Here is a 115,000-nt window from a genome sequence, read left to right as displayed (position 1 = left end):
GTAGGCTCTTTAATCATACTCTACATGCATGGGCCTTTTTCATCAAACTCCTCTTGTAAACATTTTTTATTGATTGACACACTACAATAAACATGAAAATCCATGGATATTGTCAACAACAACCTGCAGTATAATCTTTTCTTATTAAGTTTCTGTCCTAATAGACAGGTTAGGCTGGAGCCACTAAATCTGTGGCACATGTTACAAACCTTTAGTGATCTTACTGAAGGATAGGATTTATTAGTTCAGGAGTGAAGCTTTCTGTGTTACTTGAAATGACTTTACTTCACTGAGAAACATTGTGTGAACTATGATTTACAGTAAGTTCATATTGATGAGGGTATCATTCTGTTTGGTGGCAGTATCTATACAGTAATCTGGTCAGAACCTCGGGATAAAGGACCAGATATTATTTTATAGTTTTAATTTATATTTGGAAATTCTCAAATTACATTGTCAAATAATGGACTTCTGAAACTTGAAATGCTGTACACAAATTGTTAAGCAATAGTACCAAAGAATGAATGGTATGTAGATTATTATGTACCTGAAACAAATACTGGGGTAATTAAATCCTGTGCAGAAATTAAGTACAGTACCAATTGGGATGTTGCATGTAATTTGAGTGTGATTGTATATAAGGGAAAAGAATGCATCCTTGCGGTGATAAAAGGGAGCAGGTGACATTCCATTTTTATTAAGGATTGGATTATTTCTGTGATTTTCCCCAATATTTGCTTATGAATTAGTAAATCAGTTGCTTATATACCCAAAGCCTTCTGTCAGAATATGCCACTTGCTCTCTGACCTTATCTAACATTCAGTGAAACAGTTACGGGGGTCAGATATTGACCAAACTGTCACTTACTTCCTTTGGTCATGGCAAGACACGAAGACAGATAAAGGTGGTGCAACTGTAGGGATAGGGAAGGGGGCTCACCAAGAACAGAGTTTGTTGGTATTGTTTGCAGTAGTTTCTTTCAATTATAATGAAAGTCAGGAGTACAATCTGCTTATCAAAAACAAGACCAATAAATAAGAACTTCTTCAATAAAGTTTATACACTGTGTTGTAAGTAAGTGAAGGATGATTACAGTACAGTATACCCTGTATACATCTGAAGAGAGGGTTATTTGCAGCTCCTCTACTGGGGACATGAAATTCTGAATCTTAATGAAATATATAGATGTACTTACCTCCAATACATATTTGTAGGATTTCTTTTATCACAGCATTTATAATGTAAAAAAATGGCCCATATACAAAACCCTTGTTCCAGTGGAGCTGTTGTAGAGTATTTGAGCATATGGAACAGACAAGATTACCATGACTTGACCTTTCCTGCCATGTACAGTCAGTAAAGTAAGTATCCAAAGGCCGGTAGAATAGAAAATGAGCGATAACAATCAACTAACACCAGTAACCACAGATGTACGTTTACAGTTTTCAAACAATGTTTCATAGTGTTATGCACAGCAATGTGGTTGATACTTTTTTATTGACTGTACACCAAAGCAGACATATCACTCAAGGTGGTGAACAAGTTGTAATTTTTTATTGTGTCTACATTACAGTAGTTTACTGAAGAAAGGAACACACACATTTTGTTTTGATGAGGTAAGTAACCTTAGCAGTATGTTGTACGTACATCATTTTACTAGCTCACTATACAGCAGGAGAGCCCAATAACATGTTTCTTGTTCCTTACTTTATTCCAACACTCTATTCTTTACTCCTCTGTAGCAATTTCTTCTAAGCTCATAACACACTACTGTATGCAGGGCCAGATTCAGGAGTGGGCAAAGTGGGCAGCTGCCCAGGGGCCTCCACAATCTGGGGGCCTCCACATATTACAATATTTTATTTATTTGTTTATTCATTTCGACTATTTTTATTTTCATTCTTTAAAATTCATGCTTATCTATTCCATCACATAAAACTATGTTCAGCAAGAAGCGTGATAGAAATTAGGCTAGCTACTCCTTGAAATTCATGAATACCTGGTTTTCCTGTGAACCGTATATTTTTAATGAATGCTATTGTTTGTGTTGCAAATAATATATTTAGAATTCCACAAACATATATTGATTAAAAATGAACTACAGTGACCCCTCGTTTAACGAACGCCTCGGTTAACGAAATTTCGGTTAGCGAACTGCCTTCCATAAGGATCTTCAATTCGGTTAACGAACAAAAATTCGGTTAACAAATTTCTTACGAACCGACCTCAACATGTTTTCGCTTGCACTGGCCGGGCAACCAGCTTTAGTATCAGTCCGCCAATACATTAATTCTGCTTTAGGCTTAAATTCTCATTATTTTAGGCAAATATCACAGTTTATACTATTCAATAATTAAAGCTTAATATTCAATTTTATCATTTTAACAATTATTGAAACATAATTAATAAAGTGACTAGTTTAACGCGCGCATCCAGCTTCCTGAACACAGCAAACAGGCGCTAGTCTTCTGTTTTCACTGGAGGTAACATCTTGCTTGAGACCTCTTCAACTAAACGGCTTTTTTTTCTGTGTTTCAAGCAAATTATTGGTCATTTTGAAATATATTTTACATATTGACAATATATAATGTAGTGCAGTGTTGATTTAAAGAAAATAATCTTGAAATACACCAAGAGAACTAAAATTTTATGGGTGAATGAAAATACCTCCAATTTCATTCTAATTCTATCATCATCATCCAGAGCCTTCATACAATAATTTCAGTAAGTGAACTTTTCTACCATTTTTGTTGAATTTAGGAAATTTTCAGTAAGCTGGAACCAATTACCCAAAAACTCATTGAAACAATGGTTTCGGTTAACGAACGACCTTCTGGAACGGATTGAGTTCGTTAACCGAGGGGTCACTGTACATGGAATAACGAAATTGAGATTAAAAAAAAAAAAAAAATTTTTTTTCATTATCACTTACATTACGAATGCCATCAGGGCGCTGTGTTCTAATTTCCTCAATATAACTGCATATGGCTTCAAAGTTATCCAAAGAAGTGTTCAAATTTCAAAATTTTCCTGGGGGCTTACAGCGCCCCCCCCCGGAATTCCCAGATGTTTAGGCTCGCTTCACTCACCACCCCACCCTCTTGGGTAGTTATAATGAGGGGGGCCTCCACAAAGAGGCTGCCCATGGGCCTCCACAGGTCTAAATCCGGCACTGACTGTACATACTTATTTTAGTCTCCCAGCATCCACTCATTTATCTCCAAGCATCCCAATAATCATATATAACACTTATCTTGGAAAAATTCCCAGCTTTGATGATCTTAGGGCCAACCATTCTCAATTATGAGTGGATAAATTTTTAAAACTACTGTACACTTTTCCTATTATAAACCCCCATAGACTCTTTTTTATAGAAAATTCAGTTCATATGCAGTTGCTACTAGTCACTATTGTTACAGTGCAACCATATTTTGATAACAGTATGGGCTACCATCACTCTATCAACATACTTTTATTTATGCTTACAGCTGATATCTCATTTTCAAATGCCCTTGATCAAATTTCAGCCAAATATTTATTAACTTGTATAGTATTTCTGCATTTTGGTAATCTAATTTAATTTCACTCTCCAGCTCCCATGTATCAGACACAGCCACTTGAGTGTTAATTAAATTCATACTTGTTTTTTCCTAAAACTATTTTCTATTTTTACTATAATTTATGGATGACAAATAACTTTCCTATTTTAAGTGTCTCTCGAACACTTGTTTAAATATTTTTTAGATTGTGTGCATTCAGTTCTGAGCCTTTTGCAGGAAATGTGATTCTCCCTTAGGTAATAATGACATTGATTTGTATCTTGTGGCATATTAGCAAAGAGACATTTTAATGTGAAGATATCCAGAACAAACACAGGTGAAGGTAGTCATTGTGAGTTGTGGCAATATTTGTAAAAAGTCAAATTGATGTTGTAACTGCTTGTAACTAGTTTCAGTGGAAATTACTAAAAGCTAATATTTTTGTAGTATTCTTTTGTATATCATACTAAAGCTTATATATGCTGTATCTTTGAATTTTCTTGTGGGTAATACATACAGTATTTATATGTACGTACTGAGGTAATCAGTAGTTTTGTCACTAATTATGATGCATTTCTAAAAAGTACTGAAGTGGCTTCTTATGTAACATGTACTATAAATCTAAAAAAAATTTTTTTTAACTGAGGATAACAGCCATGTAAGACCGGCATACTTTATTGATTTGTTTTACAAAGAACCATATTAAATGTTGAGGTAAAGTTGTTTATATTGTTGACAATGATGTGCGGTATATTTAATTCCATTAAATGCAAAAAGCATATGAAGTGAATGTGTTAAACCTCTGTTCTTGTTATTACAGTACTAGATTTGTCTCACATCATTTGGTGTTACTTCTGTATTAAGACACATGGTATTAAGGGCATATTTTTAATGGCATTGTTGAATTTAAGCTTTTCAATACATTTTCTTTAAAATAAAGAAATTAAAGTACTGTAATTTTTTAGATAATTTTGTAAGTTTATAAATTTCATATCTTCAATCTTTATGTTGTCAGACTCCAAGGAAAAATATAATTAATGTATTTTATTGATATCCTTATGTGTATGTTGAGATGAATTTCTTAAATAAATTGAACTGCAGCATTTTTCTGTTGGTATTAATATGAAGCTCATCCACTACTTGTTCATGCCTTCTGAGGTGATTTGCTTATACAATTTTATAAACACTTTTTTAAACACTTTTTATGTCCCATTTTTACACCGCAAATTAACTTAAAAAAAAAAATATATATATATATATATATATATATACGAAATGACCCTCTCGTTTAACGAACATATCAATTAACAGGCTGATTTAACGAACTGCGCTATGAGATCTTTAATTAGGTTATGACAGATCGGTTAGCAATTTCTTCTGAACCGACCTCCAACATGTTTTACGCTTGCACTGGCGGGCAACCAGCAAGTATCCAGTCGCCAATACATTAATCGGTTCTAGGGCTTAAATTCCTAACTATTTTAGTAAATATCAAAGTTTATACTATTCAATAATTTTAAAAGTTTAATATTCAATTTTTTAGTCATTTTAACAATTATTGAACAAAATTGAAGGTAAAGTGACTAGTTTAAAGGCGCAGCATCCAGCCTCTTAACACAGCAAACAGGCGTTAGTCTCTCTCTGTTTTCACTGGAGGTAACATCTTGCTTGAGACTCTCTTCAACTAAACGCTTTTTTTCTGTGTTTCCAAGCAAATTATTGGTCATTTTGAAATATATTTTACATATTGACAATATATAATGCAGTACAGTGTTGATTTAAAGAAAATAATCTTGAAATACACCAAGAGAACTAAAATTTTATGGGTGAAATGGTGCCATGGGGTGACTTCTCTTCCACCCCAATGCCTTCTCTTCTTCCTTCTCCTCCACCCCCATTGTAATTCCCATCATCATCATCATCATCCAGGAGCCTTCTACATACACACCTCAAAGTAAGTGAACTTTTCTACCATTTTTGTTGAATTTAGGAAATTTCGGTGAGCTGGAACCAATTTAAAAGCATTGAAACAATGGTTTGGTTAACGAACTTTTCGATTAACGACAACTTCTGGAGCAGTTGAGTTACTTAGTTAACAGAGTATACTATATATATATATATATATATATATATATATATATATATATATATATATATATATATATATATATATATATAAGGTATATATATATATATATATATATATATATATATATATATATATATATATATATATATATATATATATATATATATATATATATATATATATATATATATATATATATATATATATATATATATATATATATATATATATATATATATATACAGTATATATATATATATATTTTTTTTTTTGTGAAAAGACAATTTCAAAGTGCTGGCAGTAAAAGTCTCTGCTTTCATGGAATCAGACCCTTCTTCTTTGTCAGATCTTTGTCTTGGTAGGGATATTCCGGAGTTATTCACTTTTATATCATCTATCCATGCAGACAGTATCCATTCCATCTTTTCCTTGGCCTCACTTCTCTGCCATTTGATCATAGCATTATTTAAACTCGCCAAAATGACATCAGTGTGGAACCAAGCAACAGCTACCCCAATAAATTAATGCCAAATATGTGAAACAATGAAAATGGGGAAATGAATAACAGGGGCCCTCTGTATTTAAGAAAGTATAGTACTGTATGTCATTTTGTAATAACCAAGTCAGTTGTGGCTTCATCTTTTACTGGTTGAAGGCCTTATGATAAATTTCACATTACAGGTTGTACTTTTTTCTTTGTTTTATATTGTATTAGGCAATTCTAGTACAATTATTTTCCTTTTTTTTTACAAGAATTCTCCTCATTTATGCCAATTACTGTACTTGTGTATGATACAAATGGTATTCACTTCATTTTTAACCCTATTATTTGTTATAATCATGGTGCAATAGAGCATTTTGAAAAATTGCTGTCATGATTCTGTTGTTTGTGTCAGTTTAAATTGTTCTTAGGAGATATTGGTGGTACAGCAATAATGCCCAGACACATGAGAAGGGTGTGTGACCCTACAAACATCATAGGTTTCCTCCCTGTGTACTCCAGGTTCCTCCTGTAAAATCATTGGACTTTAAAGCTCATAACAAAGTAACAAAGAGTAGACCAGTCACCCAAACAGCTAGTAAACTGATAAGTGGTGAAATGATAAATAATTAGGCGGTGATCACTCCCCCTCAACCTTCTACCTCGGAGCTCAATTCTGAATTTGTCACCAAGTTGCACACCCTCTGCATTACAACAACAGATAGCAAGAAGAATTATTATGCAGTACAGTATATTGTAGATTATACACCAGACAAAGCCAAAGACAAAATGTGTTAAAAAAAGGAAAATAAGGATAAGCTTTGCCATTTTTGTATAGTGTACAAAAAACTTTTGATTTTTCAAAAGAACATTACAGTATCGGTACAGTACTCCTTAACCCTTATGTTGCCATTATATATAATTCAGCACATTGATCTGTCTCCAAACTACTTTGTCAATGGATTAAGCACATTAATCAGTCTCTAAACCACTTTGTTGGTGGTTTAGGTGCATTAATCAGTCTCTAAACTACATGGTCGATAGTTGAAATGCATTAATTAACCTCTACTTTTACTTTTATCCTCTTTGCCATTGAAGCCGCTTGGGCTGTCGGTCACATCTCTGTTCCGCACTGTTGGCAAGCATACTGGGCGTGCACTGGCTCCTGAGTATATTGGAACCTGCTCCAGTGTTGGTCAAGTCTGGCCTTGAATGAGCTCACACTCGGTGTCGTCACAACACACTCCGGCAGGTTGATCGAAGAGTTCACAATTATCACTCCCAAAAAGGTTTGCCCTCACAGTTTTCTGGACTTGTGGCTTCTTCAACCTTGAGCTGTGACCTCTTGTTGGACAGGCGTCCGCCAGCTCCAGGTATGAACACGACTTTAGTTCCCACTTGAGATGTTTATACACTTCAGTTAGGTTAAGCTTGCCTGTCTGTAGTATAAGCTATGCAGTTGCAGGTATTCTAATATCTCTAAAGGCCCGTCCACACGATCGAGCAGTGCCCGGCGGGCACGCGCTAAATGCCCGTTATCGGGCAAAATTGGCGGGCAAACCAGCGGAGTGCCTGTGCCCGTTGTTGAGCGAAATCATGGTCCGCCTGCCTGGTGGTTGGAGCGACAACTCTAGTCCCATAGCTTCCTGTCTATGCATATCATAATTCTAACATTATTCAATGAATTTTTATGTACTACAAATCTCACCTGCAAGTAATCTTCCTTGAGTACTTCATACATGGCTTGACAAGTTGCAGGCATTATGCGAGACAAACTTTGTTTTGATATCCTCGTTCTATACTGAAGTGACGTATAGGTGCACCCAGTTGAAAGATATACGAGCGTTGCCTCTAGACGAGCCTCTGCAGATATACTCTCCCTCATATTGGTATCCTGTCTTTTTATATATGGTTCCACTTTTGCTATAAGTTTGTAAAATGTGTTGGGGTCCATTTTCATGTAATTGGTGAAGTCTTGCTCAAGTCCATCTTGCAGTTCACGTAAAATCGTGGCATGACTTCCCAATACTTTTCTTCGACCTAACCACTCTTTGCACCATTCCCTTTTCTGCATTTGGTTCTTCTTTTTGCACATAGCAGCAATTATTATAGAACACAACGCTACGCTCTTCGCTTTAGCTGTCCGGCGATTATTCCTGCGACACACCATGGTGATCGTACCGCACCCACCACTGCCGACCACCTACTAGCTACCGGCGCCCAACTATGACTGCCGCCAACCACCCCCGTGTGTACAACAACACACAGGCTTTGCCCGGTAGCCGGGCACTGCTCGATCGTGTGGACGGGGCTTAATACATTCCCTCATGGTTGCATTTGTCAATTTAGTCACCATTGATTTGCCTAGTACATCATCTGCAACTATCTGAAAGCTTCCAGCTGCCTTTCCATTCTTTATTTTGTTAATTGCTTTCTCCACCCATCTTTGGGCATGGTCCCTATATTGGTTCTCCTACCCCTCGCTAAAATATAATTGGTGATATAGGAATGTGAGGAATGCATTCCCTGTTATGCCATTAATTCTTATAGGATTTTTTTTTATGAGCCTCACACTTTAAGAAATGCATCTCTGACATAAATTGTAGAAATATTGTAATTCACATTCTTTGATTTAAGGTAATTTCACTTTTGGATTCAAGATACTGTAATTCTGCATCTTTGTTTATTTTATATTCCTATTGGTGTTCAAAACAACCAAGTAGATCCTGACTTTTTAAAAATAAACTTAATAATCGAGTCATGTTGCCAGGATGTAATTCTCTATTCTTATTCAAGGTTGTTACTGGAGGTTACAACTCCCAGGTGACTAAGAAAAGGATGAGCAGGAATGTTTATTAACCAGTTACTGTCTGCAAACAAGTGTGTTATGTGACCCATGGTAAGGTAAAGACTATTGATGCTAACAGTCTTTGCACAGACCAGTTGACACTACCAGTCACTGACAACAGCTAATACATTTGGACAACAGTACAGAACATCACAGTTGTTGTCATACAAGTTATCATTCAGCTCAACTGAAATACATAAATATTGGTTGAAAATATCCACAAAGATACAGTTTTGAGCTAAGGGTATGACATACAAAGTTAAATGTTAATTTGTAATAAACATTGAGGAGAGTTTGTGCTATTCACACTTATTTTACCAATAGTTCTCAGTTTTTATGTTCTTAACTATATGGTGCTTTAGGTTTTCTGCTTTTGTTGATGTATTTGTTGGATAAGGCCACCATCTCATGCTAGGATCCTACACTACTAATTACTAATCACTGTAGGAAGTTCGCATTTTGATTGCCAAGCTTTTTCTGTTTTTATATAACTTGTTCATAGTAATTGGCAATACAATATTCTCCAAAACACTGTGTTGTGACACTGCAACATACCACTAGTTTGTGAACTTATTACATAGTATGTCCATCTAAAACAGTGTGTTGTGACACTGCAACACACCACTAGTTTATGAACTTATTACATATTATGCCCATCTAAAACATTGTATTAAGTCTAGCTGATTGACTGCAGAAAGACATTGCTTTTGTAAACTTATTACACATGATATATTATCATAACAGGTGGTGGGAAGGATGGCATGAGCTGGTTGCTTACAGCAGGCCTCTCGCAGTGTGACACCAAATTTTTCAAAAGGTACCAAGAAAGTCCCGTTTCTATAAAAAAATGGGCACCATTCAACACCCTGCTCAGTTTGGGTGTTGAACAAGCACTGGGCAGACTCGAAATTAATTCTAATATACTAAACAAATACTGTATACCCCTGTACTGTACTATAAATCTAATGAAATTCATGCAAAATTGTCTGCACCTTTTCTTTGCAGGGTAAAATTATACCTGTAATATGTACTTTTTTAACCCAGGAATCATATTAAACATCTTAGAACACACCTTAGTTAAAATTAAAAATATTTTCCTAAATTAAATAGTATTAGATATCAAACCAAGTAAATTTTTAAATCATTATAAACTAATATGAGTGCAGGTATAATGTGCATTTTGGTGATTAGTCGTAAAAATGACTTCATACAGAATACTAAGGGAACACTAATGATTCACATCCATGAACTGTATGTGAATGCTGGACAACAACACCATCAAAAAATTTATAACTTAATGGAATGTATGCATAATATATTTCATTAATCTTGAATGTGATATTACATATACTGTAGTGACAAAGTATTGCAAACAGTAGGAAGAGACTGGCTGCATATCCAGTAGCTAGTAAGTCTGAATACTGTACAGTACTTACATTACTAATTTGCACTAAATTAATTGTACATTCATGAGATAATACATATAAAAAAAATCATCATTGAAGGTGTATCTTATGTAACTGAATCACGCATATACAGTATGTACATGTCTTTCTAATTAATTTATCTTCGAAAAATACCCTATGATATTGTTGCCACTGGGAGACCTGCTTACAGCAACACCACTACCAACTCACCAACACAGTTCATCCCTGGTATAAAATGATAGCATTTCAGATAGTGCATACAGTGAACTGCAAAATTCACTAATACACACATCAATGATGTACAGTATATATCACTAACTTTTCCTAGGTTAACAATAATGATTACAAATCAATAAAGTTTTCAAGTTTTGACTACATTTCACTTAAAGCAACACTTTTGTAGTAATGACTAGGATCAGCTTTGGTTTTATAATTTTCACTGAAAACTTTTGTTTCACAATCCAACTTTTATAGATTCATATTTCTGAATGTTTCATTAACAATCATTATTTAAAAAATCAATTTATGTTTGTAGTCACTCCCACAAACATAAATAAGTTCTTGTAGAAAATTTCCATCATACTTTGAAGGTTACTACAACACTTCATTGCATGTGTACATATTAGGGGAATGATTAAAAAATCATTCAAAGTTTTTAAGTTTTATAACACTTGTTATAAAGCAAAGTTCATTTGTACCACATGGTTATAAGAGATTGGAGATTTTGTTGCACAAGATTGACTTGCAGTAATGGTAGGTGTGAAAATAGAAACTTGCGAAAGTATACCAACCTTAAAATACTAAAATACCCTTGACTGTACAAACCTAATCTCTATAACTGCCTGAATGCATAAGAAAACAACCCGTTTGTCTTTAGAGCTACATAATATAAATGAGACCCTACACATTATTATCGCCATGAAGCACTGATTAGCTCGATAATCTATGTCAAAATCACCCAAGGTCCATGTGATTCTCAAGTCGAAGTCTTTCACAATGGTATACTTTCTTGGGTGGTATATATCACTTTGCCTTACTGGAACATGCTAAGAATGTAAAAATTACTAACTACATTCAGGTCATGTATGCAGCTTTTGTATCTTGACAGCCTTCAGAATATACTGACAGCCTTGAGGTCAAACTGACAACATCCAAGTCATATCAATAGGCCTCAAGATATGCTAACAGCTCTTAGTTCATATAGACAGCCTTCAAGATGTATTAACAGCACTTCAATCTTATAGACAGTCTTCAAGTCATACTGACAGCTCTTAAGTCATATGGATAAACTGATAGCTAATTAGATTTTGTGAATAGCACAACAGGTCATGTTGAAAGCTTTCAAAATTGTTAAAAATTACATAGCTCCTGCTTCACACTATAGATTGCAGTGGCAGTTCCATGGACCACACTACGAACTGCTTGGGTTGTGCTGAACGAAAGCAGATTATAGTTACATCCTCAGACTAGATGGGTCCTCTGATTGTCCTGATTTATCCTTTCATCACGTCAATGGGCCCTTAACTGTACTAGATGGTTCTTAAACTGTAACAGCACACCTCATGACTTTGCTTAATAGCCCTTTTGCCACATAAAATTCTCCCTTGAATGCACTAAAAAAAAATTAGGCCACACTGACACACATTCATATCTTGCCAAGTTTGTGAAGGGACCAGGAGCGAAAGAGGGAACGTCTTCTGGAAGTGTGGGGGGCCTGGCCACCATGGCTAGCCTGCAGGTGGAGTGTGGCACCCCCTTGTAGGTTCACCCATGTTTCCACACTACCTTCTGTCCCAGGCTCTGCAACAAAAGGAGAAAAAGTCACACTAAGTATTGTACACTCTATACACACTTTTCTTACTTGCTAACCTGACAAGCTTCAGTAGCAGTTAATTTAATGATGAAACGATATAAACACACCACATGCGTCATTAATCCTCCCCATTACCAAGATTTCTCGAGACAAAATTTTACTTGATAAAACCTCACTAACTATTAACTCAAAGTTTTAATAAACAAATGCCTAGGTATGTATTTGGGTTTGCCAGAATAAGTAGAATTTCGTCCTACAAGCATCCCCTCAGCACCTGCTGTATCCAGTTTAATAAATAACAGACTCCAGCTGACCTTAGAGCAGCACCTGGAGCTTCCTATCAGTACAAATGTTAAAATTAATCGGGTTTATTAGTGCTTACCAGGGTAAGTCACAATGTAGATACAGTATTAGCCATATATGTAAATTCCTATCTAGTTATATTGGAATAATAGTTTGATTTACAGTTTACAGATTATTGTAGACTGTGTGACTGCTTGAATCAAATACTGTAACCCTTAAGTGTACTTAGACATGTCCTTGGCTTATGTCTTTCTCGTTTATTAATATTAATGGCATAGGTGTAAAATTTCATCTATGTCACTAGCCTCCAAGTTATTTAATGCTCCAGACAAACCCAAAGACTCCTCACTGATTCAGATTACCAAGATTCTGAAGCAACATTTTGATCCTGCTCCACTTGAGATTGCTGAAAGTTACAAATATGGGACAAGAGATAGAGGGAAAGATGAATCAGTAAGTGATTATATAGTAGCTTTGAAGAAGTTATCCATTCACTGTAACTTTGGACAGTTCTTGAACCAAGCTCTAAGAGACAGGTTTGTGATAGGTCTGAATTATGAAAAAATACAGAATAAGTTAATAAACACCACTCACTTAACTTTTGAAAACCATTTCAGATAGCTACAAGCATGGAATTAGCAGAGAATTTGTTCCAAATACCGGTAGTGAAACAGTTGGCAGTAGTGGCTCAATGTGTAAAGTAACTGTAGCTAAAAGGAAGAATTATGCCACAAAACAAGGAACACATGCTTATTTTAAATGTAGAGATGCCTAGGGAAACATGAAAGCTTTCAGTGTAAGTTAAAAAATTCAAGATATTACTTTTGTCAGCCTATTGGACATATTGTTCCTGCCTGTGAGAAAGAAATTGCAGCCCCTGCCAGAAGTGATAAAGGTAGAGTATATGTTGTTGAAGGTGATGAGAAGGAAATGAAAAACAGTATTCATGAGAGTGTTAGTAATTTTGAACCTGATAATGATGAGTGCCCATGTGTTTACTATTTACACCAGTCATGAAGAGAAGGTTAAACATAGGTATACTGTGGACTTGTACATTAATGACACACCTGTAACCATGGAAGTGGATACTGCAGTTGATTTCTCCATAATGAGTAGAGATATGTAAGAGAAGCTATTTGCACATGTGCCTATAGAAGACTCAGGTGTCAAGTTGAGAACCTATACTGGAGAGATTTTGAACACAGAAAGTAAATTAGAGTGTGAGGTAAAGTACAAAAATCAGAATTTGAAGTGGCGTAAACTGGATGGTGAAATAAAAATGATGGTACATGAGTGCTCTGTTTGTCAGAATGTTAGGAGTATGCCACCCAGGACACCTTTGAAAACCTGGAAATGGCCTACCCGTCCCTTCCAAAGAGTACACATTGACTTCTGTGATAAAGGAACAGACAAATTTCTTATAGTAATTGACAGTCATTCAAAGTGGATTGATGTTATGCACATGTACAGTACTAATGCTGGTAGCACCACTAATGAATTAAGATTAATATTTGCCAAACATGGAATACCAGAAGAGGTAGTACCTGACAATGGTCCTCCATTCCAATCATTAGAGTTTAAAAACTTCATGAGACTCAACGGTGTAAAGCATGTACTGACCCCACCCTATCATTCTGCCTCTAATGGTGCAGCTGAGAGATCAGTTAGAATTGTAAAGGAAGCACTTTCCAAGCAGGTAATTCAAGGAACTGTAGGAAAATCAATGAAACACAGACTAGCAAATTTCTTACTCAGATACAGAACCACGCCACATAGTGTGACAGGATGTACTCCTGCAGAGTTAATGGTGAAGAGACAGTTGAGAACACGATTAAGTTTAGTTAAGCCAAGTCAGTTTGAAGTTGTAGAGAGGAAACAAGCTCAACAAAAGATGTATCATGATAAGAGTTCCAATGAAAGGGTGTTCAAGGTAAATGATAGGGTGAGAGTTAGGAATATGGCTTAAGGTTATGGTACTGTACATGCAAAGTGGATAACTGGTGTCATTGACAAGGTATGTGGATCTAGAACATATTTAGTGAAATGTAGTAACTCTTTGAGATATGTTCATGTGGATCACATCATTCAGGCACATGACGAGATGAATGTAGCACCAGGACATGATGATAAACTTGACACAGTTGCAGATGATCATGATGATGATGAGGTCAAAGATGATGTTTCCCAGCATCCACTCACTGTGTCAACTGACTGTAGTGATGATACGTCTGATAATGCACAGAGTGCAAGTGAAACCCCTGTAAAACTTGGAGGGAATAGTCCTAGAAGATCAAACAGAGTTAGGAGACTTGTAATGAAATTAGACCTCTAATTATCTGAATTGTGAACAGGCCTTTCAAAACTGTTTAGTTAGGCAGTTATATTTCTTGTGTTCTATTCTCTTCTTCCCTGCCATATGTAATTCTGTAAGTTTTGTTTATTTAGGATTTGTAGCAGCCATGCTCTCTTTTGAAAGGGAGAAATAGTGTTATATATGTGTATGTTTATATGCTGCCTTTATTGATTATATATACATTATATATTATGTTACGTCTTACCAAAGTTAGAATGTGTTTTAAGGCCTGTGTAATCACGAATGTGTTAGGCACGTTGTACGACAACAACAACAATAAACCACCTGAGTAAGAGTCAGCATGTGGCTTCTCATTCTCCCATTAAATCATGTAAGATACTACACAGGTATGGACACTCGACTGTTTATAAACTTCAATTTGGTCACTCCTTGCCCATCTATAGTATAAGCTAGGCAGTTGTAGGAATTCTAATCTCTCTGGGTAACTGAGGTGCTGTAGTGCAAGAACCAGTCTGGTGACCCCCTTTGAACATTTTCAATCAAATGACAGCCGCTAGCAGGGTGACAGTACTCCAGAATGGAAAGCACCTCAATCCTGAAGGGCATTATGAGGGATGGACCATCCAGATGTTTGAATGATCTTTTTAAAAAGCCTACTGGTTTAATTGCTTGATTCACCGTATTCTCACAATGGCCCGAGATCTTCAGTTTCTTTTCACATTCAGTCTTTATTAATGCAGTTTCTTCGTCCCATTGGGACAGGGGATACGCCTCCTTACTGTTGGTATGACCGATATAGATCCTCTTACACTTCATGAAATTGAATCACAGCAGCTATTTCTTCGACCACTCTTGCAGCTGACAGAGATCTTTCTATAGTTCTTCACAGTCTGTTTGGTTCTTAATTTCCCTGAATAACTTGGCATCGTCCATAAACATTTGTATGGAGGAGTGTATAGCTTCTGGCATATCATTTATGAAACAAACCATGAACAACGGGCCCAGTACACTACCCTGTGGTACCCCGCTTGTCATGGGTACACACGATGATTTCATGCATTAATCATCACACACTACTTGCAGTTATGAAAAAAGTCTCCAATCCACGCTAGAACCCTTTCCCGAATCATATACCCTTCAAGTTTCATTCTCAGCCTTTTATGGGGTATACGCCAATAACCTTGATAAAATCCAGATATATATTGTCGATATTACTGCCCTGTTACAGAATTTGAGTCCAAACATCCTGCATCTGAGGGTATGAGCAATAAGTACTGCTGACCATTTAGGAAGTGTTCTGAGCATATTCCAGCACTGATTTTTGGCTCCCAACATATCCATCTGGTCACTCCTATATAAGAAAAGTGTTTTCATTGTTTCTCTTGAATTCTGAAGTATTATAGCCAATGACTTGCTTTTCCACCGATTTGTTTAATTGGTAAAAGAGTAAATACCAGACATATAAGAATACAGTCACCATGTACGTGAGGCCACCACCGTGGTAAGAGCACAAGCACCACTGTGACCAAAATCGAGTTACCACCACAGCAAGTTTCAACAAGGTTTCTCTATCACAAAGTGTGTCGTATGTGGATAACCCAGCACCTGTTGTGAGTGAAAGTGAGGAGAGTGTACCTGAGGTTGGGCCATCAAGGGGCCATAAACGTCCGTGTAGGCCTCACCGTGGAGGAGTAATGTTGCAAAAAGGCTTCGTAATGAAGGCAAGGTATACACCAGTCGTATGACCAAAAAATTACTACCAGCAAGGCAAGTAGCCTCCCCCCCTCCCCCCCGTTGTGCCGATGGGTGTTTCACGAAAGTTGCCTTTTTCTCTATTTTTAAAAAATGTCACTTGTGTCCTTACTACTGCAGTGGCCTCATATGGTACATCACAAACAACATTATCAATGCATGGCAAAGGAATCTCCACTTCACTTCTCCTATAAACAAGCTGTCACGTGACTTTTGAAGTCAGCAGAGGATGTAGGTATATTCTTCTGCTAATGAAAACCACCATTTTACACACACTTACACTACCTCAAGTATTACACTGTACCAACATTTTTACTACCATCCTACATATCTTTTGGTGCTTTTTTACTTGACTCCTCTTCATTACAACTGATACCATTCTAATAAAAAAAACCAATTCCCCCTCCCTCCTCTACTTACACCACTGTTCTAACCAAAGTCTTTCCCCAACACCCATCTGTTCACCAGTTCTCCTCATGCTTGTAACATCTACAGCCAGAGGGGATTTTCCAATCTCAAGAGAAAGTCCACTTTTCAATGCAATTGCATCTAGCTAAGACAATAATTCTTTGTTTTTTCCTCTCTCTATCTGTCTCTCCATTTAACCCCTTTTCTTATGTTCCAAGTTATGTTCCTCCCTTCTCCCCTGCAGTCCATTTAGTCGAGGCTTGACAAATGATGAACATATTCAGGTACGTTAAAGAACCCATGCATGCCCAGTGGTGCCAACTATGCATAATAAAGAACTGACAAATTTTCTGACCAGCTAAAAATCTAGCAAAAGAAAGGATAGAGCTAAAAGTCCTCTACTGTACTAACCAGTGAACAGGTCCCCAAGGACAACATTGGCAGAGTTTAGGAGCTCCCTGGAGCCAGTGCGAACTTCAAGGACAAGAAGGGCCCGGCGCGACACATCGCTCTCCACCTGCCATTCACACTCAAAGGTTGGGGAAGGTGATGCAGGCACCAGCCGAGACCTCCCTACTGTTTTGGTGCTCCGGCTACTACTACTGCTACTGCTGCTGAGACTGCTGCCAAAGCTACTGCTGAAGCTGCTACTGAGACTGCTGCTGCTACTCTTGTCATCACTGCCAGAGCAAGAGTAGTTTGTGTGAGAGGGAAGGAATAAGTTATGTTATCCTCTAAGCATTACCTCTTTGAATCTGTACCTTTGACAAGTTGTTACATAAAATGAAATCATGGAACATTTAAGTACATTTAATGCCACTCACCTGATGCGGACCCTAAGAAACAGCTGGAGGCCAGAACGGGGGATATGGAGGCCCTGGACCATCCCTGCCACCCCACGTACATTCACAAACACATCTGCACGCTGCTGTCCATGCCCACTGCTGGAGTTGTTGCTGCTCATTACTTTCGCAGACGACGAAACTAGTAGAAGTTAAAGGCTGGGAGTTAGGTAAAGTTCATCATTTGAGCAAGATGTCTACACCTGTATGTGAATTTAATCAAGGAGCTACTACTATGTACATTATTGAAACCTATACAGTATTAAAAAAAATCAGGTTTGGTTACATGAGGTTAGTTATAAAAAATGAGCAGATTCCATTGGTTAGAATGCTATGTGAATATTTTTTGGATTGTTTTATTGGTTGTTTACATTATAATGTTTCTACTGCACTTCAACAGCTGAAGTCTTAAAGAGGGGTTAGTAATTACACAAGTCCATCAACAATTAATCTATTATGAGCTAGAACTTTTTGTCATTGTTGGTCAAACCAGCCTGAAGCTAAATTTCTAATACTAACAAATTATAGACTTCAGTGAGATTTAAAAATCACAAACTCACTCACTGTGTTAGTGTAATCTAATTCATTCATTTTATTTAAGAAAACTTTTATAATTTTTAAAACTATAAAAATGTATATCGTTGACAATAATCCATATTAACAACAAGTTCAATTTTGAAGTCTTTTCTAGTTCTTGTGGACTAGACCAAGCAAAATAATATATCATTAAGACATTTCATCTACTTTAATCATCATCCCCTTTATTATTAAATCTATTGCATTCACCTTAACAATATTTTTATTAAGTGAATAATGAAAGAAAAAACGTTTGGAGCAATTTTACTTACTTTTCTTTAACCATACTTATGATAAAGTCTAGCAGAACATACACACTAAATGGTTAGCAATTTTTTTTCACCAATTGAACATACAGTACCGATAAGTTTGCTCGAAATTACAACAGTGTTACAACTGGTCCAACCAACTGACTCTGCATTAAATATAATTCAAGGTTAAAAGTAATCCCAAAAGTCATATCATTGGTGCAAAACAGAGCCTCACAGAATAAAAAGAAGGGTATATCATGCACACGAGCAGCAGCCGCCTCTATGTCAACTGGGACGGTGTTCAAAATTAGATGAACATGGAGGTACCTTGGCTGGGATATTTTCCTGATGTCATGCACGGGATCATTAGACTAGCTGGAACTGGTCATACTGTCAGGGCTGCCTTCTAAATATTTTATTTCTTTTTAAATACAATATACAATAATTACCCTACCCTATTCAAATACTGTATAAAGCTCAAACACGTATTTTGCCAAATTTTAAAAATCTCTATTACTAATTCAAAAGGAAACAATGTTCAATAGTATACGGTAGTATTTGCTACATTATAGAATTAAGAGTTGAACATCAAATGCCATAAATTATTTAGATTGTTGCCCTTCCAGCCAAGAATATAAATGTGACCAATAGGACCTCAGAATAGGTGCATTTGTTGGGCGTCTTAAGTCTTACGTCTGGCAGCCTCAGGGGCCATGAGCAGAAGGTTAGGCTGGGACTTAGCGTGGGTGAGTGGCCCATCCAGCAGCTCACTAGCGTCTCCCTCGCCCCCACCCACACCAACACGAAGTGGCATGCCCACGCTCAGGGCCAGCTCCAGGCGGGGATCAAGATTCTCTTGTGGCCGTACCTCAGGGTCCTCCCGCACGTTGGCTTCAGACCGGAAGCGTCGCAGAGGGTGCGCAAAGCCACGGCGCATCTGGAGGTGCGTGAGGGTGTCCAAGGTGGGGAGGGGTGAGCAGCATTTCCAGAGGTGGACACAGCAAGTCCAAGAAGGAAGGAAGGATGCCTCATGGGAGGAAGGTGGATATCATTTGAGGTAATTGATGGTGGTCAGTCAAGCAGGAAGCTAGACTAGCCACCTACCACCTCACCATGCATCTAAGACAGGGAAGGGTGGCACCAAGGTCACAACAGATAATACTTAACCAACACCAGTAATAACCAGGGAAAATAAGATTCAGTAGGTTTGGTTGGTAGGTTAGATTAAACAAATGGAGCCAAGAGACTGAATCAGAAAAGCAGTGAAGGTGGTGCAAAGGAAGAAGCAATAGTGATGATCAGGAGAGAAGCTGAGGTGTTGAATATTATATCAAAGCAGCCTTTAATGAGGAATAATCAAAATAAAGAGATGAAGAGGCAAAAGGCACAAGTTTGCTTTAGAAGTAACAAATAGAATGGAGATACATAAGATAAAGGTGTATTTATGTTAAGGGCAGTACTGTACAGTGCAGTACAATTAAGTTATACAGTAGACGGTAAAAGTAATAAGTATGGAAAACAAGTAACAATTAAGTGAGGATTACAATTAACAATTTAAGGTAGATAACATGTAACATGGTAAGATCAGTTGTAAAAATTTAAGATAGATAACAAGTAACAATTAATGTAATATATGGGTAACAATAATGGTAAAATAACAGACATCAATTCCAGCAAGATAATAAAGACCATTTAGAGTAAAATAACAAGTAATAATTTAGGGAAGTTAACAAGTTAACCAGGGTTAATAGGTAATAATTTATGGAAATCAACAAGTAATAACTAGGAACATTGGGTAATAATTCAGGGAAGATAACAAAAAACAATTAAAGTAAAAACAAAGGCTAATATTTAGACAAGCTAAATGTAATAATTTGGATAAGAAAATGGCTAACAAACAATATAACAAAAAAATTCAAGAAAAAGTGAATATGGAATAAGAAACAAAATCACAAAAGAACCATCAAAAGGAGGCAATAATAATTACAACAAAAAAATCAATTTAAGATGGAATTGGGCATTTAAGGCAATAGGGAATGATGAAGGTAATTGGGGACACTTAGGGTGAGGAGGAAAAAGCAAAACACAGGAGTAGGAAGAGAAAAAGAGGAACATACAGGAGTAAGAAAACAAGTACTGTATTGTAGTGAAAGATAAAGTAACAGCTAGCACTGTGAACTCTCAATATGGCCAATTTGTGCATGATAACTATTCATTTACTATAATTTCTCAAAAGATAAAAAGTAACTTTAATGACATGTAGCATTAACTTTGTACTGTACAGTTATTAAGCAATAGTAATATTTTTTCCCAGACTTTATTTTCAGTTCTATCACCAAGTTTCAAGATACAATATTCTAGAGAACTTTGAATAAAAGGTAACTAATATTTTTGTTCTTGTGTGTGCATATGTTTGTATTATGAAAATGTGTTGAGTGTTAGGGGTTGTCAAAACAATAAACAAAGCCAATTTTCTCAACAACAGACACCTGGTATCTACAGCATTTTATCTCCTGCCATAAATACACAACACTGTTATTGGAAAATGTCACATAATATACTACAAATCAAAATAAATTCTGACACAAATGATTTTAGCTTAATGGTAGAGTTGCAAATGCCTGTCATAACATCCCTTTGCTGCACACACATTACCTTGTGCCTCAAAGGTACTCTAGTTTTTATTAAGGCCAGGGTTATTCACTTGACACACAACCGTAAGCCCTAGACTGCTCATCCATAACTCACCTACTGGTGATTCTTGCTTGAAACAACAGATAAATCTAACATAAACTAACCTAACTTAACCAAATCTTACCTAACCCAACCCAACTTAACCTACCCCAACCTAACTTAACCCACCTAACTTAACCCAACCCAAACTAAACCACCTAATCTAACCCAGCATAACCTAACCTGAGCCAACCTAACCTAATCTAAAAAATTTTCTCAACAGATAACACCGAGCATGTACAACTTTACCAAACTCAATCCAGCACACTCTAACCTTACCTAATCCAACCTAAACTAATTTAACAAACCTACCAAACTTAACCCAACCCAGCCAAACCTAATACAACCTAACTTAACCCAGCCTAACCTATTACAACTTACCCTAACACAGCCTAACCTAACCCAACCTATCCTTGATTATTCCAACGAACATTACAATTTGTACAATTTTAATTAGTTGATTAATTTCAACATGCCAATGTTCAGTAACTATAGTATTCATACATCAAGCGTAGAAAACAAGAGCCGCTGACGGGTGAGTGATGGATGAATAATCTCGGACTCGCTGGATGAATATCAGTCTTTATTAATAGAAAACAATATCTTCATTTTTTTTATGTGGTTGGTGGTTATGACACATGCACTATGAACTTATGCGACAGAAAATGTGAAACTATGTACTGTCCTATGGTACTGTTTACACAAGTAAAATTTACACGTATATAATACACAAGTGAACATTATATATTAAACACATAAACATTGTATAGTATACAAGTACATACTGTATCATTCTAAAGTGAACACTGTATAATACATAACTGAACATTATCATCACCACAGTTATGGCTATTTCCATGCTTGAGTGGGTTAGCCATGATTAACTGATAGCAGCTCTTCTGGCTGCTCAGTCTCTTGCAGGAATTACAAGTGAACTTTGTACAGTATAGTATACAAGGCAGAGGGTTAAGTGAAGTGCTGTACTACAACCTACAATTTAGTTTATGATTTTTTTCAACACGTGTGATAGTGCTTCTAACATTTTCAACACTACTAATAGTGCTTCTAACACTTTCTACTAATAGTGCTTCTAACACTTTCTACTGATAGTGCTTCTAACATTTTCTATGCTACTGATAGTGCTTCTAACATTTTCTATGCTACTGATAGTGCTTCTAACATTTTCAACACTATTAATAGTGCTTCTAACACTTTCTACTAATAGTGCTTCTAACACTTTCTATGCTACTGATAGTGCTTCTAACATTTTCAACACTATTAATAGTGCTTCTAACACTTTCTACTAATAGTGCTTCTAACGCTTTCTACTGATAGTGCTTCTAACATTGTCTATGCTACTGATAGTGCTTCTAACATTTTCTATGCTACTGATAGTGCTTCTAACATTTTCAACACTATTAATAGTGCTTCTAACACTTTCTACTGATAGTGCTTCTAACATTTTCTATGCTACTGATAGTGCTTCTAACATTTTCAACACTACTAATAGTGCTTCTAACACTTTCTACTGATAGTGCTTCTAACATTTTCTATACTACTGATAGTGCTTCTAACATGTTCTATGCTACTGATAGTGCTTCTAACATGTTCTATGCTACTGATAGTGCTTCTAACATTTTTTTATGGTTCTGATAGTGCTTCTAACATTTTCAACATGACTGATAGTGCTTCTAACATTTTAAACACTACTGATAGTGCTTATAACATTTTTAACACTACTGATAGTGCTTCTAACATTTTTGTATTCTACTGAGAGTGCTTATACCTGAGGCTACTCTAATAGGCTGTGGCAGGTGTTGGGTACACTTGCAACCCAGCAGTCTTGCGTTTGAATCCTTCCTAAGGAGGAAACACAAGACTGAAATCCAATATGAGCTAAGATGTACAGAAAGATTATGTATCTACCAGCATGTTATTGGATACCAAGTGAATGTAAAACCGTGTCAGTGTTGACTGTTTGTGGTTCTGGTAACAATGTTGTGTGTCCCTGATCCTGCTGACATCTATCCAGTAAAGGGAATAGGTATAACTTCAGACCCACATGAAGTGTCTTGTAAATACTCTGTATTTTTTAAATGACATATGCTAAATCTTGAGAACAAGAAGAAAGACTATTCTCACTTATAATTAAAAAGACTGCCCTGTCTTAAAAGCAGTAGCCACAGAAATCACACAACAGGAAAAAAAAATCACAACAATATACAGTAGTATATTAGTAGTAGTTGAAGGAGGGAACCATTTTGCCATACATTTGATGGAAGGACAATACTATGTATGACCATTCTAAATAGTAAGAGAACTATGTAAACTAGTTATAGAGCCATGCAGACTTTCACAGAGCCATGTACAAAGTTCGTGTTGGACATATGATAATTTGACACCACAGTACTTAAAGTGGAGCCTTAATATCAAATGTATTACTGGATATTTTTAGGTTCTCTTTGTTTGATTTAACTCTTATGGGGGGGTCTACTGTACATACCCATTCTTGCAAGTGCAATTGCAGTTAAAAATACAATAAAGTTAATGTGATGGAGTATAACTGGTAAAGTGACCAGGGGGAAAGACAATAAATATCAACTATGCACAGTCTCTCAAAAAACTAAATTTACTGTAGGGGTCGATGGATTTCAGAATGAACACTGCGGCTCCTGCTGTCTCGATAGGGTTGTCATAATCCTTCGTCCACTGCATCATATTGTTTAACAAAATTTTTGTAAAGACAGTTTTTTGAGTGGCTGTACTGTACATGGTTCTGGAGAACTGTACCACTATACAAGTCGGGATGCCAGTGAAAATATGTTTGATTGCCTTATGATATTAATGAATGTGAGGAAGAGTGCATGCAGTATTTCTACTTGCTGTTTCAGCTCTTTCCTATCACTCTATACTGCACTGTATTCTTCCTATACTGTACTCATAACCCCAACCAATTTCTCTCTTCTTTTTTTTCAGGTTTGTTTCCTTGATCCACTCTAAAGAAACAAAACTGGAAGAGGAAGATATTAGAAACATATGATTTACTATCATTAGTTTCTCCAGGTCTATGAAAGTCAACGTTGAAGCCGATTCTTTTCATTAAGATTAGGAACCCCTAATTTGGCATTCTTAAAACTATCTTAATTGCTTGTGTTATGCAATTTGTACAGGAGAAAAAGCAACAGATCACATGATCTAGTCTGTACAGTAAGCATTAGGAGTTATGATGTAGTGGATATAGACTTAATTACAGTAGAAGGAAATTCTTTAAAAAATTGTCAGTCAATCAAATGTTCTTGGTGCTATACATGAAGATACATGTTTCAGTCATATACGTACTGTAATTATTAATGTTCAATATTTTGTATTGCCAACTTTTCAAGCTAATTTTCTGGCCATTAGCTATGATTATCCTCATTCCAATAACTTTGGTTTAGCTTCTGTGTTAACATAAGATTAATATCAACAAAAACAATTAAAGAAAGCAAACTGAAAGTGTAGTGTATGTAATTATTTGTGCAATATTGCTGCCAGTGCAAGCATAAGCTGTGAAAACAATTCTGCTAACACTATGCTTGGTGCTATGTTTGAAGTACCAGCTACTGCCTCATGGAATTTTGACACAGTGGGCAGAGCTTCCTAGGGTGGGAGTTGACGTTTGCATCAGCCATACTAGAAAGAATCACTATAAGGTATAATAAGTGTCATTACACAGCTCTGGAGATGATTAATTTGGATATTCTAGAGAAAATCATTATAGTATACAAGAGTCACTATGGTGTGCAAGATAATTGTTAAGAGTACAAGAGGATCACTAGAGCCTACAAGAGGATCACTGGGGCGGCCTACAAGAGGATCACTGGGGCCTACAAGAGGATCACTAGGGCGCCTACAAGAGGATCACTGGGGCCTACAAGAGGATCACTAGGGCGGCCTACAAGAGGATCACTGGGGCCTACAAGAGGATCATTAGGATCTACAAGAGAGTACCACTGGGATAGCCAAGTAATTAGGCCATGAGTTGAACAAGGAAGGAGGTGCTACGGTGCTAGTGACTGGTCCGTGTTGAAGCATCGAGGTGGCGATGCCAAAAAGTGGCAAAAAACCTGTGCTTTACCTGTGCATTTTATTTGTTACTGTATTCATTGGATTTTAAGCACAAAAAATCACTTCTTACCTTTAGAAGCACAGTCCCCATATTTCATGAGCCATTTGTAGTGTTCTGGGCACTTCTTAAAGTACAGTACAGTACACCATCATACAGGTTTAGTTGGTTTAGAATTCTCAAATTTATATTCCCAGTTATCTGACTTTGCATCTCATTTATCATCTGCAATCCTTGTACCTCTCAGCTGATAATGTAATTTTTCTTTAAAGTTCACCTCAAGACATTACTTAATCTATTACATGCCTATAAATTTCCCCGTGACTTCCTTCCCAATTTACCACATTTGACTAAAGTTTTTATATTAATTTTTTTTTCATGAAATTCGTACCCTAACAACTTCATCTCTCTCTTCAGTTTCATCTCTGCATTAATATGTTTAATAACTTCATCATCAATTAATTCTTCCATTTAATTGCTATGTTTCTTGAAGCAGCCATCTCATTTACGAGCCGATTAGTGGTGAAGAGGATAAAAGTGCATGAGAGTGTTTACAAATGATAATACAAGTGAACTATAGTTCACATGTAACACTCTCTCCCTTTATGAGACTCATCCACAGAATTTTTCATCAACATTAGCATTTCACCTCATTATGTTCAAAATATTTCTACAAGTTTTTTATATTCAGCAAAAAGAATGTATTTCTTAAGAGAAATATTGTCCCACATTTACAAACTATTCACCAGTATGTCATGGTTTCTCACTACAACACTAGTTAGTGCCACACATATGCCCCTCACCAATGCAGCTGATAACCAATTCTTGATTACCCTGTACTGTACTGTACTGTACTGTATTGTATTTGGCAATTTACTCGGAGGCAAAATGAAAAACTTTTATGCAAGAGGGTCTGTGGGCCATAATCTCACTCAATAACTACAATAAGAACATGATTTGGTGATAAATTTTGTCTTCATAAAACAATTAATGTTGTGGTTCACCGATTACTAACACAATATTAATTTGTAGTACTTTAATTTATAGATGTGTCCTCAACATTGCATCATGAAGTTCACACTAAGTTCAAAGAACATGCCTCCTTACACATGTGTGTAAATGGAGAAGGAAAACATTGGTAAATATGAACAAGCGCAGGAACAAATACTGTGTTTAGTTTAATATTAACGGAAACCCTTGTTCACATATTGTGATGATAAGAGTGCTGAATCCCCAAACACAACAAATACAAACTCTGCATCCTGTTATGTTGAGATAAAAAAATAAATTAAATAAATTAAATTTGTTTTGACACTGATCAATTCTTCAGTAAAGCCAAACTAGCAAAATGTTTAATTCTTTTGATTTTTTTTTAATCAAAACATTTGGGAAAATATTTTTATCTATAAATTAAAAACAATTAATTAATTCATTACAGTATAAGAATCTTTGATGAATGTAGCACGACCCTGTGCAGTATCTAGCACTGTATTCCTCATTCTTTCCAATAAAATTAACTGCCTAAGACATGGAGAAAGTACTATATAGCCTTTTAATTGAACCGATTTTGATAATGATTCTCATCTCAAATATCAATGAATCCATAAACACAACTCAATTACATTTACTTGTACAGTATCCACTCTTAGTTTTTTCCACTTTCCATATCCAACCAATTAAATTTTTTCTCCATATCATTCTATTTAGTCATGTCTTCCTTGTTTCTTACCACTGAAACTTTCCATTAAAGGACTTTACAAAATATTTTCTTTATGATTTCTCAGCCTCAAAAATTATTTCATATCCTTCTGTCTCTTTGTATTCATGTAGGCCACTGTCACATCACTCCTAAGTATTCACACAATACCTCTTCAATTACTATCTTACCAGTCAAATAGTCCATTACCATGACTTACATGCAATTCTAAGTTCTAATAATACATACATATTAGTGCAGGCATGCCTCTCAAGTTCACTTTGCTAAGCAAATACAAGTACAGTACAGTAGTACAATACACTATATACAAAATTAGTACGTATAAGTAAACCAGGGTTAAGAGAAGAAGAAAGAAACAGCAAAATGCATTTATTATTAAAGTATATTTGTAACAAATAAATTACATAACAATGTGAGTTCATGCAGAAAAGTGGTAATTTCTACTGTAGAAGATGTTGGTCATCGCCTCGGCCAGCAACCCAACACCAGCGACGTACCTACCTTATCTCGCACTGCTCGCAGGCCTCCATCAGACTTCTTGCCTTTACGGTGATGCTCAGGGCTGCTGCCTCCATAGTCGTCCTCACTGTGCTCTGTAAGACTGATCTTAGGGACAGCCTTGGATGCAGCAGCTGGGCTTTGGTGGCTTCTGGTTGGGCTGGCTGTTGTGGAAGAGGCTTCACTTGAAGTCTCATTCTTGGGCCGGGACCTGGCCATTGACAGGGCGCTAGCAATGATCTTAGCACCAGTTCTTCTTGACCTAGTTGAAGAATGAATTGGACTGGCACAAGATGGTGTGGCAGAACCACTAAAGGTGCCATTCCGATCTTCAGGCATTGCATCCCTCTTGCTATCAATGAGAGCTGACTCACTAGCCCTTCGTCCATTAGAGAGTGTTGGAGAAACACGGACACCATTGCTAGCATATGATAAGCTGTGTGATGGTATACGGGGAACTTGTACTTCTTCATCCTGTAAAAATTACACATTGAAAAGTAACACACAGTACAGCTCCTTAAAATGTCTCCTACCATTTAAACAAACTGGTGTATTGTATTCATATGACAGCATCTTTATGATTTTTCATTGAAATTACCCAAAAGACACCTAGTATTGTTAGTATTTTGATGAAAATTTTCCAAAAGTCCATAAATTTTACATTTCCTCTTGAACAGTATCAGCTAACTACATATACCGGGTAGTTCCATAAAGATTACATACTATCAGAAAAATGTTCATCTTATTTTCACAATAAAAAGACAAAACACCTGAGGTTACACCAACAATTAGACATTCATAAAAATTATAAATGCCCCACAAGTTTTTTAAATTAAACCAAGGGCCATAACTGTACCCAATATTCACTGAAACTGCGAATTATAATACAGCTGTGCTATCAATGATGCAAAGCTATACACCAAATTTATCTCAAATTCACTCATTCTCAAGTTGATGATGAGAAACATTTTATGCAGACAGACAGGGTGAAGAGACAACACTTCCTTTTCTTTATCCTCTTCACTCCTGGTCAGCTCACAAGCCAGTTGGGCAGTTCTCTGTTATACACAGTAGCACATGTTCAGGTACATTCAAGAGACCATATACAGTATACAGTAGGGCCAGGATACATAGCAACTTTATATAACGATTTTTTTTATATCAGGGCTACCAAAGTTATTGACATTTTCCTATATGTAGACTCTTGCCAATAAAGACTTCCACAATAACGTTTTCGACAATAACGGTAAGTTTCAACAGATACCCATTTTCGATAATAACGTCTGGATTCTCTTGAATAACGGAGATTTCGCGGGAAGCATCCGAGCGCATCAAAGATAGCGTTTGTTTGCCGCCATGTTGATGACGTAGTTGTCCGCTCCCCCTCACTCTCACTCATGCTCGGTGGAATACAGGGCTGCGCCCATGTGTGAGATTTTTGCCTCTATAACCAGTGGTTGCTAGGGTCGGTGGTCAATAATAGCCTCCGCGTTTTTGCCTGTAGGGGCTAGGGGGAGGTGGTGGAGGGAGTGATTTGCCGCCTGAACGCCTGGGCACTTTTAAAGTGAATGAGAAAAAAGACCCCAAATCTAAGAGACAAAGCCACAAGAAGTGTGCCTACTCGGTCAAGGATAAGGAACAGATTGTTGAGCTCATTGAAAGTGGTGCATGGAACATTGATATTGTGAGGAAATTGAACTGTCCTGAATCTACAGTGCAAAATATTAAGAGGAACTTAGAGGAGACCAAGAAGAGTAATGCGCTGGCTAAGAAATATTTCGGTAGTGATGGAAATGCGAGGCGAGCTATGAATGATAAAAGTGATAGAAACAGGTTGTTAGTGATAACAGAGCATTTTCTTGTGAAATGGTTAGCTTGTAGATTGAAAGGCAGTGCAAGTTTTAGCAGCCCTCAGATACGAGATCATGCAAGGGTATTGTACGCTGCTGTAGCTCGAAAGAAAAACATTAAGTCTCCCCCTCCTTTCAACACCTCAGTAGAGTGGCTGCATAAGTTTAAGGCTAGAAGTGGCACAAAGTATGCAAAGTATCAGGGTGAGGTTTCGTCTGCTGACTTAGTGGCTGCAGATTCCTTCCCTGAAATTGCCAATCAAATCATTCAAGAGGGAGGTTACACCCTGGATCAGATTTTTAACTGTGACGAGACCGGGTTGTTTTGGAAAAAATCCCCTAGGCAACATTTATCTCCAAGAAAGAAAAACAGGCTCTAGGTGTGAAAATGGCAAAGAATCGCTTTAGTGTCCTCCTAACCCGTAATGCTTCAGGTGACTACCTCATGAAGCCTCTGGTGATCTACAAATATAAAACACCAAGAGCTTACAAGGGATGTGATATGTCCAAAGGATTATGGTACTGTACATGCAAAGTGGATAACTGGTGTCATTGACAAGGTATGTGGATCTAGGACATATTTAGTGAAATGTGGTAACTCTTTGAGATATGTTCATGTGGATCACATCATTCAGGCACATGACGAGATGAATGTAGCACCAGGACATGATGATAAACTTGACACAGTTTCAGATGATCATCATCATGATGATGTCAAAGATGATGTTCCCAGCATCCACTCACTGTGTCAACTGACTGTAGTGATGATATGTCTACACTGATAATGCACAGAGTGCAAGTGAAACCCCTGTAAAACTTGATGGAGGGAATAGTCCTGGAAGATCAAACAGAGTTAGGAGACCTGTAATTAAATTAGACCTCTAATTATCTGAATTGTGAACAGGCCTTTCAAAACTGTTTAGTTAGGAAGTTATATTTGTTGTGTTCTATTCTCTTCTTCCCTGCCATATGTAATTCTGTAAGTTTTGTTTATTTAGGATTTGTAGCAGCCATGCTCTCTTTTGAAAGGGAGAAATAGTGTTATATATGTGTATGTTTATATGCTGCCTTTATTGATTATATATATATTATAGATTATGTTACTTCTTACCAAAGTCAAAAAGTGTTTAGGCTTGTGTAAACACGAAATGTGTTAGGCACGTTGTAACCAAGAACAGAGAATAAACGCCCAGCCAGACCGACCATGTGCTTGTCATTCTCCCATTAAATAACGCAAGATACTACAAAAACCTAGGATTAAAGATAAACCAGGTCAAATCAAATCTCCTACCATGTCAGAAATTGGATTGGTTAGGTCTCCATTGGGACACCAATCAGCAGTCAGTCTACCGGAAGCAAACGTCACAGATGTGATAAACCAAGTAGAAGTCTTTTGTGTAAGGCAAGAGGTTTCTTGGCATGATTGGGAAAAACTACTGGGTTTGTTGAATTTTGCCACCATAGTAGTTCCTTTGGGCACGTTAAGGAAGAAGCAACTAACTCATATGGGGGTCGAAGTTGCTCCACAGAAACAGAAATATTGCTTCTTCTCTCCCTATTCAGATCAAGAATCATCTGTCATGGTGGACAAATTTGGACAATCTAATTGGTTCATCTCCCTGGGTTCCCCCTCAAACAGACTTGGTCATTTGTATGGACGTGTCCGAGATAGGATGGGGATACCATTCCTCAAAAGGCGAGTTCCGTCAAAGGAAGTGGAGCAACTCCCTTTGGGACATACACATAAACATAAAAGAATTAGCAGTAGTCCTATTCTTTTTGTTGGCAAACCCAAATTTAAAAAACATGACGATCCTGTTTGCCATGGACAACCGAGCAGCAGTGTTTTGTCTCAATCATCAAGGCTCAACCAAATCTTGGCTCCTCACACTGTCAGAAAATTTTTTCAAAGTTTGTGTAACACAAACATTCTACCTCAAAGCAACTCACATACCAGGAGTACAAAACAATTGGGCAGATGCGCTGTCCCGTCTAAGGCCAGTATCGACAGAAACAGAATGGTCCCTAAAGATATCGAAGTTCAAGAGTCTAATGAGGTGGTTTAGGACTCCATAAATAGATCTCTTTGCCTCACAAAACAATCACAGGATGCCAACTTATACATCTCTGGAACAATCGAATCTTTTAGAATATGCTCTACTTACAGATTGGAACTGTTGGAATTCAATCTATTTGTTCCCACCTGTGAAAATGTTGCCCAAAGTGGTTCAAAAACTCAGATCCTTCCAGGGATAGGTCCTCTTAATTGCAGCATATTGGATCCTACATCCGTGGTGTCTGGATCTGTTGGAATGGTGCCCGCATCCACTACAATTGCAACAAGGATGTCTAGACCAGGTACTGCACCCTCAGTTCGAGATATCCTTGGCACTTCACGCTTGGAGTTACTCAAAAGTTGTTTAAATAGATTGTTGGGTAATTCCAATATAGTTAACCTAGTGATAGCAGGTCATAGACCCTAAACTTATATGCAATTTGAGAAAGCTTGGAAACTTTTTCAATTCTGTACAGTAATTGATCAGGTTAACAACTCTAATCACATTGTCGGAAACAGTGGTGTTAGAATTTTTAGATTTTCTGTTCCGAGTTAAAGGCCTTCAAGGATCTACAATTGCATCTTAATAATCAGCATTGGTTGACCCTCTGGCATGGGGTTTTAATATTACTTTGAACCCAAGAATTTATCAAATGCTCAGATTGTCCTTTTTCATTCAGAAACCCCTCGGCCTAGGAGAATCCTACTTTGGTCTCTAAATAAAGTTACTAAATTTCTTATGGGGCCTAATTACAATATAAATCTGAATCGGGACAGATTGCTCCAGAAGGCAGCCTTCCTTCTAGCAATAGCAACAGGTATGAGAATCAGTGAGCTGATTTCAATTTCCAATAATCCATCATTAATGGTATTTTCTGATGAAGATGTCACCCTTTTTCTTACCGAGATTCTAAGAAAAAATGAAAGGGAGGATTTTCAAGCTCAACCTATCATGATAAAGCAGCTAATGGATGAGAGAAGGGTTCCTCATATATTGTGCCCAGTTAAAAATCTTCCAGAATAGTTAACCAGATTCCCTAATCGAGGCCCCAATGTATTCTCATCACTTTTACTTTTTACTTTTATTCTCTTCACCACTGATCGGCCCATTAGCCGCTTGGGCGATCGGTCACGTCTCTGTTATGCACAGTTGGCAAGTTCTGGAAATGCATCGGCTCCTGAATGTACCTGAACCTGCTCCAGTGTTGGTCAAGTTTGGTAGATTGTTCCCAGAGTTCACAACTCTCACTCCGAAAAAGTTTGCCCTCACAGTTTTCTGAACTTGCGGTTTCTTCAATCTTGAGCTGTGACCCCTTGTGGGGCGAGCGTCGGCCAGCTCCAAGTAAGGACACTCAACTGAGTAGTGCCCCTTGAGATGCTTATACACCTCAATTAGGTCTCCCCTTGCCTGGCTGTAGTATAAGCTAGGCAAGTTCAGGCACTCCAATCTCTCAGGGTAGCTGAGGTGCCGAAGAGCAGGCACCAGTCTGGTGGCCCTCCTTCGAACATTTTCAACCAACTGACAGTCCCTAGCATATCTCGGGGACCAGATGGGGTGACAGTACTCCAGATGGGGAAGCACTTTACTCTTGAAGAACATTACAAGGGACGGACCGTCTAGACATCTGAACGACCTTCTTATAAGACCCAATAATTTATTTGCCTGATTTACCTCCTTCTCGCAATCTCCTGAGAACTTCAGCTCATTGTCAACATACACACCTAGGTCCTTCTCTCGTTCAGTTAGTGTGTCAAGCAGACCCTGGCAAGAAATTTTTAGCACATGACACCAGGAAATATGCAGGGTCTGTGTCCTTTCTGCGGCATATGAGCCTCAGTCAGATCAAAGAAGTGGGCTTTTGGAAATCTTCAAAAACCTTTCAAAACAGCTATCTTCATCTATCTCTGAAAGATGCTTCACATGTGGCAGTACTGGGGTCCCCTCCCCCACCTAGTCAATCTCCACAACCAGGACCTTCTTCTTCCTCATCAGAATAAAGTGAGTATCTTAATTAGGATATGTAAATTAACATTTTACCTTCTGGTAAATGTTCCCAGTATTGAGAAATATTTCAAAAAGTTTATAATTATAATCTGGACCTAAGCTAGCGGAGCCTTATACGCAATGTCACCTCCCTCTCCACCTCCTGTTTGGGTGATCAAAGCTAGACGTCACATTCTGGATTGAACAAAAAGCCGTTTTTAAAAAAAAAAACTGTAGTCCAGAATGTGACGTCGATATCCCACCCATCTCCACCCCCCGAGAGTTGACATTTGTTTACTGCTCGCTCTAGGGCAAGAGATGACGGTAGCAATGCGTGTGATGGAGGGTGCAGGAGGGGGTTTTGAGAATTGCAATTAAATGCCAGGTAGCGACATGTCCTCCTAATATTACGTATTTAAGTAATTATTAGATGTTTTAATTGCCTGTATGTTGGCCTGGTGAGTTAATGCTAGGCATTCACATACCTAGGTCTAAAGCTAGACGTCACATTCTGGACTTTATTACAAAAACTGTTTTTTAGAAAAAAAAGGCTTTTTTTCCAGTGTTTCAACAATTGCATATACTGTACATGTAACAGAAAAAAAAAAAAAAAATAGGTACTGTATATCTACTCGAAATTATGAGTTGAAAATAACAATAACACAGCTTTGCCTGGTAGGAGGAAGTAGTTACAGGGGTAATCTAACATGGTGACCTGCAAAGACCACACACACACGTTCATTTCACACACACATATACACCTATCCTCTTCATATATCTTATTTTATAGCAACATATTTTTCGATATACAGGTACATTCCACAGAATGCAATAAAATAACTTCAGTAACATAAACAATACAAAAGAACACCTCCTTTACATGAGGGGCATTAACTATGGCGACATCGACTGGAGAAATGAAAAAACACCAAATGACCTAAACAACCCCGCTATTCTTTTTGTAGAAACTCCGAGACAATTTTCTGTCCAAGCATATTAAAGATCCGACTCATTACACTGGGAGGGAAAACTCCCAAACCACTGGACCTCATCATAACTAACAAGGAGGGTATGGTGGCCAGGCTGGAACACCTAGCCCTCGTTGGCACCAGTCACCACGTAATGTTGTACGTACTTCAAATTTAACTCTTACTTGGTTCACGATAAAACCAGGCCAAGGTTCAAATATTACAAGGGTAATTACGACAGGATGAGGGAGGAGATGAGGAGTATCCACTGGCCTGACTCACTAAGGCATAAGAATGCAGACACTACGCTGAATATCATAGCCAGTAAAGCTAACCATTTGATTGATAAATATACATGTATACTCAAGACCAAACCCAGTGCCTCCAGGAATAAAAGGAGACCACTACACATGAACCATGCGGCAGTTGACAAAATTAAAAAGAAAACTCAGAAATTCGAGACATGGGTTAGGAAAAATGATGAGCAGGACAAGAGGATGTATGCAAGATCCAAGAAAAAAGCAAAGCCAGAGTGTAGAAGGGCTGAAAAAATAGTTCCAGAGGCGGATTGCGAGTGAAGTCGAGTCAAACCCAAAGTCGTTTTATCGCTATGCAAAGTCAAACTTAAAAACGCAAGTAGGAGTATTGGACCCGAGGCTTGAAGATGGTAGTTACGCATATTCTGACCAGGACAAGGTGGAGGCGTTGAACAGTTTCTTTTCCTCGGTGTTCACAAGAGAGGATGCGAACAATCTTCCTGCGTTTGAGCACAGATGGTTTGACACAGCGCTGACCCATATTGTATTCTCAGAAGAGGTTACAAGAAATAAATTGTCAAAGCTAAAGGTTCATAAGAGTTCAGGCACTGACGTGGTGCATCCCAGAGTGCGAAGAGAGTTGTGCAACGAGCTTACCGAACCCTTTAAGATCCTGTTCTGTAGATGCCTGGATGAGCAAAAGGTCCCCAGTGATTGGAAAATGGCTTATGCAAGTCCTATTTTCAAGAAGTGCGATCGTCACTCCACAAATAACTATAAACCAGCATAGTGTGTAAAGTACTTGAGAGCATTATAAGAGATACCTTGATGGAACATTACAACAAAACAAACTTGTAAAGGATTGACAACACTGTTTTATGCCGAGACACTCCTGCTTAACACAATTACTCAAGGTACTGTATTGGATGTTTGGACCCAAATTCTGGAATAGGGTGGCAATATTGACAATATATACCTAGATTTAGCCAAGGCTTTCATCAGCATACACCATGAAAGACTGAGAATTAAACTGGGAGGGTATGCAATTCAGGGAAATGACCTAGCATGGACCTGAGACTTTCTGCATGATCACAAGTCGTGTGTGGTGATTAATGGTACAAATTCGTCATGTGTACCAGTCACAATAGGGGTACCACAGGGCAGTGTATTGGGCCTGATGTTGTTTGTTTGTTTCATAAATGACATGCCAGAAGCTATACACTCCTCCATACAAATGTTTGCAGACGATGCCAAGTTATTTAGGGACATTAAGAACCAAACAGACTGTGAAGAGCTGCAGAAAGATCTCCGAGCTTCAAGAATGGTCGAATAAATGGCTGCTAAGATTCAATCTCACGAAGTGTAAGAGGATGCACCTGGATCATACCAACAGTAAGGAGGCGTATCACATGTCCCAACAGGAGGAATAAACTGCATTAATAGAGATTACAGTAAACCCTCGATAACTCTGCATTTGATAACTCGGAATTTCACTTAACTCGGCAGGGATATGGTCTTGGAATGCATCAGTATAACTCGGGAAATGCCGAGATATGTAAAATTATCTGGGAAAATCTCGGCATATCTGGCCACCTATGTCACCTACCATATCTCTGTGTCACCTACCATGCATCTGTGTCACCTACTATGATGCTTCATTTTTTGCCTGCAGTGCGCTAAGTGTTACTTTTTTACATTTAGTAATTACATGTACACACATATATGGGTCAATAATTTTTTATTGTTGTATTTTTGTAGGAGGGGGGGAAATGCCTCAATAAGTCGGAATTTGGGATAACTCGGTAAGGCCAAAGCCCTATATGTGCCGAGTTATTGAGGGTTTACTGTATACAGTGAGTTCTGCTATAACGCGTGTTTTGATAACGCGAATTTGCTCTAACGCGATTTATGAATTAGGAACGATATTTGTATAACGCGAACGCTTGTTTGCTATAACGCGATTTTTGCTTACTATTTCTCCAATTTTGTGGTATTAACTGTGAATATGGTAAAGAAGAATATCTCCAAGAAGCGTTCTGGTGATAGAATTCCCGGTGATGATCGTAAAAGAAAGGATATAACACTTGAAGAGAAGCTCGATGTTATCAACCTCAAAATCACCCTTCTCCCCCATCAAGTTACATTCATATTTTGTCAAGGTAAAGTATTACATTTACTGTATGATTTCATTATTAGATATGAATGTAACATTTATTTAGACTGTGCTATCCTTTGTGTTAGGCTAACTACTAAATTTTTTCGATTTCGAGTAATCTGCACCTAACCCTATTTTCTCCATAAGCCCTGTTATTTCTATTACGCGATTTTCTATAACACGATATTTTACAAGAACACAATTATCGCGTTATAGCAGAACTACCTGTATGCGAAAAAGACCTGGGTGTTTACGTTGACAATGAACTGAAGTTCTTGGGCCATTGTGAGAAGAAGGTGAATCAAACAACTAAATTACTAGGTCTTATAAGAAGGTCATTCAGATATCTAAATGGTCCGTCCCTCATAACGATCTTCAAGAGTAAGGTGCTTCCCAGTCTGGAGTACTGGTCCCTGAGATATGCTGGAGACTGTCAGTTGATTGAAAATGTCAAAAGGAAGGCCACCAGACTGGTGCCTGCACTTCGGTACCTCAGCTATCCAGAGAGATTAGAGCGCCTGCAACTGCCTAGCTTATACTACAGACGGGCAAGGGGTGACCTATTTGAGGTGTATAAACATCTCAGAGGGCACTACACTGTACTCAGTCGAGTCTCCATTCCTGGAGATGGCAGACAACTGCCCCACAAGGGGTCACAGCTCAAGGTTTAAGAAGCCACAAGTCCAGAAAACTGTGAGAGCAAACTTTTTCCAAGTGAGAATTGTGAACTGTTTCAAGAACCAGACTTGACAAGCAGATACATTCAGGAGCCAATGCATGCCCAGTACTTGCCAACAGTGTGTATCAGAGACGTGACCGACCGCCCAAGTCGCTAATGAGCCAATCAGTGGCAAAGAGGATAAAACAAAAAAAAACAAAAACTATGTGAGTGAGTGTGTGTGTGTGTGTGTGTGTGTGTGTGTGTGTGTGTGTGTGTGCGCACATTTGTAAATGAGTGAAAACATTTAAACAAGCATTTACCATTGCCATATGAAGAATTCTAGAATGCTCGGCTTATTTTTTCATGCCGTGGTTTGGAAATACAGGTACAGTACAGGCATGGGGTGAGCGGCTCCCACTCGTGCTCCATGTGAACAGTCCCATTGAAATTAATTAATATCTAAGCTGCGTGGGTCCGTACATGCAAAAAAAAAGCCTGTGTGAAGCGGCCCTTACTTCAGAATATGAGAGCTGCGGCTAGCCACCCAGGGTATCGCAATTTTTCCTTTGTGAATAAGTGGGGTATACTTTACGAACATCGAATACGGGTGTTAAAATATGAATTGCGGATATATGGATATATGGGGTTGCGAATAGCATGGTAAAGTATTCCTGTACTTATAGCATTTATAGACTTCAGGATGCAGGGGGCACTCAGCCATGGCCCCCCCCCCCCTGTTTTCTCACCACTACTACTACTCCTTTGCCAATTCTTTCCTTGAACTGTTTGTCCACAAAGATATGGAACTGATTTGCAATGAGGTCATCAATACAGTACAGTACAGTACAGTACAGTACAGTACAGTACAGTAGTACCCCGCTTAACGCAGTCAATTGAACCCACAGGGTACCGTGTTAAGTGAAAACCGCGTTAAGTGAACAACAGAACATATGGGATTAATTCCAATAGAGACTGGCCCGACCCCCAAACTCTACTTTTTCAGACACAATACCTATGTTCTAGTAAAAATAACATCTTAATTTTATGATGGTACATGCACACAATTAATACTTAAGAGAAATAGAGAAATACAGTCGCCAAGTTAATGTCCATTCAAATAATGGACTCAACTCCCTCCCCCTCTTCTCACACTACACTGCTGGCTCTTCCCTCTCTGAGAAATTTTGGGGGGAAAACCACTGGATTTTAATAAATAATACCTCAAATTAAAGTTAGGATAATATAACTGACATTGCTGGATTCCTTGTAGGACCAGGAATATTTTGAAAATAAATGTCATATATTTTGCACAAAAGATAACATATTTACTCAGAGTAAACATTATATCTAAAATTTGTATGTCTAATGCAAAATATATGATGTTTATATTCAAAATGATCATCATATTGTAAGAATTCCAGCAATGTAAATTATATTCTGGCCGGGTAATTTGTGTGAATTTTATGAGCTAAATAAAAAAAAAAATTATACTTCACGCGTATATGGGTAGATGAACCGCGTTAAGTGAGAGTTCAGTTCTGGCGAGGCACCGCGTATATGCGAAATCGCATTAACTGAAACCGCGTTAAGCGGGGTAATACTGTACAGTATTACAGTAATTATATTGTATTTATTTTAATTAAAAGATATGTTTTTTTTAATAGGCCACAACTCTTTACAAAAATACCAATGATACACCATTCTACCACAATTAACAAATAGGTTTTTATAACTACGTAGTTTACCTCTAGTGCGGGTGACATGCTCGGCAAAACAACTCCTGAATCCTCCTCCAGGGAAGCGGGGGCTGGGTCCTCCTCTGTCTGGCCTACCCCACACTCATCTTCTCCCTTTACTGTGTCGTCTGCCAGGCCAGTACCCACTACACCAGTTATGCCTTGTGATGACTTTATCTGATGCTGTGGAGTAAACACCTTCACAAACTAAATCTTTGATACCGGCAATAAAACAATGTAGAAAACAAGTACAGGTTCCTACTGTAATGTATACTGTACAGTGTAAGATGTTTATCCTAAAATATTTACAGGGTAAGTCCATAGTCATTACCATCCATAGTTCATTTGATCATCATTCCCAATAAATATGCTCATGACAACTACAGTATTGCCCCAAAATATTGGTATACCTGTACTGTACAGCATATGAAAAAAAAAATAAAAACTATCCAAGAGATATCTATAAATTAATGAGAAATTTTCAGTTAAGTTGAGCATTATTGGTAAAAGTTATCAAAAACAGTTAAAACTTAGGGGTGGAGTAATGTAGCGAGGACAAACAGATAAATGTAAAACACAGTACAGTACTACAGTATTAGAATTGTCCAACTACTTCAGCCTTGTGGGCCAAAAGTTTACTCTCAACATAGTCCACAAGCTGCACACTTTTTATTGTTATATACTGAAATAGTCGGTGAACACACCATCCACCTACATATTCTCTTAGTCCATTAAAATAAATTGTAGTGCATGAGAGGGTAGATTTTATTATAAGATGCTTCTGTATATAGATACCCGGTAACTGTAAATCTTGTAAAACATCATGAAATAACATGTAAAAGTTTGTTAAGGTGAACACTGAGGAGTACACATCACCATACCCACCCCCACCAGAAACTAATCCAGGAATATCATAAAAGGGGAGGGGGGGGGGGTCCAAGAAGCTGTGCATGGGAGAACATGACGAGCACAAAAAACCCACCCTGCTGGGGGTTTGGGGGGGATGCTGTAAGCCCCCAGAATTTTTTTTAATTCTGGGCCCTTTGAGGCCATTTTGGAGCCTGTGCCTGAATACAATACTGCATTAAAGAAAAAGGATTGGAATTTTCTGATGAAAAGGAGGAGGGGGATCCTGACCCTTAGGATCCACCCCTGTCCACTAAGGTGCCATGACTGGATTAACCCCTTGACTTAGATAAAATTCTTTTACTCTTCCGAGAGAGGACAATGTGGGAAATACAGGTAACCTCCGAGATACGATAATTCACTTTAATAATGGTTATAAATTAATGCCATCTCACTATATATGATCAAAACAATTTGCTTGAACGATATTCATTGAATAGCCATTGAACAGTGCAAACTAAGGGATGCTTATACTCAAATTAATTGCCTTCTTGCAAAGATTCCAGCAATGAAAGTTATATATTTCTACATCAAGTCAGTGATATTTTATAAGGATAAAATATTTAACCCTACACACCATGCATCTCAACCTTCACTTGTCAGCCTACCCACGAGCCGCCACATAGGCAACCCAAGCACTACAGTCTGCTTCTTTGTCGATCATAACCCCGCCATCGCATGGCTCCATGATTATCAGCCAGCATCATACGTTGTACTTATCAACAGTGGGTTTTTTCTTATATAGTGAGAGGACAGCACTAACATTTAGATTGAACTGTTATTTTCTGCATTTTGTGACTGTGAAGTGAGCAGTGTAATTTTGAAAATCTCTGGGAAGGCCAAGACAACTGTGTCTCAGGTGAAGTTTGACATTGTTAAGCAGCTTGAGACTCCCTAGAGGCTGTGTGGGAGTCAGAGTGAAGTCTCCACTCCTCCTACAAGAGTCCCTTCGCCTAAAAGGGAACATGTGATGATGACCAGGCTTATCCAATGTGATGTGGCGAGTGTTGTTTACTTATTTTGTGCTGATAGTAGTATTGTAGGAAATTTCTTGTCAGTGATACATGTGTCTTTGGGGATTGGCTGGGAACATATCTCATTGAACCCCATCGTATCTCGGGGGTTACCTGTACAGCACCCAAAAGCAGACACATTGCCATCTTCTTTTTTTTTAGGGGGGGGGGGTCAATGTCATAGATGAGTGATATCCTCATTAGCCGGAAAAATTGGTGCAGAGCACTTCCGGGGAGAAGAGATTTCCGGCTAACCAGACGACTTTCTCAAACCTGGCAAAATTCCTTATCCCCAGAATTTTTTCCGGTTACTGGAAAAAGAAGCCCGCTTGTCTAAACTAGACATCGTGCACAGATGGACACTTGTCCACTTCTCTAGAACGTTTCTGGGTGCTGGGGAAGTTTTCCTGGAGTCTAAACTACCAGAGTCCATAAATATAGTTCTAATTAAGTTAGAAACAAAATTTCTTTACAATAATAATCCAGAATAGTTTACCTCAAGGTTTGGTTAGATAAATATATTTATAATTTAAAAATGTATAGGATATGGGTGTGAATGAAGCTGTGTGTTAAGAGCAAAGACTGTTTGTCTACTGTACTGACTCATTCATGATACAATATTTGTATCATCATACAGGGTCTGATGAGATATGTGATGTGTAAAAATATACATTTGTTTGGTATTGTAAAAATATTGTGGATTAAGAATTTATTGTACTAAAATATATGAATTTCGTATAAAAATTATTGCTGTGTATGTAGGCAGGCATTTGTCTCTTCAGAACACAGGCCACATTGATGTTGTGGCGGTTGCCGTAACGTACGTTCTGGACTAGAAAATTAAATATTCTGTTCATGCAAGTTAGTTTTGCTATTTGGTATATACAGTACAGTATATTGATTAATGTTTGGATATTCTCTGTAAGCAAGAATTATCAGAAATAGATATCGTAATTGTATAAAGCAAATTTATAGGATTAAAGTATTGTTTTCAGTGTATTGTATGTGGGCGACTTGACATTTGTCCCTTGTGGTCGCTGGTGGGACGGACTGGAGAACTTTGTATTGGGTTCGTGCTGATTTGGAGGGTTATGATGTGAGTTTGAGTTAGCATTATTTTTGATTGGAGCAGTACAGTATTCATTAACAGTATAGATTACATTAACAATTATAAGGTTCTTGTTAAATATTTATGGATCTAATGTATATTTTATATTTGTGTTTGCATGTTTGTTTTTTGTAAGTTTTTTCCCAGGTTGAAACTTACTTCAAATAAAGTGGTGTTACTGCAGCTCTGACTTTATAATGGTACGACCCAACAATATTGTTTATTTGTTTTTATTAATTAGAAAAGATACATTACTGTAATAATATGAAGGGTACATGTATTGATAAATACCTGTACCCTTCAAATATAATACAGTACAGTACTATGCATATACCTCAAAGGTAAAAAATAATGTCATTCAAGAAATCTTCAGGTCATAAGACCCACTAATCCCCCACCCTACACTGGGTGACCTGACTGCATCAGGTCAGGTTAGCAATGTGACACCAATAATCTCCCACCCAACCTTCATCACAAGTGTTAAGACATGATTAGTTATGTATTACAGTTAATCGAGTGAAGTGTCTGCTTATTCTAAGCTAAAGATGACAGGACCTGCTAGGGAGTACAATATATACAGTAGTATATTTCATTAGCCCAATAGCCCAATAAACATTATCATGTTTACAGTATGAACAATATTGTAATATTGTACAGTGGTGTTTGCGTAAGAAACTACAGCTCGACTCACAAGGGATCACAGCTCAAGGTTGAAGAAGCCGCAAGTCCAGAAAACTGAGGACAAAGTTTTTGGGAGTGAGAGTTGTGAATTCGTGGAACAACCTGCCAGAATGTGTTGTGATGGCACCAAGTGTGAGCTGTTTCAAGATCAGACTTGACCAGCACTGGAACAGGTTCAGATACATTCAGGAGTCGGTGCATGCCTAGTACTTGCCAACAGTGCATAACAGAGACATGACTGATCACCCAAGCAGCTAACGTTTTTTTTTTTTTATAAAAGAATGGAATTCCCATCACTATATTAAACAGAAATATTTTGTTTTAGGATATCTTATTGGAAATGTTTTGTAGAGAATTTATTAAGGATCATTATGGTATTAAATTTATTTTTCACTGACCATGCGACCCGATCCCCCAAAAAGGTTCGCTTCCTTCAAAAACATTCAGCTCGAGATGCCCACACTGTGCTACACACACTCACACACACACACACACACACACACACACCCCACCACCCCTACACAAAACAAACCCCAACATCATACACACCCCCAACATTACACAAACAACCACCTACACACACACACACACACACCAACAATCACCCACACACGCACACTCCAACAATCACCCACACACACTCCAACAACCACCCACCCACACACAAGGCACACCTCAAACAACCACCCACACACACACCCCACACACACACACACCTGTAACAACCACACACACACACACACACACACACACACACACACCCAACAACCACACACACACACACACACACACACCCAACAACCACACACACACACACACACACCCAACCACACACACACACCAAACAACCACACACACACACCCCACAACCACACACACACACACCCAACATCCACCCACACACACACCCAACAACCACCCACACACACACACTCCAAACAACCACCCACACACACACACACACACACACACACACACCCAACAACCACCACACACACCCAACAACCACCCACACCACCCAACAACCACCCACACCAACATCCATCCCCCCACACACACACACACTCCAACAACCAACCACCCACACACACACACTCCAACAACCAACCACACCCACTCCAACAACCACCCACACCCACTCCAACAACCACCCACACCCACTCCAACAACCACCCACACACACTCCAACATCATACCCCCCACCACACACATACATTCCAACACCACTCACACACCCCCAGCAGGGGAATTAAGACAAAAAGCAGGAGGAGTGAGGGTCTTGTTGTATGACACATCTGTGGGTGTGTGTGTGTGTGACTACATGGTAGCAAGTTAAATATCAGCTGTTGAGAAGTGCTTGGCAACACTCATTTCCATTCAATCTCTCTAATCACCCACACCTTTCTGCTTTCTCACTCATTTTTTAAAATGTTATGTAAAGTAATGTTGAAGGACTACAAATTTGCTCATTTATCCATATACTTATCAAAATTTCTCTAAAAATACTTTAGGTTTCGTGTTTATTCAAGACATCTTCAGGTCATGAGACCCACTAATTCCCCACCCAAGAAAGGGTGATCTGACATTCCATCAGAAGGTCAGTAATATGAGACCACTAATCCCCCACCCTACCTCCACCTGACATTGCATCAGGTTAGGTCGGTTACATGAGACCCACTAATCCCCCACAGCTCCATGGGCAGGCCCGGATTATCCATTAGGCACAGTAGGCACAGTGCCTGGGGCCTACGGGATATTGGGGGCCTACGAAAAATAAAACGAGAACTTTTCTTCCCCTTTTTTCTACAGGTTATTATTAAATTGATACTGAGGTACTTTTTTTCCATTTATTTATTACTTAATCCTATTAGTGTCCACCAGCTAACTGTGCTTCTTGTAAACAAAACTATTTCTGTACTGTACAAGAACAGCTGATCTAACCCATTTTCTTTTACTCAATTCATGGCAAACATCACTGAATCTTATTCTTTCGACATCACATTTTATAATTAGGTACTAGCTTGTGTTATTAGTGAATATGCTGTCAAATGGGGCCCCATATCTTGGAGGTGCCTAAGGCCTACGAAAGTCTTAACCCGGCACTGTCCATGGGAGTGAAAAATACCAGTCATTGCTGTAACACACATCTTCATTCACACCCATATCCTACAGATTTTTTATTTTTAAATATAATTATTTAACCAAACTTTAAGATAATCTATTCTGGAATAATATAGTATAGAAATGAAGTTTCTAACTTAATTTGAACTGTATTTATGGATTCCAGTAATTTAGACTCAAGGAAAACAATCCTAGCACCCAGAAACATTGTGGGGAAGTGGGCCAGTGTCCGTCTGTGCAAGATGTCTAGTTTAGACACTCTGAAACGTTTCCCAGTTACCGGAAAAGGTTCCGGGGATAAGGAAGTGCTCTGCACCAATTGTTCCAGCTAATGGGGACATCACTTGTACATCGATTTATAACTGTATTATTTTACTTTTCAGTATTGTAAGTACATTTAAAGAAACATTTATATTTGCACAAAATTATAAATAGACCACGACAGAAAAATCCAACATTACCCAAGTGGTTGGTCTTCCCACCCATGCACCAACCATGTGAGGATGCGGCTAAGCATGATGCAATCTTTCATAATGCCGGGACCCTTGTCCCCAGGCCCAGAGCAGAAAGGTTTGAAGTGATTTTCTTACAATTTTCTCAGATTTTCCAGTAATTGCACATTATCTGATAAACAATACTGTATTTGCTCCCAGACCCAGAAATAACAATTTAGACAGATTTTCCAGAATTTTTTTCTGAAAATGCTCCCGATTTTCAACCTCAGAATTTGTTCCCAAATCCGGAATTTAGGTAATTTTCCTGAAAAATTCCAATAAAATTTCAATTCCAGCTTTGGAGAGTTCCGGGTTTGAGGAATTTAACTCTCGATTTAGCAGAAGGCATTTTTTTTCGTTCGATTTAATAAACTAGTTCGCTAAATCAAGATTAATTCTGTTCATATGCTCACACCTATGGAGACACCTCAGAAACGGCGAATGAACTAAATGTATAAAAACGATAAATAATGATAAACTGTAAAGCAATTACTGTACCGGAAAATCTGATAAAAATGCAAGAAAATCACCCCAAACCTTTCTGCTCTGGGTCTGGGGACAAAGGTTCTTGGCATTATGAAAGCTTGCACCATGTTTAGCCCCATCCTCACATGGTTGATGCATGGGAGGAAAGAGTGAGGTGACATGCCAAGACACTTACACAGCATGCACGTTAACAGCACTACTAAACTATTGTCTTATAACATTTGACTATATAATTTCGCACTTAGATAACTGATCAGTGAATAAACCAGGGCATATAGAGATGAATTATGCACTAGTGATGTTATGAAGCTTTGTAACTGCAACCACAGAGTAACCACATAAATTATCACAACCTATTCTCAAATGTACTAAGTTAATTACAAAAATTTTATGTCTAGTGCATACTATGGGATGCTTAAAATCAAATGAATTGCCATCTTGCAAGAATTCCAGCAATGCAAGTTATATTCTGCTAAGTCAAGTCAGTGACATTTTTATAAGCAAAAAACCTATACTCCCTGTCCTTTATAGTCCTGATTAAACACCCGTCCTGGCTGTCAACACTCCACCTCCCCCCTCCTCCCAGATAGCAGGGAAGGCAGATGGCAGTGAGTGATAAGGGTTAATGGGAGGGTGGCGATTTTAGGCATTTTCCGGATATTCCAAGACAAATTTTCCGGTATCTGGAAAATTCCGGGGATGGGATATATTTCTCCGGGTTCAAGAAATTATGAAATGCATCATTCTGGAACTTACGAGAAAAAATTTTCCTGAAAATTCCAGGGATGAGGGATTTTTTTACGGATTTGAGAGAGTCGTCTTGTTACTCGGAAATCTCTCATTCCCAGAAGAGCTCTGCACTAATTGTTCCAGCTAATGGAGACATCTCTAGTATTAATATCTACTATAACAAGTTTTGGTGCTTTCAAAAATTTTCAGAAATAATTTCATTTTTACAGTACAGTATTTCAGTGTAACGACCATGGTCTTACACGTCAGTTAATGCCAAAATAAAATGATTCATATTACGCTCAATAGCCCACAAAACATGTAACTCTGCTTTTATTTTTGAGTCCTCCATCTGAGGAGTCCGTTTTCTCATCACTTCAAGACACCTCAGTCCTCCGTTATGCCATTTTCTCTGACTTACTGAAATCAAACTCTCTATAAAATGAATTTGAATGTGAGAGAGAACCCCCTTGTTTTGAGTCTACTTAGATATGTCTGTTTACAGTTGGAACAGTCAAGATCCATTGTGAGTGGTGTTGAGCGCTTCAACTGTCCTTAGTGCTAGTAAGGCGTGTCAAGTAGGTGAGTGTCGAGTTTGCCTGCTAGAGTGGCGTATTTTATGTCGTCCGTGGGGATACCCATGAGTTTCTGATCGCTACTGAGCTTATATTATTTTGTGGCCCCGACATCAGAGAATCTGATGTTTATAGTTTAGTTAGTATCAGTTGTTTATTTAAGAAAGTCATTAATCTCCTGAACAGTTCCTGTCAAACTCAAAATTCTCCAAGACTTAACGGCCGTTTGACCTGGGATGTGGTTTGCGGTCAGGCCAATAGAGTTGCGAACGCATATATAACTCCATTTCACCTCTTAACTAACAAACTCAATCTCTGATTAAACCATAAATATAGATGTAGAAAATTAGCCTGATCTGTGACACTGACGGTCACAGCTAGGTGTCCAACGATTACTTTTCATAGAGGGCCTATTGTTAGTAAAATTAGTCTTTCTAGTAGGGATATGCCCTCAGGCCCGTATATATGCCGGCCCGCGAGGAAAAATCACTCCCTCTGTGATTCTTCTCCACGTCTCCAGGTATGTTCACGTGTGTTCCACGCCGCCATATTAATTCAGTTTAACTTAGTCATTTTTGTGAATATCAGTGTTCATGTTTTAACACAGTAACTTCCGTGCCAATTGAGTCGAGTAAAGTAGAGATCTAGCTATCGTCTGGACCGATGACAGACGTATGTTTTGTATAGTGAAGTTAAATATTCAACTCCCTCTGTGATTTCTTCTCCACGTCTCCAGACGCTGTTGTGGGGGTTAGCAAGACTCCTGAAGTTCGGGAGCCGCCTATGGGCACGATGTCTCTCGAAGGATGTCTTTAAGGTGGCAAGATTCCTTGGCAGACGCTACGGCCCACCGCCACGAGTCAACCTTTCCCGGGCCAGGCGCTCCGAGCTAGCGAGCGAGCCTGTAAACAACTTTGGCCCACTGACTCCGTCGTATGATCATGGTCTATCTACTGTTCTTGGTTATATGTATGGAGCCGTATTAATATCCATGCTTGGGGATGACTAGCAGAAATATAGTCATCCCAGGTTAAGTATTGAACCACTGAATGAGAGTTAAAGGTACCAGGTTGTTCCTTGCGAACTAACAGGAGGTATTGTATGTTACTATAATTGTGGAGTTGTCCAGTGTGTTATGTATTCGTCTGTAGTGACCAGGAATGAATAACCTGAGAGTGTAATGTTGTAACCAAGAATTGAAGAGGTAAATTGTTACTTGTTAAAGTAAGACCTGAGGGTCCAGTGATATCTTGTGAATAATAGTTACGGAATCTCATTTGTCAAAGTAATAATACCACAATTGTCTAATGAAGTAATAAGTATTTGGAGGTGTTTAATGAGGTAATAAGTTCTTGAAGTGTTTGATGACTTAATAAGTTAATTGCAGTTCTGTTTTGTCTGGGTGAATCAAAGATGCATCTTATTCACTCACTGTGTTAATAAATATTGAATTGGTAATCTACTAGTATCACCACTCTACTCCTTCTAAACATTGGTTCCCAGAAAATAATACTTACTCACGTGCCTATACATCTACCACACTACCCAAAAACTTTCCATGAGCTATGTTATATAATGAAAAATCAATGGTGGTGGCAGCTACCCTTTGTAAGTATAAAAAGAGTTGTACTAAGAATAACATGGTTCCCCAGACTAACCCATGTATAAGAATAGACGTAAAACAGAGTATACTTCAGAAAGGTAAGAACATTGAAACTGAGTAAATATAGGTATATGAAAGAAATGAAAGACTTGGAAGTACAAGAAAAGAAAGATAAGACATGTATGTACATGGTGGAACTAACGACACAGCATAGAAATTATTAAATAAATACACCATGAAAGTTTAATATAGAGAACATACATAACTGAGAAGAGAATTACTTGTATAAGAATAGAAAGTATATTTATAAATAAAGAATTGAAGAATAATAACAGAAAAGAATATCTGGATGGTAAATTATAAAATGAGAAGAACTTGGCCCGTCACATCAGTACAGTAGAAAGTCCGTTTAAAGCAATTCAATTTAAGATTATTGATTTAAAGCGACGCCCACAAATAAGGACTATGTTTTAATTTATCGCAAATCTTTCCTATTTTGCGCGAGTCAATCTGGCGCATCATATTTTAAAATTTGCGCCTGTTTCTCTGGGCACGCTACACTGTCCTAAGGGCAAAGCTGTACTGTACATGTACTCAAAATAATGTTCTAAATGATTACTAAAATTTTTGTCGAGTGCAAACTATAGCATGATTATATTCAAATTAATCACTATCTTATAAGAATTCCAGCAATGTAAATTTTATTCTCCCTGGTCACTTCGGTGACATTTTATAAACAAAAAACAAACTCAATCTAAAGGACATAAATAAACAAATAAATACTTCACTAGATCTTCAGCCCTAACTGTCAAACGTCACTGTCACCCCCCCCCCTCTTCCCAGCCAGGGTTGGGTGGTTATAGGCTTACAGTTTTTACCTTATATAATATCACAGACTAAAGTTAGGAGAATATAATTTGCACTGCTAGAATCCTTGCAAGACAGCAAATAAATTGAATTTAAACGTCATATATTTTTCACAAGATAAAAATTTTAGCCCTTTAATAAAATTAGTTATAACTAAAATTTGTATGTCTAATGTGAACTATAGCATGTTTATATTCATACTAATCACTATCTTATAAGAATTCCAGCAATGTTAATTATATTCTCCCAGGTCAGTTTAGTGACATTTTATAAGATATAAATAAATAAGCACTAGACCTTGGCATCAACTGTCAACAAATCACCTTACCTGCCCCCCCCCCCCCAATTTTGCATCCCTTAATTTTAGCTGTGTTGATTTATGAGTGTTTCTTTTAACATAAAACTACAAAAAACAATGTTTTGTTTATTCTAGGAGATGGGCCGAGGTGCATCTTGGTAGACTATCAGTATTTTTAGTATTTTGTTTCTCTCAAGTACCAAACTAAATTATTCCATTGAAACAACACTTCGATTTAGTGCGAATTTGGTTTAAAGCGACCACTCTTGGAACATATCTCGCGTTATATCGACGTACAACTGTATAAACTTTATTTGTTAAGTATTAAGCAAGTCTATTAAGTATGCAACCCATGGACTTGTAATTGGACCTTCCTACTGCAAGACATTGGAAAATACTAAACATCACATGAAGCTACCAGTGGTGTTATGATGAAAAACTACAGTACATGAGAGGGATGATATACTGTTGATCACAGAGTATTCTTGGCAGTTCCAACTAATGAGAATAAACTGGAGTGTGGCATGGCTGTGATGGCATCATGACACCTGACTACAGTAAGGATGCTAAAAGGAACATATATATTTTTGGGGGTAAAATACTAAGAATAATTAAAATCCATATTGTACTAGGATATGTCAAGCCATGTGGTGATAAAAATGTGACTTAGTCATAGGAATGAGAATGCAGTTTTGTATTGCCGAGTTACAGTTGGGTGGTAATAAGAGTGTATGAGTTACAGAAACATGGTACAGTACAGTACAGTAGAAAGAACACATTACCTCTAGTCAGTATCTGAGTTAATAGGGCTAAAGTGTCCAGCCAAGTGACAAAACAAATACAAATTATAGGTGATGTAATTTTTATGTGCAGTAGTGTTGTACAGAAGATTGAGGATGTAGCAATTCAGTACAGTATTTACCTTAGTAAATGCAGTTGAAAAAGTAAAATAAGAAGATTCAGTATAGGTTGAGCGTCATTTATAGATCTAGAAAAAGAAGAGTATTGTAGTATCACAAGGCAATGGCCAAGCAATATGTAATGAAGAGATGGTGTGTGATGTACAGTACAATATAGTACTGGGTTCTTAGAATGTTTTATAGACTGAAAAAATATCTCATGCATTATGCCAGCTGAAATATGAAAAGGTTGGTTAAAATATCCATTGGGGTTGGGTGAGAGCATGCCAACACCTTGACTGTTCAGTTTGATATACAGATATAGTATAAATAAGTAATACAAGACAAAGACAACATGGGGAATACTGTCATTTCATAAGACAGCTAAAATATCCCCTCAAAAGTAAAATAAATCCCTAATGAAACTATTTTACTTAGCGAGATTTTACACGAAAAATTTATCAAGTTCAACCACACTCCACAAAAAATTAGTGCAACTTCAACAAGAATTCTTCTAACCCATGTGGTCTGGTTATGTATCCTAAAAAATTTGTTTATATTTAAAACAAAACTTATGACTTAAACAAATTTAAGTTATACCATATATGTATCTATGTAAATGGTCTTTATTCTGTCACCACCTAAACTAGATTGCTTGCTTTACCTCATAATCATCGGAGATAACCTTGACCCTGATTTCCAGCTGACCAGACTTGGTTCCATCAAGAGCACACCATACTGGGGCATCGCTCACAGACATCTGCCGCACATCTGCTTCCCTAAGGGACACTGAGCCCAGGAAGTCCCTCCCAAATGCATCATGGTCCCATAGGGTCTGTTGGGAGATAATATCTGTTACTAACAATAGCATAGTACAATAAGTGGATGGTCCTATGATAGCATATTACAATGTAAGATGATTGTTAAAGGCCCATTAAAAGCCTTTGTCCATTGAATATATCTGAATATGTGCCAATACTTTTCTAGCCAGAGCAAGTTCAGGTACGTTGAAGGACCTGTGGATGACCAGGGTCTCCATGTTGGCAAAGGGTACTAATAAAATATTAGAACTGCAAAAAAAAAAGAAAGAAACTAATTAAAACTAAAAGATTACAGAGAGGTGTCAAAAGTAAAGCAAAATAGACACAATGGATGGAAAGTACAGTCCCGGACGAAATTTCTCACTACAGTGCAAAGTCCGCCCGCCCTTACTGGATGACCAGTACGCTGTCCAGCCATCGCCTCCCTCCCTCCCTCCCTCCCCCCTCACACACAAACACCCTCGTAGTTCAACAGTTGAGCTGATTCTGCCATTTCTTAATAAGGATTAGGGAAGGATGTCAGGGTTTTGCTAATAAATTCACGAAACAATTCACCCAAGTTTTACATTATTTGACGTAATAGGTTACATCATTATTAAATAATCATGACATAATGCAGAGTGTATTTTGGTGGCTGGAGTTTGCAATGATATCAGAATCCTCCAGGCTGTATTGTCCCTCAGAATGTAGCCAGAAAAATAAGCACGAATGTGACGAATAATATGGTTCATAAGAATGCTTTATCGCCCCCCATCTTATCATAGGGTCTACTGCATGTAACCTTGACTTTATCCCCACAATGGATGACATGATGGGAGTATGACTGACTTATGAGCGACACAAATAATTTACCGTAAAAGTCGACCTGGCGTATAAGTCGACCCCCCTTTTCAAGCAAAAAAATCTGGTCATAGAGGTATACCTACCGTATAAGTTGACTCCCCAACTCCAGCAGCTGTCAAGTGAATGCATATGTTTTACATTAAGTTAGGTATGTCTACTTACAGATGAAACATTCAAGATCCCTTGTGAGTGATGTTGAAAGCTTCAACTGTATTTACTTTTAGTAAAATTGTCAAGCAAGTTCAGTGTAGAGTTTGCCAGTTGAAGTGACGTATCCAGACATCGTCCTTGGGGACGCTCCGAGTTTCCAATTGCTACTGAAGTTAGATTATTTTGGTTCCTAATCATCAGAGAATCTGACATTTGTATTGAAATTATTGTCAGTTTTGTATTTTAGAAACTAATTAATCTTCTGAAATGAAACTGTCTACAGTGATCCCTCGGTTAACGAACGCCTCGGTTAACAAGTTTCAGTTAACGAATTACCTTCCATAAGAATCTTCAATTCGGTTAACAAACAAAAATTCGGTTAACGAAAAAAAATTCGGTTAACAAACAAAAATTTGGTTAACAAAATTCTTACAAAATCATGTCAACATGTTTTCACTTGCTCACCAGCTGGAATATTACAGTAGTTCGCCAATACAGTAATCGGTTCTAGGGCTTAAATTCGTTCCCATTTGTAGTCATTTTAACAATTATTTAATATAATTGCAGTACAAGAAACTAGTTTTTGGTGTGCCAATCAGCCACTTGACTCACCCACCAAGGCGTCAGTTTGTATCTCTGGTCAGTGGAGGTAACATCTTGCTTGTGGCTCTCTTGAACATAAACTATTTTTACGTTTTTACAGTACAATTATTGGTCATTCTGAAATTTATTTAACACATTGACAATATATAGTGCAGTGCAGTGTTGATTTAAAGAAAATAATTTTGAATTACACCTAGCGAGCTTAAAATTTTATGGGTGAAATGACGGCATGAAGCATGGGGTGATTTCTCTTCCACCCCCACTTCCTTCTCTTCTCCCTTCTCCTCCACCCCCACTTCTAATTCCCATCATCATCATCATCAACCAGGAGCCTTCTACATACACACCTTAAAGTATGTGTACTTTACTGCATTTATTTTTACTTTGCATGTAATTTTCAGTGAGCTGGAACAAATTACCCAAAATCCCATTGAAACAATGGTTTCAGTTAATGAAATTTTCGGTTAACGAACGACCTTCTGGAACGAATTGTATCCGTTAACCGAGGGACCACTGTATGTTAGGTCATGCAGATCATTGTAATTACCGTAAATGATTTTAGTTTACCATAAAGAGCAGCAAATAAGATAAAGGGACTCACAAAAGTTTTATATCTCTACATTAGGCCAATCTACTTTATTCAGTATATTATCTGTCAATAAACATTAACAACTGATTGTTAGGCTGTTATGCGCAACCTTGTGGCGTCCATGCCGGACAGGCTACAGACCGTCACTGAAGAGCCGGGCAGTTGGACTGGCTACTAATTGAATAATTTTGCTGACAATATGTGTTAAGACATAATCTAAAGAATAGATTGTTTGAATCTTTGTTTTATTTTTTTAATTGTAAATTTATCTACAAAGATACTGAGTGTACTGTATATAATATTAAGTAAGCAACATTTGTGGTTACTTATACGAGTATAGCTATTAATAAAATATGGTCAAGCTACTTTTATCTTATTTTTCCATCAAATGCTAATCAATCAGTGTTGTGACCTACTTCTTGTTGTGACACACATAAGTCAGTCATACTCCCATCATGTCATCCATTGTAGGGATAAATTCAAGGTTACATGCAGTAGACCCTATGATAAGATGGACGGTGATAAAGCATTCTTATGAACCATATTATTCGTCACATTTATGCTTAGTTTTCAGGCTACCATTCTAGGGACAATACAGCCTGGAGGATTCTGATATCATTGCAAACTCCAGCCACCAAAATACACTCTGCATTATGTCATGATAATTTAATAACGATGTAACCTATTCTGTCAAATAATGTAAAACTTGATTAAATTGTTTCGTGAATTTATTAACAAAACCACGACATCCTTCCCTAAGTCCTTATTGAGAAATGGAAGTATCAGAGCTCGATTGTTGAACTGCGAGGTTGCTTGTGTATGTGTGTGTGTGTGTGTGTGTGTGTGTGTGTAGGGAGGGACAGAGGCGATGGCTGAACAGCGGACCTGTAGTTCAGTAAGGGTGAGCAGACTTTGAACTATCCACCTTGACTGTAGTGAGAACTTTCATCCGAGATTGTACGTCAAAATACAACAAAAGTGATACACATGCTTGAAAACTTTTCACAGAGGTTACAAAGCAATGCCATAAGTATTGTACTCACAATGGCCAAAGAATCAGGGTGCTTAGGCAGGTGGGTCATGTGGGTTTCCTCCCACTCAGGGTTGAGTGTCTTCTTCTTAACTCTTGTCCTGTACTTGACCTCTCCACTGACCTTCACAACACAGTATGGGTCACTATATCCATTCAGGTCCTTGGCCACCAGGTCACGTGCCCTAATGGTGAAAGGAAGGAAGGTGCTAAGGTGTTAAGAATGTCAGATAAATGAAAGGAAAGATATGGGAAATTTGACATCTTCAAGTTAATGGCAAGAGATCCAATAACACCTTGGTGATAGTGAGCTATACTTCACAATAGTTAGCACTTAATGTAATGGTAGGTCCCAAACATGATTGCTTGGCCATATGACCAAGTGGTGTATAAGCATCTCAAGGGCACTACTCAGTCGAGTGACCTTACTTGGAGCTGGCGGACACTAGCCCCACAAGGGGTCACAGCTCAAGATTGAAGAAGCCGCAAGTCCAGAAAACTGAGGGCAAACTTTTTCGGAGTGAGAGTTGTGAACTCTTGGAACAATCTACCAGAAAGTGTTGTGATGGCACTGAGTGTGATCTCTTTCAACACAAGACTTGACCAATACTGGAGCAGGTTCAGGTACATTCAGGAGCCGGTGCATGCCCAGTATTTGTCAACAGTGCGCAACAGAGACATGACCGATCGCCCAAGCAGCTAACGAGCCGATCATTTGGTGGAGAGGACTGACAGTTCGACACAGCACTGACCCACATTGTGTTCACAGAAGAGGGTATTATAAATAAACTGTCAAAGATAAAGGTGCATAAGAGTCCCGGCCCTGACATGGTGCATCCTAGTGCTAAGAGAGATGTGCAACGAGCTTGCTGAGCCCCTGAAGATCCTGTTTTGTAAATGCCTTGATGAACAAAAGGTCCCCAGTGAATGGAAAGTGTCTTATGCGAGTCCTATCTTCAAGAAGGGCGATCATCACTCCACAAACAACTATAGACCAGTGAGCCTGACCAGCATAATATGTAAAGTACTTGAGAGTATTATCAGAGATGCAGCGATGGATTGCCAACACGATTTTACGCCGGGGCACTCCTGCTTAACACAATTGCTCAAGGTATTGGATATTTGGACCCATATTCTGGAACAAGGTGATAATATCGACAATATTTACCTAGATTTTGCCAAGGCTATCGACAGTGTACCCCACGAAAGGCTGGAAATCAAACTGGAAGGGTACGGAATTCGGGGAAATGTCCTAGCGTGGATAGAAGACTTTCTATACGACCGCAAGCAGTGTGTGGTGATTAATGGCACGAAATCATCATCCGTACCTGTCACAAGTGGGGTACCACAGGGCAGTGTATTGGGCCCGCAGTTGTTTGTTTGTTTCATAAATGACATGCCTGACATTGTACACTCCTCCATACAAATGTTTGCCGATGACGCCAAGTTATTTCGGGAAATCAAGAACCAAGCGGACTGTGAAGAGCTGCAGAAGGACCTCTGTGGGTTCCAAGAATGGTTGAAGAAATGGCTGCTGAGATTCAATGTCACGAAGTGTAAGAGGATGCACCTGGGGCGTACCAACGGTAAGGAGGCATATCATATGTCCCAATGGGATGAAGAAACTGCACTATTTGAGACTGAATGTGAGAAGGACCTAGGTGTGTATGTTGACAATGAGCTTTAGTTCTCGAGCCATTGCGAGAAGAAGGTAAATCATGCAAATAAATTATTGGGTCTTATAAGAAGGTTGTTCAGATATCAAGACGGTTCTGTCCCTCGTAACGATCTTCAAGAGTGAAGTGCTTCCCCATCTGGAGTACTGTCACCCCGTCTGGTCCCCGAGATATGCTAGGGACTGTCAGTTGGTTGAAAATGTTCAAAGGAGGGCCACTAGACTGGTGCCTGCACTTCGGCACCTCAGCTACCCTAAGAGATTGGAGCGCCTGAACTTGCCTAGCTTATACTACCGACGGGCAAGGGGTGACCTAATTGAGGTGTATAAGCATCTCAAGGGGCACTACTCAGTCGAGTGTCCTTACTTGGAGCTGGCGGACGCTCGCCCCACAAGGGGTCACAGCTCAAGATTGATAAAGCCACAAGTCCAGAAAACTGTGAGGGCAAACTTTTTCGGAGTGAGAGTTGTGAACTCTTGGAACAATCTACCAGAAAGTGTTGTGATGGCACCGAGTGTGAGCTCTTTCAAGGCAAGACTTGACCAACACTGGGGCAGGTTCAAGTACAGTCAGGAGCCGGTGCATGCCCAGTACTTGCCAACAGTGCGTAACAGAGATGTGACCGATCGCTCAAGCGGCTAACCAGCCCATCAGTGGTGAAGAGGATAAAAGTAAAATAACTGAAATGATTTAATACCTGATGATAGTGAGTTCCATGAGGCCCAGACCAGAGGCAATAATGTCACCAATGTCCTGTGTGCCAGTCTCTCCATCCCGGGTTGTCCCTAGGAATCGACTCTGTAAAACAATACATAAAATAGCAGCTCCTCACATGGATCTATAATCACTATTAAACTCTTATCTATCTAATACTGAATACTGTACATGAAAAGTGAGATCAGGAAGTGGAATGGGGTTACAATCTGCCACTGTTGTTTTTAGCTCTATAAGTTATTAATAATTTTACAGATATTTTAGATAAACTAACCTGAGTTTGAATAACTTATCTCTACTACCTATTGATGTATAACTTCCTATAATGTATCACTTACTGCCTGACTGTACCAGGGTGTGTTGCTACGCTTCTTGAAGGCCATGTCTTCATCATCAACCAAGGGAAGTGAGGATCTCCGCTGGGCAGCTGAGGTGAGAACTGGTGAAGGTTGGGAGGTTGACAAAGGACCAAAAGTAGATGTGAACCCTTTTTCTGATCCCAAATCAGCTGAAGACATGTTGCATCCAGCCACCGATGGCACAGACCTGAATACCACTGTCACTGTCACCGTCCTGTGTGGGGTATTAGAGTTACTATGCAGGGTGTAAGTGAGGAAGGGAGTGATGATGAAGGAGATGGTGGTAGCAGAGGGTTAACATAGGTGGATATAGGAAAGAAGTCAAGAGAGTAGTGTCAGGAAGGAAATAATGCTGAGGGTTACTGGTTGTGATAAAGGTTGGAAGGTGGAGAAGGTAAAGCAGCAGAGAGAAGGAATGATATGAAGGGCAGCCTTTATCCAGGAGTGAGTTCAGAGGAGACATAACAGCAGGAACATGATGGCAGAAGGGATGACAGAGGTACTCACCCTGGCAATGAGGTGGAAGTTGAAGCACCACCAGGTGTGGGAAGGCTGCGGGTGAGAGACATCTGGCGGCGCACCATGGGCAGCTCCACCTGAGGAACATTGGATGATACAAGGTATTGTGATACAATACATAGAAGGATATAATGCACTCTTATACTGTATGACAATTCTCAGTCCCACTCTCGCTTCATATCAAAGGTCTACAATACATACGTATTTTGAAATATCTATATGCCTAGATTCCAAGAATGCCATGGGATATCAAAGAATGCAGGAAAGTGCTTTGACATTCACAATGAATAAATTAAATGCATTACATGAGGGGTTACAAAACTGTTTTAGTTACAAACTCAGACTTCTGATGTAAAATTTAATTCAAGATTATAATACGTACAAGAAATAGTGAAAATAATAAGAAACACAGTATGTACACTCCAGAATAAAGATCAATTGCAAAAAATCTAAGATATTGCTCTACCAACAGCTATTTGTACTGTATGTTATTTAACTTGCTTATGATGAATAATTTTTGGGTCTTTACTTAAACTCACTGTAGCAAGAGAAAGGGAGGCTAAGCCAAGAAGTTCTGTATCCTGGGTGCCCCTTGGCAAGGAACAAACAGCTACAGCCAGTGTCACTGCAGCTAAGTCCCTCACCAGGACCTCCACCCCACACTCCCACCGTGGTGACCCACATTCACAAACATAGTGTGTTGTCTTCACCTGCGGGGAAAATGTGTTTTAGAGTATTATGGTGAAACATTTAGTGCTTTGGCAAGAGTCAATCAATAATGCTTATAAGGAATATTGGTGATAATAAAAATAGTATCTTTACCATACTGGACAGGTTACTGTATTTCCAAAATGCTATACCAGGTATATTATTGACCTGGAGCTAAAATGCCAAATAGATAATGGGATACAGTACAGTACTGTATAACAAGAATATTTTGCCATGAAATATGAACTAAAACTAAGAATAATATGAATACTTCAACTTCAATTCTTATCCTGACAATGTAATAAAAATCAATGCATCTTTACATAGAATAACTTTAGCTCTGGCCTCTTCCTACAAACCTTTTTGCGATTGCTGAATATGAGGCAGTATGGGCTGGGAGGATAGTCTGTGACAGCAGCAATATTATCTGCTCCGTGGACCACAATGTATAATACACCAGCACCTGCAAGAGGCAAATCAAATTTAGGGTTGGTTCAGTGATGAAGGTGCTCAAGTCTTGCTTGGCCAGTCTTCAACCGACTATCATTTTCCCAATCATTAGCTATCAGTTGCCCACCTAACTTATCCAACCATACATAAGTGAATCTATGCTAACCTAATTAAATCCAACTTAACCCTCTCAGCCTCGGAGCCTGAGACACATACACTGTACGTGCATGAAAACTTACGCTCAGCCTCGGAGGTTTTTGGCAAAAAATCAAAGAATTTTTTTTTTAGGGCTCATTTCACTGCCATGGACTTGTTTTATTAATTGCAATGGGGTCTCTTCTAGCATAAAATTGTCTGAAAAATTGTATGAAACCATAACAAATTGAAAATTCTTTAAATTTAAGCCACTTTTTTCGAGTACAGTATAAGTTGAAAAAGTAGGAAAATGTTTGTAACATCTCGATTTCCATTCACATTTTCCTTGTATTATGGTGTTCATTGAAAAGTACTACTGTATATACAAAATAAAGAACAAAGCTTGTAGAATATCTTGGTATAAGGAAAAATAATATAATACAAAAACTCATGGAATAATTAAAGGGCTGAGCGGCGCACCCTCCTCTAGCTCTAATGGCCAGACACTGTCTTCCTTTTTTTCATTCGCTGCCACACACACGATGACCAAGACCATCTCAGGGAAGGTGATAAGGCCCACACAAAGAAAACGACGTCTGTCAAATGGCGTCCAAAGTTCAGACAGTTTCACTGAAAAGTTTTGAGTTATTTGAAAATATAGCCCATTGGACGCCACGTTGGCGTCGCGAGGCCGAGCGCAAGGTTTTTCGCCTTCTATGTTCGACGCCACAATGGCATCATGCAAGGCTGAGAGGGTAAACCTAATCCAACTTAGGTTAACCCATTACAGTACTGTACAACGTTTATTGCATAAAACCAGTTTAACTTCTTGCTAATCAGCCTCCAGAGGTGTGTTGTCTGAATCTCTACCTTGTGGGACATACTTTTATTGTTGCAGAGGGTTTACATGAGTTAGCAACAGCAACTGCAAATGTGTTTAAGCTTCAACAGGAAACATTAAAAAAATCATGATTTTCTTTGAAAACAAACAATTTTCTCATCAAAGGTAGGGTATGAATATGTTTCTACAATGAATAAAGATATTTCTGATGCCTAATACGTGTTCTTCTATCACTGTCATTTGCACGTCTCTGTCTTCAGTCATCATGGGAAATTCAAGAATCAATCTCAACTCCATCACTTGCATATAGCAATCTCAACTCCACTTGCATATACAGTACAGTATTAGTTTCAAGTCTACTACCTGCACATACCTATCCATAATTATTAATTTACCACAAAAAATCAATCAGCCCACCTTCCTGGTTGTCTGACAGGGGGCCAGGTAGTGGTGATTCCAAGTTCACTGGGGTGAGTGGGGTGTACTGGAGCCGCAGGTGAAGAGGTGGTACACTACCCCCTATTACCTTGCCTCCTTTCTTCTGCAGGACCGTTTCTGCCCTGCATGTAAGAAGAATTTTATTTTCATTCATCTTAATTTTGTATCTATTTACTTTGTTTTTATCAATTCCATCACTTCTCAGCTTACTTGCCATTCAGGCAGTCACTAATGTAGCTCTTTGTTACAACCTTCATTGTCTGGTGTTAGTACAATACAGGAGGAAATGAGAGTACCCAGAGAAAGCTTGCAATATTTGGTCACATTGAAGACAGGAGAAGGGTATTACAGGTACTGTAATGCCCTTCTCACATCTGACCTAGGGATTGACCCCCAGAAAACAATAATGAGAAGCAATCCTGAATTTAAACCTGATAAAAGTTATTTCAGTTGTAATTTGACAATACTTTTAAAAGGATACTGTCGGTTAGGAACTGCAGTATATCAACATCTTAAGAGCTATTCTACATGGACATTTGGTCAAGTGTCAGATAACCAAAGACATAAATTTTAATTTTTCTTCCCAGATTTAAAACGAAACAAAACAATGTACATACATGTACTGTACTCACAAAGCAATTAGAAAGCTGCTTTACAAATTAGTAACAACACCTGCTGGTGTAGGGTAGATGGGTCATGAATGTCACACTTAAAACAGCGCACACACACACACTGTACAGATGTACTGTAAAGTAGCCTGTAGTAGCCATTTAACACAGTACAGCAAACCCTCGATTACTTGGCATGGATATGGTCTCAGAATATATTATAGTATAACTCGGGAAATGCCGAGATTTATAAAATTATCTGGGAAAATCTTGGAATATCTGGCCACCTGCATCACCTACCATGGGTCACTTTACTAGTAATGATATCCAGCGTAGTGTCTGTGTTCTTGTGCCTTAATGAGTCAGGCCATTGGATACCCCTCATCCCGTTGTAATTTCCCGTGTAATATTTGCACCTTGGCCTGGCTTTATCTTGAACTAGGTAACAGCTAAATCTGAATGACAACACTATATGGTGACTGGTGTCAACTGGGGCAAGGTGTTCCAGTTTGGCCACCATACCCTCCTCGTTTGTTATGATGAGGTCTAGTGGCTTGGGTGTTTGCTCACCTCTGTAATGTGTCGGGTCTCTACAAAAAGAGTAGCAGGGTTATTCAAGTCATTTGGGGTGAACTCGTTTCTCCAGTCGATGTCGCCATAGTTGAAGTCCCCCATGATAAGGAGGTGGCTAGGGTTGAGCATCGCCGCATTGTCTATTTAGGCTCTTAAGTTCCTTTGATTTAGTGGGCCACAGTTTGGGGATCTGTCGATACACCCGACAATAAGTTTCCTCCCTTTAGTTTAATTTTACACCACTTCGACTCTTCAAAAACATCCTCTCCCTGTGACCTCACTAGGCTGGCTCTAAGGTCTTGCCTAGCATAGATAACCACACCCCTCTTGCAAGTTTCTTGAGAAAGGTTCGTAAATGAGTCATATCCAGCAATACTGAACTCCCATTCCTCTGGGTCAATTCTCCTGTGTCAACTACCATAACTCTGTGTCACCTACTATGATGCTTCACTCTTCGCCTGCAGTGCTGGGAAGTGTTACTTTTTTACATTTAGTAATTACATGTACACATATATGGGTCAATAACTTGGCAAGGGCCAGAGCCCCGTATGTGCCGAGTTATCAAGGATTTACTGAAATTACAATGTACAGGTGTCTAGATTGTATTTTCAAGAGTTAGGTATTACTTTACACACACAGGTATTTACAAATATTATGATTCTAATGAGTATAAGACAGAAGTACATGTGTATTTTAGTATTGGCAATAAAAATAAAGCTGTTAGGATACCATCTACATGAGTCTATGTTGGGTGTCCACAGGTATATGTGCCAGCAATGTGTGAGGGCATTAATACTCACTCTACATATGGTAAGCTTGGCAGGAGAGCCACACAGGTGTTAGTACTCACACTCTACAGCTGTCAAGGCCATACTGACTGAGTGGCAAGTCGTATTGTGTTAGAGTAGTAGTGATGAGCCTCTTAGTCTTGACTTTGAGCACCAGGTTGTGGTGGTTTGGGGAGGAGCTCACCAGGAAGCTGCATGCCTCCTGCCAGCGAGGAGACGTAATGGTCGGGGTCACGTGCTGCTGCCCGTCCACCATCAACACCACCCACTTGTCCTCGTCCAGACTTACACCTGTTATAGAGGATTAAATGAGGCCATAAAGACAGTGAATGTAAAGCTGTATACATAATTGCCTGGACACTTGGCAGTACAGTACAGTAAGTCCTCGTTTAACGTTGCTCCCAATAACACTGTTTCGTTATAAAGTTGCTACAATTTAGATATCAATAATTCAGTTAATGTCCCGACGAATCAATATAACGTCGCTTTTAGCGTCATCACGGACTACTTTTTATGGCGCACCACCCTCTCTTGTCTTGCCGCGTTATGCTCTCTCGTCTTGGCGCGCTGCCTCTTACTCGCAGATCGTCACAGCATCCCCAAACGTTGGCAGTCTTTGTTAGGGTTCCACAGCATTTGTGCGTGTTTAAGTATCTTTGCTCTTAATACTGTACTCTAACAATTCAAAATGGCTTCCAAGAGCCCATCAAGTGCTACTCATGTGAAGAAGCAATGCTAACCCCCACAACAGTGTGTACTATCCAGACCAACATGCACAAGATTAAGGTTAGTGCTGGAAGTGGTACTATTTTCTCTAAAAATGTCATTGAATTTCTGTATATGTAATGCATTTCATGGGGCAAAGGGAGGCTCAGGAACATAACTCCCTTATTATCTATTTCTTATGGGGAAATTTGATTCCGTTAACGTTGTTTCCGTTAACATTGCGGTTTTCAGGAACGGAACCACGACGTTAAGCGAGGAATCACTGTATTTGGCATGCAAATACTGTACTATACTGTACTGTACTGTACTGTACTTAAGGATAATGAGAAGATGAGATTGGAATCCTGATATATTTTTCAGATTTTTTAATTTTTATTTATTTATTTATTTATTTTTCCTTGGGGAATAGCCCACCCGGGCACACGTCATTGACATACAATGGGGCCTAGGGGGCGAAACAAAAATAAGAGTAAAAAGAAAAAATATTAGAGAAAAAGATTATACAGGTGCTCCTCTACTTACGAACGAGTTACGTTCCTGAGGCTTGTTTGCAAGTCCAACTTTACTCCTGTATATACCAAACATATTGTAAAAAATTTAAAGATTATGGATATTTATACAGCTATACCCTTTAATACAACCTTAAAACCTGGCTCACTCTTCTCCTCTTAGGTAATGTTAGTTCTATCTGAAATTTTCTTCAACATAATCCAGTCTCATCCACATTAAACACCTGTTCTGGCAGGTAACCCCCCCTCAGTAATGATGCTTGTATCTCTGAAAGTTTGTAAGTTGAACGTTCTTAAGTAGAGGAGCACCTGTACAGTATTAACCTACACCACGAAGATGGAGGAAAACCAGCTTTTGAAGCGAGACAGATTGGAAGAGTATGGAAACACAGAGGAAGGCAGAGCATTTCACAGTTTGGCTGTGTGAGGAAAGAAGATGTACTATAATGGGTTATTCTAGTGTGACTGACACCCACACAGAAATGGTGGGCACTGTGGGCAAGACGAGCATTACGAGCCCACTGCCTTGCCAGCTGTACACAGGATGCCAAGTCCACCAAACACTGCCCATTAAAGTACCTGTAAAAGAGAGTGAAGCAACATTGCAGTGAAGAGAAAGGGAAGAGAGATTAACAACTAAAGGAGGAGGAGTTAAGAATATGAAATGCCTTTGATTCCACCCTATCTAACAGTTGGACAGAAGAAGAACCACCCCAGATATGAGAGCAGTACTCCAAGTTAGGACGAATGAATCCCTTATAAATATGAAGCAACTGCTCAGGAATGAAGTAGTACGGCATCTATACAGCATTCCCAACTTTCGGGAGGCAGCTTAAGCAATGTTAGTACTGTACTGTATTTAGGATTTTTCTCACATTTTGTGGTTCCAACTTACAGTAATATGACACTCATGTAAAGCAGCAGCATTAGATATGAACCAATCACACATATACAGTATACTTATATAGATTTACAATTGTTTGTAATAAGAAGAAATGGCAACTTATTGACTTAGGAAGTGTAAATGGACTGAATGGTAGAAACAAAATTTTATAACAGGTTTATTAATGGAGAAGAATTTACTGCACTACACACAAGTGAGTTAAATGTTGCTGGGAAACACAAATATCTTACTTTAACTGTGAATCAAGCAACTAACAGGTTGATCAGTGGTGAAGAGGACAGAGTGACTGTCCTCCAGCACCAGCAATCAATAGACCCAACACCTCCCGTCAGTACATCAACTCTAATAATCTATTGGGTCGAGTTCAATAATATATGCCATCCCCTCAACACATTAAAGTTTAGACTTGAACCTTTGAGGATGGTGATAGCTGCTCTTGCCACTACTACTGGTTAGTGGAACAGAAAAAAAAATAAAAAATAATATAAATAAATTAATCTTACCATAAACTCCAGATTTACACCAGCAAAGTTCAGAGGCAGGGGGGAATACACAAAGAATCACTCCAATCCCATGTGGGAGCCTCATCATCCTCATGGTTGGACACATGGCTTGTGGAAACTACCCCACCACCACCAGTAGTATACAGTAGTCTCGATTTACGCGGATTTCCTTTATGCGTTTGGTCATTTACGCGGCACCTGGCCAGACCGGCAATTATTAGTTACGAGGTACAGTCCATCATTTACGCGGGAAGCGGCGCAGGCAGGGTGCGCACAAGGTCGCCCAGTCAACAAAACATTACCGAGTTCTTCACCCGCCACCCACCACAGCCAGCCTAAGTCAGTGATAGTGAGGATATGGACTTTGAGGGGTTTGACAAAGAGGCCCTGCAAGCCTCTGTGGTGGATAGTGATACAGGTGATACAAGTGATACAGGTGAGGGTCAATAATCTGCCCTCTGCCTCGGAACCCACCCCCCCATCCCCATGTGCCCAGCCATCTCTTCTACTAAAGTAAGTGTTAAAAAACCTAATATTATTGATATTTCTCATAAATATTAATTGTATGTGCATACCATCATAAAATTAAGATGTTATTTTTACTACAACGTACATATTGTGTCGGAAGAGGGTAGTCTGGGGGTCGGCTCAGTCTCTATTTCAATTAATCCCATATGTTCTGTTATTTCGTTTACGCGTTTCTCGTTTTACGCGGACCTCCATGGGTTTAATTGACCGCGTAAACCGAGACTGTACTGTAGTACAGTATTTCTCATCCTCATCACCCAAATTCCCCTCAAATTCACAAGTCAAAACTTAAGGAAAGTCACTCATATAATTATAATAATTGATATTCAGTCAGTTTGACCAGAGACAGCTGACAAGGCTGAGATGCTTGTTTCCAATAGTCCTTATGCCAGCAGCATCTGGTGTTCTTAAGACCAGGCGGTCACCCATCCAAGTGCTGTACTTACCAGACTCAATGTTACTTAACTTCACTGATGGGGCAAGAAGCGAAGTTTCGGAGTTTCCACTGTGGCACTACTACTGTTACTATGCATACATAGGAGGGTCATCCTCATCTACATAATCAAATATAAAATCAATTAAATCCTGCACGAGGCACTGCACAGAAGCAAATGCAATACGTCTTAGTTCAGCTATACTGTATTGGTAAGGTGCCTATCTCTCACCAATATATATCAAGGGTTTGATTCAAACCGTTCGAGACCTACTTGGCCTGGATACACCTGAGAAGGGTGTTATCCAATGTGACCCTCACTACCAAACATCACAGGCTTCCCGGCCTCCGGTTTCCTCCTGTAATAACACTGGATAGACCAACTGCCCGAATGGCTAGTAAGTTGATAAGTGGTGGGAAAAATATCAATTATGGGCGAGAGGCCCACACTGCCTACACTGCCTTTTCACCACTGATCCGCTCGTTAGCCACTTGGGTGGTCGGTCACATCTCTGATATGCACTGTTGGCAGATACTGGGAGTGCACTGGCTCCTGAATATATCAGAACCTGCTCCAGTGTTGGTCAAGTCTGGCCTTGAATGAGCTCAACACTCTGTGCCATCACAATGCTCTCCAGCAGATTGTTCCATGAGCTCACAATATTCACTCCAAGCTCGTTGCACAACTCTCTTAGCACTCTGGGATGCACCATGTCTGGGCCGGGACTCTTGACACCACCAGACTTTGCTTTCCCTTGACACTGCAGATCTTGTCTCCCTTTGACAACCCCAGAGCTCCAGCCAGTGACTACTTCAGTCAATATCTACTTTAATCATTATCTACTTAAGTCAATATCTACGGTACTTAAATCAATTTCTACTTAAGTTAATGTCTACTTCAGTAAACTCTACTTTCATAATATTGTACTGTATATACTACTACAGTCATCAGTACAATTTTAGTAAGTACTGTATCTTCTTCAAAAGTCTTTTAGTAATACAGTCACTATCTACTGTTGTCAATATTACTACAAAAATTATCTACTTCAATCAGCATCTACTCGTTATTATATACAGCTCCTTCCCGACTTACGACCTGGATGTCGGTCCCTAACCCCGTCGTAAGTCGGGAAGGAGCTGTACTTAAGTTAATATCTATTACAGTCAGTCAGTCAGTGTTCCTCAGTCAACATCTTAACTGCCCCAGTCACAGTATAATTTGATCTACACTACTGTAAGCTTGTATGAAGATTTTACTGAATAAATATCTATCTATCTATCTAATACCTACTATAATCAATATTTTCTTCATTCAATATCTATCTCATCTATTAATACCCATCTATCATCTTTACTTCTATCAGAAAACTTAAAGAATGAGGGAGACATGTGTAGAATGTGACAGCAAAAGGTTAAAGTAGAAATGGATCACAAGAAGATTAGCCCCCAGCTTATATCACCTTAAGGTTAACCACCACAGTGCTATGCTAACCTACCCTACCTTATCCTAACCTATGCTAATCTAATCCAGCATAACCTAATCTAACTGGAACTAACCTAACCTATACTAATCTAACCCAACCTAACCTATGCTAAGCTAATCTAACTGGACCAACCTAACCTAACACACCTTGAGTTAACCAGACCTACCCCCCCCCCCCCGTAGCATTAGGGTGAAATATACCGGGGGCTAATCTTCATGTGATCTGTAGAAACATCCACACATAATTGTTCATATGTTCAATTTGTCCACAGATTATACAGTATACATTACATTTACAGTCAACCCTTAACATCCACAACAGTTCAGTGAGCATTTTAAATTAAATCATCCATCAGGTTAATCATTCATCAGGTTTGTTCAAGTAACAAGTATTAAGTACTAAAATTGTCCACAGTTTCTAATCCAGTCATTCTTCAAATCTTCAATCAGTCTAAAGCGACACCTTTTGTATTTTGCTAAATCAACTGTAGTGTATATAGGTTGTTCTCTCTTTAGGTCTTCCTCTCACTTCCTAGCCATCAACTGTACATCATCTCATCATAAATCTCTCCTAACAATCTACCATATGTCCCCTACTCCTGGTGGTCATACCCTCCTAGTGTTCTCTTAAAATCTAAAGGATCCAGAGAATTTCTTTATCCCACACATACATTATCTCTAACATCTTTCAATCCTTATTCTAACAATTCTTCAACCACCCCATAATGCCTCCCAAACTGTCCATTTCTCTTGATCTATTAATATCATGAAACAGGTGAATTTCACATCTACATGAAGAAATTAAACAGGCACTCCAAGTACTGTATTGTACATACATTCCTTGTACACTCTACGGTGTACAGTGTAGTCTACACTCAATCACATCCACACTCGTAAGGCGTCAACTCTTGTTCCTGCTTGTATTCCTTTATTATATTCACTCTTCATTTTCCCTCCTCACTGAACACCATTCAAAATACTTAAAACTCCTTCAAAATTTCCAGCTCTTCTACATCCAGTGACATATCACTGAGACTGTCTTTTTCTTTCGAAATCCGTTGCTGTATTAAAATTCTCTCAAACTTTTAATCAGAATTTGGCTTACTGCACAGCATCACCTACATACAATAATAGCGACAACTTTTGAAGTGTGATGTAACGAGCTAACGAGCTGATCAGTGGTGGAGAGGATAACACACCACTGACGCACAGCTTCTATCATAAAAACACTTGGCAGCGTTTAATAAATATATGCATAACTACCCAATGTATGGTCAGCACTTCCCATACACTCCTTTACATCTTACTGTATCATTTGTTTTCTGTAAGTCCAAGACTGCAGCTTACACTGCACTTTCTTCTTCGTTTCTAAGCTTCTCTATTTTCTTATTCATTTCTAAGCTTCTCTCTATTACATGTACTGTATTAGCGCAAATATGTGACCAATAACCCCCACACACACATCCAAAAAAATTTAACTTAATTTTTCCCTTTCACCACTGATCGACCTGCTGCCTGGTATGTACTTACGAGTGATACATACGTCTAACAATAATTCCCCTAAAGTTCTTAGTCTCGGTTACACACACAAGAAAATAATATCCAAATTTCTCTGGTATTTGGCTGTTATTCCAGGAAACCATAAACATTTTCAAAATTTATACAATGTGATTTCTCCCCACCCTGAATTATTTCTCTAGTCAAAATAGCTAAACCTCTCGATTAACAATTCTTTGTGTATTCATCACCTACTGTACTTCACTTTATCTTTAATAGATTATTTTCCCCTGCCGTATTACATCCATCTTCTCCTAATCTCAGTCAATAGCTACTTCAGTCAACATATACGTCAGTTAGTACCATATCTACTGCTGAGGACCCGTTCCTACATACCATCTCCATGACAAAGCAGTGTTTGTTTATCTGAAAAGGAAAATGTTTCACTGTTTCACCACAGATTTCTTTCATCTGGACATTCTAATCCAGGACTTTCTTATCCTTACCTGTTCAGGTTAAAATGTATTGAAAATAATAATGAAAATGAAAAAAATATATACAGAAAAAAGAATTACAAACATAATGGCATAATAAAAGAAACACTTCAAACACTGAATAAGACAAGGACAAATTTGGCTGTGAGAGACACCAGAGTTGGGGTGTGACTTGCACTCATCTGGCCCTACCAACAACTCAACAATAATTGTTCACTTAAGCCATTACATGACCCATCTATTGCTCAGAAGCCTAAATTATGTCCAGAAACTGACCTGAAGTTGCCTTGAGGGTCCAGATAATGACTGTGAGGACTCCCTGGGCTAAGGTGTCCCCTGGACGGGTCTCAGGGACATGTACATCAGTTGAGTGAATGTTGACCTCCAGCTGACCCGGATCAACCCAAGCTGTGGCCAGGGCGTCCATTACCAGTGAGTGGAGCCATGTCTTCAGTACAGGCACCTCCATCATCTGCACCGCCTACAAAAGAGAATAACAACTTTAGAATAGAGGTGGATGGGAGCAGTGTGAAGGAGTGGGAGCCATGCTGCGAGTGAGTGAGATGGTTTCACTGGCAATACAGGTATGACATGAGGGGAACAGAGAAGAAAGGGAAAAATAAGAGGTGTGATGAGCAATGATAAAAGAAGAGCACGTAAGGAGAACTTGTGTGAGGAGAGAAAAACCCCGAAAGAAGCTCTTCATTAACAATACTCCAGAAGCATTAAATCAACACAACTCCATATTGGTACTTTTCTTCATACTGTTTCATTAAGAAAATTAAGTGAACAGTGTATGAAATTACTGTATTAGTTCCTAGATAACTCCCTCTCACTAGCTCTTTTAGGCTTTTCTTTTCTTGACCAGAAGTATACAGACACTGAACTGCTCCTTTAGTGCTTGAGTAATGACTACCCAGGACAATTAACAAGATATCAGATAGAAAGAACTCTTGGATTGTTCTCTACCAAACACTACTTAACACAATCATCTGTGTCTGACCAAGAGTGGCAAGCATTTGATCAGCATTTAGTATTTAATTAAATCTGGATTCTGAAGGTCAGAATAGGTCAGTAATGTTGGATGGAAGCCAGGAAAGGTCTCTAGGACAAATGAGTTGAACATAGGTCAAAGGGAGTCATCACACACGTGAGGGGGTCAAAGGGGAAACTGAGCTACAGACGAGTGGTCTTCACACAGTCAGCTGAACAGAAAATAGAGAGAATTAAACAAAAATACAAATGTATCCACAAAGTTCAGAGGAGGCTGGACAAATGTTACACTGTCAACACACGTCAGAGAAAATAAAAAGTGAACAGAATAGAGAACATTAAAGTTTCGAGGGTGGAAAACCAGAAGCATAAACATGTAGGACTCCGAATAGCTCGTACAAGTCCAGTGATAACTTGTGGGACTCTTGATATCCTGTAGGGCACCAGGAATAACTTTAGGTGTTCAGGAATAACCTGTAGGACTCCAGATAGCCTGTAGGAATCAAGACAACATTTAGAAGTCAAAATAACTTGAAGGAATCCAGGAATAACTTGTAGGGATCCTGGGATAACTTGGGAGACTTAAAGGTAAGCATTTAAGAATCAAAGGATAGCTTTTAAGAATCAATGAATAAGCCTTTAAGGACTTAAAAAGATAACTTATAGGACTAAATACCGGGCTTGTAGGACTCACCTTGAGGATTCTGACGCTGAACCAGACCTGGGGTTTCTCGGTGAAAGAGAGAGAGAGGCGCGTGACGTGGGGGAAGGGCGCCTCCATGTCCAGGGTGGCGGTCACCACCACACGACCTAACACCGCCAGCTTCTCCACTCCCACATCCAGGTCAACACCCACCCTGTCCAGGGGGTCGAAATTAAATCACGTTTCTAAGTTCTCTAGATTGGTCCAAATTAAACATTTTATTTTCTTAAGTTCTCTAAGTTCTCTACAATGGTCAAAATTGAATTATCTCCCATTTCTCTCACTGGCTGTTCATTATAAACCAAGGATCCCCTGCAGATTAGACACCTCAGCTTGTTTCACCTTTAAGATCAACCACCTTAACACTAATCTGCTAATCTAACCTAAAATAATCCACAGTTAGCGTTAGAGCGTCTAACTATTAGGTTAAATAAACTGGGGTGTCTAATCTTTAGAATTTAGATGGTCCCTTTTACTTCCCCTAAATTCACCAGATAGTCCCACTCTTTTCCTCTGTATCACCGAACTCACCCTTTGCTACCGATCCTGGCAGCGAGGACGGCGGAGAACGAGTCCGAGTCTAGCGCTAGGTCACACATAAGGGCCAGTGTGTGAGTGGGGGCGTGGGCTAGACCAGGCGGTGGGCGGGATGGACACATTGGGCGACGTGAGCCACCCCCCATGCTCGCCCCCGTGCTCGACACATCCCACGTTCTCACACTGCGTAGTACAGGTGTCCGGTCTCCCAAGCTCAACTGCTTTAGCGAGATGGCCTCTGTAGTGGATATAATGTAGGTTGACAACGTAAATCACAAAGAAAAATGATTACACACTCAAATGCTACCTGGGAGAACTAGGTTTCATAAGGTTAGCGTTAGGGTCTTTAATTATCAGGAGAAATAAGCTATTGCTGGTAATCTTTACGTAAAAAATAAAAACATCTCAACGTGTCTTACAGCTCTTCATCGTGCCAAACTGGGAGTCTCTAAGGGTCTTTATATATTTATCATGTCTTAACAGACTTAATACATTTCATCATTTCAACAGAGCTCAAAGTTACAATCTCTCTCTACACATCTCAACCTATTCAGATACTTCTGTAAGACGCCGCACCACGACTCTATTAACTTAATCCTGTGTTTATATGCCTCAACAATCTCCAGAGGATAAGTATCTCAACAGTCAACTTAAACAGAGAATCATATTATCAATGTCTACTTTCGGTTATCAAAATCCATAATACCAAAGATGAATATTAATTTTGACGACTTTTACACCAAGAAATTTGTGTTTAGCAACTGTAATCGACTGAAATTCCTGTATCTGAGCTGGATCCAAAACCTGTTATACCATTAATAAGGAGAAACAATTTGAAGTAACAGCATGACTAAGAAGACTGGATTGATTACATTGGCCCGTCGAGGGCTCGGTGAAGAGGGTCACCATTGTGTCTTTATCAAAGGCCTGACCCTGAGAGACAGACTGTCCTACTCGCTAGACTAAAGAGTCTTCATTGAAGGAGTCACCCAGCTGGGAAGACCCCAATTAGGTAGTCACTCACCTAGAAAAGCCCCAATAAGTCAGTTACCCACCTAGAAAAGCCCCAATAAGTCAGTTACCCACCTAGAAAAGCCCCAATAAGTCAGTTACCCACCTAGAAAAGCGGGCTTGGCATCGTTCAACCTGGGGTCAAGAGCCGCCTTTACCCTGGCGAAGATAGAGGCCGACGAGAAGACCCACCAGCGGTTAACCAAGATGTTCAGCCACTCGCACGTCTCGTCCGCCTGCAGCGCCCGACGACGATGTAGGCGAAGTGACTCATACCTGTCCAGGGGTGTACAAGATGTTATACGAGGGTGTACAAGATGTTATACGAGGGTGTACAAGATGTTATACGAGGGTGTACAAGATGTTATACGAGGGTGTACAAGATGTTATATGAGGGTGTACAAGATGTTATACGAGGGTGTACAAGATGTTATATGAGGGTGTACAAGATGTTATACGAGGGTGTACAAGGGTGTAGTTAAGTGTTGGTGGGATTGTTGTCAGGTGTGTTGGTGGGATTGTTGTTGGGGATGTTATGGGGGTGATGGTGGGGGTGATGGTGGGGGTGGGGGTGATGGTGGGGGTGTTGTTGTTGGGTGTTGGTAAGTGACAAGGACACTGAGGACGTTAAAGTGTACCTGTCAGTGTGGTGAGGATGCGGGGTGTTGAAGCCAGTAGACAGAAGAAAAGACGACAGTAAAGTTTATTGGGAGTGTCAAGGCATGCGGGAGTCTAGGAATGTGTGTGTCTAAAGTAGGACACACACACACACACACACACACACACACTGCAGAGAATCCTAGCGAATGTTGCAACTAGTGCCTGCAATGAATGAACGAGTGAAGGAAGACTCACTATCATAACCTAACCCTTCCTCCTCATCAGCATCAGCCATGTGCAGTAGAAGTGGTACTCAACTTAATATAAAAAGGTGTGAAAAAGACAAATTTTGAAGTTGAAAGTCTTTATCCCAGTTGGTCCATTGTATTGGTACATGCCATTCAAAACATATGTCTATGGTCCCTTGTTAACAAATACTCAGCTTCCTATATTAAGGGTCATCGAAAAAGAATGAATGTCTAGGTTTTAAATAGTTACATATTACAATCTGGGCATTCTTTTTCGATGACCCGTTACGGTTGTGTATTTCATGAAGTAATACCTAAAAAAAAGTGAAAAGATAATGTATGGCGATTTCTAGAAAAAAAATGGTTTTGAGGTGTAGGTGTGTGTGTGTGTGTGTGTGACTGACCTGGTGGCGTCTTCGGCTGCTCGCTGGAGTGCGCCGGACACGAGGGCCCAAGTGACGCCCAGACTGACCATGAGCCACGCCCACGACGCCCCGCACGACCCCAGCACCCAGGCCCCCACCACGACGCCCACAAGCAGCACCAACACCCCGCTTCCTGTCTGTAAATAGAGATAATTAATTTGTAAAGTCAGCATATATATTGGCAATACAGATATACAAACAATTGTAATGATTGTTTATCAGACCACAGCTTACAGCCCAGAGAAATACGACACAGATAACAGTAAGTAGGTGAGCAGGGGTACACCCACATAGGTTGACACCCTACAACGACAGTAAGACCTGACCCAGGAGAGGTCACGGACAAAAGCCCCCTAGGATAAAGCCCCCAGGACAAAAGCTCCCTAAGACAAAAGCCCCCTAAGATAAAGCCCCCAGGACAAAAGCCCCCAGGACAAAAGCCCCCGAGGACAAAAGCCTCCTAGGACCATAAAATTACATTTATAAAAGGATCATGTCTTATCGAGGCAAAATCAGTTTTATAAGTATTATACAGTAACACATTAACACTTGCATTATATATTTATTGCTCACTATTTTACAGAAACAGAATTATTTACACAACCATAAATATGAACTTTATAAAAGGAGCATCTTATACTGTATCTAGGGAAAGTAAAACAATTAAGCACAACATTGAAAAGTTCATTAAGTATTAAGGTTCATTTAATGTTAATTTTACTTCCACCTGATGTTGTGACCTATGCCATTCAGAAATTCCTCCAAGGTTTTCTTTTCATTCACATAGTCGACACATAAGCTCTTCAAACGCTGTTGGTGTTCCTTTGAGGCACGTTTGACTCGTTTTCTTGGAGGTTCACCACGAGAATCCTTATCCAGGGCTGTTGATACAAGAGCCTAATCCTTTCTAATATTTTCATTAGCCTTCCAGATGGTTGGGTGGTCATTTCCCACAAGTTCATGGAACGCAAAATTCCAACTCTAGCACAGGTTGTAAGTGCGATCCTCCCCATTAAAGGGGACTTGATGGACATTCCATAATTGTGGTGGAAACGGGAGGAATCCATCTCATGCATACTGGGGGAAGCACTCCATCGGGAAGAGCTGGTGGTTGGATGCGACGATAAGTGCAACACATATGTGCTTTAGAAATAGTCAACTAGGTCTTCCAATCCATTAACATCAGGTATATTCTCCAGCAGATAATACATCCCATTGGTCACCTCGTCTATAGGTAGAAAAGCGAGTCCATCCAACATTCCACAAAAATGTTTTACTCGATCATTATTCCTGTATGCGGCAGTCAGTCCTAAGCTTTGTACCTTTCTCCATGTACTTAGGGTCAGGTGATAGAAACAGCCACGAGTTGACACATGTGGTCCCAGAATTGTAGTTTTAGCATTAATCATTGCACGTTCAAAACCTGTCATCACAGTACTGGGATCTGGATTGAATCCCAGATTATCACCTTTATCACAGATTGCTTGGAGGAATTCTTCATAGATGGTTTGAGACTTTGCAGACAGAAAGGCGTACACACATGTCACAGCAGATGGCCCAAGAGGTGCTCGGATGACGTATAATTGCTGGAACAGTCTTGGAGCTGCTGCAAAAGTCCCATCAATAAACCATGTGGTACTGCGTGATAAATGTTTAAGTCCCTGATCGGTTGCAAACACTATAACTCTGTCTCTCGACTCAGGTCCATTGTCATAAATGAGGAACTCATGATTTTCTGGAGCTCCTGCAGTAGTCCAGTCATCACTGATATGCTCCAATTCTCGTAGGGATGTTGGGTCCCTTGGCATTGCTCCTTCTGTAGACGTCGGACATTAAGCTTCACAGAATCAAGTCGACCAATGGCACAACGGACTTCAAGTAGTTGTTCGCATATCGCGTCTGCAACGATATTTGGAGGTCGTCCCCTGTTGATTAAAACACATGCCTTTATGGTGTTTTTCACTTTAGCTGCCTTCACCTTGTTAGGATCTGTGTCGTGGCTGTGTTCAGTCACAGAAAGTAGTTGTTTCAACTCTAAATCTGTATGAGCACAACCTTTGCAAGAAAGTGCTTTCCTCCGAGAACATTCCCAGCGTATTCGTGTACTGTTGGAACTCTTCTTGGTGTACAAGTAGCCTTCTGCACACAGTTTGGAACCTCCTTTATTGTTCTTGATGATCTCCATGGGGGTTGTAGAGAGATTGATTTTACGGATCACTCCGAGAATATAACCAGTTTTTTCTAAACACCACTGATAGACTGCAAATTCAAACTAACAACCCATAAGCTTAACACCACGGTGGCTGAAGTGGAACTGATGCTTCAGATTTGCCCTGATTTGCCCTACCCACCAATGTGATGTGATGTGACACTGCCAGGTCACGTTTTGGAGGATACTCAGGTGATCAACACAGGAACAAGAATTCTTGTATGTAAATTACTGGGGTAATTAGTCCTCTGACATTCAGTGACCTCACTGGGCCCTAGGGTCATTTCAGTAAATACAGAATGAACATGAAGGTAAAGTATGTCGTCTTTTATCTTTTCTATTTATTTAATGGTGTTCTATATAAAAATTGAAAGTTATAATATTCTAATTATTTAAATTGTAATAATTTCATATTTAAATCTAAATAATTTCATATTTAAATCTATATATCTTTAATATTTCTAATGGCCCTCTCTTTAACATAAAAACAGGGGGCTTCTGTCCGATTTTGCACTTTTACCGAGGGGCTTTTGTCCCAGGGGCTTTTGTCCGGGCCCCGTAGACAGACAGTACAGGTATGCAAACAATCGTAAACATGAAGTCGATTCGACCACGGATAGCCCTACAAAGCTATATGCATACAGTATTTCCAATTTTCTACTTCTGAAACAGTCACAAACAAATGTATAACTACAAAATCAGTAGTGAAGAACATTTCTCTTATCACGCACACACTAACAAACATTAAATATCATCCAATACTGATAGGGTGCAATGAAAGATAGAGCCTCAATCTTACGACATGGCATTCTTGGAAGAGCAATAACATAACACAGAATATTTTACAGAAGACAAGAAAACACAAAATAAAAACACGATGGTGTCGGGAGGTTTGCCAAGTGGAGACCTCTCCACCGCCATCTATTGATTGTAGTAAAACCGGATACATTTCCGGCGCCTTGGTCCCTGGATCCAAATCGTCAACATTTAATATCATAATTCATCTTATACGACTGAGATGTTATACAACCCTGTAAAAGTATTTTTTTCCATGTTAATTACAAAATAATATTTATTTAGGCTTTCATTTTAAAAGAAAAATCATATCTTGTACACACACACACACACACACACACACACACACTACTTCAACTTTGCTGTCACTCGGAATCATGCATGACGATCATCCAGCTATGATACAATGACAAGTTATTAAGGATTTCACCTAGGTTGGTGACATCTGAGGTGACTAAAGAGGCCGATACGGGACAGTCAGGGTAGATCACAGATGTTGCACACATGGGGGGCTACATCTAGTGCGGGAAGGGCGGCAGCGGCGTCTCTCCGGCGTTGGCGCTTGTCTACCTCGTTATGCAGTCGAGCTAACTCGAAAGTATTGACGCCTTTTTGTGTGGTGGTGCTCCTCCAAGCATTACGGTGTGAGTAAATCGTCTTCCAGGTGCGGGGTCAATTTGGCACTTTTTCAAGTTCGTCTTAAGACTATCCTTATACCTTTTCAGTTGCCCGCCAGCGTTACATTTACTATTCGTTAGGTGGCTGTAAAGTAGCTGCTTTGGCAGTCTTCTGTCGTCCATACGGGTAACATGGCCAGTCCAACGTAGTTGTTCATGGATAATGGTAGCCTCGATGCTCTTACAGTTGGTGTCAGCGAGAATACTGGCATTTGCTCTTTTGTCTTCCCACCGAACACGGAAAATGGAACGTAGACTACGCTGGTAAAAGTTTTCAAGTGCCTTGAGGTGCCTCCTGCATGTGACCCATATCTCTACCATATAGTAAGGTGTGGAGGACCACTGCTCGATATAGGTGTAACTTTGTAGATTATTTCAGCTCCCTACAGCTAAAGACACGGTTTCGGAGTCTACCAAAGGCTTGAGATGCACATCTCATTCGATGCTGAATCTCTTCAGCGATGTCTGCGGTGGTGGACAGGTGGGAGCCGAGATACCGAAAGTGGGTAACATTAGAGAGAGTAGTACCATTAAGCTGGATGGATGGTGGAGGTGTGGCTGAACCAGGGGCAGGCTGAAAGAGAATCCAAGTCTTACGTACATTCATCTTAAGGCCGAAGTGCGCATACGCATCTGCAAAGGTGTTCAGGATCTCCTGTAGGTCGTGTTCAGTGCGGGCGATAAGGGTGAGGTCATCTGCATGCTGAACCTCAGTAATGGAAGCTGCCGACACCTTTGTTCCTGCCTGTAGTCGTCTGATGTTGAAAAGACCCCCCTTCACCCGGTACTCGATGTCCACCCCGCCAACTAAATTGGCAAGAGTAAGGAAGGCAGCCAAGAAAATGGAAAAAGAGACTTGGTGCAGTACGCATCATTGTTTTACCCCCGTTTGGATGGGGGGAAGAACTCAGACCAGGTGCCAATGTGCAAGACACTGCCGTTCATGCCATGGTGGAGTTGCCCTACAATGGCGATGAATTTTGGTGGGCGGCCAAAATGGCTGAGGGTCCACCAGAGGGCTTCCCTGTTGACTGAGACGAAGGCCTTGGTTAGGTCGATGAGAGCCATGTACAGGTCACGACGCTGTTCTCTGCACTTTTCCTGTATCTGACGGGCAGCAAAGATCATGTCAGTGGTGCCACGTGATGGTCTAAACTACTCTAAGCCCACATTGAGATTTTGGGAGGGAGTTTTCCACCTCAGGAAGAAGTCTGTTTAGGAGGACTATGATAATCTTGTCAGCTAAGGACAGCAGCGAGATCCCGCGGTAGTTGCCACAGTCTGACCGGTCTCCCTTGTTCTTATAAACATCAACAATGGAAGCGTCTCTAAGAGCTTGGGGGATTTCCTCCTTTTCCCATATATTCTCCAGGAGAGAGTGGAGGAGGCTGGTAGGCCATCTCTAACCTGGGCTCACTAGGCACCCAGTTACTGTGTGTTGCCACGAGGAGGCACAGCAGGAGTCTTCATGGTGAAGAGGCTATGTACTTATGCAAGTTGCTTCCCTCTTCGCCACTAGGGCTAGCCAACGGTGGTAGCTGAAAGCGGGAGGGAGCAATCAGTGCTTGCACTTTAATACTTAATACAGTATAATGCTGCCACACTAGACGCATTTCACCATCCTGTGTGCGAACACACACACACACACACATTGCTGTAGCACCTCACGACTCGTCTCATTAACCTTGGATTTCACATGGGGCAAAACTTCTCATTCACCGGGAGAAAAACGGCGATACCGCACTTTTCGGCCAGATTTTTCGCCTGAAAACTGAGATTTAAATAAAATGGAAAGTACGGTTCTCGGGCACGTTTTGACTGCATTTCGGTCCAACTGAGTTTTGTTTTGTTTTGTTTTTATAATTGAAAGGTAATGGTTTTATTAAAACAAGATATTAGAAAACAATTTTAAGTTATTTTTATGTATATATATTATCAGAATATAGTTTATGCATATAAATGAAAGTTACAGATAATACAGGTATTTCATTTGGCTTTTGTTTACATCCACTGAGCGTGGACTGCTATCAGCATGGATTCACACGCCTCCCGAATTATTGGGACAAGTATGCATCATGAGTGCTAGTCGCAAAAGAAATAATTGTAGTCCCCTGCCAAACCAGCTGTAACAGTAAGTCCCAGGGAGCTTGAATAAGCTTTACCTAAACCAAATAATCTATCCGAATCTAGCCCAAATGGTGAGCGATTCTTTAACTTGACTCGCCAAAACAGCCCCCCTACAAGTTCACAAGCCCAATAATCATCAGTCGCTTCGCTTAAGGCCGTGATTGAGCCCGTCTCCGTTTTTATCGTGTTAACATAACCAATAATGAGCTCACTTAATAATAAGCATCTGTTCACTGTTGCCGCCATAAACACGAAACAATCGCTTACGTAAACAATGCCAGTAACTATTTTCTGTGATCATAAACGGGTGTAATTATTTTTAAAATGTCCTGGTATGTCGGTTTTGATTCCCAAAGGATAATGAAACTCACGAGATCATGAATACTAGAAACCAAGATATGTGTATAGTTATTTGGGAGTCAAGCTGCTGTTGTGATCTCTCTCTACATATACTGCAGCAAATACACTATACAAATATAACCGTTAACAAACCACATTTACGTGCTTGGTAAATAATATTGTTATACCGAGGCATCATTTTGTATTATAATATTTGTAAGCGGTTTTGATTACCTTCGATTCCAAGCAGCAGTTATACTGGCAATTTTAGGGAAATTTTCTTGTATATTTGGATGTATTGCGGGTCGTGTCGTGTCGCATCTGTAACAAAGCGTGTTGGCATTCGGGCCTTCGTTGTTGAGCGGCGAAAATTGGACAGTGATTACGTAAAAGCATGAAGATCGTCTTAGTGATGTGAATGTGTAAATCGACTTTGGATTTTTAACGTTATTCACGATTGAATATTGAAAATCACTCTCTACTGATTGGAGGAATAGCCTCAGCTTTGGCAAGCAATCAGGCACCACTGCCGGCAGTAACCAAGTCGTATTATTTACCTTTTTTATTTTATTTTTTAAGTATTGCTGGATATGACTCATTTACGAACCTTTCTCAAGAAGCTTGCAAAAGGGGTGTGGTTATCTATGTTAGGCAAGACCAAGCACGCCAGGCGAGGGTACAGGATGTTTTTGAGGAGTCCAAGTGGTGTAAAATTAAATTAAAGGGAGGGGAATTACTTATCGTCGGGTGTATCTACAGATCCCCAAACTGTGGCCCACTAAATCAAAGGAAGTTAAGAGCCTTAATAAACAATGCGGCGATGCTCAACCCTAGCCACCTCCTTATCATGGGGGACTTTAACTATGGCAACATCGACTGGACAAACGAGTCCACCCCAAATGACTTGAACAACCCTACTAGTCTTTTTGTAGAAACTCTGAGAGATAATTTTCTGTTCCAACATGTTAGAGACCCGACACATTACAGAGGGGAGCAAACACCCAAGCCACTAGACCTCATCATAACAAATAAGGAGGGTATGGTGGCCAAACTGGAATACCTTGCCCCAGTTGGCACCAGTCACCATATAGTGTTGTCATTCAAATTTAACTGTTACCTAGTTCAAGATAAGACCAGGCAAAGGTGCAAATATTACACGGGAAATTACAACGGGATGAGGGAAGAGATGAGGGGTATCCAATGGCCTGACTCATGAAGGCACAAGAACACAGACACTACGCTGGATATCATAACTAGTAAAGTGACCCATTTGATTGATAAATATATACCAAAGACCAAACCCAGTGCCTCTTGGAATATGACGGGATACCTACACATGAACCACGCGGCGGTCAACAAAGTTAAGAAGAAAACCCAGAAATTCAAGACGTGGGTTGGGTCAAACGATGAGCAGGACAAGAGGATGTATGCAAGAGCCAAAAACCAAGCAAAGGTAGAGTGTAGAATGGCTTAAAAGGAGCTCCAGAGGCTGGATGCAAGCGAAGTCAAGTCAAACCCAAAGGCGTTTTACCGCTATGCAAAGTCAAAATTAAAAACGCGAGTAGGAGTATCAGACCTGAGGCTTGAAGATGGTAGTTATGCATATTCTGATGCGATTAACCTTCCTGCGTTTGAGGACAGACGGTTCGACACAGCACTGACCCACATTGTGTTCACAGAAGAGGGTATTAGAAATAAACTGTCAAAGCTAAAGGTCCATAAGAGTCCCGGCCCTGACATGGTGCATCCTAGAGTGCTAGGAGAGTTGAGCAACGAGCTTGCTGAGCCCCTGAAGATCCTGTTTTGTAAATGCCTGGATGAACAAAAGGTCCCCAGTGATTGGAAAGTGGCTTATGTGAGTCCTATCTTCAAGAAGGGCGATCGTCGCTCCACGAACAACTATAGACCGGTGAGCCTGACCAGCATAATGTGTAAAGTACTTGAGAGTATTATCAGAGATGCCGCGATGGAACATCTACTACGAAACAACCTTGGAAAGGATTGCCGGCACGGTTTTATACCGGGGCGCTCCTGCTTAACAAAATTGCTCAAGGTATTGGATATTTGGACCCATATTCTGGAACTGGGTGGTTATATCGACAATATATATACCTAGATTTTGCCAAGGCTTTCGACAGTGTACCCCACGAAAGGCTGAAAATCAAACTGGAAGGGTACGGGATTCGGGGTTAATGTCCTAGAGTGGATAGAAGACTTTCTACATAACCGCAAGAAGTGTGTGGTGATCAATGGCACGAAATCATCATCTGTACCTATCACAAGCGGGGTACCACAGGGCATTGTATTGGACCCGCTGTTTGTTTGTTTCATAAATAACATGCCTGACGTTGTACACTCCTTCATAAAAATGTTTGCCGATGACGCCAAGCTATTTCGGGAAATCAAGAACCATGCGGACTGTGAAGAGCTGCAGAAGGATCTCTGTGAGCTCCAAGAATGGGCGAAGAAATGGCTGCCGAGATTCAGTGTCACGAAGTGTAAGAGGATGCACCTGGGGCGTACCAACGGTAAGGAGGCGTATCATATATCCCAACGGGATTAAGAAACTGCACTATTTGAGACAATGTGAGAAGGACCTAGGTGTGTATGCTGAAAATGAGCTAAAGTTCTCGGGCCATTGCGAGAGGAAGGTAAATCAGGCAAATAAATTATTGGGTCTTATAAGAAGGTCATTCAGATATCTAAACGGTCCGTCCCTCGAAACGATCTTCAAGAGTAAAGTGCTTCCCCATCTGAAGTACTGTCACCCCGCTAGGTCCCCGAGATATGCTAGGGACTGTCAGTTGGTTGAAAATGTTCAAAGGAGGGCCACCAGACTGGTGCCTGCACTTCGGCACCTCAACTACCCTGAGAGATTGGAGCGCCTGAACTTGCCTAGCTTATACTACAGACGGGCAAGGGGGGACCTAGTTGAGGTGTTGAGGCATCTCAAGGGGCACTACTCAGTTGAGTGTTCTTACTTGGAGCTGGCGGACGCTCTCCCTAAAAGGGGTCACAGCTCAAGATTGAAGAAGCCGCAGGCCCAGAAAACTGTGAGGGCAAACTTTTTCGGAGTGAGAGTTGTGAGCTCCTGGAACAATCTACCAGTGAGTGTTGTGACGGCACTGAGTGTGAGCTCTTTCAAGACCAGACTTGACCAAAACTGGAGCAGGTTCAGGTACATTCAGGAGCCGGTGCATGCCCAGTACTTGCCAACAGTGCGTAACAGAGACGTGACCGATCGTCCAAGCGGCTAACGAGCCGATCATTTGGTGAAGAGGATAAAAGAAAAAGAAAGGTAACAGAGACGTGACCGAACGCCCAAGCGGCTAACGAGCCGATCAGTGGTGAAGAGGATAAAAGTAAACTGGTGGGCTTAAGGCCGAGTAGATCCGTACAGTCTGCCCCTCCCCCCAACAGTGACAGCTATGAGGTGTAGTGAATCTGGGGCTGAAGCGTCACCAGGAAATCTGTTGACAAGCAACTACTGCAGGGCGACGTCGGGTGTACTGTACATTGTGAGGGTCTGGGCAATTAAGCGTTTAAAACGATACATAATGCGGTAAAGCATGAAGGCTGTTACTGGTATTGCCCTGACTGGAAAGTGAAAGAGGCGATTGTAAGCCATCGGAGGAGTTACCTAGGGACGAAAATAGATGAAGCTGGATCCTTGCTAGTTGCCAAACTAGAGCGAGTTGGGAAAGAGATCCTTGATGAGACTGAGGAAGTAGCTGACAGAATGGAGGGGGTAGTGAAGAAGAGTTATGCTCAGGCCTTAGCAGGGCCACGGGAGGTGGCGGAGAGTAATGCAAGATCCGAACAGGTTCTACAGCAGCTAGGGACTCTGAAGAAGTGTGTCAAAGAGATGGTAACTAGCAGACCGACTGTTAGGGGATAGGAGGAACAACGGGAACGTTTCCAGCGCAGGAGCAACGTAATAGTTTATGGAGTCCCGGACAGTCAGTCGGAGGAAGCTGGGAGTAGGAAAACCCACGATAAGTTGCAATTTGAGAATATTTGTACGGAGGTTCTGAATATGCCACCCACCCCCCTCAGGATGTGAGGGGGCTAGTTCAAGACCAGGAGGACAAGCCTCGCCCCCTCAGGATCACACTAGTGAGTGAAGAGAAGAAATGGGAAGTTATTAAGCAGGCAAAAAATTTGGCAAGGAGTGAGGCATTTCGGAATATAGTCATTCACCCAGTTCGCACGGTAATGCAGAGGGAACAGCACAAGAAACTCCTCCAGGGCTTGAAGCAGAGGAGGAAGGAGTCGAGGAGGAACGGGGACGGGTGTACACGAGTTATATCCAGGAGAAGGGTGGTGGAAGCAATAGTGCCAGCAAATAGCCAGGGGGCAGCAGCACACCCCCCACCCTCTCTACCTCCCACCCAGGAGGAGGCAAGCGCCATATAAACAATGGCATCTCTGACCACCCCCGCAAAATACAATGTATCTTGCAAATGCTGCAGCTGCTGAGAATAGAGGGGGGTGGGAGTCACTACCAAGAACAGATATATTACCGAGAACAAATTCCGGCTTGAAAGTCAAGTACACTAATACTGACACGTTCCTTGATAAGAGAGAGGGGAGTTTGAAACAGTACTGAAGGTACATCAACCCGTTATAGTAGGAGTTGTAGAAGTGACGTACAAGAACAGGAGCATCGACCCAGAGGAATGAGAGTTCAGTATTGCTGGATATGACTCATTTACGAACCTTTCTCAAGAACTTGCAAGAGGGGCGTGTCATGGGTTGCGCTGGGCCCCCCGCACAACCCATCCCAAATAGGGGTCATCTCACGCCTCAAAACCACATTTTAGCCAGTAGGCTTTAGACCTAGGGTTATAGAAGACCTGCTCCGCGTATTTAGAACAGGGGCCATACAGTGCTACGAGTCTCTGTGTGCAAATCCCCGAGATTGTTGTTAAGTCCAGCGACAAGTTAACACATCCAGTAAAGGAAGTGATCAATGGTGAGGACCTGTTTGCTACAAGAGCACTCCAGGCCGGCCTAATAGATCTAAACGATTAATTCTCCAGGTTGACAAACTCTCCCTTATAACTGTCAGTTGGTTGAAAATGTTCAAAGGAGGGCCACCAGACTGGTGCCTGCACTTCGGCACCTCAGCTACCCTGAGAGATTGGAGCGCCTGAACTTACCTAGCTTATACTACAGACGGGCAAAGGGGGACCTAGTTGAGGTGTATAAGCATCTCAGGGGGCACTACTCAGTTGAGTGTCCTTACTTGGAGCTGGCGGACGTTCGCCCCACAAGGGGTCACAGCTCAAGATTGAAGAAGCCGCAAGTCCAGAAAACCGTGAGGGCAAACTTTTTCGGAGTGAGGGTTGTAAACTCTTGGAACAATCTACCAGAGAGTGTTGTGACGGCACCGAGTGTGAGCTCTTTCAAGAGAAGACTTGACCAACACTGGAGCGGGTTCAGGTACAATTGGTACATTCAGGAGCCGGTGCATGCCCAGTATTTGCCAACAGTGCGTGACAGAGACGTGACCGATTGCCCGGGCGGCTAGCGAGCCGATCTTTTGGTGAAGAATATAAATGAAAAGAGACGTGACCGATCGCCCAAGCGGCTAACAAGCCGATCAGTGGCGAAGAGGATAAAAGTAAAAGTAACTTACGGTACTGTGGCGTGAATGTGAGTGACTGACCTATCCATGTAAATTATAAGTCCAGTGTATGGAATTGTGCCAAATAAACGTGAGTGCAATTATCTGCCCGTATCTGTGACCCCTCTATTATTATTATTATCAAAGGTAATGACTGATTGGTTATGATAAGTATAACCAATAACTTAGATGGATGTTGGAAGTTAATGGAATTCATAAAATCATCATTTATCAAGTACACAACGCATTGAATGCCGGAAGCAGAGTGAAATTCTACGTAGTGATACACCATAATCTCCTGGGTGAGTAACCAGTGTGAAGGTATCGGAGTTCTACGGTAAGAAAACCACTTTCTTGCATTTAAAACTTAACAGGTGTGGTTATTTATGCTTGGCAAGACCTTAGAGCCAGCCAGGCGAGGGTACAGCGAGAGGATGTTTTTGAAGAATCCAAGTGGTGTAAAATTAAATCAACGGGGGGAGACTTACTTATTGTCGGGAGTATCTACAGATCCCCAAACTGTAGCTTACTAAACAAAGGAACTTAAGAGCCTTAATAGAAAACGCAAACACGCTCAACCCTAGCCGCCGCCACCTTATCATGGGGGACTTTAATTATGACGACATCGACTGTTGAAATGAGTCCACGCCAAATAACTTAAATAACCTCGCTACTCTTTTTGTAGAAACTCAGAGATCATTTTCTGTTCTAACATGTTAAGGATCCGACGCATTACAGCGAGGAACAAACACCCAAGCCACTGGTCCTGATCATTACAAACGACAAAAACAGGCCAAGGTGCAAGTATTATAATGGAAATTACAACGGGATGAGGGAGGATATATATATATATATATATATATATATATATATATATATATATATATATATATATATATATATATATAGAGAGAGAGAGAGAGAGAGAGAGAGAGAGAGAGTATTATTCATGATTATAATTAAGATGTTTAATACGTCTGTAACGGCTATAAAAATTGATAATATATTATTTTAATCATGTTTGTATATAGGCCTAAATACGTTATAAACACAACCCACTGTGACTTCTATCTTCAACCCTCACCCCTTTTATCCAATTCATTAAAATAAAAAATAAAAAATCTAATAGTGATAACATTTACAAAAATAGCAGTGAGGGTAAACTAGAGCAACTTGTCCGACACAGCGCGACAAGGAGCACCAAAATTACATCGCGCATAATGTGGTAAAATATAGAACACGCAGCATAATGAACCTTGCCAGATGACAATGCCACACGCCAGATGCCAAACCAGTATGTTTTGTCCCGCAGCTTCCTGTAGAATTCATGTCTGACATGCCAGACGCACTCTGTTTGATACGAGATCTGGTGTCTCAGGCCTTAGGAGAAAAGTTTGCTCGTTTCCCTATTCACAATATCATTTTTGGACAAATGAAGGGGAAACATTGACATGATTTCGAGGCAGTCAGTCAGTCACACATATTTAAATTTGAATTTGAATATGCAGTTTTTGAGAGAGCAAGCAAGCAAGCGGTAACACTGAATGTGGAAAAGTGGAAAAGACTGGGGCCTCTTTAAGGGTGAAACACCTTGAGGCTGTATTGTTTTCCCGGGAAACCATTGACAATTCATTAACTGGAACTCTTTGTCCTTGAAATTCTTTATTACAGAGAGGCTGCATTGTCGCCATAACGATTGTATCTTATCGGGTTATTAAACGCAGAAGTTCTATAATCATATAACCCAATGCTGCATGAAACTTAACCGTGTGTTAAGTCAAACTTGATATAGTTTCCTTAACGTCCACAATTCCTTAGTCAATATGATTGGGCCATGCCTATTATAATTATCATACTGTCTAAGGTGTTGCGGGAGTCATGCCTCTGCCTAGTTTCAAGAAAATCCATCAACCTCATCAAGTCACACGTAGAAATGGCGACGGACACGACGACGCAAATCGTTCCACAACCTCCCGCAAACTCAAAGGTATAATAATTACGATTCGTTGCTCAATGCTTAAACAACCCTCCTTAAAAAAAAGTAGTGTACAGCAGGCTAAACACATCTAGCAGGGTCAGTGATTATGTTGTTTGTTAAGTTAATACGGTGACTGAGTGGATACAATGCTCGCCTACTGTCCTAAGAGAGTTAGTTCGATGTCGAGGTACCCTCAGTCCACCCAGTTATAAATGAGTACCTAACTTTATAAATGGATGGCGAGACAGTCGAGTGCAGTGTCGGTCATGCTGCAATACCAAGTACCGGAGGCTCCAGTTACCGAAGGCTCAGTATACAGCTAATGTGTCCAAACTCACCCTACTGGACCCACTTTAACTTTTTTTTTTTTTTTAAAGTGCGATCACATTTGTTTTAGTTTACGGTTCGCTTATTAATTTGGGCAGGGTATGCTGCCTTATTTGTCTCAAAGAACAGAAATTAAAAAAAAAGAACAGAGCTAAATAGTTTAAATCGTGACTGGAGTGAATTTGCTATACTCCAAGTAAAGTTTTCCCCACTGCACATCCAATAACGCTTTTAAACATATTCAAGGCGATCAAATTTTATGCATAACCTGCAATGCACACACCAATATTAAACCACCAACAAAAGTGGACTAGCCTTTGAAGAACTGGAGAAATTGCCAGAAAATAATAATAATAATAATATAATAGTAAAAATAATAATAATAATAATAATAATAATAATAATAATAATAATAATAATGAAAGTGTCTTTCTTGTTTACTTGAAATAGCAGTATGTCTCGGAAAAATTTACAGATTTTGGTGGCGAAAGCGTAAAGCTTGTATTACAAGAACAACAACATGTTCTCACTTGATGTTCGAGGTCTCGCACAAACAAGAACAATGTTGATGTTGTAATACAAGTATTCAAGAGATTTCCACGAAAATGTGTAAGACAGTGTGAAATATGTATAGTATACAGCTTTCCGAGACCCCGTATTCTGCATTATAAACCACACAACAAAGAACCATGACACCTACCTTGGAGTTCCTAGCGAGCAGCTCCTGTAGATCATCATCCAGGGTAACGGAGGAGCGGGCGTCCCTTGTTTTGCGGGCGGCACGGGCAGTGTGGGCGGTGTAGAGCGGATGGGTGGGGTTAGTGGGTGTATCGTCTGGTAGATCCCCATCTCCCCCACAACACTCGTCCGTCCACGTCCGGGAAACTGTGGGAGAAGGAGAGAGGTTAGGGAAATGTTACCCAGCCGCTTCTCAGTGTTCGGATGGTAAAGGTTACAATCAGAGTGAAACGTTCAAAGTTCAAACACCAAATGAACTATTTAAACAGTTGAAATAAAAGTTAATTTAAAATAAAATGTCAACTAAATAGGAAGGTTTAGCGTTCTAACACGTAATAAACTACGCAAAATACGATTAAAAAATTTATATATATATATATATATATATATATATATATATATATATATATATATATATATATATATATATATATATATATATATACACGTTCACATGAAAATTATGCAAAATATGTTTTCTGTAAGAAGCTTTTGCTTCGAACTAGTTGAAAATTCCAAAGAAGATGTTTTAATTCAACTTTACTCACTGACAGCAATGGAGTCACTTAATTGTTCGAATGAACTTAAGCACAGTACTTTGACCCAAATAACCTGATCCAATTGGCACGTCTTCTACAAATCATATTTGTATGTATTACTTCTCCACTTACCAGCCGTTTGGGATGTTGGTCTGTTCTCTGCTACTTTTTTATGGCCTTTTCTGTCCAGTGTTAGGGCCCGCTCACACTGAACGGACATATTCTGGCGCAAATTGTTCGAATGAGTTAGTCAAGTAAACAACACATATCTCACACCTCATTCGAATCACATCGAATTCGAATATATCAAATTTGATCCTAGAGGGAAGACAGTTTTTCTCTCCCTAGTAAGACAATGAGTCATGTAACAAGTATTAAGGTGCGGCCACACCAAGCTTTTTTTTTTTTCTTTTTACGGGGAATAGCCCACCCGGGCTCAGGTCACTGACCCACATCGGGGCCTAGGGGCGGAAAAATAAGAATACAAAGAAATTAAAAATAGAAAAGGAAAAGGTTATACTGTATTAATCTACACCACGAAGATGCCGGAAAACCATCTTATAAGGCGAGACAAATTGTATGTGTGGAAATGCATTAGAAGGCAGAGCATTCCACAGTTTGGCTGTGTGAGGAAAGAAGGTTAGAAACAATGCGGACAACAGCTGGTGTAGATTGCTGGCGTGTGTAACAACGATGGCATCGTTATTCCACAATGTTACTAACATTGTTACACTGGTGTGGATTCAATGCAAACATTGTCAGTAATGGGTGTTGGCTACACGGTTAACAACAATAGTAAAATGATTTCACGAACATGTTGTCTACATTACAAATGGGAACAGTGTTGGTAACGTACAATTGTCTCCCGATGATGCCGTTTATGTTGGCAACACTGGTAGTTAGCGCTGGTGTGGACTACAGGTGAGGAAGGTGTGAGGCACTGGCAGATAGTGCCGTAGTCTACCTGAGTCAACGTGTAGTGGAGTAAAGTGAACATGCTCATGGTAATTGAACTATGGTATATCATCCCCATCCATTTTGGTGGGATCCCACGAATGTAAATACAAAAATACGGTTTGAAAGACGGATGCATGGAAGGAGATGCCCAAATGTTAAATTTAGACAGCAGAGGTAGAAATAAAAACGAAATCATTGATTGGACAGTACCGACGAAGGGCAAATAAAGCAGCGAAGAAGAAATCTGGTGATGGAGCGTAATTGAGCAGGTAATAGTCCCATATCATCACGTTTTAACTCATCAGTTAGATCGTCCTTGTTTTCCTGTCTATCTTGTAGAGTTGAACTTCCACCTCACAGTATCATTGTTGCGGCTGCTGCTATAACGACCTCACTCGCCGACATCGTGTAGTCAACTAAACAGGCTGCCTGTCACTGCCTGTGTGGACTATATGAATACTACACCTCCGTTACTGACAATGTTGCCTACAATGTTACTAAAATATGTGCGACTGGTGTGGATCCAGTTACACCAATGTTACTACCAATGTTACCAGCTTTGCTCAAAAGTCTAAACTCTAAACAGTTATCTACAATGTTCCTAACACTGTTACGAATCGTTGAATATAAGCATGTCTACACTATCGTAACTTACGATAGTGTAGACATGCTTATATTCAACTTTGTCGTAAACACTGTTGGTAACTGTTGCTCAGCATGTTTACAACAGTGTTCCTAACAATATTACGTTTGTGTGGACTGGACTCTGAATTTTGTTGATAACAGTCGCCAACACATTTTACAAACACTGTTTGCGTTTAGTGTGGCCGCAAGGTGCAATAAGCTAAATGTGTTTTATCAACGATTCCGAGTCAGAATCCTTGGTTTTATACATCGCCGCCACTTAGCGCCACCACCGTCGCGGGATATTTATTTATTTTTTACATTGACCACCCTCCTATAGTAACAGAATCCTTCTCACATCTATCACATTTCCCAAACAGGAATTGAACACAATAGTGAGAGATACATGCATTACCGCTGGTCATGGTAATCATTGTGTTGTGGAAATGGATGATGTTTACAGTTTTTGCTACGCACAATATGATAAAATTATTTTAAACATGACCCAGACCAGCATACGAACACGAATGATGTTCTGGTCGTTTTGGGAGACAGCACTGACCCAACAGTCTTGTTTCACAATCATATGGTTTGTTTAGTTCAATGACTTGTGGAGAGAATGAAGGATATATGGAAGAATGCGGTGTAAACAACTTAAACAAGTTCAATTTTATTGACTTCGGATCATAAATTTCCTGTATTTCAAAATATAACACTGATAATGTACATTTTTTATTCCCTACCCTCCACCCTCCCAAAACGCCTAGTGAAGTAATACTCGTTTAATCAGACCATTATCCCTATACCATGTATAAAGAAAAAAGAGAATATCTGGCTAATGACCTCCAATACGTCGTTGACTGTAAATCAAATAAATTTATTTGAGTCCATATTTTCAGATTCGTGTATTAGTTTTCAACCCAACTGGGGCTAACACATTTATTTAAGATACAATCTTAATGCAATATCCGAGTAATTTTGCTAGCTGGGGGACGCTCTTACATCTTCAATTAGATGAAAATTATGGCGTAAGAATCTTTGAGGTTCCAGAACATTTACTGTTTTACCCCCTCATGTTTGAAATAATTCCTCCATTAAGTGAACTGTGATCCTGTAGGAAGGTCCAGTCGTGAGCCATTGTTTCTGGTCCACCTTGGTCGGAGGAGATAGTAAAGCCCCGTCTACACTATCAGTTCCCACCTGTGGTGTTCGAGCATGGAACGGTGAGTACCCGGAATACGAACGTGTAGACGCGAGCAACCGAAGCACCATCCCAGAACGAGGTAGTTCGTGAGCGAGCGATATAGTCGAGCGTGGGCACCTGACACCTATACGGCTACACGCAGTCTTGCCAGACGGCCAGAAAAGTCAGGGTTTCACCAGACACTGCAGCTCGATGCCAGACGTCTCGAGTTATGGGTAATACAGTGGGATATCACTTAAATGTTCAAACTTATCGAGAAAATGGCCTGAAAATCTCCCGGGTTTTCTCCGTTATACCTACAGTATATTAGTATATTACTATGTCGTCTACCATGTCACGAGGTTCATATGGTCATATCATCCGGCACACTGCGCGCCAGTACGTTACCATTCAGAGCCAAGGATGGATGTTGTCGCTGACCCTCCTGCCCCTACTCTTGCGCCACAGGAATCGGTTAATGAGGTTCCATTTGAATGGACAAAAATCCTCACATTACATTTAATCGAGAAGTACAGGGATCATCCCTGTTTGTGACAGGTAAAATGCGAGGCCTACAAGAAGAGAAATAAGAAAACCACACAGCATATAATGACCTTTACCTGTCTGTTAAAGCAATGAATCCTAAATGCACGCTTGACATGGTAAAGAAAAAATAAACACCCTCCGTAGCCAGAACAAGAAGGAACTCAAGATGATAGTCTCTTCAAAGAAGTCGAGCTACATAAATTCATCCCTTCGCCAGGTACTGTAATGTAGTCTCCAGTCGTGTCCCTGCACCGATCGAGTCTCGCATGTGTGTTAACCTTTGCAATCTGAGGGGTTACTCTACCAAATAGGAAATGATACATGTCTGGCGACATACAAATGTAGTGCCTGACATCATTTGCCTCACCAAGATTCAGTTCACTTAATATTTGATTTAAGCTTCCTCTATTTCTGTCTATGAGCCACTGTTTCACCCATGGTATGCATTGTCTACACTTCTTCTTGCTTTTTATCACAAGGGATTCGGTCAAAACACATAATAGCACTGCTTTGCGGCGGCGATTGGGTCTAGGAGCCATTGCCCTACCTACACGGATAGCAGCCACCCACTCACTGGATAGGGAAGGGGAGTCAGTAAACGTGTGGACGGCCAAACTGCTAGTCAGGGGTCTATATCAAAGACTACATACGAAAGATAGGAAAGCTCGAGCTTTTGGGTGTGCGTGTAGTAAGGGCCTCTGAGGCAGATGGCGTTGGTATCGGTGAGAATATCGTCTGTTTGTTTACCGCATACGTCAACTTCGGTAACGCCTACAGTAGTTTGTACACAGCAGCATGCCTCACCCGTGCTTCCTGTGTGGAAAATCCAAAGAAATTCATCCTACTTTCATATTTCATCCATCCCCTAGACAACAGGAACAGTTGAGTGTATATACAGTATAATGCATTGTAATTGCTCATAGGAGCGATTTTGATTTGTGCAGAACAAGAAGACCCTTGTCGTTGACGCTTTGTATCTCCTAAGGCCTAAGCCATAGCATCGCTGTCTCTCTGGAGATGCCAGGTTTATTTCCCTTATTCCCTCCTCTGCCTTTTGATAACCAACTATTAAAGATCACACGATAATTATCTCTGGTTTATTGGCACGCGTCCTTGGTGGCCACACATGACCTCGTGCCCTGGCTTCTATACCTGAAAGTTAAAATAAAATGTTGTATGTTGGTCAACATTAACCTCTCCCTCCTGTCTGGCTGGTCCAACGTTTACGTTCGAGGGCATTTGTTTTGTTCTAGGTGTGTGTTGGTACGGATGCCTTGATTACTTGTCCTAAATATATTGTTGCGAGAAAGAGTCTTGAGTATCTCCATGATCAGTGCAGTGTGTGACCTCCGTAGGAGTAAAACGTCAGTCAAACCACTATAACGATATAATTAATGATATGCTTATAAACACGTGTCTAACATGGAGACAGGTAAGGCAGGCAGACGAGCACAGCGAGGAAAGTTTCTACTGAAGAAACCAGTAAAATAGTATTATATCTCAATTTATTGTAATAATATTTTCGCCACTACAAACTATTGCTGTAAATAGCCTTGGGCGCATAAAGAGAACGGATGTCACAGAAATTTGAAATTTGAAATTTGAAATACTTTATTGACAATGAAACTATTACATCAAAAGGGCAGGGTAGTATATTACTCCTGCCCTCACCTTTGGCATCCCCTTCTGGGTCTTACAAAAAGATATAAATGTTATAACAATAAAAAAATTATCTTTACAACAATGAAATAGTTCATTCTGACATGAGCACTGTACTACATTAAAAGAACAGATAATGAAATATTACACAAAGTTAATGGCCATAACCTTGGAGTAAATTTTTATACATTGCAAGAATTATTTTAATCTTTCCATTATTAATCACCCAACAAACTTGTCTCTTTAAAGTAGTGATCTCACTGTTCCTGTATGGTTGGATTTTTTCACATCCTAATACATAATGTTGTAGTGTATGTGCATCCCTAAGATGACACAGTTGACCCGCCCCTCCACTTATCTGCCAGTAATATTTGTATCCCAACCTTAGTCTCATTATAACAGTAAGTTAGTCCCATAAGTTACATTAGTGTTTTGAAGTAAAAGAATAAGCCGCAAGCTCAGAAAACTGTGAGGGGTAACTTTTTGGGAGTGAGAGATGTGAATTTGTGGAACAACCTGCCAGAGAGTGTTGTGACGACACCGAATGTGAGGTCTTTCAAGACCAGACTTGACAAGCACTGAAGCAGGGTCAGATACATTCGGTACTTCAGTACTTGCTAACAGTGCATAACAGAGACGTGACCGATCGCCCAAGCGGCTAACGAGCCGATCAGTGGTGAAGAGGATAAAAGTAAAGTAAAAACTAATACATACAAATAATGCTGAAAACTCTGGCTACATATGGTAATCACTTCTCTTCTTGCTTTTCTCATTCCTCTCTTTTTTCTTTTCAATTCCCTCTTTATCGGTCTAATACTTACATTGCTAACAATATCTATATAGCCTACATCTTTTCAACAGCTTTTTGGGCCAATTTGTCAGCCATTTCCTTTAAATGAATCCCCACATGTGATGGAATCCATACACACTACACAGTACATTCCATTTCTTGCATTTCTATGACCAGTCGTTTACAGATATTAACAATATGAACGTTACATGGATTTTTACTCTGCAAAGCTTCCAATGCACTTTTACTATCAACAAAAATATGTTTCTTTACATTTCTCTCTAGCAACCTGGAGTCCTTCACATATTGCATGTAGTTCAGCCAGCGAGGATGAGGTGTTGTTATTTAATTCTTTTACAAACTGTTTCATATGCATAACACTCATTGATAAAATATTCCCTTGTAAAAACACCACATCCCGCTTGACCGTTACTTAATACTGATCCATCACATCGCCTGGGAAACTATCTATTTTCTCTATAAAGACATTTCGTAAATAACTGGAATGCCAATCATCTTTTTTCCCCTCAAGGTGTAAAATATCTACTGTCATACATCCTTCCAGCCATGGTCTAAAGTCTAAACCTTAAATAAGTTTGCCATGAATTGCAATATTTATCTACTCCGTACTCCATCATAATATCATACAGTAGCCTTGCTTACTTGGACACATTGCCAAGATCTGTTCTTTCATTTAAGCTCAATATTGTACGGGACAACCTATTATCTCCTCCTCTCCTAATGGTCCTAAGAGTAGCGGCTACAGCAAGTTCCTTTACTCTATCTTTTATCCTCTTCACCAAATGATCGGCTCGTTAGCCGTTTGGGCGATCGGTCACGTCTCCGTTACGCACCGTTGGCAAGTACACCGGCTCCTGAATGTACCTGAACCTAATCCAGTGGTGGTCAAGTCTGGTCTTGAAAGAGCTCACACTCGGTGCCATCACAACACTTTCTGGCAGATTGTTCCAAGAGTTCACAACTCCCAGCCCGAAAAAGTTTGCCCTCACAGTTTTCTGGACTTGCGGCTCCTTCAATCATGAGCTGTGACCCCTTGTGGGGCAAGAGTCCGCCAGCTCCAAGTAAGGACACTCGATTGAGTAAGGCCCCTTGAGATGCTTATACACCTCAATTAGATCACCCCTTGCCCGTCTGTAGTATAAGCTAGGCAAGTTCAGGCGTTCCAATCTCTCAGGGTAGCTGAGGTGCTGAAGTGCAAGCACCAGTTTGGTGGCCCTCCTTTCAACATTTTCAACCAACTGACAGCCCCTAGCATATCTCGGGGACCAGACGGGGTGACAGTACCCCAGGTGGGGAAGCACTTCACTCTTGAAGATCGTTACGAGGGACGGACTGTCTAGATATCTGAACGACCTTCTTATAAGACCCAATAATTTATTTGCCTGATTTACCTTCTTCTCGCAATGGCCCGAGAACTTCAGCTCATTGTCAACAGACACACCTAGGTCCTTCTCACATTCAGTCTCAAATAGTGTCATTATTTCAATTCTAGTGTTCCGTTGACAACTTAAAACGATTCTCATGGCCAGGTTTTGTCTCACTTCAAGCTTGTGAATAACTTTCTTACTGTACATTATAAGGATGGGAGCTGCAGAGTCAATAACTGAATGTATAGTACTGATATAAACCATCCTTAAAATAGGAGTACCTGCGCCATTTCCCTTCCATGCCAAAGCTCTTAAAGGTCTTAAACGTCCTTTACAGGCATTCTCCAGGTATTGCATCTCACGTACTGTACTGTTGGACTTATACCCAATGTATATCCCAAGGTATTTGTAAACATTAACTTCTTCTGGCCTTAATCCATAAAAAAAAATTCTCCTTGTTCATAATTTCTGATCTGATATTTAGTTTTTTCATTGTTAATTCCAAGGCCCATTCTACAACAGCACATATCACAACCTGTGTGTCTCCGGGAAATTCGTAGTGAGACATTATGTTCATTAACATGTTAAAAAAGAGTGGGGCTAAGTACACCTCCCTGTGGAGTCCCCAACTCCATCTCTCTTTCTTCTGAGTACCAACCCTGAAACCATACTCTAGCCATTCTGTTACTCAAGTAATCCACAATCCATTTCAGCAACTTTCCAGAAACTCCCAAATTAATTAGTTCCTCAAGTATGACTTCTTTATTTGTCCCATCAAAGGTCCCTTTTAAGTCCACAAAAGTCCTGCATGTAGCCTTGGAGTTACTAAAACACTTTACAACACAGTCTGCAGCACTTCTCCCTTTCATAGATCCATGTAAATTGGGCGCCAAGAGACTTTATACAACAACCTGTTTAATACTATTATTTTCATCATTTTACTAAAACAAGAGGTCAAAGAAATGGGACGAAAATCTCCATTGTTCTTTGGTCTTGGTAGAATTACTGCTTTCTTCTTCTTAAGAGGGAGACAACCTCCATTATAAGACATATTAAACAAGTCTAACAGGGGCCCTTCTGTAATACCAGCCAGACAGTTAAGGATATCATATGTTATTCCATCATCACCGGGTGCCATAGACTTTTCCCTTTTTAATTGCTTATAATAGCTTGCCTCTCGTTATAGGAACACATGTATCATCCTCCAGTGTACACTGACTTTGTACTAACTCACACCTAAGTCTACTCTTACTTTGTAATGAGGCCTGCACACTCGGAGGTAATTAGGCAAAACTAGCAATCTCAGCCCATTTCCCACTAAGTTGACTGGCCCTGCCCTGTGGGTCAGCGTAGCTGTTGCCCTTGCTTCGAACACCTCGCATTTTATTCACGTCCTTCCATATGTCAACCAAGCTCTTGCCTTTAGCGATTCTCCCTAAAAAGTCTGTCCAGTATTTATTCCGCGCCTCTTGCTTGATTTCACTACACATTTTTTAAGTTTCTTTCAGTACTTCCTTGATTTCATTATTATTTTGATTTGCACTCCATTCTCTTTGCACCTTACTAAGAAGTTTACTCCAACCTTCAACTAATTTGTCTTTAATATACATATTACGTTTCCCATTATGTATTTCTCCTTTATAACTACACTTGTCAAAAAAGAATCAATAATATGTAACAAATCATCATAAAAGCTATCAACATCCTTTGGTCCATAATCTGTATACCAATCCTGTTTAGTAGTGATCAGCTTCTGTTTTTTTGTCTTCCGGCAACCAATATCGTTTCCTCATAATTAACTTCTGTATTTTGTGAACATGTATAGTAATTCGTTATGCAAAATGATCACTAAGCAAATCCCTAACTATCTCAGCGTTCACTCTTATTCCACATGTGTTAAAACATACTGTATAATCTAACCTTCCTCCATGTACTGTACAGTATGTGGGTAGGCTCATGATTCCCCAATATTTCAATATCATCAAACTCCTCCAACAAGAGTAACCATCTACTTCCATTAATGCTACTGGATCCCATAGTACCCAGGACTAGCATCATTAAATAGGCACTCAGGCATGTCATCAATAGACCTCCCTTGGACGTAGATTTTAACACACAAACTTTCAACCTCATTCAGCTTGTAAGCTATTACCAATTCAACCGGTACATTTTTCCGAACATAAGTTAACAGACATATTGTATTATTTCTATCATTAGCTGGTAAACAGAAACATTGATAATCACGTAAATTCATCACATTACCATCCTTCGTGCCCGTCTCTGGTAAGGTTATAACACCCACCTCATACAACAGTGCATAAGCATCTGCAGTCCTAGGACATAAGCTATTTACATTTCATGAAAGTATACTTAAACCAGTGTCCCCATTTCCCTATTAACAACAGAAACTAACCTTATTCTTTCATTCACAAACTGTTCCATTACTTGTTTCACTCGAGCTAATACCTTATCACGTAATACTTTGGGGGTCACCACACTTGCGGGTTATCTCTTCTCCAATGTCCACATTTACGGTCGCCCATAGCAAAGATGGTTTGTCAGAATTTATTACTGTATTATTTTCAACCTTGTTTCCTTTTAGTTCAACATCCACCTTTCTATGTTCACAAAAATGGGCAATTACCTTCTGGTTGTCCTCTACCTTTTTTCTAAGCATCTGAATTTCTTGCCTGAGTTGAACTACTACACCGTACACATCACCAAACTTGTAATTTACCTTATCTTCTGGAACAACTCTCGGTGCAGCTCTTGCACCATTCCTTGTTACCTCCGACGAGTCGCTCTCTTCGATCCTCTTCTTCCACACGTTCTCAGTTGAAGGTTTTAGTTTAACAAATTTTTGACAAAGCTTGGAGTACGGTTTGCCTATTCTGAGTAATAAAAGTTAGAGTTGTTTTTCCTGTAACTCTTCGTCCTTCCTCCTTTTCTCGCTGTTGCACTTTCCCCATGCTCTGCCACCGTGCACCACGCATCTGTGGCTTCTTATTGCAAATTGAGGAACTTGCATTATGCGCGCCGCCACAATTGCAACAGCACGGCACAACATGTTGCCCAGACTTTATTTTATTTCCACATTCTGTTGAATTATGATTTTTTCCACAGCAACGACACCGACATTCACTTTGACATTTTCAGGCCATATAGCCCACCTGCTGCACTTGTTATATAAAACAGGATATTCAATAAACTTTGCAATTCTCCTATATCCTATTCCAGAAATTAATATCTTCTTCGGAACGTTTCCCTTCAAGGCTACCATTTGGTTCTTCTTCTCACCACGGATTTCGTGTTGTTTTGCCCATACGAATCGTGTATCGTCAAGAGGAAAATCAGGATCCAGTATAACCGGGTACATGAAGACGATCACCTTGGAGTGTTGTTCTGTGTCCTGAGGCATCGTCATTATCACCACCTTAAATCCTGTTGCCGTCAAAAACTTTACCGCCTCATCCCCGGCTACAGTCAGATAGGAATTATTACGACCTTCCTTAAGCAGGGGTTCAAACTTTTTATGCTGTCTTCCCCGTGTAGCAGCCCACAGCAACGGCTCATAGAATGACATGCGTAAATCACTCGGAAAGTTCAACCTCCTCCTACCTGAGCGGTTTCCATCACCCGGGTTGCTCGTTACATTGGTACTGTCACGATGATTCATTCGACCAGCCTGCTGCGTTTTATTACCAGTTGAATTCTTTCTGCTTTCTTCTGCGTGTGTCGTCCTTTTCTTCCTATCATTCATTATCTCATCACTATCATTTCCTTCACTTTCCTTCGCCAACTCTCGCCTTCTCGTCTTTTCTTTCTTACTAATTACCTCTTGAAAACAGTCTGTCACCTCCATTGTTGTTGGCCTCGGACCATCTGCTTCCGATTCGCTACTTGAAAGCTGCAGGTCGTCTTCTATGCTGTTCAATAGTGCAATCTTTTCTTCTCTAGCCAAAGCCTGTACAAGTTTCTGCCCACCACTTGCCCCAGGCATGGAGCAAAGCTTAGGCAGCCAGTATAAATCAGCAGTATTGTCGCAGAGTACAAGGCCAGCGTTCGGATATCACAGACAGACTTACTGCACTCCTATGACTCGGCTATGTCCGTTGTGTGTTTCATCAGACATCAAGAAGTTGCTTCAAATCAGCCAAATGTTCAATATTATGTTCATAAATTTCCAGTTTCATGGAGGTCAAATCTAAGATATTTGTATGAATTGAAATTTATATTTTGTTAATTATAACAGTATATATTGGTTTTTGTGTTTATTTTCAATTGAATAATTTGTTTGGCGAAAAGGTGTGCAGGTTGACAATGAACTGAACATCTCGGGCCATTGTGAGAAGGTGAACCAAGCAACAAAATTATTAGGTCTTAGAAGAAGATCGTTCAGATACCTAGACGGTCCTTCTCTCGTAACAATCTTCAAGAGTGAGGTGCTTCCCCATCTGGAGTACTGTCACCCCCGTCTGGTCCCCGAGATACGCTAGGAACTGTCAGTTGATTGAAAATGTCCAAATGAGGGCCACCAAACTGGTGCCTGAACTTCGACACCTCAGCTATCCAGAGAGATTAGAGCGCCTGAAATTGCCTAGCTTATACTACAGACTGGCAAGTGGAGACCTAATTGAGGTGTAAAAACATCTCAAAGGGCACTACTCAGTCGAGTCTCCATACCTGGAGCTGGCGGACGCCCGCCCCACAAGGGGTGACTGCTCAAGGTTGAAGAAGGCACAAGTCCAGAAACTGTGAGGGCAAACTTTTTCGGAGTGAGAATTGTGAACTCTTGGAACTACCTGCCAGAGAGTGTTGTGACGGCACAGAGTATGAGTTGTTTCAAGATCAGATTTGACCAGCATTGGAGCAGGTTCAAATACACTCATGAGCCAGTGCATGCTCGGTACTTGCCAACAGTGCGTAACAGAGACGTGACCGACTGCCCAAGCGGTTAATGAGCTGGTCAGTGGCGAAGAGGATAAAAGTAAAAGTAAAAGTATAGCAACTACCCAGTTTGTTTATGCAGTGTGTGATGACGTTACAAACCGTTCAGTTCCCACCATAACGCACTACTGTTTTCCGTGGCGTGCGTCGCGCCTTAACTAAACGCAGCCCAGGATAGGTAATGAAAATACTGCGGGTATATTGAGGGAAGTGTATTGTTTACCTGATTTACTAGTATGTACTTTTGTATGCACAGTTCAAGATGATTATTGAAACAAGCTAATTGCGACTTGCTTATATGACTAAGTTGTATAGTTTTTTTACGTAAAATTCATACCTAGGTTTTGGCACCATATTTATTGTATTTTCACCCCATGGGAATTACTATACATACTGTATAACTGAATCTGTACTTGTACTTATAATAATAAAAATACGTGTCTGTTCGTGAGTGTGTGTGTTCCAGCCATAGCTCCAAAACAGAAGCAGTTAGAGACCTGACTCCCAAAATAAACTTACATGAACTTGTTTTTAAGCGGCATAAGTTAAGAAATATATTTCATACTTTAGCAAAAGGGTTAATACATCTATATTTTGAGTGCTAGTTTATGAACATGTGAAACAAAAGAATCGTGATAAGACCAAAAATAAACATGAAACAAAATACAGTACGTACTGACTTTTCTAGTCAGGTCCTGCTTATGGCTTCCACCATTATTTACGGGCCTCCCGTGGCACTGTATAATTCATAAACGTGACAGCTTGGCTCCCAAATTATAGCGCAATGGTTCTTGGTCCCTGAACGCTGGAAATTACTGTCAGTGGCTGCCTTCTAATACATCTACTATCCGGGGTATAAATATACAAATAATAAGAGCGAGCGCGCGTATTGAGCCAAAAATACGCCCAGGGGAACCTAATGAGTGACGAGGAACACCTGAGTTGTTAATAAACCTGAGCTCTGGGTTCCCAATTAATCCGTTTAACCTAAACTTGAAAGGTTTTATGAGATAACCGTAATTTTATTGGGAAAAACGCCCACTAGTGTCTGGTGCGTGAGATTAGTTATTTTGTCACAAGTTCCCTCACACGTACGATACACCAAGTCTCCAAAACACTAAAGCTAATGTATGAATTTCTCAGGTTTATGTCAAACACCTTTATGACAACGGCGTGTAGAGGATACTCTCCCTTACAACTGCTGATTGACCACTTGCCGTCTGCTTACCAGCCAACCAGCGGCGAGTTCCACAGACCTGGCCTCGCTTTCGGACTGAGCGGTAATTGGCCAGTTACCGCCTTCACTTCAGCCAGTCAGCAGCGCCGCTCACTTCAGATCTCTGTCTACCTGATCCGGCAGAATCGTATAAATACCGCAACAACACTATTACACAACAGAGATTGACAAAACACTGGATACATGGTACAATGAAGTAATAACAGCAATGAAAAACAACATACCGTACATTACCACATGCACAATTAACATATGAAGAGAAAATGATCCAAACTAGATTCACCAATCTATATGAATACACAAAAACACACGGGTGGAGCAATGACAACAGAATATTATACAGGAATCTAAAAGAAGAACTGAAAGACATAAGCAAGAACAAACACAATGAAACATGGAACAAGCTGATCCATGATACACAAGCAGACTACAGAAATCCAAAATCATTCTGGAAAAAAATAAAATACCTAATGGGAACTAATTCGGAAGAAACTAGCTACATAAAGGACAAAAACGGTAGAAAGGCAACAGAACCACACGATAAAGAACCAATATTTAGAGAATACTGGAAAGACATATTCAGAATCAACGACGAAGACAATAGAAGCTTCTGCCAAGAAACAGAGCAGGCAACTAGAACATATTTGAGCCAGAACACAGAGAAATGGAAACCTACTAGGAAAATCAACCTCAATTCATTAATAACCCAATAATTGCTCCATTAACTCAAAATGATATTGAAAAAACAATAGCAAGCTTTAAGAACAAAGCACCTGGCATAAGCTAAACGTATCTAACAAAAACTTAACCTAACCTAATGTTATCTATCCTAATCCATCTTTGGTGTCCACGGGCTCAAAAACTATAATAATTTTCTGATATTGTACGTTACGTACACCATGATTCATATCCCGCTCCACGGCTCCATACCTTATATATATATATATATATATATATATATATATATATATATATATATATATATATATATATATATATATATATATATATATATATATATATTAAATAAGGCCGCTAAAATGTTACTGATTACACCTTATTATTTTAGGAACAGCGAGTACCAGCGTATACCCTGCTTACACTAACATTACCGAAGCCTGAAGAACAAGGCTTAAAAGACTGGGGAACGAGGCCACCTAAATGTCTTCAGACTGAATTTGACTAATGATCGTTGTTTAATGAAGTGCTACTATTTATGTTTATTTAACCAGAAATGTGCTGTAGATTCTGGCATAAGAGTTGGGGTCAGAGAAAGAATATTCAGGACGTGTTCATCGGCTGCGTTAAATCTCACTTGGAAGAAAAAATAAATACAATCCAGCGCGAAAAACATCACCAGTAAGGTCAAGAAAAAAGTAAATGCAAACAAAAGAAATTTGAAAAAGAACTCCCTCACCCAGAAAAACAATAGCAGTATGTCAGTCATGATATGTAAACCGCAGTGCCTCAGCCTCAGCCAACAATGGTTTGTAGGTCTATTATTCAAAGCTGGTTACTGACACGCTGACAATGTGTGCAACTGTTACAAAAAAAATAAAACGGAACAAATCTGAACCGATATTCAAAGTTTTGTGCCATTCAAAACAAATTCCACGCCACCAACTTATATGTCTCTCTTTCTCTCTCTCTCTTCCCCGGAGTCAGGCATGTAATTCCGATTGTAATTCTACCCAAGTCTCCGCTTCCATTACATTAATCAGAATTCCTTGATGTTACTCACTTGTCGGTGTCCGCCTCAGGCACACTGTGTGGGCAAGCGGCAAAAAGAAAGGACATAATCGTGTTACTTTTTTTTCACATACCTGACAGTTTAACCTTTACACACACAAATGGCATGAAATAGTGTTCTCTACACTTGCATTAATTTTAACTTTAATCGGGATAAGATAAAAATACATAGACAAATTTGAACACCCTGACTGTGATAACTGGTTATTATGCACTCTGAGTGGCTTAATATACCCGATTAAAGATAAGATGCCAAAATATATACGTTTGCAGTGCCTTTGCGTTAAATTGCCCTGAAAAACGGACACCCGTTTCCATATGCATACAGCTGTCTTTCTAACGGGAACAAGACAGGTAAGATGGCGCCTTGTGCATAGAAGCTACGACGCTATTTATATGAACAGGATGATTTGCTATTAAACATCCTGGGTTTGTATAAAATCATGCGTAAATCAAAGGAAAAACGGACAAGGAAACATAGATAGTTGTTCATAGACTGCTACTGAATCGGACCAAATATGGAGCCTACAGTACTCTGGTAAAAGACCAAAGCTTGGATGAAGAAAAATTCTAAGAATATTTTCGTCTGAGTGGACAACGGTTCGCACACGTTCTTTCCCTGGTTGATGAGGGGGATTTGGTGAAACACTGTAGGAACAGAGAAGTCATTTGCCCAAGGCAGCGACTTGCAATATGTATAAGGTGAGTCATGCTTATAAATAGGAAATAATAGGAACCGTAGATAAATATTAAGTGACGCAAAAATTAATATTCCAGTGAACCTTTTATTGAGATTCTGAACCTTCATTTTAGCAATTGTGTCAAAAATGTATGAATCTCGTAAAATGATGTATAAGTCTCCTCGACAGAAAACTTTTTTCCTCGAGGCATTTTGCTGGGTGAGGAGAGTAAACACAGGGATAGTGAGGGCACAGTGTGGGATTTCCGGGCACGTTTCCATGCATTTGCGTTTTGAATCACTGCAGGGAGTTATTGGCATGTACTGCAAATACTTAGCGCTTACGCAACCGTGCCAATGGAAACAACCGCGTACATTTCAATGTTATCTATTTTTGGCGCTAACGCGTGAATGGAATCTTGGCTTAATGGATAAAGCCAAGGTATCAACCCGTCTCCGAAACCATGACAAGGTCATTATGTCCTATGACATAAGTATTATTCACTCAGAGTGGGATGAAGCACTTACTCAAATTTATCATGTGTCTTTATTCAATTATGCGTAACCTCGGTGACTCCACTATTCCTCTAAGTCAATGAGAGCCATTATTGTCTTTGAGCGACCACGTAGGTCTGTGTTCTTAAAAAACAGCATGTGCTCTTACATTACTGCTGTAATGAAATTACAGTACTTCATTCCCTTTATGTGGCCGGGTGGAAGGTAGTGGGTGTACCCTGTTGTTATGGATACGCACCAATATTATCCTCTCTGAGTGGTTCAAGGTCAATGTAGAAGCTATGCCCAGAGAACGGATCATGTGAAAAACGTGCTCAGCCACCTGCCATATTTTAACAATACAACATTAAATGTAATAAGCATATACTGACGGCCATACTGTGACGATAAACTGGTTCCGCAAAACAATATTGTTTCTAATCTAATCTTAATATTGTTTGTATTGTGTAACCTATGTTAGATAGTACATAATAAAAACATTATTTGGACACTTCTGCACAACCTCAACAAATTAATATTTCTCGGCGACATTACAGAGTATAGACCCTTAGTTAAACTTGGCCCTTGTCGAATTACATGGACAACAGATACTGTATCCGATATCCACTGCCTAACTAAAGAGATAACGACGCCTCATTGGTTGATTCGGAAACCATTGATTGACTAGCAGCACTAAAAAAAACATGACGCACGAAAATACCATTTTTCTCGCTCTGATGAATTTTAATGTTTTGTTTGTAAATTTGCGACTTGTGTCTCAGTGATCGGCGAATCAGTTAATCAGATGCCAACGTTCTTCTCTGCGGCACTGGGCTACAATGAAGGACACAGTTAATCACCGAGCGTTGCAGACAAACTGGTAAACCGACGTGCAATAGTTCGTCAGCTGGAAGAAATTCACCAATACACCTGCTCGGTTGGGTGGCGGGCACTGGTAAACACAGCTGTGAGTGCTAGCTCCCAAATTTGGGATGTTTTCGAGCTTATTACATTATCTGAAGGCTATATAGACTTACCTACTTGTGTATAAGGACCTGAAAATAAAATAAGTATCGTCAATCAACTTTGGTGTTGGGAACTTACTGTTTACCACACGAAAATAACTGTTCGGGGTCCCATCACTCCTGGCTGGGTGTTGTGGGATGTCAACATTGCCCCATGGAAAGTGAATTATTGCTTAAGAACTCTACATGGAAGAATAAAGAAAAGATAGTATTGGACGAAGTTCTTGAAGACCTTGAGTTGAGTAGTGATGAGTCTAATACGAGTGATGAAACACAAGGGAAGTTCGAAAGTGAGAAAATACAGCTACAACAAGAGGTAGTGAAAAAGAAAGAAATTTCTAAAAGAATGAGGGAGACAAGCTGGCAAGAGGACAGTGAAAGCGGAGAAGTGAGAGAGGAGAAGAGACAAAAAAAATCTAGGACAAAAAACGAGTGTGGGTGGTAATAATAATGGAAATAACAGAAAGGAGATAGTGGAGAATGGATCAAGAACAGAGCAAAGTATGGAATTTGAAGGAAGCAGACAAGAACACACACAAGGTAATGTTGGTCGTGTCAGGAAGAGATTAATTTTTCCACAGTCATGCCCGATGACCTTCCTTGAAAAATTAAAATGGGCAGTACAACTAGGACGGGAGCATCGCAGCTTTGAGCCTCTTTTGAAAGAAGGCACACACAAGCCTTATCTTACAGTGGGGACCATGGAGGCTGTGGAAATGTTGACAACTGTTGGGTACAAGGGATTACTGATGGTTTTGCCAGAGGAGAGCGACATACTACTTACAAAGGTTATAATCTTCAGGTACCCTGTAATACTAGATCCAGAATACTTATTGGATGACGAAAGATTTGTTTGGGTCAAGAGGCATTTAATAAGGGGAGAAGAGAGAAGCCAGGTTATTGCTCTAATGAGAGGAAAGGTTCCAGAGAAAGTGTTCATCACAGGAGCAGGGTATAGGAAGGTGGCACTATATGTGGAGGGACCAATAATGTGTCTCAAGTGTTGCAGATGGGGACATAAGGCCTGGAGCTGTCAACTGGACCCACGTTGTAGATTCTGTGGGAGAAGCACGAATCTAGCAACTGTAAGGACAAGATCAATGCAGGAGAGAAAGTGAAGCCTTGTTGTTGTAATTGTGGTAAAACTCACAATGCTAGTTCAATTGCATGCGAGATGAGGCCACGTATGAGAAGTGACCAACAAAGGAATTATTCAGAGAACACTGAAGAAGTACGCTGTGGTCTGACAGTGACAAGACAGCAGGAGAACACACAGACAGTGGAGACAGTGATCCCTGAGAATGCCTGGCATGAAGATTCAAGAAGGATAAGGACTGCGCTTGCGGCCGGAAGAGTTGTTGATGCCAGGAACAAACAGAGTAATAAACAAGTAGCAAGTGAGAGTAGTGGTGCAGCCCTCCAGGTTAGTGATAAAACTGTGCAAGAAATTCTGGGAGAAGAGGTGCGTAAGATGTTTCAGCTTTTGCAAAAGTTAGGTCAGAAAATAGAAGTGATAGAGAAAAGACTTGATACAGTGATAAATAAAGAAAGGGAAAACAAAGCTGTGAATAATGTAGAATTAGAAGGGAAAGAGGAAAGTGAAGAGCTCAAGCTTTTGAAAAATTCAGTGCTTAAAATAAGTATTAAAGGGAAGGAGAGGAAAATAAAGGATTGTGTAGTGCAGGGAGCAACAACTGAAAGTTTTAAAAATGTGTTGGTAAAGTGTAAAGATGCTGATAAAGAAAAACTTTTGAGGAAATGGGAATCTGTGCAGGAGGATTGGGCCTTCTTAAAGAATCTGATTGGAAAGGATATAAAATGTGTAAATATTAATCATGGATCTAGCTAGCCTTAAGATAATGTCCTGGAATGTTAATGGTCTACGAAATAGAGTGACAGATGTACACTACTTTACCCTTAAAAATAATATTGACATAATTACCCTTCAAGAGACTGGGGACAGGAAAGGCGACCTGCTTAAACTGTCTGGATATATGGACGCACTTCATTCAAGTGAAGAAGAGGGGTCTCAATATTACTAAGAATCTATTACCACAGAAGAACTAGTTAGCCTGAGTAGAGCATGGGTAATTGCAGAAAGTGTCTGTATAAAGTTATATTTGGTGGAAGGAGTATTGAATACAGTAAATTTGTATATTTCTGGAGGCTGTTTTGACTCCTAACTTCACCAGATTGTACATTTTGACTCAATCACAGAGATTTGTATGGATGACATCCAAGACTCTGAAACAATGGGGAGAATGAATTAGAACAGAGGTAATTTTGGTAATTTATAAGATCACCCAGATACTGAAAGAGAAATGGAGAAGTGACTATATTAAAGGAGGAAGCTGCCAGACCACTATGTCAGAGTCCTAGGAGAATGTGAGATGATATGGTTTCAAGCCAACTACCTTATGTTTGTTCAATTAGGCAAGAGACAGGGTGAGATGAAGAGGTTGAACTTAAATAAGACACAAGAAGTTAATTCAAAAATATAGAGAATGAAATACAGAAATTATACAATCAGTCTGAATGATAGCTTGCAATGACTAGTTAGAGATAGAAAAAGATATTAACTAAACTCAACACAGAAAAGATAAATGATAAGACACATAAAGAAACACTGCTATACCACGACAAAAATGTTGGATGGATAACGTTAAGGTAAGCACAGCAAGATTACTAAAGAATGGTAGAAGAGAAGAATGGAAATTTACGGAAATAGCCAAAACATGTGTATAGAAGGAGGCAAGGAGAAATATTGGCAGACTTAATCAGAATATCAGAGAGAAAACTATAATATAAGTAGATATTGGGTCAAAATTAGAGGAAAGGGAGTCATTTTATTAGTCATCCTCATCCAGATAGTTAAAGCGCATTAAACTGCTGACAACAAGGCAAAGTATTAGTGCTGCCCTGCCCAATATGACAATAGAAGTATTTTGATGAGTGGCAAAATGAAAGAAAAGATTTATTTCACTGGGGCCTCCCAAATATTTCAGATAACATGTGTGATATTATCGAAGATGAGTTATTAAATGCTGTTAAAAGGAAACCAGTACCAGGCGAAGATGGTGACTTTATGAAATTTTGAACTTAGTTGGTATGTAGGCTAGTCCATTATTAGATTTATTCAGCATGAGCACAGAGTAGATTACTAACAGAATGGAAGAAAGCGATAGCTAGCCCTGTCCCTATAAATCAAGATACAGGCTGAAGTTCTTTAACATTCTGTTTTTCAAGATGATGAGGAGAGTATTATTAAATAGGCTATATACTAGGGGGTAGCACCCATCTTGTAATTTGGTTTGTTTTTAAGGAAATGTATCGAGATCGTGTTTATAAATGTTTATCAAATGACGCAGATAGATGTAGAGTTTTTGTGATTTAAGGAGCATTTGATGTGTTCATGCGAAGACAGAAATTGTTGGCTGTTCAGTATCAGGAAAGTTAGTTACACTGATAAGGATCACTTGCAGGAAGGAGAATCGTGTGTATCAGGATGTTTGTCTGAGAGAGTGACTTTGAACTTAGGCACTTGCTAGTATATTGAGCCCAATGTTTAATGTTAATGAACAAGATAGCCCTGGCACACAACATTTCCCAAAGGAGTTGTAAATCATCATTTATGAAAGATGACATCCTATTTCAAGGAAATTCTAAAATTTGGCAGATTGTATTGCTATACCTTATGTTCTTTTCTCAAAAAGATGGGCTAGTTATCAATGAAGAAACCAAGGAATAAAGGAAGAGTAAACTTTGAACTGCTTTTCTAAAGGAAAATTGTTGGGAAAATAAAGAAATATTTAGAATTTATATTGGCTTTATCAGAAAGCGAAGAGGAAGAAATATATCTAGTTCCTCACCAATGAGCAGATTACAAGTCTTGTTGGCTCTTAGCATGTCAGGTAAAGGTTAAAATGGTACTGAGTATCGATGTATATTTCATCAGATCACTTATAGATGATGGCACCCGCCTCTGTAACTGAGAAGGAAGGTTACGGAAGCTATCATGCAAATGTAGCTAATGAGAATAACGAGATGTCAAAGAATGCAATGATTGAGATAATGAAAATGGAATCTGGTTACAGGAGCATTTTGCTGAGGTCAATGAAATCAATTACAGCAGCAGTCTGATTAATGAGAAGGAACAGGGTAAATTTGGGTAATAAGATATAAATGATGGTTTAAAGATAAAGGATCTTTCTAGGTAAGCAAAGAAGAGGACACATGAATGGATTATATTATTAAAAATGTAATCTGCAGACTGGTGGCTATTGTTCAGAAGAGTTGTAAGAATCCACCTGGAAGAACGAGAAGTAGAGCAGACATAGTGCCCACAATGAAGAAATCACCATGAACCAGACAAGAGCTTTATATGGGAATAAGATTAGTAATTTGTCAAAATAAATACACATTGCATATTGCATGCCCAAGTATGACAAGTGGTAGTAAGTAGGGGGATCCTTTATAAGACAGTACACAGAACAAGGTACTGATGACACCAGAATTAATCACATAAAGTTTTATATCACGCTTCTTGATATATAATGTTAGAGGATTAGAAAATGCTAAATATGTATAAAGATGGCATTTTTGTTATTAGTAGGGCAGCTGGATTTTTGAACAGGAGTCTAGTCTTTGAAATTGTATTATTGGTTCATGTAGAAAATAGTAACACACATGAAAATGGCCGTAACGTTAAATTTAAGGTCCCTTCAAGGTTGTAGGTATTGGTCTTAATGAAGTTAGGTAGATATAATAGCAAAAGACACGGAAAAGGCTTCTGAGGATCGACATTTACATGTACTAAACCTTAAATAATTAATATATAAATACGGAAAATATTAATTGGTTAGAAGATAAATTTTAAAAGAAATGAAATACATGAGAAAGGGTGTCGAACATTACCATCATGTTCTCATGAATAATAAAATTATATGGAAAGATATAGGAGAGGTGGAAAGATTCAGTGCATATGGAGGGCTAAGATTAGATATATAAAATAACATTATTGGGAACTTGGAGCTGAGAGGAAGTGGAACAGATAAAGAATGGAAGTTTGCAGGAATATCCAGATCCCAGGGTTCTCTGCCACATTATATACTGGAATGCCCATTGCTTAATGTATAGAAATGCCTATAGTAATTAATGTCCCATGCAATAGAGGGATGTTGGAAATAGAAATTATGAAATATTAGAAATATAGAAATTTGCATCTAGAATATAACTATGTAACTGATTATTTGAAATATTAGATTTATGTGATCCTGAGAGGATACCTTTGACTGGGTGAGGATGACTGTGCTGCCTTCATCCCTTTTGAGATGTATATTACATTGCTATCTCACAAATGTATTAATTCAATTAATCACCAATAGTTAGCTAAAGGAAACAATAAATATCAACAGTTACTGAGTAAATATTCATCTATATCAACATTTACGTAAATATGACAGAAGTACTTGGACGAGTCTGTTTGTTCACAAAGTAACAGAAAACGAATACAACACTAACAAAACAAATAAATAATTCACAGCCATACAGGAGTTAATTCACCAATTTGTTTTATATAAACACGATATACTTACTGATCAGAAATATACACGCAAAGATTTAAATATGTTTCAGATAAATAGGTAACTATATTTTAGCAATTTCTGATGCTGCAAGAGAGGAAGATGATAACTGAATCCAATGTAGAGATTGAAAGTCAAATTCAGAGCGTACAGTAGTTGCATTGATAAATAAGGCCAGGTTGCATGTACCATAAGGAGACGAAAATAATCTGCCATGCTGCTTCTTTCCACGCATCCATTCTCTAAATGTAATAATTCTCTATGTTTCATACAGTAATTTCTATTTCTGAGGAAATTCCAGTTAATGCAAATCATTCAGTTATTTCAAATTACCATTATGGATATAATTTAATTTGATCTTTAATCAATTTAGTTACTAAAACAAATCTATCTGTCAACCGAATGACTCGTTCTGCAGAATTGACAGGATCAGTTAATGATGACTTGATTTGGGAGATTTTCATGATTCACTGTGGTGAAGCAGCTAATATGGTATTACTTTCGCTTATGATGCATTAAACGTAACCTAGATAACTTATTAAATTCATACCGCCAATATTTCAATGAGAATGAATCATAAACTTTAGTGATATTAAATTTCGCCAACGAAAATATTATATTTATTTTTCCTAATAAGACAATGAAAGAAAATTAAGCCCTGCGAGCATATACTATTATTTCTAAGATTGACTTGCTTTCTGAGGCTCATTTGTACCGTTAACGTTGCTGTAATGCCGACGAATCACTGACATACACGGCTGGAGTGAGGGAGGTGTGTGGGTCGCGTTACTATGGATCACAAACGTTAGAACGGCGAATAGGATCACTTACTGCTCTATTCTCTGGGCTAATCAGAAAAAATTTCACCCTGCTCAAGGTTGTGTAAATTTTATTACATGTTAAAGAGCTGAGAGGAAATCTAAGATGAACTAAAGGAGAGCAGAGATAAATAGAGGTAGAATCAAGACCTACATCAAGACAAATAACTCTGAGAGAAAAATAAAAGAATAAAAGCGAGAAACTGGAAGAAAATGAAGGGAGGTAGAGAGAGAAAATCACAGACCGAGTCACCATTAGCCACTACAAAGAAACTCTGCCCCCATAAACACAAACCAGTTCCTTGTAACAGCGCCTGGAGGAAGGTACTGTAACCTGAGTTCAGTGTCACGTTAATCCCACCACACACACACAGCACTAAAATTTACTTTAGGTGATACAGGCATATAATATAATATCAAGAAAGACGTTGCAAGAATAGAGCACAATAGCATCAGCAGCTATTACTATATATGGTGATAGCATTATATGTTGCACATTTGAAGACCATGTTCTTCCACCATCATCATGAACGGTGTACAATGACAAAGGGGAGAGACACTTGGTATGGTAACTTCTTTCCTCTGCTAAAATGCCTGTTCATATCTATTTCTTAATTAACACTTACTTATCAAATGCATTAGACGTTCATGGAAGAAGTGTTAGGTACTGGACGAATGAGTCCGAGAACCTATGATGATAAGTTTGCAGAGGGTCAAGACCAGATAACACCTCTCAAGTGGCCGAGGTTGCTGAGACTCGAATCCTTGACTGAAGGATTTCAAAAGGTCATCGAGTGCCTTATTCTTAGCAGGAGATGACCCAGGAGCTGAAATTCCTTTCCTTACTAATGATTCGAACAACAATTAACACTCACACTTCTGATCTAGACAATGATCAATCCTACTTTGTAACACCTCAGACCTTTGTTTCACCTCTAACCCTCACAGTATTCACATTTAATTTCTGTTCTTAGTGCCACCAGGGTAATGCCATTAAGACAACTGTAAATCCTTTTAGAATTTCCTGACTTTCTTGGGATAATAAGTGTTTCCACTCGACACTTTGAAGGTAAAGATTAGCATTGCTAGCTATACAGGATTCATCCTGTTATCCCATTTTCTTAACAAAATCCTCTAATTTTACAATCATATATTGTTTGATCGCTCCTGTTCTCATATACGTAGGACAGAGATAGGCGTAATGTTGAAACTATCTCCATACCCACCTTCTTTCTATTACTTCTCTAGGCATATAAGGTTATTCGAAATAAGTGGTATTTTATAAAAAGAAAGACTGCTGGGTTCCAGATTTGTTTCTCTCTCCAGTAACTTTCTGTGGTCTTAACCAAAATAGTACACAACTGTTCAGTTGCCACTGAT

At 39.5% G+C, this 115,000-nt stretch overlaps 1 protein-coding gene and 1 long non-coding RNA gene across 2 annotated transcripts; one reads left to right on the top strand and one right to left on the bottom strand.

Moving 5' to 3' along the window:
- Positions 1-8,949: 8,949 nt before the first annotated feature.
- LOC121866427 lies at positions 8,950-89,569 on the bottom strand. Its single transcript, XM_042366092.1, has 22 exons — positions 89,365-89,569; positions 74,563-74,720; positions 73,417-73,586; positions 72,294-72,537; positions 71,754-71,916; positions 70,343-70,547; positions 69,969-69,998; positions 63,052-63,280; positions 61,000-61,142; positions 59,516-59,619; positions 58,988-59,158; positions 58,437-58,525; positions 57,909-58,143; positions 57,554-57,654; positions 55,194-55,365; positions 51,809-51,979; positions 39,374-39,547; positions 27,701-28,171; positions 19,338-19,581; positions 17,800-17,959; positions 17,387-17,655; positions 8,950-12,185 (listed from the first exon to the last, which is right to left on the bottom strand). Exons 2-22 carry the CDS (start codon positions 74,631-74,633, stop codon positions 12,031-12,033), a joined length of 3,771 nt encoding a protein of 1,256 aa, XP_042222026.1. The 5' UTR covers positions 74,634-74,720; positions 89,365-89,569; the 3' UTR covers positions 8,950-12,030.
- On the top strand, positions 19,588-27,023 carry LOC121866434. The gene is made up of 2 exons (XR_006088977.1): positions 19,588-21,022; positions 24,354-27,023. It is a non-coding gene; the product is annotated as an uncharacterized LOC121866434 (long non-coding RNA).
- Positions 89,570-115,000: the final 25,431 nt, after the last annotated feature.

This window comes from Homarus americanus, unplaced genomic scaffold, assembly GCF_018991925.1.
Source record: "Homarus americanus isolate GMGI-L3 unplaced genomic scaffold, GMGI_Hamer_2.0 scaffold32583, whole genome shotgun sequence".
Taxonomy (NCBI): Eukaryota; Metazoa; Arthropoda; class Malacostraca; order Decapoda; family Nephropidae; genus Homarus; species Homarus americanus.
This window is presented reverse-complemented; position numbering and strand designations above follow the sequence as displayed.

What these genes read in the sequence shown, in the direction of transcription:
- LOC121866427 (XM_042366092.1), bottom strand. Translation starts at nt 74,633, where the DNA reads ATGGTCAGTCTGGGCGTCACTTGGGCCCTCGTGTCCGGCGCACTCCAG. An exon ending in CACCCTGGTACAGTCAGGCA is followed by an intron (nt 57,655 to 57,908) that starts GTAAGTGATACA and finishes ATTGTTTTACAG; the next exon opens with AGTCGATTCCTAGGGACAAC. An exon ending in GCATGTCACCCGCACTAGAG is followed by an intron (nt 28,172 to 39,373) that starts GTAAACTACGTA and finishes TAATTTTTACAG; the next exon opens with GATGAAGAAGTACAAGTTCC.